The sequence below is a fragment of the Lontra canadensis genome, unplaced genomic scaffold, assembly GCF_010015895.1.
Source record: "Lontra canadensis isolate GAN:19392208 unplaced genomic scaffold, GSC_riverotter_1.0 scaffold29, whole genome shotgun sequence".
Lineage (NCBI taxonomy): Eukaryota > Metazoa > Chordata > Mammalia > Carnivora > Mustelidae > Lontra > Lontra canadensis.
Genome location: NW_022631023.1, coordinates 3,016,613 through 3,157,112, shown reverse-complemented (window position 1 = coordinate 3,157,112; position 140,500 = coordinate 3,016,613). Strand labels below are relative to the sequence as shown.

General features: G+C 56.7%; 1 protein-coding gene across 3 annotated transcripts; it reads left to right on the top strand.

Annotated features, from left to right (window-relative positions):
* Nucleotides 1–50,752: 50,752 nt before the first annotated feature.
* On the top strand, nucleotides 50,753–131,171 carry PDE9A (phosphodiesterase 9A). Of its 3 annotated transcripts, none has more exons than XM_032865275.1 (19): nucleotides 50,753–50,932; nucleotides 72,682–72,752; nucleotides 73,959–74,036; nucleotides 77,270–77,313; nucleotides 102,266–102,320; nucleotides 102,628–102,698; nucleotides 109,070–109,155; nucleotides 114,329–114,403; nucleotides 116,162–116,236; nucleotides 119,575–119,661; nucleotides 120,411–120,515; nucleotides 120,682–120,764; nucleotides 121,721–121,877; nucleotides 124,435–124,548; nucleotides 126,618–126,722; nucleotides 127,428–127,556; nucleotides 128,619–128,714; nucleotides 130,102–130,210; nucleotides 131,003–131,171. In XM_032865275.1, the coding sequence occupies exons 1-18, from the start codon at nucleotides 50,864–50,866 to the stop codon at nucleotides 130,192–130,194; spliced, it is 1,593 nt and encodes a 530-aa protein (XP_032721166.1). In that variant the 5' UTR covers nucleotides 50,753–50,863; the 3' UTR covers nucleotides 130,195–130,210; nucleotides 131,003–131,171. The 3 variants fall into 3 exon arrangements, with proteins under 3 accessions (XP_032721166.1, XP_032721165.1, XP_032721167.1); XM_032865274.1 differs by having other exon boundaries at nucleotides 131,000–131,171; XM_032865276.1 differs by lacking the exons at nucleotides 50,753–50,932; nucleotides 72,682–72,752; nucleotides 73,959–74,036; nucleotides 77,270–77,313 and adding an exon at nucleotides 93,339–93,462 and having other exon boundaries at nucleotides 131,000–131,171.
* Nucleotides 131,172–140,500: the final 9,329 nt, after the last annotated feature.

Here is a 140,500-nt window from a genome sequence, read left to right as displayed (position 1 = left end):
ACTGGCCACGCTGAGAGCACGGCAGAGGGCACAGCGTTATCCGAGAGCAGACGGCCTCCCGTGAGGGAGAGTTGAGCAGAGAATCCAGTGTCGTGATGAGCCGACCCAGGGCGGGCAGCTGGCAGGTACCTGGGATTGGGTTTCTCCAGACACGCCGGGCCAGGGGAGGGGGCCAGAGGCATGCAGGGGTGGGGAGGGGGGAGTGCGAGGCCCGAGACAGCCCACAGGCTTCAGAGGGGGTGCGGCGGGCCGCTGGGCGTGAAGCCCTGATGGAAGGCCTGTGCCGACGGGGAGGCGGCCAGCGGGCCCTGGGCCCAGACACCCTGGTGTGGGCGCAGACGTGGGCATGACCGGGGCGAGGCCGCTGATGGTGGCCCAGGGGCTGCCCCACGCCTGGGGACCCGGCAGGCATACTGGGCTACTCCTGCCACAAAGGCTGGGCCCCGGGTTATGTTTCCTTTTGTTCTAATACAGCCCAGAATCCTTGCTGCCACGAGAGGGCCCCCAGCGCTCTCACAGAAGGACCTGGGAAGGACAGCCCAGCGTCCCCAGGACCTCCCCCTGCAGGAAGTATCTGGGCCCCGTTGGGGGGCCCTGACATGCCCACTGCCCAGCAAACCCCTCCCATCGCATCCCTGGGGTGTGGGCTGTTGGCTTGCCTGTCTGCCTGTCCCTTCCAGGGCACAAGAAACCCAGAAAGCCTGCGGGCGGGCAGGAAGGGAGGAGGGGACCAGACGCGGCCAGGTACCTGTGCCGTCCACTCCTCACCCCTCCTCCTAACGAGGAATGAAGGAACTCGGCCCTGAGGAGGTTACCACGCCGAAGCCGGGGTTAGCCTCCGGGGCCCCGGCCTCCCCACGACTTTCTTTCACGGCCTTGCACACTTATCCGGGAAGGGCCGGGTCACGGAAACAGACAAGATCGCGTGATGAGCTGCCATGCCCGGCCTCACCCTTGAGCACGGGCTGAGCATCCCCGCGAGGGGAGGGGAGTGGAGGGGAGGCCCTCGGTCCCAGGTCCTCTGGCTGCACCGAGAATCAAGCTGACCTGAGGCAGATACAACAGGAAAAAGAAAACAAAACTTTTTCATACGCGCTCGGCCACCCCGTAATGAAATTAAGAGAAAGAAACCAGCAAGGCAAGCGGGCTCCGCCTTCCTGCACATGGAGACAATGTATCAGAGAGGGATTAGCAGGACCAAGGAACGTAACTGGGGGACCTTCCGTTAGTGAGGAAGTCTAAGCAGAATTGGGGCTGGGGTGGTGAATTAGCAAAAAAAAGTAACGAGTGTTGTTTGTACAGCCTCTGGGCCGTCCATGTCCCACCTCTTGTGACGAGGACATGTCCCTTCCTCCTGGGACAGGGAGGGCACCTTCCACAAGGGGAGATTGACCTCCTGCCTTCAGGGGACGGAGGGGGTCTGAAGGTCCCTCCTGCACAGGCTGGCTCTTAACTCGCTTCTATTGAAACTGGTCACTACGCCCAAGCGGCCCGTTTCGGAGTGGTGCGTCCGTGACCCCGACACCTGCTTCATTTCCACCTGACCTTTTCGTTTTCGGTTTATAATGCAATCTATTTTCAAGCAAATTCTAAATTCGTGTCATTGTGCCCCAAGCCCCTTTCCCGCCTAAGCCAGCCACTTACCTCAGTGCTTTGTCGAGTGGGAGCAAAGATCACACGTCCTGATCTCCCCCACTGCCCAGACGAGGCCATCGGAGAGGTTGAGCGACCTCACACGGCAGGTCCCCCAGGATTCGATCTGGGGCACACTTGGGCACACTGGTGCTGGGGGACACAGCCCCAGAGGGGAAGGTGTGGTCCTCCACCCCAGGCGCCCCCACCTCCCCAGCAACCCTGCCCGTGCCAGCTGGACATGACCGGAGGGGAGGGCACATGTGCTCAGGAGGAGCCCGGGGCTCTTGGTCCCCACCCATCTCCTCAGCGCAGGGTTTTATAAATCTAATCGCCTACTGTCGAAGGGAAGAGAAATGAGTAAGAAACTCCAGTTACCACTAACTTTATTTTTAGAAGCGGCAGGATGAAATGAAAAATGAGGTCTCTAGAATACCAAGTAGAGGAAATGATAAATCGATTCCTCCAAATTATATGAAATGCAAGAAAACCGTCCAAGCGGCAGTGACTCAGAGGAGCCCGGGGGCGGGCTCTGAGCAGGTCCGGGAGCTCCTGGAGGGCTTTCAAGTCAATGACAGATGGGAGGTGTTAATGACACCCTCCAGGACAGAGCTGGCTCCTCCAGAGCACCCTGGAGCATTTGCAAATGCAGCGTGGGGGGCACGAAGAGTTAGCGCCTCGAGGGCTCCCCAGTCCAGCTGGAACAGAAATCCAGGACCCATTCCCAGAACGGGGACCCTGCGTGGGCAGCAGAGGGAGCTCTCCGGGCTCTCAGGCGCGGACAGGTGTGCTCGGGGGCTCGGCGGGCCTGGAGGGCTCTGAGCACGGCTCCCAGGCCCCACTGTGCGCAGCGAGCAGGAGTCAGAGCAGCAGACAGACCACAGAGCACTCTCCCGACTGCCGTGTTACTAGGGCTCGTCCCCAACCCCGGCCACCGCATCACCATAGCTGCTCCCCTTGGTCCCTTCGGTCCTCTCCAGTGGCCTCCCATGCTTCTTGCCAAGCATTTCCAATGCGTGCCCCTCTAAGCCCGTGGATCGATGGTCTCGCCAGCGCCCTGCTCCTTCGGCCCGCGTCCTGGGAGAGTGGTGACCCACGTCCCTTTGGTGCTGGAGCATGTAATGACCCTGTGCACGCGTGTCCGTCCAGAGCTCCTGGACGGAGTGCTGGCGGCCCCTGAGTCTGGCTCGGGCGTGAAGCAGAACGGGCGGCCCCAGTGTGTAAGGAGGGCTGGGGGGAGGGCAGCGAGGGACAGCCACCAGGGGCAGGAAGAGGGTGATTTCTGGGGACACAGGGACAGCCCGCTCCATAGAAGTGCTGCCTGAGGGTCCCCAGGGGAGTGGGGGGACAGGTTTTGCCCCTAAGGGCACCGCGTCCCTAAGGGGAGGCAGCCAAACCTGGGTTGTAGGAGTGTGCGGTGTTGGTTGTTGGGTTCCGTGGGGAAGGTATTGTAAGAAAAAGATGAGCTCGGAGAGCACAGCTCTGGTGCGTAAGCAGGGATGGAAGGGAGCAGGGAGTTAAATTCAGAGACCCGCGGGTTAGACAGAAGCTACCACTCACGTACCAAAGCAAAACGGTGACATTGAGTCGCGCCAGCAGCGGCTGACTGCCAAAGTCAGCGGCTCCGAGTGCGAGGCCCAGCCCACCCCGGGGACTGCGGGCGGCCAGCACCAGGCGCCATTTCGGGAGGGACCCAGGGACCCCAAGGAAGGGTGCGGCTCCCAGCTGAACTTGTAAGGCTCGGGAGACCAGCCACGATCTTTCACCGGAACTGCAGTAAGAGGTCGCCTGCCTTTTTAAGGGGCAGGTGCCCCCCGAAGAAGCCCCCAGCCAGGGAAACGGTCATCTCCAGTTCCGCGCAGGAGCTCTGTTCTAGAAAGTCCGCGTGAGCACTGAAGCAGCACAGACTGAGCCCTCGCACCCCGGTGGTCCTCTCAAGCCTGTGCTCATGACGGTGTCATCAACCAACACACGGCCGGCTGGATGCGAGCTTCTGTTGAACGGCACAGACTTTGCGTGTCCCGTGCACGCACGAACCCTGACCTCCCCGCCGACAGCTCAGTCACCCACCCCCGACGGAGGCCCATCTCTGCCCGCGTTTTCCCCGTGAGGTGCGTCCTAGCACGCCAGACCTCACTTCCCATCCTGCCAGGGGACCAGTTTAAACAACAAAAAGCACAAAAATGTGAGAAATGCTCCACGACTCCGAAGAGGCCACGGAGGGGAGACCTGCTTCCAGTGAGGCCTGAAACAGGGCGGCGGCCGTCGTCTCCAACCTCTGCGGGGAACGCGGGTGTCCAGCCACTCACGGGTTTTTGGCCAGTCCCCTTCCTGCCTGAGAACAACCCGGAGCATTGAACAGGGACTACAAAAACGTCTTCCCAAGCAGGTGAATTCGAAAATACAGAATCCACAATTAATGGGGGTGGACTGTGTTGGGGACCCTTTGCAAGGACCTGAAAACCACCCCGGGGCCCCATTCCTGTAGGAGCCACAGGCAGCCTCACAGTGCTCAGCCCAGATCAGACGAGAGGGACCCCAGAGGGCAGGGCTGCGGGCCAGAGGCAGGGGCTGTGGCCTTCCCAGGGGGGAGAATCAGGGCCGAACCCAGGAGCTGGGATTCCAGGATGGGCCTCAAAACCCTGGCTCCTTCTCTTGTCATCCTGCCCTGCCCCAAGTAAGTGTTTGGTCACAGCCACCCCCACCCCCACCCCCGTTCCACCATTTTCCAGCAAATGCAGGCGGGGAGTAACCAGTCTTCGTCTCATCCACCCACAAATCAAGAAGCGGCACGTCTGGACCTGGTGGAGCCAATGGGTGTGCGTGGGGAGGGCTGGACGGGAATGTCGGGTGCCAATGGAGGGACTGTATTTCCTGGGTGACGAGCGTGACCCCCGACAAGAGGGACAGATGCCCGGGCCTCAGGGCAGCCCTCTGGGACCCAGGCTCTCTCGCTCTGGCAATGGGTGACGCAGGCAGGCTCCCCGCAGGCAGGCTCCGAGTTGGAGCTTATCGGGAGGTTCCCTTGGGGTCCAAGGCTGAGGGAAAGGGGGGCAAAGGGAGACGGGGAGCCGTAGTATAGACCGACCGCGGCCTCAGGACCCCCACATGGGGAGCTGACCAAAACCTCCCGCGGGTTGGCGGACACCCGCGGGAACGGACGAGCCTGCCCTCCCTCCTGGGTGGCTGGGTGCCTCTTCCTGGTGGGCGCTCGCTGGGCATAACCTGCTCCGCAGCCGTCTTCCCACTCCTGTCCCTGCTCCTCACAGCCCTCCCCATCCTCTGCCCCCGCTCAGGCGTCCACTCCCACCCTTGACGGGTTATTTCTGAGTCCCCCCACCTTACGACGGGGGGGGGGGTGATGGGATCTGGCTCACCCTGAGTGGGCCCCGAGGCATGGCCACGCGCCCGTGTCTTTTGGGCCCAGCAGCTCATCCGCAGCTGCTTCTCGAAAGGCACAGAATTCTCTCCCGCAGATGGCATGGCTTTGTTCCCAAACCCCGGGGGCCTGCACCGTGACTCTGACACAGGCTTGCCATGAACACCGCCCGGCGCTTTCCCCACCACCGACGCCCGTGATAACACAGGGTCCGCCTGGGGCTGTTTGCACACGCCGGGGCCCTCCTGCCGAGCCCTCCCTGCCCCGGGCTCCCCCAAAGCCGGTAGCTCTCTCCACCAACAGTAGATGGGCTGGGGCCGTCTCTAGAGCCACGGCCAATCCCAGGCGCCGTCTGTCTCTGGTTTTGGGAGACGCAAAATGTGGTGTCGGCCCTTCCCTCTGGTGGTCCCAATGTTCTCCTGGCTGGGCCCCCCAAGAATGTTACTAGTGGGGTACCCCTCTCAATTTTCTTAGGGCCTATCTTCCACCGGCAGGATCTCAGGCTTCTCAAGACTTCTGATGTGTTTGCCACTCCTTGCTTGTCGCCCTACCAGCGAGATGTCATCGGTGTCATAGACCGATGTGATGTTCTCCAAAATGCCCAGGTCGCCCGTCTCTCTTGGGGCCCCGCGAGGGCATAGAGGGTGTGAGTGAACACAGCCCCAGAGCAAAGCGAAAACGGACACGCAGTCCGCATGAATGTGGACTGTTTCTTCGTGGGGACAGAAGAGAGCTCAGCGGTGGCCTCGTTAAACAGGGATGTGACAGAGGCCACCACCCTGCCCCCTTCAGATCCTTAAGCGTAGAGCTAATTCCCACCACCACTTTTCACCAGGGCACACGCAGTATTGTCTCGTGTTTCCCATCTTGACCGGGGGCAGGGGCCTTTCCAGAGGCTTCCATTTGTCATCCCCCCAGGACAGTTGACCACCAAGGACCTAAGGAGAGTTTCACCCACTGCCCCGTTTGTCCGTCTTAACTGTAGCTTGGGGATGGGGGACATGGCCGCTCGGGCAGGGGCACGGACCGAGTGGACCCACTGGACGTCAGTGCTTGGGCAAGACCACATTATGGCCCAGTCCCCACACACCCCACTCTCATGGGGGTCATGATGCGGCTCCAGGTCTTTAGGCACCAGGGCGAACTCCAGCTCTAGCCAGCAGGCTTCCGGCTGTTTGGCTGTTCCTCCCCGCCCCCCGCCCCGTGCGCAGTTACCCGAGGAAATGACCACACGTGTCACTTTGCGGAAGGAACAGGACAGTTGTTACTAAGCTCTTCAGCTCCGCTGTTTTGTCCTCCTTTTCCCTGGGGATCCAACCTGCTCCTCAGCCAAGAGCTCCCAGGTCTGAACACGGCTCAGGTCTGGGAATAGGACAAAGGATCGTGACTTCTGCGGGGCACCTGTCACCCCCCACGTCATCCATCCTGCTTTCTTCGCGGGTCTGAGCGGAGGGCTACCCTTGCTGGATGCACACGTTCCGCCTCTAAGGATGCAGCTGCCCCCCAAGCTCCCTGCTCACGCAGTAATCACACCCGCTGCCTTCGGACAGTTGGCCTGACGCCCGCCCTCTGGTTTCCATCTCCTTTTCCATCACCCTCGGTGAGCCTGGGTCTGCGGGCCCCTCCTGCGGTGAGCCTGCTTTCAGTGGCCTCGTCTGCAGTGAGCCTGGTCTACGGAGGGGGACGCCACTGACCCCTGAGCGAGGCTGCTGCTGTCCCCAGCAATGCACTTCACGTGCACGCCCCCGTGGTCAGTGGGGTCGCCTCCAGGGCCTCCCGTAGAATCCAACCCTCTGGTAGACCTCAGGCTTTCCATCGTATACTCATCCCAGCAAGCCCACGTCCGGAGCTCTGGAGAAGGGGTTATTCTGTCCACCATCTGCCACGGCAACTGTGGGTTCCCATCGTACTCAGCAGGGGCCCGTGCTTTTCCAGGCTTCTAGGGACCCTCCTAGTAGAAAGTCGGGGACATCTCCTCCTAGGTCCTTGCCAGGGAATGAAATTCTGACGCTATAGAGAAGGCGAGGGAGACGGCTCACATTGTCTTCGAGCAAGCGGGGCTGGTAGCGTCTATACCAGGAGGGATGGCCCACTTCTGCAGACTTGGGTTCCGGGGAAGTTGGGAATTTAGGATTTTCAGGTGAGTCAACCTGGAAGTCCCTGTTCAGGGTGCCAGGATCCCCTTTCTTTCCAACCACGGCCTTGGCATAGCAGACCCACCTGGCTTGGGTCAGGGATCTAACCTTCTTTGGAACCTGGTTCTTGTGATGACTGCGTCCTGGGTGTGGCTCAACTTTCTCTGTCCTTCTGCCCCGGCCATGATCGGCCACGGAGTGTGGGCTGCCTGGGAGGCGTGCCCTTGGGTCTGAGACAGTCCCTGAGGTGCCAGCCTTCCCACATGTGAGCCCGCACGGGTGCATCTCTGCGTCTGTTTCTGTAGAGAACATTCCAGAACTCCCGTTGGAGTGGGACCTGTGACCAGTTACGGCCCAGTCACGAGCGGGCGTGCGACACCGTATTGCGTTGGAGCATTCAGTTGCGAGGGCGTGAAGCTCCTGAGGGCTCTGTCCCAGGGCCGTGCTCTCTGACTTACCGCAGCAGATCAGTTTCTCATTCACACGACATGCCCTTCGCGGGAGTATGGGGGCTCCTCTCCCAACTCCCAGCTCGGGGGGCCAAGATCAAGGAATAGCCAGCCCTTGGAAGGTTGAACCACACCCCAGGGGACAAGAGCTCTGATACACCGGGGTTCACGGCTCGTGGGCCACGGCCAGTCACGTGACCCCACCAACCACGAGGAGGCCTGGAACCCGCACCTGTCTGAGGGTCAAGGCCGACTTCCACAGGTCGGCATTCCCTGGGGTTCCGTGGAAGTGTCCAGGGAGCCCAGCTTCTCAGATGGAGCCAGCACAGGGCAGGACCTTCGGGCCAACACTACGCAGAAGTGACGAGAGCCAGCGTCACTGTCTTGTTCCCAGTCTCCAAGGGATACCTTTTAACGTGCCGCGTGTGGTTATGACGCTTGCTCGAGGTTTTCTGGCAGACATTTTATCAGATTTAGGAAGTTCTCTCAGAGCCTAGTTTGCACAAATGAATGTTGACATTTTGTCATCACATTTTCCATCTCTTGAGATGATGCAACCATTTCTTTAATGGTTGTAGGACTAGTCACATTTTGTATTTCTTATTGTGCTGGTTTTGGTAAGTTATTTTCCTGGAAATGTTTCTATGTCATCTAAATTTTCAAATTTGTGGGCACAAAGTGTTCATAAAGTCCTCTTATTATTTCTCTTCTCTTCAAAAAAATATCATTTATGTGAGGGCGCCTGGGAGGCTCAGTTGATTAAGCATCTGCCTTCGGCTCAGGTCATGAGCCTGGAGTCCCAGGATCGAGTTCCGCATCGGGCTCCCAGCTCAGTGGGGAGTCTGCTTTGCCCTCTGACCCTCTCCCGTCTCATGCTCTCTCTCTCATTCTCTCTCTCAAATCAATAAATAAAATGTTTTTTAAAATTATTTATTTGAGAGAGACAAAGCACGTGCACAGAGGGAGAGGAGGAAGCAGGCTCACCACTGAGCAGAGAGCCCGACAAGGGGCTCGATCCAACAACCCTGAGATCATGACCTGAGCTGAAGGCAAAGGCTTTCCTTTTCATGAGTCTCAGACTTTTGTTAATGTTACTAATCTTCCAGTTGTGTTTTCTGTCTTTGTTGATCTTTTCTATTTTACATTTTCTATTCAGCTACTTTTGTTCTTCCCTTCTTTATTTTCTTCTTTCTACTTTGTGTTTCTTTTCGTTCTAACTTCTTGAGAAAATTCTTAGTCATTAATTTCCCATCTTCCTTCTTTCCTAATGTATATAATCAAGCTATGAATTTGTTTTTAAGAACTATTTAACTGGCGTGCCTTGGGGTCTCAGTTAAGCATCTGCCTTCGGCTTGGGTCGTGATCCAGAGGTCCTGGGATCGAGCCCCGCGTCGGGCTCCTGCTCAGCGGGGAGCCTGCTCCTTCTCCCTCTGCCCTTTCTCCCTTCCTCTGCCTGCTTGTGCTCTCTCTCTCCGTGTCTCAGATAAATAAATAAAATCTTTTTTTTTTAAGAAAAAAAAAACTATTGAACTGTTTCCCAAAGGTTATCTTTTGATTCAAAATATTTTAAAAGTTTTCATTGGTATTTCTCCTCCAAACTTTAGCCTTTTAGAAGAATTTAATGCCAAGCATGGTGGGGGGTAGTTTTCTATTTTTCTTTTCCTGTTCCTTTCTGGCTCGGTTGCATTCTGGCCTAAGAACGTGCTCTGCACGATTTAGCTTGTGAGACTCGTTGAGACGGACTTGACGGTCTATTTTGGTACATAATTCACGTGTGCTTGAAAAAAATGGGTATCAGCAGATTTGGGGAGCGGAGTTCCACATATGCATCTATCATGTCATGTATGGATTTTATTAAGATATTCAGTATCGTTACTGATTTTCGTGCCTGTCACCTACAAGCCATGGAGGAGGTGTGGCGGCATCCTCCGCTATCGGTGCAATTGTGAATTTTCCTACTTATTTTCATTCTATCAAATGTTTTTCAGTATATTTCGGCATCATGTCATTAAGAGCATACCGATTTAGAATTGCTGTATCTTTCTGATGAATCAAAGTGTCCATCTTTGTCTCTAGAGTTTGTGTCTCTAATGATGTTATGCCTGCAGTCAGTTTTATCTGACACTAGACCATATACACTAGTTTTCCTTTTCTGAGTGTTTACATGGCATTTTCCCTATTATTTGGGGACGTTCCCCTAATATTTTGTTTTAAGCAATTTTTAGTCTTACATTTCAAATGTTGTAGGATGCAGGAAAATAATGTTTAGAGGAAAATGTTGAGACTTAAGTGAGTCTTAAGTGTTTTCCTTCGATTAAAAAAACTCTTAGGGGCGCCTGGGTGGCTCAGTGGGTTAAGCCTCTGCCTTCGGCTCAGGTCATGATCTCAGGGTTCTGGGATCGAGCCCCGCATCGGGCTCTCTGCTCAGCGGGGAGCCTGCTTCCTCCTCTCTCTCTCTCTCTCTGCCTGCCTCTCTGCCTACTTGTGATCTCTGTCTGTCAAATAAATTAACAAAATCTTTAAAAAAAAAAGTCTTAGCCAACATCCTTTGTAATGCTTCTCTCAATTCTTTTTTTTTTTTTCCTCTCCTTCTCAGACTCCATAAATACTTAGGAAACCTCTATGTCTTTCACCCCTATTTTGTATGCTCCGTCCTTATATCTCTTTCCATACTTTGTTCTGGATATTTTCTTTTAGCCCACTTTCAGATTCATTAATTTTCCTGTTAGCTGATACCATTTCAACCCATCCGTTGAGTTTTTAATTCCAATGATTATATATTGTAGTTCTCAAATCTGTATTCAGATATTTAATATATTTTGTGTCATTTTTTAAAACGATTTTATTTATTTATTTGACAGAGATCACAGGTAGGCAAAGAGGTAGGTGGGGGCTGGGGGGAAGCAGGCTCCCCGGTGAGCAGAGAGCCCGATGCGGGGCTCGATCCCACGACCCTGAGACCATGACCTGAGCCAAAGGCAGAGGCTTAACCCACTGAGCCACCCAGGCGCCCTGTCATTTTTTAATAGCTTTCAATTCTCACCTATTTGAATGGTTTGCTGGGTTGATTATGACACCTACAGAGAGCCCCTGAGGTTTTAATTTTGTTATGCTTTGTTTCTGCTGGTTCTTGTCAACACTCTCTTCTTTGTGTGTTTACTTATTCTAGGTTGTGTGCTAGACATTGCATTTGGGGAAAATTGTAGAAATAATTTGCTGATAGCATCTTCACTGGGGACTTCTGTGGCTGCCAGACATCTGGCTGTGTTAGCAATCTGGAATCCTCTTAATCTAATTTTATGGGCTGATATTTTCCTGGGACATCCAGATGTCTTAAAACTGGGCTGAAGTTTTTGTGAGGGCTTGTTTATTTCCAGGTCACCTTTTTCTTTAAGTGTGACACTTCAGGGTCCCCACCAAGAAGAAGGGCCGTTAAGATCCCCAGCCTTGGAGGAACTTGAACCCCAAATTTTGTCTTCTATCCCTACGGAAGGTTCAAGGTGTTGCTGCACCTCTCAGCTGCCTCTTCTTCCATAATTGGCAAAATGCTCCCAATAGAGCAAATGCCCCAGACGCTGGGCTCACCTTTTCCAATTTCTGCCTTCTCCCCAATGCTGCTGCCATGCTTTTCACAGCCTGACTTGCTCACAGTATTCAAGAGCACTGTTTCGGATATTTTGTTCAAATACGTCTGGTTGTCCTCGGAGGGAGGGTTACTGCAAATTGCTTAGTTCACCATTACTGGAAGCAGAAGCCTGTATGTGTTATTCTCAGCATAAATTCAATAATAACTCATTCTTCTGACACCAAGAGATCAGAGCTTCAAATGTGCTCACTTTGGCAGCCTGACTGTTGTTCTATACTCTGAATGCAAATGGGGGAAAACTCTGTCAGACTCTAAAAAGTAGAGATGCTTGGTACAGGCTGACCTGAAACTCTGAACAGGCTGCGTTCTGAAGTTCGTTTGGAAACAGGTTATCTAGAGTTCAGGATGTATGTTCCCATAGAGGACAGGCCAGCCCTCAACAGCCCCATGACAGGGCTGAATCACAAGCCCCCAGCCGTGGCTTGAATTCTATGCTGGTGCAGACAGGAGAAGCACCAGGGGAAGAGATGTGTCGTGTCCCCTCTTTACCCAGCAGGAAGAAGTCAGTAGGAGAAAGTCTTAAATAGCTTAAATAGGGTCTGCCATAGGCATTCACCACTTGTGTCCTAAGCACTCGGGCTCTAGACACCTGCTGCCTTCCCGGGATCCCCAGGACTCTCTGGAGAGTGTCATCCTGCCCGTCCCCCACTAAGTGCTCCAAGCTCCCAATTAATCTCATCGTTCTCCCTGATAGCAAAACTTCAAAGTCCTTTGCGGGCCTGTGAGTCCTGAGCTGAGGGCAGGAGAAAGCCTCGAGGCCGGTACACACTAACCCCCCTGCCCGTTGTATTTGAAGATTTTAAAGATGACCCCGTTGTAACAAGCAACCCAATCGTCTCAGGACGGGTACAGCGGGAAAACGTGCAGGAGACTTGGTGGAGTTACTTGGGGAAGAGAAAACGGGAGACAGCCACCGAGTCACATTAACTATTCGGTTCCCTCCTTCAGGGCGGCTTTTCCAGTTCCTTCCCTCCCTCTGGTGCTGATTCCTGGGAGCCTCTCCATGGTCCAGGTCTGGCCAGGGCGGAGTGCTGTTGGTGCTGTGTCAAAGGGGACCAGGGACAGGAGACAGGGGAGGGTAGAGGGCAGGGTTCCCCTCATGCATCTATAGGCTGGGATTCTCTGAACTCACGCTTTTTAGTTTCTTGCTTCCAATGAATCAAACGTGTCTGTGTGGTACCGTGTTGTTGTTTTCCTTCTTCCTTCTTTGCTATCAGTTTAAAGATTTTACATATTTATTTATTTGACAGAGATCACAAGTAGGCAGAGGGGCAGGCAGAGAGAGAGGGGGAAGCAGGCTCCCGCTGAGCAGAGAGCCCGATGCGGGGCTCGATCCCAGGACCCTGAGACCATGACCCGAGCCGAAGGCAGAGGCTTAACCCACTGAGCCACCCAGGTGATTTGTTTAAAAATAAATCGAAGCCAAGTTTTTGTTCCTGGAAGGAACTGGCTCGCCTATGCTTTACCCCCATGGACAATTCGTCCAAAAACAGAGCACTTCCCACGTTTGGCTGTGGCCCCAGCAGGAGCGCCTGTTACAAGAAGGTGGAGGACATCTGCCGCACCTTATAGCTGCTCATTCCTTACTTCTACAGCGTGACCCTCACCACCCCCTGAACCACCAGTGTGGCTTGTCCCACCTCACAAAGAAAATGAGGCTTGCAGAAGCCACAGGCCCTCCGGGTCAGCCCAGGGCGACTGATCCAAGTTCAGCCCTTCCCGTGGGCTCCGCGGCACAGTCTGCATCTCCCTCTCAAACTTAGCTCTCGCGTTTTACGGGGTTTGTCTTATCGAAGTGTCTGTAGTAGGAAACCGCATCCACCAAGGGGCTGTTTGGGGCAAACAAGCTTTGCCATATTTTTCCCAAAAGGGACTTCTCTGGGCTTTGCAGGGATGAGGGGATCTCTGGCATGTATAACCTGCTGTGGGTCTGGCCAGAGTTTACTCCTGGACCGTTCAGCTTCTGAACCCAGCAACAACTTGGCAAAGCTCAGGGAAGGGCAGCCGTGGAAGGAACAGAATGTTGGAGATGAAGCGAAACGCGGCCCTGCGTGAAGAGACACCCAGCTTGGAAGTGCCACGGCCGGAAACCTTCTCGAAGCCTTTGAAGCCACCTGTAAATTTAGTGTGTTTGAACGTGTCTCTAATCTTTGCCAATCTGAGACATAAACGCTGGTGTCATATTGTTCTTTTAATTTGCGTGCATGGGATTCGTGGTGCGGTGGGAACAGTTTTCACAGGTTCGTTGACGAATTCACTTGGTGGCAGGTTCCTTTTGCTCAGCATGGCCCCATCTCCGCGCTGTGTCCGCTGACTCGAGAAAGCTCGCTACATCGCACGCATGGCGAATACTGACATGATTTTGTTGGAGCTGTTGGTGGCTTCGTTTCTAGGTGTCCCAGAAGTGCACCCATAAGCCCCCCGCCAGTGGTGGGGACGCCCTCCGTAGGACGGGGCTGACGGTGGGTCAGTGCTGCTTCAGCCCGTGGCTCCCGAGCAACGACAGGAAAGGGGGTGACAAGGGGCACGTCCCACAGCTGCGGGGAGGGCTGCTGACCCGGGCGAGGGGCCACCTTCTCCAAAGAACTACAGCCAGTCGAAAGGGGGCCACCTCCCACCTGTGTCAGACCCTCCCCAGCCCCTGCAGCCACGGTCCTTGGCTGACGGAGAGTTCCAAAGCCGGCCCACCTCAAGGAGGGATGAGGGCTGTGGAGGGCTCCTCCGTGGTGTCAGGCTGGCACCGGTCCTCAGCCGAGACCCCCCGCTCTCCCGGCCCGTCCTGCTTCCCTCTCTCCTCTTCGGAGCACGTGCCCTCCACAGGTCACCCGCACATAATCCCCACCTTGGGCCCCGCTTCTTCCTGAGAACGTGGCCCGAGACGCCACCCGGAGGGCTCACAGAGCTATTTTTCCAGAAACTGGGGTGGACGTCTATGGATCTTGCCACAGTTTCCTGCCACCTCCCTGTTATGGCCTGAACGTTTGTGCGCCCCCGAAATCTATCGGCAAAGCTCTAACCTCCGATGTGGGCGACGTTTGCCAGCAGAGCCGCACAATGAGATCCGCATTTTTATAAGAAGAGGAGGTGGCACCAGAGCTCTCAGCTCCCCGCAAAGAGGTCACGTGTGCATAGGGAGAGGTGGCCACCGGCAGGCAGGGACAGGACCTCGCCGAGAACCAAAACCCCCCGTACCTCGATCAAAGACGTCCTGCCTGCAGAGCTCCGAGAAACGCACGTGCCTGTTTACATGCCCGCCCGGTGGCATTTTGTTTCCAAAGCTGGGACGAAGACGTGCCTCTGATGTGCAGAGATTTACAAAATGTGGTTAATGGAATCTCCATGTCCCGGTTTCCGTCTAGATGGTGAGCCCAACACAGGGAGGTCTTGCAAATCTGTGACCTGTAAGCTCCCGGAGAAGCAGCGGACACGGACATCAAACACGCGCGTGCGCGCACACACATACACACACACACACAAGCCGTGAGGACCCTCAGAATCACAGAGCCTGGGATCCCCCTGCCATCCAGCTCACGATGCCCAGAGGCCAGCATGCACCTGCCCACAGCTGCAAATGGCTTCCACCACGCCAACGTCACATTCTCACACACAGCATCCACGGCACAAAGGGCGAGGAAGCAAAGGCATCTTCACAAAGCTCTCTCTCTCTCTTTTTTTTTTAATCAGGGAGAGAACAATTTCCCAGGAACGTTCCAGCCGGATCCCTGTATATTTCATTGGCCGGAAGTCGGTCACATCCGAAGTTGTAGAGATAGTCACTGGGACACATGGACAGGACAGCTGCGGTCGGCTTGGACCAGAAAATACTTAATCCCAGGACCAGGGAAAACTGCACTCAAATAAGATCAAGGTTTGTTGGGGGCGCCTGGGGGGCTCGGTCAGGTAAGCGCCTGCCTTTGGCTCGGGTCACGATCCCAAGGTCCTGCGACAGAGCCCCACATCGGGCCCCCTGCTCAGCGGGAATGCCCCTGCACGTGTGCTCTCTCGCAAATAAATAAATAAATAAAATCTAAAAAACAGCTGAGGTTTGTTAGCCAGGGGAAAAGGAGATAGAAGCCTACAGCGTCCGCCCACGTTGAAGAATTAAACTATCCTGGAGTAGACCGTCAGCGGGTGGTGGGAGAGCCTTAGACAGCGCTGGTCTCATGGTGATATTTTCGAATCTAAACTAATTGTTCACTGCCCAGAATTAAAATTTATCTCTCAGTGCACATCTACTGAGTACCTGCCGTGGGACTTTTACATAGCAGTGTAACAAGAGCAGTGTTTGTCACCTCCCTGCCTCCCTGCCCCAGCGTCCGGGTTGCCCCATCCTTTACCACCACGAAGGGTCTGGCTGACGTGAGGATGGGATTAACTTAATCTCTGGGTTGCAGACCAGCTGGAAGACGATGGTCCATGTCTTTTATTCTTCAGGCCACTTACTAAAGAGAGTTTTGTCACAAAGGAGCTTTCTTACAGTTACTTTTCTCATCAGAAGGAGGGGCATGGCCATTGTCAAGGGGGAAGACGTGTCCCCAGCTGCCCCCCACACGGGCTGTCACCTGCATCATGGTGCCCCTGCTGGTCACTACCTTCAGAGTGTGTCTTGGTACAGAGGCTTGCATCTTTGCCCCTAGACATTACCTCTTGGAAAATGTTTCTGAAGGACACACAAATTACCGGGTTCCACCACCACGAGACCCTTTGTCAAGGGCTCTAGGGAATGCAGAATACCTCCCTTGGGGGCATGGTGTCCTCGGAATTCACAGACAGCAGCCCTCTCTTTGCCTTGACCACGTCGTGTCGCAGGGGATCTAGGCGAAACACACATTCTGAGTTACCTCGTGTGGGTATCTTCACAATGGCAGGGTCTCCTAGGTAGACAGGACCCCACGGCGAGTTAGGAGCGCACACAAGCAAAAATCTCAGATGGGCTCATTTGCTGACTCACGCTGCTAAAATGGGAGAAATGTGTGCATGGTCCTGTAGCCAGCAGGGGACAACGTCATTCTCTCGGGGACGGTCTTCAGATTTGACCTGTTGTCATAGTAGATGGCTAAGGCCACGAGATGGCCCACGGGAATGTGATTCATTCAAAGCAGATATCCAAAAAGTCCCATCTTTGTCCAAAGAAGTGTAAAGGCGAAAATGGATAGGCCATTGCCCTTTGGAGTAATTGCCCACTTGAGTTGACAGGAATTAACCCAAAGCCTCCCTGAAAACAGGGCCAGAGAACATAATGTGCCCTTGAATCAGAGCGCGTCTTCTTTCTAGTATTTTCGTGGCGTGTATAATGCCGGTAGAAAATCTGATCCGCTTCCCTGCTTCCAGAAGATTATGAGATGCTGGTCTGGCAGCAGAAATCTGGTAGAAATAACAGATCTCAGGAGTAAATGTAAGCATCTGTTCCTAGGCATGCCATCTCCCATATGGACGCGTTAGAGCACATCCAAAAATTTAAACTATCTTCCTTTGTATTAGTATCCCGGCAAAATGCAATTAAAAGCTACAAATCAAGAAATGCTGACCTTGAAAACACAAAGACATTTAACAAGGTGACAGCAACGTTCTCAGGGCAGGGCCCACGCAGGCTTGGACAAATCAGCCTTTGCTCTCCAGCAATGTATCGGGAACTCACTGTACACTAGGCATGGGTCAATAGTAAACACGACTAAATTGGTCACAAGCGACCTGCTCGCCGTCCTCAACCAGCTTCCACTCTTCTTGACTGCCGGGAACCAAGACTAGCCCAGGACTAGAGATTCAGCTGCATTTCCAAGTTGTTTAGTGGAAAGTAGATATTTTATTCTACTTCATCATAAACCAGGAGCCCGATACTCTCGTTTGGCTGTGGTATGGTGTCAGCTCTACTCAGACACTCTGAAGACGTACACCTCATCTCCCACCCCCGGGGCCTTCCTCCCACTGGTGTTCTAAAATTTAGCCACAATGTTACGTGGCCACAATTCTGGAGAGAAGAAAGGTCTTTCCCATCCTTGCCCTAATGCCTCCGATCGGTCATGTCCACCCTCTGTGGGCCACCCCCTTCGCGGGCACAGTCTGGGCTTCTCCTCAGAGTCCGCCTGCCCCTCACGTACCACCTCTATCCCTCAGATGCAGTTGGAAATGTTCAAGTCAGAGTGTGTGTCCACGTTCCACAGCGACCTTGAGGAGGGCAGGCTGTGTCTGCGGCTTGGTGCCCGGCCCATCCTGACGTTCCCAACAGCACTGCTGGAGGGATGAGTGCGGGAGCACACGGGGCCTCCACCTGCCTCCTCTCATCCTTCGCAAGGGCGCAGAGCTCTTAGACTCAGGGCTCAGCCTCTGTAGCACGCTCACTCCTGTCAGACCTGAAGACGTGGCTTCCCTCCACTCGCTTGTCCCCACTTTCCAGAGACCCATCTAACTGCAGGATGGATCGCCGCCATGTTGAAAACGCCAACCGGCATTTGCCCTCTCCCTGGTCACCCTGGGGTGGCAGGAGACGTTCACCATCCAGTGAGATGTGTCCCCCGTTAGCCCACAGAGGCTGGTTCCATCTCTTCCTCTCAGACATCACTGACCGAATTCCTCTTGGGAGTTTGACATCACGCTGGAGGCCGTGAAGATGACTGAGATGGGCAAGACGCACGTCAGCCCTGCAGGCGTGTGCAGCCCACCAAGGGGGTAGAATGTGGTTGGAGTCGGGGACCCCGGCAGAGCAAAGTCCAGCGGCCTCAACCCCCCTCCTTCGGTGCTGCTGCGTCACAAATCTACACCCCAGCGCGTTCCCATTCAAGGCTACCACGTCGGCTTCATTTCCAGCGCAAGCTGTGCCTGCAAGTGTGCGGTCTTAAAGATCCTGATTGTTCTATTTTAATTACGCTTCTGGCATCTGCATTTCCATTTTGGGACAAGCTGTCAGTCACCACTTCCCTGAAGTGCATGTGGGTACGCACAGGCTGATGGAGGGGCAGCTGGGCGATGACTCACCGCGGAGAGAAGCTAATGAGAGCTCGTCTGCTTTGGAGAGGCTGTGCGGAAGGGACTGGCCCAGTTAGTGTTTGTCAACTTTCTACGCTCCCCGCAGGGCAGTTGTCCAACCTTCCATGGGGCCGTTAGCCGCCTCGATAATGCTGATCAAGGGGCAAAGGGAACGGGGGCTCCCCGCTAAGCTCGGCCGCAGAGGGGACCCCACTCCTCACCAGCCACACCACGCTGTCCCCTGCACCATCTCAGCCCCAACCCCCGCACCCAGTTGACTCTGGTTTTGTAGCAATCAGAAAAGCTCTTTGTGGTGGCTCTCAGCACCCACCCGGGGTGCTCTCGGTAAAACACAGATGTCCAGCCCTACCCTCCTCCGAGATTCTGGTTCCTTTTGGTCTAGAGTGGGACCCAGGCATCAGCATTTTAAAATCCTCCCCAGCAGACACCCGGGGCGACCAGAGTTGAGAAGCCCCGCTGTGCTGAGAGCACTTTCCTGCACTGGGGACCCCGAGCGCGAACAAATCTCCTCCCGGACTCGGCGTGTCCCCAGGTCTGGAGCCCAGGCCTCGGGACCTCTTTGCTCGAGTTAGAATATTGGCCTCTTCTGAAATTCTCAAACTACTTTACCTTATTGCACATGCGAAGCTACTACTTTTCTAAAACAACATAGGAGAATGGCTGTTTTTCACATCTACAAACACATAAGGTGAAACTTTGTGTACAGCAGACACCCGTACCGGTCGTAAGATTAACCAAGTCATTCGGTGCCCAGTGGTATTTTCGAGCCCGCAGAGCAAGGAAACTGAAACCTCTCTCCCGCTCTCTCTCGCAGAGCTGGGACCCCCAACATGGTGAGGCAGGAGTTCGGCCCCACAGCGCCCAGGCCAGGGAGCTTGCTTCGTGCCCACTGTAGTCTACGCTCCTCAGACCCTACAAAAACCTGGTCCCAAGACTGGTTCCCCCAGTCTACACGGGTGAGACTCGGACCAGCACAGCCCCGGCCGCAAAGCAAAGAACCCACTATGCCTTTGATGGCCAAAGCCTTCTGAGCACACGTGATGGGGAATCTCGAAGTGGAAAATGCAGTCGGAACCTCTAGGTGTGGAGTCGGACTGTGGATCCCATTTGGAACGTCGCTGATGTTCCCAGCTCGACCATTTTTGGTGCTAAAACTTCAGTATGACTTTTTTTCCAGATGACAGCTTCTCTATACCCTAATCAATCGTTTCTATATTTTTCCTATTTCGGTAGATTATATTCATGAAAAACTGACCATCCTTTGTGGCGATGGTGGCCCTGGTCACAAGCTGACCCAGAGGCAGAGGATAACTGAACCATGCAGTCTCTTGGCAGAGTCCCCAGCACAGACACCTTGGTGGCCCCACAGACCCCATTTCTCAAGGTCACCCATACCTCCCTTGCCATGAGCCCTCCCCATACAATACTCGACCTCAAAGGAAGAGAACTGATGGGGACTTTTGATCCTGAAACAAATGTTTCCCCCCCAGACTGGCTGTCATCCTGACATCGGGCACCAGCTCCCATTCACTCCTGTCCCCTTTGGGCTCAGAGAGTGGTTGCAGGCTCCCAGGCCTGCGTGGTCCCAGATCCAAGGTCTGGACGCCAAGCCCCTGACACACGCCCTAAGAGCACTGATGTCCTGACCTTCTTTCTTCGCCATTGGTGCTTTGTCAACACTTAGCCACCACGTGGTGTGTGTGTGTGGGGGGGGGGGGTAATCCCCTATCCCCTCCTTCTTCAAGAAGCACCTATTAAACGTCTATTTATTTTTTATAAGATTTTATCTATTGATTTAAGAGAGAGAGTAAGAGGCAGAGGGAGAGGGAGAAGGAGTCCCAAGCAGACTCCACACTGAGCTTGGAGCCCGAAGCAGGGTCAGATCTCACGACCTCAATCATGAGCCGAACCAAAACCAAGACTCAGACAGTTAGACCAAGGCGCCACCCAGGTGTCCCAACTTATATTTAATGCTAGGTGCCACCCTCTTCCCACGCCCCCACTCTTCCACGGCAATACAACCAAGACTGCGGTATAGACCCAGCTAGGCTGTGCCTCACACAAAGGCGCCAGCCACACAGGTGAACGGGGCTGAAATCCAGTTCATCTCATAGCACCATCACCAAATCTTCAAATGGGCACACACTGATCTCCATGGAGAAGAGGTACCCGTTGGTCTCCTGTGTGAAGAGGTACTCGTTGGTCTCCATCAGGAAGGGCCACCTGCTGGTCTCCAGTGTGAAGGGGCACCTGCTGGTCTCCATCAGGAAGGGGAACCCGCTGGTCTCCAGTGTGAAGGGCCACCCGTTGGTCTCCATCAGGAAGGGGCACCCGCTGGTCTCCATCAGGAAGCACCACCCGTTGGTCTCCATTGCCAAGACTGGGAACCTGAGCCTGCGTGACGTTAAGTGACTCCCTGGTGGCAGTGTGCATAGCTGCACGCAGGGTTACGTCACGGCAACGCCCATGCAAATAAGTGAACACACTTGTAAACTGACAGGCGCATGTTTCAAGAAACAAGGGACCTACTACACCATCTTCACCCAACCCCATCGGTCAGCCGAGAGGCCGGCTGCCCCTTCCCTAACAGCCCCACTGCCTGAGTGCAGGACACCGGTCACCAGTGCCTAATTCCCGCAGGTCGGAGTGGATGGCTCCTGGACTCAGACCCAGTGAGCAGGAAGCGCCTCTCTTTGGTGGCTTCAAGGCCACGTCGGGGTAATGTGTGCAACTGCACCAGGCCAGGGGTGTTTGGAGGTATTAGGCTAAACATTATTCTTAGTGTGTCTGTGAGGGTGTTTCTGGGTAAGGTGAGCATTCAAATTGATGAACTGGGTAGAGAGAATGTCCCCTCCTCAGGGTGTAGTCGGGGTCCCGTCCAGTCTGGTAGAACAGAGCAAAGGGCGGGGAGAGAAGACTTGCCCTCTGCTTGGCTGTTAAGCAGGGACATCGGACTCCTGCCCTCAGACTGGGACTCACACTACCTGGGCTCTAGGCTTCAGGCCTTTGGACTCAGACTGGATGACACCACTGGCCTCCTGGGTCTCCAGCCACAGACACAAGTCTAGGGACTTCTCAGCCTCATGATCACATGAGCTGATTCCTTATCTTAAACACACATATCTGTTCCCCTGGAGAACCCTGACCAATGTGGCCACCCCGCCTAGATTCTGCTCAATCTGCCTTTGATCCCAAGGCTTCCCTGCACCCCCAGAAGTGGGCCCCACACAGGGTGGTGCTGGAGAAGCCCATCTGTTTTCTTGCTCCCCAAAAAATAGCAGAAGAGAGCTCACCTAGAAGCAGTTGTCAAACCCACTTCCACTCGTAAATGTAAGAGGATATCCGGGCCTGAGGATCTGCGGGAGTAGCTCCCTTCTCCTATCCAGCACGTGTGCAACTTTCACAAAACAAGCCAACCACAGATGGAAATGACCGGCAGGAGAACTTCCCATCTCTCGGACCATCAGGACAGAAACTCCAGGGCAAGTGAGTGCCCCAACAGCATGGGGTGGTACTCAGGACTCAATCCAAGGCAAGGAATCCCAAAACAACCCAGTCCTAAAAGGCAAAAAGAGCCTGAAGGTAAAACATGGCCTTTCCGAAGATGAAGAGCCCCCCCCACCCCACTGTGGAACCACTACCCCAGGGACAGGCACGGGTGTTCTGCTGCCTTCAAGAGTAGGGGGCAGGGAGTTCTAGCACCTTGTCTGCAGCAGAGAAACAAGGAAAGAGTCCAGCTGACAAATGAAACAGGGTAGGACTGTGTTGACTCACAAGACAGGAAATCCAGCCCAGACAGGCAGGTTGGAGAGGCCTGTATGTGGCCAGCATGGCCGGAACAGTCATCCCTAGGCTGAGGCCAGGGTGTGTGGGCTTACAGGAAGAGTATCCGGGGCCTTGCAGAGCTGCAGGGGCTGTCTACACTCTCCTTTGATTCCAGAATTTACATCTCTATCATGGTTGATGCCCTTAACCCCTCCTAACTGGGTTGGGGGAGACCAAGGCTGAAGGAGGTCATGGCAGCTGAAATAGGGTTGGGCAAGAGACATCTCTGGGCAATGAGGCCCTCACCATTCTGTCCAGGAGGAACAGGTGCCCTTTTGTTATGTGGGTCTTTAGACAATGAGTTATTTTGTGTTGTGACTGTGACTTCTGGGTGAAAGACTATGCAATACACCGTTTAAATGCTGAACTGGTTGTGGTTGGTTGTGGTTGGTTGGTTGGATGTGGTTGGCTGGTTTGTTGGTTGGTTATTGTTGGTTGTGGTTGGTTGGTTGGTTGGTTGTGGTTGGTTGTGGCTGACTGGTTGGTTGGTTGTGGTTGGTTGGTTGGATGTGGTTGGTTGGTGGGTGGGTTACAGTTAGTTAGTTGTGGTTGAATGTAGTTGGTTGGTTGGTTGGTTGTGACTGGTTTGTTGTGGTTCACTGGCTGGTTGGTCGTGGTTGGTTAGTTGGTTGTGGTTGGCTGGTTTGTTGGTTGGTTATTGTTGGTTGTGGTTGGCTGGCTGGTTGGTTGGTTGGGGTTGGTTGTGGCTGACTGGTTGGTTGGTTGTGGTTGGTTGTGGCTGACTGGTTGGTTGGTTGTGGTTGGTTGGTTTGAAAATATGCCTTTGTGTTGAGGAGGGTAGGAAACTCCTCCCAGCTCAGAGAGGGTTCTCTGCCAAGTGCCTCCACCTCCTTGGGGAACACTCTGTCTTAAACCCACCCTTGCTTTCCCAAGGAAGCTCAAGTGTGTACTCAGAACACGTTGATTTACAACAGCTTGAAAGGACGTGGCATTCTCCCTTAATCAAATTCAGGGTACAGGCCCAGACGCCATGCTGTGGCCCCTGTTTCTGTGGATTCCAGGCATCTGCACTCTCCTTTCTTGGAGACAGGAAACGTGCAGTTGCCTCTGTCAGGGCCCCCCCCCTCCACCACCAACCATGCCTCTTCTCCAGCACTCTGACAACACCCCCAACACATCCCCATTACTAAAGAAGTGCGGACAGCAGCACTTGTCACCCTCCTAGCCCCTTACAAAGACCTTTGCACCTGCTCAAGGAGACTCCTCTGGGAGCCACATTCAGACCATAAGATTCCTCCAGCAGCCAGATGTTTGGTACACAACAAGTGCTGAATGATTCAGCCCCAGGCTTCTCTCCGGTTCTCTCTGGGCGACACCTGGCCCTCTCACAGATCCTGCGCTGTACCTTTAAAATGGCCCACTCCCAACCTGAGACATCCAAAAAGTGTCTGTCCCTTGTGTCCCGTTCCCAAACATATGACTCTGTCCCCGGCCATTTACCCTTCCAGTCTCTGTTCCTCAACTGCATGACAGCACCAGGCTCTGCAGGATGACGCAGGGTTGAAGGCTCATTCCCCACTCTGGAGCTGTATGCCTCCAAGCAGTTCCTCCACTTCCTTGACCTCAGTTTCCCTTATCGTAAAAGAAGACTAGGAAGGGAGGATGATGTTCTAAAAGGCATACGATACCCCTCACACTGCCAGGTATACAATAGCTACTCAAATATTTTTCTTCTCCACGAGCTCCCTTCTCCGCTGCCCCCATAAAACCTCCTAAACTACCATCAGCTGTGGACTGACTTGTGTCACCACCAAAATTATAGGCTGAAGTTAACCCCACTGTGGGTGTCTTTGGAGTAAGGAAGTAATGAGGTTCAGTGGGGTCCTCACGGTGGGACCCTGACCCCATAGGACCAGAGTCCTTGTGAGAGTACAGCAGAGACTTTGCTCTGTCCCTCCCCAGCCCTGCTGAAGTGCACACAGTGGGAAAAAGCAAGCAGGTGGCCGTCTGCAGGGTGGAAGGTGAGCTCTCACCACGAACCAATTTGCCAGCACAGTAATGTTGGACATCCAGCCTCTGACACCATGAGGAAATGCACTTCTACTGCTTGGGCACCCAGTCTCTGGGATTTTGCTACAAGCACCCGAGCAGACTGAGACACCCTGACAGCATCACTCTTGTCCTGCCCAGCGTTTCTATTGCAAAGTGAAGTCAGCCAGGAGGCAGGCAATGAAGTCTTTTCCAGGTGTGGCTCCAACTGCCCTTCTGGTACCATGACCACCACCCCCACCAGCACCCAAGGGTCCAGCCACACCAGGCCAAGCTGATGGCTGATTGTAGGTGGACAGACAGACGTGAAGTCTGAAGGGTTCCCCAGAGGGAGCAAACTCAGTACCTTATCGCCACAGAGATGGCCAGAGGGACGAAATAACAGCCGGTCACTCTCAGGTCTTGGAGGTGCTGAGGCTCAGCCCACGGGCTTCTCCGTCCTCAGAGCCACAATCTGCTTTCCTCTGTAGATGAGCGATGCTGGCAGTCGCACGCACCACAGTCCCAGTGCGAGGGTGCTGGTGGTCCCTCTCAGCTCTCAGAGTCAAGATCTGCACTAGACCTCTCTACTTCACTCCTAGGGTCCCCAAATTAGGTACTAGCCTTTTCCCTTTTTTTTTTGTAAATGTATTCAGTTTTCAACCTAGGCTTATCAAGAGGCCACTGTCTAGGAGGCTGGGCTCCTGCAGCGATCCAGGCTGGGCCAAGCTGCCATCCTTCCAGAACCTAGAACCTGATGGTCAGTGGCGTGATGGGAGAAAGGCAGGACAACCCATGAAGAACAGTCTTCAGAAACAGAGCTTTCAGACCACAGACAGTTTATCAAAAGCAAGCCTGGAGTGATGATCTTATCTTTATACGGGCAGCGGTCCTGTATGATCTTGCAAGCCTGTCTCATCTTACGGACAGGATGGTTTCTGAAAGGCTGACCATCAACTTTCCTCCACATTTAAAAGGTCCCTGCAATGACATGAGCTTTAAAGTCACGGTATAGAGGCAGCCGCTCCTAGGAATCCACGAGACCCCAGCATCATTCAGAAAAGGCGCCGCAGGGAAATGTGTTGCAACGTGACCTCCATGAATGTGAGCAGGTTCGAGCAGGACGTCAGGTGGCCCCAGGTCAGCTAATTAGCCAGCAGCCTCCGGGCCTCGGTGTTCTGGAACTGATGGCTGACGTGACCCGGGATCCTTCCTCCCCGAAATTCACCCTCCCCCACCTCCCCTGCTGATCCTTCCGTCTGTGGCTGGCATCCCACGGCAGGTGTCGGCTGCGGAACAGCAGACAGGCAGACCCCATCCCACCCTGCTGAGGGCTTGGTCTCCAGCAGACACCTGAGTCCAAGTGTCCCATGGGCCCCAGGCAGTGGGCCGTGCACCTGCCCCCAGGCCGGTGAGCCGTCTGTGTGCTTTGGGGGCGTGAGACCAGGCTGGGGTCCCAGGACACGCGCCCCTTGTCCTCTTCCTGCAGAGGAGGGACCTGCCAGAAGCCGCAGGGCAGGGTGCGGTGAAGGAGGAAACAGAAGCGGGTCTAGACCCTCACCACGCCCACCGTGTGGGCAACCTGGTGAGGTCGTCGGAGGTCGTCGGAGGTCGTCGGAGGTCGTTGGCGCTCGGCCCTCCGCCTGAATGGCGGCTGACATGGGACTGTGACCCAGCGGGTTCCACTTGTCTGCCATCCCCTCTCCTTCCTCCTCCCCCTCAGGACGTCTACGGTATTTTCCATGATCGTTGTGTCTCCTTCTAGAAGTTGCAACCCAATGGGGGAAAAGAAGAACCAGGCCAGGAGGGACAGGCCGCGGGGCTGCCTACGGCACGTCGCTTCAGCCTCCCTAAGAAAGAAGGATGGGGACAGAAAATGCAGGGCTCCGTGAAGTTCAAGGGGAAGGAAATGGGAGAGAACACATTAGATATGTGCTTGGAAACTAAACATGGGGACAGAGGGCTCCCTGTTCTCCCTAACTGGGTGCGAATTTGGAAACTTGTCATTGTAGTCTCAGGAGCACCAAAGAAAGGGAGGTGCCCCGCCCCCTGGAAGGGAGCACGCGGCGGCCTCCGTGGGATGGGAACCCTCCGGGAACGAACAGGAAAACCTAGCCAGACGGATGTAAACCCTGGGATGCGAAAACCACATCAAACTCTTACAATAAGGCATGTTTTAAAATGAGACCTCCCCTTCTATAGGCTACGAGCAGAGGTCAGCGTGTCCCGACGCATTGTGGGAAATAACGTCGTCATGGAAACAAGACGTTGCTGTCCCCAGAGTGGCCTGGGAATATGTCCCTGCTTCCTTGGAGGCCTTCTAGGGATCCCGTCTCAGGAACTTTCAGCAGCTGAAATGTTTGGAATCCCGTACAGAAATTTTAAGAAAATCAAACTCCTAGTCCTTCTCTTGACGTTAGAGAATTCACAGATATCCAGACTTTGCCGTGCTTGTCATCGCCATCGAAGGGCTCCCTGGTTCCTTCTTTCAGTTAAGACAGAAGGAACTGCTCCAGACGGGGATGTTAAGTGGAAATTGTACCAAATTTATTTCCAGCATGGGAACGTTCGAAAGAGCTCGAGAATTTCTGTGTTTAAAAGGTTGATTTCCTAGACGGTTGGATCCAACAGGCACATTTGCTTTGTTGATCAAATAACCGAAGCTCCCCACAGAACTCCAGTCTGCGATCGGAGGAATTTAAGACCTTCACACCCCTTCCATGCATGGATCACACCCCCTTTTCTCCAGTCCCCACAATGGCCAAGTGCAGACTGAGAGGCTGAGCAGAATGAGGCCATCGTCCCCGTCCAGCCCGTGGTGGCCAAGGCGAGGCAGGGGCTGAGCTGGGGTCTTGCCCAGCCACGGAGTCTCTGCCCCTCGGGGTCTGCTGCAGCAGCTGGAGGAGCACCAGAGGGCCCCCCGCCCCGGCCAGCAGGGGACCAACTGCTGTCCACGTTGAGACCCGAGAGAGGGAGGCCAGGGTGAGCCGGAGCGAGGATCCGGAGGGGACAGTGTGGGACTTGGAGCTGCAAGTCATAGGGCTGGGAAGCGCCAGCTGGGGTGGGGGGCTACGTCCTCCAGGGGGCTGTGGCAGAGGCACCTAGGATGGGTGCCTTTCCAAGCAAGGGGTGAAAGGGGCAGCTGAGGGGCCGTGACAGCTGCACCGTCCCTGGGCCATGAACTGTCCCCAGCAGATCCCCTCCACCCTCCACCTCCACGTGCCCCTCCGCCACCAGGAAGCTGCCTACAGGCACTTCACCCCTGTGTCCTGGGACTTTGCTCCACCCCTCCCTGAATGTCCTTGTTCTCCTCACCCACCCACCAAGGTCCCATGGCGGCCCTCTGGGCAGCCCGGCTCTTCTCCCTGCGGCATCCCCTGGTCCCAAAGTTGGGGGCGCTCGTTCCCTCCCACAGCACCGCCAGCTTCGGTGGGCGAGGTGGGCTCCCACCAGCCTCCCACTACCCTCATGTGCAGGAGCCAACAGCCCCCCGTGCCCCCAGAGCCTGGCCCTGCTCTCCCTCGCCGTCCTCCTCCTTCCATGCCCGCTTGGTGACAGCGTTAGGGACCTGATAGAGAAAAGGTCTTCAGGCCGTAGCCACGCCCAGCTCCCCGCACCCCTCACCAATCCCCGCGTTCATCTCCTCTTTCATTTTATCTCAGCTCTTTACTGAAGTACGACCTGCATAAAGCGAAATGTACGAATCCTACGTATTTCCTTGGATGGATTTTGACACTGAGAATGTACCTGTTGAACCAGCACCAAATCAAGCGGGAGAGCCTCACCCCCCACGATCCCACCTGGCCCCTCCAGCCACCACGCACTCTCCCTGGAGAGCCACTGTCCCGACAGTCGGCACCTCGGACTGTCCGGCGTCCCCTTGAGTAGGTGAACCGCAGGGGGGTCTCCTGTCTGCTCGCCCCCGCGTCACGCCTGTGCTATTCCGCTAGGATGTCGCCTGCGCCCCGAGACCGTCCACTCTCACCACTGCGCGGGGGCGCACAGGGCTCGGGACCTTAATCCTGCTGGTCAGAGGCTCCGTGGCAGTTCCTGGCTCGTGGCTGAGACGAACCGTGGCCTGGTGCACAGCGTCCGTGTCCTCGGTTGCCACTGGAGGGCATTTTCTCTGCGTGTATAACAGGAGCGGATTGCTGGGTCCTGGGCTGCTCACGGGCTCAGCGCACGCTGTCCAACCGTGTTCCTGAGTCACATGGCAGCGTACGAGCCTCCTGGCCATGGGGAGGACTCGCTCCCTGTCTCCCTCCTCATAGATCTCCCGAGGGTGCATTCCAGACCTGAGCTGGGCTCCTTTGATGACTACTATGGTTGAGTGTCTACAGGGTCCAGTGTGCTCTCCTGTAACGGGGATCCCAGCTCCCGGCCCACGAGACGCCGTGGCGCTCGGTGGAGTGGTGGAGGCCCCCGTCACAGGACTTCCAGCTGTGGCCTTGGCGGCCAGAGGGAGCCCCAGCTCCCACCTCAGTGGCACAACAGGGGAGGAAGCAGGGGCCGTGGAACCGTGGAAGGAGGCTGCCGGCCAGCCACTGTCCACTGCAGGCTTTTCCTTCCAGGATCTTTTCATGCCAACCCCTGGGGCCCAGTTTAAAAAACAGAAGGGAGGCATTTGCTCAGCCTTTACAAACCCCGCAGAAAGGCAGCTCGAAGTTGAAAGCTGTTCAATTCTATTTTCTCAGTTCATATTGCTGTAAAATCACCTGTGTTCCTTCCCTCCACCCCCGAGGACCAGGAAGAGACACGTTATCTGTCCCAGGGTCCCTCATCTATGTGATCCTCAGAGGGCGAGATGTCCCTGGGGCTCCAGGAAGCCGTGCCCAGACGGCCGGCCAAACAGAGCTTCTGGGGGGAGCGTCTGCACCCTGGGGCCTGGCTCTCGCCTGTCTGGGGGCGTGGTCAGGGCCTCAGCTGTGGCGGTTTGATGGGGGACCCAGCAAGCCGGACGCAGAGTCAGACAGGCAGCTGTGCCTGTTCCCATGGCCCCCGAGGCTCTTGATCATGCCGGGATTCCTCTGTAAGCTGCTGAGCTGGGATGTCTTCAGGGCATGTGTCTGTTGCAGCAAAGACACCAAAATGGGAGGAGACCCTGGAGTGGGGACAGCACTGTCCTTGAAGTCTAATCCAAACGACACCTTGATCCCGGCCCAGCCCCCTTTGCCTTCATCCCTTGCAGTGGGCAAAGTGGACCCCTCACCAGGCTCCCATGACCCCCATGTCCAGGAGCCAGCAGCCCCCGCCCCTGGCCCCCAGAGCCTGCCCCCGCTCTCCCGGCGCTGTAGGCACACCTGTATGCCCTCGGCCCCGCAGCCCCCGCACCTGCCCCTGAAATCACGCCCACCACCCACCGAGAAGTGGGGCCCAGACTAGATTTGGAGAGAACGGGGACGGAGCAAACACCCATGCACTCCCCAGCCTGGCTTCTGGCTGCCTACACCTGCGCTTTCTCTCCTGAGAAGTTCTGTGCCAACCCAGTGGGTCCGAGACGTGGGGAAGCATGTGCGCCCCACGGACAAGCTTGCCATAGTTATACATGGTCGTTTTCCCCCCGAGCGTTAAAGCGGCTGGAAAATGACGAAAAACTAAGAAGTAGGTGTATTGAAAGCCAGAACAACACTGGTTTGTTTATATCAAAACAGAATGTATTATAATTTTACTTTGACTTAAGTTGATTAAAAATTATTTAAGATGACCCCTCAGTTAAGAGAAATCGTCAAACAGGGAAATTCTCTCCATTAAAAATCAGATCAGCCAACGAGTCAGTCTGGGGTACGTGATCGATGTTTCGCTTCATGAGACCCAGGGGTACACCCACCCGGATGGAGCTACCCGGAGCCTGTGACTATGACCTTATTTGGAAAAAGGGTCTTGGCGGATGTAATTAAATTCAGGGTCTGGGAATGAGACCGTCCTGGATCGGGAGGGGCCTTAATCCAAAACGATCGTCCTTACAAGAGAAGAGAAGGGGTGAGACGTGCAGAGAGGACAAAGACGTGAGGAAGGAGGCATAGGTAGAATTAATGAAGCCTCCCGCCAGGACCCTTAGAACCTCCAGCAGCCCTCCGGCGGTGGGACAGAGACCAGAGCAGGCTCTCCCTCCAGAGCCGGGAGAGTATACATGGGTCCCACTGGGTTGTATTTTAAACTTTGATATTTTGCTTATTGTGGATTGTTTGCATTAATTTTAATCTTTTTAAAAATGCGTCGCCTCTCTGGCACGGATCCAACGATCAACAACTAGCCTGGGGGAAGAAAGAGGTTCGTTGACTCCATGAGATGGGTCACCCATGACCCTGGGTCTTGGGCTGCCCCCCCATCCCCCAGTGGATACTGACGTCCGGTACAAATAATTCACACTCGGCCCCTTCCATGAGGTCCACAGATGTCTCCCCAGGCCCCACCTTGTCCCCAGGATTTTATCTGTGCTCTTTCCACAGCTCTGGAGGACTGGCCCATCCTTTTGCACCACCCCCCTCCCACCGCCATCACGCAACAGAGCTCTGAGCCTTCGGCAAACTCCGCACCTCCACGACGTGGGCACCTAGATGTGTTCCGTGGAGTCCTGCCCACCAGGAGGATTTCCCTTCATCATCGTCCTTTTGGGCAAGGTCTTGATTGCGCAGAATTGGCACTACTTCCACCACGTGCAGACCCTCCCCTGACCGGGCTCAGGCTGCTCCTTCTCCATGAGCCATGGGAGACGCCCCTGGTGGCCCCAGGTGCAGGCTGAGGGAGAGGTGACGAAGGAGCACACAGGTCCCTCGAGCCTGAGCTCACCCCTCATGCAGTTTACGTGTGCCTCGTGGTCTGCCCCTGCCCGGCGTCCCCACGAGAACTTGCAGTCCAGGACGGAATTCTGCTGGTGTATCCAATTTCACGGTTGGGGCACACGATCAGCCGGTGACCTCTTTCAGGGGTGGCAGCACCCACTCGCCATGAAATGTGTTGCTGTTGCAGGCGATGGGGTGCGAACAGCACAGCCACGGCTGGGACGATCGCGGGGTGGGCGGTTGGTGCTGGGGAGCCTGGGGGCAGCGCGAAGCGGACGAAGCTTTTATTCCTGCGGAAGCAGAAACTGCTCCTCTGCGATGAGCGGGGCTTGGTGTATGCAGCGGTCGGCCAGCGGGTCGTCAGCTCGTGCCCGTGGGGATCACGGTGGCCAGGCACTGGTCTGGGGTCAGCACTCAGCCGCGGCGGTAAGCAGGACAGCTTTGGGGAAAGGAGGGCCATGTGGCTGGACCTAGTGCACGCCGTAAGTGCAGACGGCGTGTGATTCTGCTTCGTGAGCGGAACTGAGAACAAGGCGTGTTCCAGGCAATACCTACAAATCTGTAGGTGCCGGGGGCTGCGCTGACTTTCCCCAGTAAAGATATATCTGAGCCACCGTCCCCATCACCTCTGAGTCTGTGAAAAGTCCGCTATTGTGCTCTAAGATCCATCTGACTTTTGTTCCAGCTAAATGGGTGTATTACGCGGGCTCGCCATGCAGATCTCCACCACGACCTCTCCCAAGTCGGCTGGTGCCCCAGATTTTCAGTTTCCCTGGGATGCAGTTGTAGGTTTGATTCATTATTTCTCAGGGGTATGGTGTAGAGGACGGAGTTTCATTGGCCCCCTCTACCTATTTGGCATTTTGGCCAGTTGCTGAATATCATGGACTAAATGTCTGCATTTCCCCTCCCTGCCCAATTCGTATATGGAAATCCTAACCCTGAGTGCAATGGTATCTGAAGGTAGGGCCTTTAAGAAATAATTAGGTTTGGGGATGCCTGGGTGGCTCAGTTGGTTAAGCGACTGCCTTCAGCTCAGGTCATGATCCTGGAGTTCTGGGATTGAGTCCCGCATCGGGCTACCTGCTCAGTGGGGAGTCTGCTTCTCCTTCCAACCCTCCCCTTCTCATTCTCTCTCTCCCTCTCTCTCATTCTCTCTCTTTCAAATAAATAAATAATCTTTAAAAAAAAAAAAGAAAAGAAATAATTAGGTTTGGATGAGGACATGAAGGTGGACCCCCATCGTGGGGGATTAGTGTCTATAAGAACAGGAAGAGACACCAGTGCTGGTTCTCTCTCTGCCGTGTGCAGAGACACAGCGAGAAGGTGGCCATCTCTACAAGCCAGAGAGAGAGACCTCACCAGACGCTGAATCTGTAGGCATCCAGATCTCGGACTTCCCAGCCTCCAGATCCAGAAATAAATGTCTCCTGTTTAAGCCACCTGGTCTATAGTATTGATTATGGTACCCTGAGCTGAGACATTAAGCACATTTATTTATCCCAACTGTATACTCCGAGTCTGGGGAAATAATCCAGAATGGATCTGTAGGTCCACTGGGTTCCACGTGAGATGAATTTGGGCCAAGACTCCATTATCACCTTGCCAAAAGCTTCCACTTGTTTTTAAGATTTATTTATTTATTTATTTATTTGAGAAAGAAAGAGAGAGTGCGAGTGGGGGAAGTGGCAGAGGGAGAAAATATCCAAGCTTACTCCCGCTGAGTTCAGAGCCCGATCTCACAAGTCGTGAAATCAGGAATCTGAGCTGAAAGCCAGAGTTGGGATGGTTAACCAAACGAGCCCCCAGGAGCCCCCAGAAACTTCTTCTACCTTTTTTAGTGGATCACCATATCTCTTGAGGATCAGTGCATGTTCTGAATCAATATCTAATAACGTCCAGAGGGTTGGTCATTGCATTGGTCCCAGGACATGGACATCTCTAGAGAAGGCCTGAGGAAAGTTCCACATTATACACCTGTGACTCATGGCAATACCCTCTTCAAAGGAAGACAGCCTCCCCATCAATGGAGAGATGCAGATCTTTGAATTGCCTTTAGGTCCAGATCTGGGTCATGAATCCCTACTAGGGTGATTTAAGTTGGATTTCTGCCTATCATTTTAGAATTTGAATTTTCCACAGATCAATCAATATAGATAGATCATAGATAATGATGTAGATGAGAGATGGATAGATAGATAGATAGATAGATAGATAGATAGAATATTCCTCCTTACATACATACGTTTTGAGAGGTTGTTCACCTGTTTCATTTCTAGTTTCTGTGATCGGTTAGCCATTGCTGCACATCCTGCTTGTCCAAACACTCTGAAGACAACGCTTCCCATTTGGATATGAAAGTGGAACCCACTTATCTCGGATGGATAAGCCCTGGGCCTCTGCCACTCCAGGACTTTTCTTAGAAATGCAGAGTCATGGGGTGTCTGGGTGGCTCGGTGGGTTAAAGCCTCTGCCTTCAGCTCAGGTCATGATCCCAGGGTCCTGGGATCGAGCCCCGCATCAGGCTCTCTGCGCGACAGGGAGCCTACTTCCTCCTCTCTGTCTCTGCCTGCCTCTCTGCCCACTTGGGATCTCTCTGTCAAATAAATTCATTTAAAAAAAAAGAAATGCAGAGTCACAGGCTCATCGAGCCCTTCTGTAGACCATCACTGAGTCTAGGCTCTGATGAGCAACCTAGCCGTCTGTTAATGAAGACAATACATTTAGCCACTCTGAACCAATGGTTCCCAGCCCTGGCTGCCCATTAGACTCTCCCGAGGAATGTCTAAAACTCTGAATGCCAAATCCCAGATAATTACATCAGAATCTCTGGAGAGGGCACTCAGGTTCTGCAGATGACACCCGTCCCACCTGGGCCAGTGGGTTGGTTGGGCCTTACTAAGCTTCATATCCCTACTTGGTCTTATAACATCAGAGTCCCTCACGCGTGCTCCCCTATTTCCTGCTGATAACTTGTCAAGGCCCTAAAACCTCTTGGTGGGTAGTGTGCCTCCTCCCTCCCCAGCAGGACTATGTTGAGCTTGCCTCTCTGTGGCTCAACCCATGGTCCACAGCCCAGTGGCAATGCCAGGAACTTGTTGGGAGTCAATGAGTTGAATCTGCCTTTTAATAGAACCCCCTAAGATTCCCAGACACACTGAAGCATGAGAAGGGAGAGCCGACCCCACTCTGATTTGCACCTCGTGGGAACGGAGGTGGTTTGGGTCGTGAGAGGTTGAGGGGAGGAACAAGGTGACTTAGCATCAGCTCAGGCGGCACCTGGCCAAGTCTAGTCCCTGAAATGCTTTTGGGCAAAGCAGGGCTGGTGTCCTCAGACAAAGGGGAGCACTGCTTCTAGAGGGAAAGGAGGCTCAGGGAACTTGGAAGTTCAAAACTCTTGGCTCTAGACATGTCTTTATCCCATGTCTTGTGTCCCTCTCTTTGCCCGCCAAGACCTTTACCTCATGAATGTCCTGTAATCTAAGTCTTTCCTCTCCCTGGGGAGATAGGATGAAGCCAAGAGACTAAAACTCTTGAGACTCATCCCTGTTGCCCCACCAGGGCTTCCATCCTAGTCCTTTGCCCTCCCCACTGCACTTTAGTCCACGCTGACACCAGTGATTATCAGAATCATCAAGATGTCGCTGTACCTGTGCTTACCTGTGTCATCAAGGAGATTACTCCTGAGCTCCTGGAATATATGACCAACCCATTCCAAGAACCTATTTGAGGATCTGTTTTCTGTGCCCCTCCTTGTACTAACTACCTTATCAGTCAAAGTCTCAACAGGAAACAACTCCAGAATCAGGATAATTTGGGGTTATTTGGCAAAGAACTAGTGATAAAGGTGTGGGCAGGGCATGGGGGACACCTGAGAGATGATGTGGTAATCTGGAGCTGTTACCACCAGAGGAGTTATAGGGAGGGGGAAGGCATTTACCAGGAGCCTGCAAGAAGACAGCCATGTATAGGAGGACACCTTGAGCAGAGCAGTGAACTTTCAGTCATGGGAGACAAAGCCTGAAGAGGGCAAAGTCTCAGAGACTGAGGCCCTGACCTTTTCACCCAACTCTGAGCTCCCGCAAGGACTCCGTGTTGGCTGAACCCAACCAGAAGCCAGAAGAGAAGGGGGCCTGTTGGTGTGTCCATATGGGCCAGCCCCAGGACAGGTGAAGAAAAGGGACAGAGGGCAGACCCAGAGGGCGTAACCCCATAGCACCATGCTACAGACTTGCAGGCCTCTGTGAAGCCCAACATCACCTCCAGACTGTTCTCACCATAGTTCTTCTCTCTGCTGGAAAGCTCTGACCTCTCCCTGCTGAAGGCCAGCTCCATCTTCACTCAGGCTCAGCCAGCTGTCATTTCCTCAGATGCTTCCTGACCCTCTACCAACCACCAGGGTCCTCACTCCCTAAAAGCTAAGCCTCATGCCGGCACTGTGCCTGTCACAAAGTGAGTACCCCGTGAATGTGTGTCCACCCACCTACTGGACTTCTGTGATTGCAGGTCTGACATTTGCCCAAACCAAACATCTTTATTTGCTAATTAATCCATCCAGACATCTGTGCACCCATGCACCCATCTATCCAAGCATCCATCATCCATCCATCCATCCAAGGATCTGTGATCCATGATTTAGCATCCATGCATCCATCCATAGATATAACCAAGAATCCACTCATCCACCCATCCACTCATGCAAGCACCCATCCACCTAACCAAGTGTCCATGATCTACCCATCATCCATCCATCCATCCATCCAAATATTCATCCACCTACCTATCCAAGTGTCCATGATCTATCCATCCATCCAAGTATCTGAGATCCATGATTCATCTACCAGAGCATTTACCTATCCATTCATCCAAGCATCTGTCCATCCATCCATCCATCCACCCACCCACCTACTCATCTATCCATCCATCCATCTAAGCATCCATACAAACACCCACCCACCCAACCATCTATCCAAGCATTCATCCATCCACCTATCCAAGCATACATGATCTATCCATCCATCCAAGTATCTGTGATCCATGATTCATCTACCCTAGCATTTATCCATCCATCCACCCATCCATTCATCCATCCATCCATCCACCCATCCAGCTACCCATCCACCCATTTAAGATATATTCTCATCCCTTTCATCACCAGCCTCACTCCTTGTGGCTTATGACATTAACTTTGTCTTTGACTCATCCTCTGACTTAGAGGTTGCAGGGACACTGGGATGCAGGCACCCTGGACCAAGAAAGCTTTGTATCTTAGATCATCATAGCCCATCTCCACATAAAGGCAAAGTGGCTTTCTCACTGACCAAGGACCCAAGATGACCATTTTTCATGCCCACCCCAGGGTGGGCAAGCAGGGGAGCCCTAACGGGTGTGGCAGTTTTTCTGACCTCCATCCCCTGTCAAAGCAAAGAATAGAAGGAAGAGAGCTTGAGAGAGTCTCTGTTTTTCATTTGTTCAGTTAAAGATCATTTTCTCCTTCCTCTGTGAGGCAGCTAAATAGATTTAACAATGATTTATTAAAGTTCTGTCTACAGAACATCTAGTCAGTCAGTGAAGAGGTTTACATTGTCAAATTACTAGATATTTATTCCAGAGTGACTAACTTTCCATGGAAGCAAATGGATTTCTGATTCTGTAATACTCATACCATAACAATGCCCTATTGGCTAACATTTTAATAACATTCTGCAAACACCGAAATTCAGTTAAAGAGCATTTCTAAAGAAGCCTTGCAGAAGTCCCCAAAGATGTTTGCCTTTTCTCATTAGATGGCATCCCATGCGCCATTTTGTTTTCAAAGCTGGAAAATGAGCAGAAGGTCAGTGCATAAGCCAACCTTGTCAAACGGGACCAACAATGGCATTTGCTGGGAACGTGGGATGGACATTATTTTTACCATGCATGTTATTACATCGAACCCAGTGCTTGATAACGGCATCTCTCAAAAGAAACAATCAGGGTTGCAAGATTATAAAAATGAGTATTTCTAGAACACTGTGTGTTTTCTCAAGCCACCGTGACGAGGCTTCTATGGAGTAGGTCACAGAGGGTGCATGTATTTTGTAGGTGTGGAGAGTTTCATCAGCATTAGCCAGAAGACAGATTCGTGTCCAGTCCCCATGGGTGCTAAATGGGCTCGAGAGTACGCTCTTTGAGCATACACACGCACACACGCACACACACACACACGTGTGCACACGCACACTCAAGGAAAGCTGCCTCTTACAGTCCAGGCCTCCTTCCCAGAACTAGCAGGCTCTGAACTCTGTGAGCTCACTTGCAAATTCTGGTAAGAAATGACGTCTCATCCTCATGATAGGAAAAGAAGCATGAGGCAGAGCAAGGCTAGGCAGGGTTTCAGCTTCGTAACAGAGATGTGTCGGGAGACACAGAAGACGGTTTTCAACACTCTGGGCACTCCGCAAGTGACAGCGCATGTAAACAGAAAACCAACAGCAGGCGTCCATTTCTAGAAGGGCTTTCCGTATTCCCTGATGGTTAGAGTTGGGTTATTTTTGAGCAAAATACGGAAGGCAGTTCTGCTGATGCACACAGCACACAGGGCCTCCCGGCCCCAGAGGCAGGCCACAGTGGGCCAGCCAGCCAGCAGGGGAACCTGCTCCACGCTCAAGGCCCAGCAGGTGACGACAAAGTGACAGGAAGGCATCAGCGCCCCCCGCAGAAGCATGGTTCCAGGAACAGACCCCACCCCCAATACTGTTATAAAACCATCGGTTTCACCAGGTGGGCTCCCAGGGGCCCTGCCTAAGTCACCTGGTTCTGGAGACTTTGAAGAGGTAAGTGCCTTTGGATGAAGGGCAAGACGAGGGCCACCTTTCAACAGCTTATTTCAAAGTTGCTGTTTCCACCTGGGGCCTCCCATCAGGAGGGTCAGGGCTTCAGTCAAGATCAGCACGTGCGGAGTCTTTGTTCCTTCCATACCTGGGGGCCCCGCCTGGGTCTAGGACCTTCCCCGGCTGGTCTGACAGGTCCCCTCCCCGTGCCTTCATTCATTCTCTCGCAAGCCCCCCCACGGTTTCTGGAGTCGAGGCAGCCCCTTGCCACCCACACAAGTTCTCCCGGGAACATCCATCCTACTGTCTCCGGCTTTCTGCAGGCTCTGCTTTCTGCCCCGCCTGGGGGAGGGGCGTCTGGTCTGTCCAGGCCCTTCACAGAACGCTGTACAGAGCGGCGTCTCCGCGGCCCGTGAACGCCACAGCAGAAGGCTAACTCCTGACACTGCGGGCAGGGAGCCTGGAATGTTCCGCAGCCACGGTCCTAGAGCCGGGAGCAGAACAGCTGCTGCTGGGTACCCCTCCTCCTCACCGCTGCATCTGGGTGGCTGGGCCCTGAGATCCCAGCACCCCTGGCAGGCTCACCAAACGTCAGGACACGTGGATACGGGGCTTCCACGATTAAGCAGTGGATAGTGGGTGACGGGAGCCAGCTTCCCGCCGTGGGAGCTGGGGCAGGCGCATAGGCAAGAGGAGGGGCCGGGAAAGTTATTTTGTGCGGTAACTAGCGGCTTAGAGTTGAAGATGTCAGTGTGATCACATCTGGCGCGCTACAGATACGGAGGTTGTAGGTCTGTGTCTACACTCGGGTCAGGATGTACACATGTATTTTCTTGTTCTGTCAGCGGAAACAGCCCAGAAACCAGGAGCACAGCCAGCCCGGGACATGGGTCTGAGATACCATCCTGCAGGCCAAGGCACCAGGGCTCCTGGGGAAAAGGCTGATGCACAAATTGGGCAGGAATTATGCAAGGTGAGCTGAGCCTCTTGTGGTGCTGAAAGTGAGGAGAACAACAAAGAGAGAAGGATGGAGGGAGGAAGATGGAGGGAAGGAAGGAAGGGAGGGAGGGAGGAAAATGGAAAAGCTCGTGTACAGGATGTCCAAGGGGCCCAGGAGCCCATTGCAAGAGCTCCCAGTGACCAAAACTGGAACAATTTGAACAAGAAAATAAAGCAGCATTGGATTATAACCCAAAAATAAAGTACATTATCCATGAGTCCATACAGTTGAGCATAAGCGGTTGAATAACAACCATTCCACGTAGCGGAGAAGAGACAAACTTCCCATGTAGAATTCAGAGGGACTTATGTCGACGCACGGGGGGCACAGCCCACTCTCCTTCCTCGGGGACGGGGCACAGGGACCTCCTCCCAAGGAGGATGCCGAGGGAGGGAAAGTGGGGTGTCTGACCGCCACACCGCAGCCAGGGGACCGACTCTGCCGATGGTGACAGGGCATGCGGACCTAACGTGATCCGAATCGCCAGTCGCCTCTGGCTGCCCTCCCCCATCCCACACCCAGTCCACCCACGAGAAAAACATCAGACGGATCTCAGTTATGGGGCAAAACAGCTGACCAGTCCTCCTCTGACCGCTCAAGGTCACCGGAATCTGGGAAAGTCTGAGACACCGTCCGGGCCAAGAGGTGCCTCTGGAGGAAGGTGACGGGATCTCCGGTGCTTTCCGGCGATCCTGGAGCAGATCAAGGATATCAGGAAAACACAATAAAACAAAGTGAAACCAAACAAGACAATCCAGCCAGGCTCGGAGCTGTGTCAAGAACGCGGATCGATACTGGTTCTCTGACCGTGACCAGGGCATCGCGCTGCAGTGGGGACACTGGTCGCGGGGAGGCTGGCGCGGGCTGTGCGAGAACTCTGCGGACTGCCTTTGCCGATTCTCTGGAAGCCTCAAAGAGTTCTGCCAGAAAGACTAATTTCTAAACTGTAATGAGCATATTAAGCTTGTGAGTCACGGATTGTCCTGCGCGGCCGCAGCCGGTGACCCAGATCCCTCGGTCGGGGCACCCGGGTCCTGCTGCGGTGACTCATGCTGGGTCGCGAGTGGCCCCTGGAGCCCGTGTCTCACCCTGTTCGGGGGGCTACCCTCCATGCGGGTCATGGGGCCGGCAGGACGTGAGCGGTGGGCCGCCAGCCAGCTGTGGCTCTGGCCGCGGGGCGGGTGGGGGCGTGGGGAGAGCCCGTAGGCACAACGGGGACGACAGACAGACAGACGCACATAGACTGCGACCCTGGATCTATTTGCATCCCCCCGGATGCTTAGTTATGATTCCTTGTCTTCGCACACGTTCCCCTGAGCTGAGATCCTGTCCCTCGCAAATGCCAGGGTCCTGGTCTGCCACGGACGTAAGCCCCATGCTGGGCCCCTGACGCGACGTCTCAGCCTCTGCGAAGTCCTGAGCTTCAGAACGGGAAGAAATTCAGGGAGCCACGTCTTGCATCATCAAACAATTGAATTGTTTTTCTAAAGATTTTATTTATTTATGTGACACAGAGAGAGAGAGCACAAGCAGGGGGAGCGGCAGGCAGATGGAGAGGGAGAAGCAGGCTCCCCACGGAGCAGGGAGCACGAGGTGGGGTCGATCCCAGGACCCCAGGATCTTGACCTGAGTTGAAGGCTGATGCTTCAACTACGGAGGCACCCCGGGCCCCAGACAATTGAAATTTCGGTGGAGCCCCTCCTAGACATGAAGCTCAGACGTATTTTCTTCCAAAGCACCAGGCTTCCCTGCACAGAGCGACGGAAGACCCTTGCTCCCACCCTGCTTGTCGCGCGTCCGAGGGCCCCCGGGAGACAGTGTGAGGTTCTGTGGGCTGCGGGATCTATTCAAACGAGGGAGGGGGCGGTGAGTTTCTGTGTGAACAAAAGTGACACCCTAGGTGTGCTCTAGCCCCACAGCGACAGAGCTACTCCCACACGAATGCCACACAGGGTGGCCTGCTGGTCGCCAGGGAGACAGCCTCTGGAAAGGGCAGCCTTGCACGCACCCAGGCGTCCCTGCAGGCCTGTGTCCCTGCGACAGAGGACCGGCTTCTGTCACGAAAGGTGGAAGGCATGGTGGAGATGGGAAGCCCACGCCAGGCCCCAGGGTGTTCCCACTGAAGACGGCAGCCAGGGACCGGGGGCGCCCCTCCCCTCCCAGCAGCCGGGCACGACTTGGGGGCCGTCTCCGGGACAACGCCAACCGCCCTAAAGGGGGAGCAGAAATTTTCCGTCGTGTTCAACGTGCTGTAAGGAGGTGTCTTGAGCTGTTCTTGGACCTTAGCTCTGGGGAGGGGTGGGGGAACCACAACTGCCATGACAACAGCGACCTGGGCTTGTCGGACAGAGACAGAAGGCGAGCCTCCCAGAGCTTGTGCCCCGCAGGCTCGATTCTCCTCGTGCCTTAGAAAGCATGAAGCAGTAGGACAGGGGAAGAGAAAGGCATGGGCGGGGTCGTGCTGCACGTGACGGAGTGCTTTCTACACCTGTGCCCTCGAATCCTGGCAAAGGCCCTGTGAGCCCATTTTATAGACCAGTAAACTGAGGCTTAGGAAGCATAAGCAACTTGTCCAGTGTTGCCCGGTGAGGAAGAACTGGGTTCTGGCCCCAGCTGGCCAGTCCCCGGGACCCACTGGCCCGACCGCTACACTGGTCAGCCCGGCCCCTGTGCACACAGGTCTGCTTGCGTCCCCATCACTCTGAGCACTCCTCAGCTTTTGCTCCTTCAGAGGCTTTCCTCGCACCAATAATAAAATCCCCAGTTCCGCACCCTCAGCCTGCTCTGATCCCTCCCTGCCTGTTCCTCTGCCCCCCACCACCTCCCCGCCCCAGCACGGGCTGCCTCTGCCTTTCCCAGCCGCTGCTCCCCTCCTTTCTGACAAGTCTCCTCCTTCACTTGATTCATGTCCCTGCTCAAATGTCACCTCCTCCGTGATGACTTCCCAACCACAGCATCTACAATAGTAGCCAAGGAATCCTCTACCTTCTTTCTCCTAACTTTACAGGTCGTATCTCTGCCCTGGCATTGTACGTTGATTTATACAACAGGTATAATGGTACTTTTTTCTCTTGTCTATCTCCCTACCAGAATATAAGTCCCACTTGGGTGTTTGGGGTATGTTTCCCCACCAGAATAGAAGTCTCAGGTTGGTAGAAATCTGCAAGTCTCATTAGAGCTTTTTGCAAGCCTCTTTGCAACCTCCCTGGAGAGAGTTTATAGTGTGCATATGTGCAGGATGAGGGTCAGGGAGAAGGAGTATCTGCTCTGGCTTACATATCTGCCTCTTCTGTCTTCCCATGAGCTCACCAGAGCACAGGGCTGGCCCCACAGATCTCTGCCCCAACCCTGCTCCAGACCCCCAGCTCCTGGCTCCTGGCCCCGAGTGTCACCCTGACGCATGCTCAGTGAGCTTAGTTTACTATCAGACCCAGAGGCTGGAGGGCCTGGTAGGTCCTGCCTGTCCACCCACTTCATGGTTGGCCTTCATGAAGTTCTGCTCAGAGACAGGCCATCTAAAGCTCATTTTTCCAAATGCTGGTAAACCCTTCTAATTCCCTCCATCTCCACCTCACCTAATTTCTTAGAAGAAGCATCTTTGAAAATCTCCAGGCTCTTCTGGTCTACACTAATCAAGAAAAGTGCTCCCCTTCATTTATGAGTGTGAGGGCAGAGGTAAAAATGGGCCAGACCCAGCAATAGACTCAAGGTCCTAGACAGAATGCCAGAGCCTCTCCCCAGCAGGCAGTGACCTTGGGCTCCTGGATGGAATGTCAAAGCCTCTCCCCAGTGGCCAGGGAAAGGAAAACAGCCGTCTAACGGGGAACTCCACGGGTCCGACAGAGTTTGGGGGAGCCAATCGAAAGGAAGTGGGAGACCAAAGAGGGAGGAGGAGTTCTGGGGTGTGATCAGCTGTCCTCTGTCAGGGGTGACGCCAGCCCAGTCGCAGTTTGGGGAGTCACAGACCAGAGGACCTTCCTGAGGGAAGCGGCCAATGGCGCCGGGGTCCACAGCTGTCCTTGGGGTCTCCAAGCAGAGGCCCTAGAGCTTCACCCAAATCATTCAAATAAGCAAATACCAGCAAAGGCTCAGCTGCTAAGAAAGAAGAAAGGGGCAGGATTTTCCCAAGACTCTCCGTGAGCCTCCGTTGGAGGGCGGACTCCTGGGGTTGACCCGCTCGCCTTCTGGAGAAGGTGTAGCAGAACTGGGCTGGAAGGAACCGTGTCCTCTCCCTTCTGGAGGGTCCAGAGGCCCCTCCCTTTAAGCCTTGTAAACCCCTGATTTGGGTCACATGGGAAGGAGAGGACGGCTCTCAGGGGAACCTCCCGCTCGCAGCCAGTGGGCACTTAGGAGACTAATTCCAGATGTACAAGAGGCACAGTCACGGTCGAATTCGGAGTTCACAGAAGGCTTTCTTCCACCAAAGTACGTACCAGCCCCGACCCCTCAAACTATTAGCACTGGGTGTATTTTTGACATATTCCAAGGTGTCATGGAAGCCACCCAAAATGAAGAGGACACGACTGTCCTCCCTAAGAACCATTAGGAGGAGTGCTGTTCCGTAGGACTGCCAGGAGCTGCAGATCTAGGCCAGCGGGGAACAAGCAAGCACAGGTTTGCATCACAATGAGGCCTTCATGCCCTGTTTCTCGAAATGACATCATCAGTCCACCGCGGGCTCCACTTACCACGACACACTCAATACTGAGCCAGCGTGGCCCGGACGTCACTTGGCTGCTCAATCAGCCTGGACCCTGACTTCAAATCCCGCAGCCGCCCCGCACGGTCCCCGTGGGAGCTGCTGGAGGCAAGGGCTGCTGAGGACAGACTCAGATGCCCACCACACTCTCCCAGAACCCATCCGGGGCCCAGACACAAAGAGGCCCGCCTGCTGGGTTGGCATCCGTGGGCGGCCACCTCCCCGCCCTACCCAAGGACCTCAGGGGATGGGGGAATGAGATGATGACAGAAAGGAGGGCTGGCTGCTCAGCGGAGACCTCCAGCAGGGACTGGGCCCCAAACACCAAGCCATCACTCACCCCACGTCCACCCATCGAGAACCTCCTCCTGTTCTCGACTTTTTTGACGATGCTGGTCTCTGCCGTTCTCACGCAGTTAACGTCACTCTGTACACCGGAATGAGCTCACCACTCTGCCCGAGACCCGATCGTGGAAACACAGTCCCGAGAGGGTCGGAGTCATTCCCCTCCTAATGGGCCTGGAGGCCCCAACCATGGGCGCAGGGCGGTCACGCTCATATCAGAGCTCGGAGCCCCTTGCGGTGGACCCGCCCGAGGGACCGGCCGAGATCACTCAAAAGCATTACCAGGTGAAGGCCAACAGGGGTTCGAAGGGTGGAGAGCGGCCACGGTCAGCACTGGCCCATGCGGCAGACCGGGAAGGTGAGGGGACACATCAAGCCTCCACGGACAGCTGGAAAGTCTGCCCAGCAACCCTGCACAGGGACAGGTGAGGGCACCCGAAGAGCCCCTATGTTTGCCCTCCAGCTGAGCTGGGCCCCATGCCGCTGGGCTGTGCACCTCTTGACCGTGGTGTATCCAGGGCTCCGGCCCGGCTGGACGGATGGAAACCAAGTTCACCCTGCGACTGGAGGGGAAAGGCCTTCCGGGGTCAGCATGAGGCAGCCCTTTACTCCCAAGAAATGCCGCTGTCGCCCAAGGGGGCATGGAGGGCACGGCTGGCTCTCACTACTCTTTTAATGCCAGCTAAGGTGTGTTCAAAATTCAGCACAGGCCACACGCAGCAGGAAGGTTGGCTGCTACGTCCGGAGGCTTTCCTTCATGGAACCTTGTTTGACAGTGCCCCTGGCTCCAGGTGGAGGGCCGGCCCTGTCGGAAAGACCCCCGAGACTCAGTCTTTCCTTCCCAGGGTCATGAATCAGTGGAGAAGACAGTGGTAGCTCCAGGCACAACATGAGCAGCGGCAACACTGGTCTCCCTAACAGGACAGCAGTGTGACCCGCGCCCCTACTGTGCGCCAGGCCCGGGCAGACGGATTCTCTCAGCTTAGCCTGTGCTCCCCGGGGCTCTCCAGGACGCGCTGAGTCGGTGTCGTCGCCCCCATTCGGTCAGGGAGGACGCGGAGGCTCAGGGCAGCACACAATTGTTCAGGGCCCCACAGGGGATCCCAGACGTGTGCTGGGACCCAGAGCCCCCAGGGAGGCGCTCCCCACCCTGCTGCAGAGGTCAGGGGGTTCAGGGAAGCCGGCCCTGTGTAGGTGATCTTAATGGATCTTAAAGAGGTGATCTGGGGAGGAGAGAGGAAGGGACACCCTTCTCAATGAAAGGAGGTGCAAAGTCATGGAGTGACAGCGAGAGCTGGTGTCTCCTTGGGGGTGTAGATAGGGAGGGGCAGGGCAGATGGAAGATGCCGGGTGTGGCATCTGGGAGGACAGAAAAGGTCCCCACAGAGGCCAGCAGGGGAAGTGACAGCAGCGGAGTGGCCCACAGGGAAGCTACAGGGGCCATGAGCAGGGGAAAGATGAGAGGGGCCAGGACCCTGGTACGAGGCTGCTACATGGGCCACGAGAAAGGAAGCCCGAGGGCCAGGCTCCAGCCAGCTTCCCCTGGAGACCATCGCGGTGCGGGCGGCGGGGAAGAGGGAGGCCCGCTGAGGGCCCGGAGAAGCAGCACAACTCCACTCCACACCGTAAAACCACGGCTCCCAGCACCGTGTTTGTAAACCAGACACAACCTCTCCTACAACCCCTTCTGAGAAAGCAGGAGAACACTGATTGCCTGCACTCACCGTGCGTCACCTGAATGCTTGCTTCTCGTTTCCCCAGTTTCATGGCAAAAGTAATAGTGTAGAATCAAAAAAAAAAAAAATACTGTTCGGGACGCCTGGGTGGCTCAGTTGGTTAAGCAGTTGCCTTCGGCTCAGGTCATGATCCCAGCGTCCTGGGATCAAGTCCCATATCGGGCTTCTTGCTTGGCAGGGGGCCTGCTTCTCCCTCTGCCTCTGCCTGCCACTCTGTCTGCCTGTGCTCGCTCTCGCTTCTCTCTCTATGACAAATAAATAAATAAATAAATCTAAAAAAAAAAATACTGTTCTGAGAAAGAAAATGCCTAGAATTCTCCCCCCCAACCCCTGTTTTGTATCCCCTGTCCAAACCGGTGCAGCCCTGTGGCGGTTTTCACAGCGCAAGCCTGGTGGGCCAGCTCTGAGCAGGAGAGGCTGGTTCCGACCATGCTGGTGTCTAGCTCCGGCCACACAGAGGGGCCACGGGCAGGAACCAGCGTTCCGCGTGTGAATGTGCCTGTGTACTCCGTCGTGATCATCATTGCCGTGTCGGAATTTCCCCACCACGAAGGCGCCACATTAATTAGCCGGCACAGATCCTTGCAAATGTAGGTCATTTCTTTCTTTATTTAAAAAAAATTGCTTTATTATAAACAATACTTCTTCTCTAAGCTGAGAGGAGACCCAGAGTGCCTACGGGAAGACTGGGAGAGGACCGACTGCATCAACGCGTCAACGGAAGCCACGTTATAAAGACACTGCGAGTAAAGTTGATGAACCACTGACCTGGCGGAAATGCTTGTAAGGTACATAGGGGACGGTAAGCTGCCCTCCTTTGCACGGAAGGAGCTGGAAAACATCAGCAATAAAAAACATTTGGGGACGCCTGGGTGGCTCGGTCAGTGAAGCGTCTGCCTTCAGGACAAGTTGGGATCGAGCCCCGCGCTGGGCTCCCCACTCAGTGGGTCGTGGGCTGGAGATGCCCTCTCTCCTCCCTCGGCCCTTCCTGCTTGTGCCTTCCCTCTCTGTCTCTCTTTCTCTCTCTCTCGAATAAATAAATAACCTTAAAAAAAAAAAAACCACAAGATGTTGCTTCTCTTTTTAGATTGGAAAATATAAACAGAATTAGGGATTTCTTGTTTTGTTTGCTCGCTGACAGTGGGGGCACAAACCTTGGCATAACCATCCAGAGGGCAGCTCGGCAAACTAAGAAATGTGAGTGTGCGTGCACTTCCACCCAGAAATCTTACTTCCGAGAACCAGGGCTACAGAATAACAGCACGAGTACCCACGAGGACAGCCGGCACACTGCTCACAACCGCACGATGCTGGGAGACCGCGACGCACCCCCCACCCCGTGCAGGGAGCCGGTAACAGGGAAGACCGTGGGCGCACGGGGGCCACAGGGCGAGGGTTCAGAACGGGGTGCATCGCCGTGTTCCGATCTGGGTGGGACTCTGCTTTTCCCACCGCAGCGTTGGAAATATTTACAACTGGTCTTTTTGTAATTTTGTAATTACCAAAGCCATAAAAATTTTGTAATTACCAAATTTTGTAATTACCAAAGCCATAAAAAGAAGCAAGTCCGCGTGGGTGTAAAGCAGATCGCGACGGCTCTGGCCGCGCACGGCTCTTCTCCCTCCGTGCCACAGCTGGGGGCAGACCTTTCCTCGAACTCTTGGTGCCTGTGGCAAACAGCTTCCGCAGGGGGTCAGAGCACCTTGTGGGGTGTCCCATCATTATTCGGGTATGAAACGGGCTGATCCCTGAGAGGCAGTAGCAGAGCCGGCAGAGTGTGGGGCGTCCTGCCTGCAGCACTAATTTTACCTCCACCCCTGGGGCTCCAACCTCCCTTTATAAGACCCGTTCGGGGCCGTGTATACAGTTGGCTCTAACACCCTGTACTTGTTGCACACGTTCATGTTGTGCCCTCCGCCCCACCCCTGATTGGGAAGAAGAATTGTCATAGGAAGCAACTGGGTCCTTCTCAGAGCTGTCACTGACAGCACCGGGTAGACGGAAGAGCAAGCAGGCGGTAGGATGCTCTGGGGACAGGACGGGTCAGCGGCAGGTGCAGGGAGCCCACGCCGAGTGCCCGGCCCAGCCACTCTGGACACGCGTCTGCTTCTGCCGCTGGGTACGTCCTGGGCTTCTCCGCAGTGCCCTGACCTTCCTTCCGAAGCCCCGCCTCTGGCTGGAGGCCACCCACCCTGCAGAGCCCATGAGGGCCCTGTCCTCCTCCTCCAGTGGCTTTGCCCCTCCAGGAGCTCCTTCCCCTCGTCCCCCTTCCCTGTGAGGTTCAGGCAGGATCTCACGCGCGCGGAGGTCCCAGGCTCCCCGTGACCTCCTGGGGACTGCGTGAGCTCTGAATTCCCACAACCCTCTGGGGCCTCCTGCTCTGCCCAGGCTCCTCATCCTGCCCCCAGCCCCCAGCCCAGAGGCAGAGGCAGACGTGTCTTTCGTTTTCGTCCTGATTCTGGGAACTTTCGTGGGCCGCATTCCCGGCGGCCACGCCGGCGTCAGGAGTACAGGTCAAGGACACCACGGAGCTCCTGGGCTGATGTGGTGCAGGGAGGGGGAGAGCCGGCTCCTCAGATGGCGCCCGGGGGCTGTCCAGGATGAAGGAGCCCGAGTTCAGACAGGACCACATGACCTGGGCGGGAAGAAGAGCAAACGGCGGAAATAACGTGAACCTGAGCCACGGGCAGAGGAAAAATCTGAGAATCGGCCACGCAGAGCGCAGAATCCAGCCCCTTCACGCTGCTGTGGTCCAGCCCCCGGCTCTCTTGGCAAACGCTACTGCAGCAGTGTCCTCGTGGCTCTCCCTCCTACAGCCCTGCCACCCAGCAGCGGGACGATGCTGTCAAAACACCAGCACCGGAGGAGGCCGCGTCCCTCCTCCGCTCCGCTGCCGGTGGGGCTAGCATCCAGGACAGTGACACTGGGTCACTCACATGGTCCACGCAGGGGCCTGCCCCCCCACCTCACTCCCACGGCAGGCCCCCTCCCTCCCCTCCCCTCCCCCTCCAGCTTCACCAGCCCCCGTGCGAGGGGCCTTGGCCTGCACTTTCTTCACCATTTGCTAGAAGGTTCTTTCCTTCTGGGCTCCCGTGTGCTCTGCCTGGTGGGCTCTTTCGTACATCAGCTCCCCGCACGCCACACTTGGGATCTCCTTCCCCGGTGACTTTTCTGCTTGGCACCTGTTATGAGCCAACACCCTACACGCTACATTCACGCGTCCCATCTTGTCTGTCCCCCCCCCTGAAACGCCAGCTCCCCCAGCCCCAGACTTGGGTGTGTTCCCTCCTAAGGCCCGGACACACAGTAAGGACCATGCGGCCGTGGGCCAGAATGCCAGGCCCGCTTGGGAATGAGGCAAAGGCAGGTGCCCCTCTCTGGCGCGGCCACCAAAGTCTCACCAACGGGATCCGCCGCCGCCCCCGCCCATCACGCACTCACGGGAGTGATGACTCTTCCAAGTAGGGAGGCCGGACCCCGGTGATCCCAGCCCCATGCCCTCCCGACTGGGCTGCGCAGCTTTGCAGAGCAGCACGTGGCATGAGGACGCCCGTCCTGCCAGGGCGCCAGAAGGAGACGACTGGAGCGGGCCCGGTCAGATGCCGATGAGACACGGGGAATAGGTAAGTCCCGGGCTAACGAGCCATCTGCTGGGTGGTGAGACTTCCACAGCAGCCCTACCCATCCGTCACTGGCTTAGGCCCAAACATCAGAACATTCGACAACATTAAACCCTAATCACTGCACTTGCTCCAGTTTTCTGGGGACACGTTATCACAGCTGTGAGTCAAGTGGCCAACTACAACCACCCCAACGGAGGCTACCCCCATCTCGAAGGTCCCCGTGTCACTTCTAAAGCAAGTCTCTTGGTGCCCAGGCTCTGACATGGTCCCTTCCCTGGGCTGGAGGGGAGGGCAAAGCCATCGTCGTTCTTTGAGAGCTGACTCCCGCTCCCAGACCAGGCCGTAGACATGAGATGACACGCACTGTCCAAAGGCCGAGGAAGAACTCGCCCCGGAAAGATGAGGAGGCCCGTCTTCCCCAGGGCTCCAGGCTGGCCAGTGCTCCGGGTGGCCTGGAGGACTCTGGAGAGCCTGGGCACCAGGGGGAGGCCGGACGGCCAGGGAAGGGAACAGGAATGACGGTTGGCGGTTGGCGGTGGTCAGCCTGGCGGTGGTCAGCCTGGCTCGGGAGAGCCTGGAGGGAGGGAGGAGCCTGTGCGCACCAGGCACTCTCTCAATACGCAAAACCCAGACATTCAACAGATGGCAGGCAGTGGCTTGGAATTCACAGAGAATGGAACAATCAGCGCATTCTCTGGCTGCATGGACACTCGCTTCCAAAAGCAACAGGCACTTGGAGCCACCCAGCACTTACCAGCCCTCCCTCCATCTGGTTCCCACTGGGAGATCCCAGAATCGGGAGCAGCCTGCACAGTGATCTACAGGTCACCGACGACGGCCTGAAATCCCTTCTTTTCCCTCCTGCTTTTCCCATACTCCCTGCAGCAATTAAGGAGGTTGGGGGAGGGTGGGCAGAGCAGCACTGAACCCAGCGAGAGCTGATGGCTGGGTAATCCTCTCTCCCGCTCCATTAAGGACAGAAATAAAATTGCCATTTCAGCTCTGGGTGCAGCTGGAAAGAGGCTGTCATTCCCAGAATGTACAGAAAACTTAAGGGAAGGATGCACAGAAATGAGAAGCAACTTTTCCCATTTCCTAGTCAGATTAAAGGAGGATGGCAATCACGGCAGGGAGAGGCTGAGCCTCAGGGAGTTGCCTAATGCCCAGCGGTCCTGGATTTGGTTAATGACCCGCCTTAGCTCAGGCGCCCCAAACGCCCCCCCCCCCATGCTTGATTAGCCCCCTGGGGCAAAGGAGTCACGCTGAGCAGCTGTCCTTGTGGGAAGGTGACCAGCTCTGCAGCCAGACGGGGTCGCTCTGGGGATTTCTGGGCGGTTGGTGGGGAAGGGCGCTGACCAACTCCGTAGCCGGAGGGGTCCGTCGCTGCGGGCACCTGCCCAGAGGTCACTTGCGGATAGGCTTGACGCTTGGCCCAGTCCCCCAGCGCCGGAGCCAAACGGAAGAAGAGGGGGTGTGCCCTAGTGTGGGAAGGGAGGAAGGGGGAAGAGGGAAGGAAAGGACAAGGGAGGGAAGAGGAGGGACGGGGAGGAAGAGGGAGGCGGGGGAGGGAGGGAGGGAGGGGGCGGGAGGGAAACCGGGGAGGAGGCGGAGGCGGAGGGAGGCGGGCGGGGGCCGCGCCGGGGGCGGAGCCGGCGGCCGCGCGCGCCAGAGGCGGCGGCCGGGCGCACCGGAGCGGCTTCGGGGCGCTGGTTGGCTGGTCTCCGCCGTCCCCGCGCCGCCGCCGCCTCCCGCCTCCCACGGCCCGCCCTCCGCGCGGCGGCTGGCGTCGGGAAAGTACAGTGAAAGTCCGAGCGCAGCCGCGGGGAGATGGGGTCCGGCTCCTCCAGCTACCGGCCCAAGGCCATCTACTTGGACATCGATGGGCGCATCCAGAAGGTAGCTCCTCCCCAGCCTCCGCACCGCGGCCGCCGGGCACCCCGCGTCCCCCGCGCCCGGCGCCCACGCCCGCCCCCCGGCCCCGGCCCCGCCGCGCTGGACCCCCGCCGTGCGATCCCGCTGGGCGGCCCCTCCCGGCGACGGCGGTGCAGGGCGGCGGGACCTGGCGGCGGCGGGCGGCCGGGGTGGGGGCCGTCGTCTCCGCGTCCGCGCGTCCTGGGTCGGGGCTGCAGCCTCTGACAACTTCGGCTGGGGGCGGGGGGCTCTGCGGAGCTGCTGTCCACGCGCCCCTCCCCCTCGTGGAAAGGGGCGACCCGCAAGGGGGTATTTTTTCCACTTCATGGGCAGAGCTCTCTCTGTAACAAATCTCATCAGGCCGAGTTTGTGTGTCCAGAGGCTGGTGCATGAAGCCTTTCATTTCCTTCTGGCCGACCCCACAGCGGGGCCCCGGGCTGCCCTGCGGGTCGGGGTCCCCCCGCGGACACGGTGACCGAGGCACGGAGGGGGCCCGAGTCCGCTGTGCCGCCCCCACCCCTAGGCAGTGGCAGTACTTCCTGGCCAGCGGGGAGCAGGTGCGGGGGGGCGGGGCTTGGGGAGCAGGGGCTGTGCCCCGCAGCAGCCCCACCTCCACCGCCCGTGTACCCCCCGGGCAGATGGTCAGCTCTGACGGCGAAGGGGGGCCCTCAAGGCTGCTCTGCCTCCTGGGTCCCCAGACAGACTGAGGGACAGGCTGGCCCAGCCCTGGGCCCCTCTGCCCCTCTCTGGAGGCATGAAGCCCTCCAGATGTCCACTGTCCCTAACCAACTTGACTCTCATAGCAGGGGCCTCCCACGCAGACCCCCTTTGTTCCCGGCCCCTCCCTTTCTGAGCCCCTGGCCTGAGTCCAGAGCGTCCTGGACCCAGGCTTCTGATTGGCAGAGAGGAACAATAAGAGAGCGGCTTGGAGGGGGCATTTAGCTCCTCCTGTACCCCCCCTCCCAGGAGAAAAGCCATAGTGAGGCATCTCTCCCGGCTCCCAGACTTCAGCTGGGCATTTCAGGGAAGCTCCCACCTCTCCCCTTGCTCTTCTTAAGGACCCCCCACCCTTTGCCCGGAAGCCAGGGAGGGATCCCCCAGCCAGTCACGGAGGAGGCTTGGGGTCAGGGTGCGGGGGGAGGCTCCAGAGATCTCTGGGGTGCCTCTGCCGGCTGATAGCCTTGCCAGAAGCCACCCTCACTCCCCATCCCCAGCTGCATCCCAGGAAGTGAGAATCCCTTCCCCCACCATACCCGGGTTAATAGAATCAGAGAGTGGGGAGCTGGAAACCTCTGGGAGGCCAGTCTGTCAAGCCTCTCCCTTCATCAGGGCTGGGCAGTTGGTCAGTGGCAGATGGAGGACCGGACCCTGGTCCCCGGACTTCCAGGACTCGGCACCTGTGACCGAACCAGAATTTAACATCCCCTCAAAGGCAGGAATGACCCTCGGTGCCATCTGTCCCGCGCAGTGTACACACGCGCGTACAAACGTGCCCACATGTGTGCACATGCGTGTTCACACACAATACGTGCCTGAAATCGTGTGTGCACACGTACACGCACAGATACACACACGTGCACGAGCCGCCCACACACAGGCACAGACCCGCCCCATGCCAGCACACACACGCGTGCCAAGGTGCACACACCCTCCTACCACACCAGAAGAGAATCTCCAAGATTGGCCTTTGTCCACCTTTTGAAAGAGGTGAGATGAGATGCCGCCACTGGGTCAGAAGTGACAGCTGCTTCCCGAGAACTTCCCCAAGGTGCTCCCCCCGCCCCCTAGAAGCTGGATTGGAAGTGGGTAAGGAGCGGAAGAGAGGCACCACTGGTACGGGAGGAGAGCGCCGAGTCTGGAGAGCTCTGCCCTGACAGGCAGGCTGGGTTGTAGAAGGCGACACCCCGAGGTTGGTGTGACCTCTAGAAGAACAGCCCCAGATGCACACCTGCATTCAGGGGGGAGGCCGTGGCCTCGGGAGGGGCCGCATCTGCCGCCCAGTGCTGGCGTCCCCGCTCTCTGTGCTCTCGAGCAAGTCCCCGGGCGGCTCTGGGCTGGCCCTGTCACCTGTAAAGGGGGACGGCGGTCGCTGCTTTATAGACTGTCCTGAGAAGGACAGGAGACCCTATGACCAGAGTGTGTGGGGCACTGTGGGGACGGGGTGGGCATCATGCACAAGTCCCTCTCTCTGTCTGCGAGTGGCCTTTGCTGATAGAGACGGCAGGGTTGGGGGTGCAGGTAGGCTGTGGTCTTGAAGCCTCGCCCATGGCCGCAACACCTGTTAGTGGTTCTTGACCTTGCTCTGTGCCCTCCTTCTTTGCTGTTGACACTGGTGGAGCCTCAGAGCTGGATTTTTCACCCTGACTGGGAGCCAAGGCATCTGGGGTTTCCAGGCACGAGCTGGGAAAGGACAACGGTACATGGTGGGGACCACAGATGTCTCCACTGAGAACATTCGCAGCATCATTTTCTGTCGCCTGTCGCCACGCTTTCTTTCCTTAAGGTCCTGGGCACTGGATTTGGTCCTGCTCTGTCTCCCTTTTATCCTTCCGAGTGCTTCTCCCAGGAAGGTCATAGACACAGACCCCTGTGGCTTCCGAGGGACGGGCAGGCGCGCTGGGGGCGGGGGAGGGGCTGAGCCCCTGCTTTGTCTCCCCTGCGCTCTGCCCCTCCAGTGACCCTGCTCTTGGGTACCCCACGCTCCCCCCACGAGGGCACAGGTGTGGGGGACAGTGACTACTGCGGGTGTCATGTGCTCTAGCCAAGCTTGGGGGAACAGCCCCGCGTCATCCAAAGGGAGGCCGCCAGCCCGGTCTGAGGACGTGCTTGGGGTGACGACATGGGAGGCATTCGGGGCCTTGGAGAAGCCACTGCAGCCGCCGGATAGTGAGTTCGGTGCTTTCAGACGTGAAGAAGACTCGAGACAACTCGCCAGCCAGCCCAGGCTGACACAGTGCAGGACGGGCAGTGGGGTTTTGGGGATCGATCTCCCGCCTGCGGGCTTCCCTTCAGCGGCTTACAGAGGGGGTCAGAGGGCAGAGGAGGCTTACCGTCCAAGTCTGCGCCCCCGGGTCCCCACAAAGCAGCAGAGAGCTGTGCGGCTGCCCCCGTGGCCTGGGCGAGGTCCCCAGTCTCTGTGTAAGGTGGGGATGCCCTCAGTGCTTCCTGTCATAGAATCGGCTGGACAAGACCGTCACTGAGCCCGCTCTCCAGACGAGCTGTCGAACAGCCACCGTGTGCGGGGGGCTGGGTCCCGTGTGAACGCGATACCCACGACTCTGTTCCACAGAGCGACTGGCTCACGGATAGTAAACCACAGCCGTGGCAGGGCGTCCGGTGACGGACGGAAGGACACGGCAGGCCCCGCTGGTGGGGCAGGGCTGTGATGCCAGAAGTGGGGGGCTTGAGGAATAGGCTCCCTTCCTTGGTGAAGACTGACTTTGGGGGGGCCAGCGTGTGGGGAGGGCAGCCTCGGGGTGACCCAGGTTGGGAGCTGCTCCGTGGCCAAGGGGACAGCCTCACTCACCCCCATACACCTGTCCCCTTCATGCCTCCTCCCCTGCTCCTGTTGGAGGAGGAGGGAATGGAGCCAGGGGCCCCACAGCTGGATAGCTGGGGACCCCCGCTCCAGAAGGCTCTTCTCTAGAAGCTGCTGCTTCTCCTCTTTGCCCAGAAGGTTTGCTTTTTTCTGTCCTCCGATGGCCCTGGCCTCAGTACCTGTCCTTTCTCCTGCTCACCCACGGTACCTCCAGAAAGAGGATGCACTCAGCTGGGATGTCCTGGGGAGGCCAGGGCCATGCCCTTGGCCTTGGAGAGGTAGAGGGGCCCTGCCTGCTAGCACGTCCAGGTGTGAGTTTGAAGCCTTACCAGTGAAGAAGAGGGAGGGGTTTCATGTGACCTTGGGCCTGGCTTTGGGCTGGGGCCGTGGAGAAGCCGCATCTGGGTGAGGACGGTCTCCCAGGGAGCCGGCGTCCACGCCGCCTGGGCCCGCTGGGCCGGTATTCCGGGTGGTAGGCCCCAGTTCCTCCCCAGGCTCCTACAGGGCTCAGACCACGGTTTTCCTCTGTGGCCGGGCTCTCCCCTGCTTCCACCCTTGGAGTTCAGGCCTCTGCAGCCCAGCCAGCCGCCTCCCTCCCTCCCACCTGCCTCCCTCGGTCCCCAGCCCTGAGCCCTCCCAGGGACTTCAGGCTCCTCTGCTTTCATTGCTTGCCTTGGCGCAGACAGGAGCTGCCCACTCTTCTTCGGGTCAGTCCTGTTTTCTGTTTTTGAAAGAAGGGGTACAGCTGCCCCTGTCTTGTTCCTTGGTGGTCGGCACGGCAGGACCTTGAGTCCCCCCCAAATTATGGGCACCTTTCCCCTTCCTGGAAGATATGTCTGTCCTGCCACCTGGCAAAGCCCAGTGACAATTTCCTTTCACTCTAAGATGTGTGCACCTGCTCGTCCCCGCTCCGAGCCAGCAGAGCCTGCCAGCCGGGGGGGGCGGGGGCGGTCTGCCAGCCGGGGGCGGGGGCGGTCTCCCCGGGCTTGCACGGGGCTGATCTGCTGTCCAGGCAGACTCATGGTGAGCGCTCTGGGCTCAGGGGCTTCTGTTAACCCCGAGTCCCTGCCGGGTAACTGGGACTCCCCTTGGCCGTCCCCAGCTGTTCCAGCACCTTCTGTGTATCTTCCTTTAAATGTTGATAGCCTGAGATAGTCACGCGGGGACTGAAACGGTGACAGAGGCTAATGGCAAGGCGGGGAAGTTTGGAGGGGGTGTCATCCGGTCTTGGTTTCCAGCGTAAAAGCAGAGGCGGTCTGTCGGGAGACCCGGAAGGCACTCTGCCTCCAGGCCTGCCCCCTGCCCCTGAGCTCACGATGGCTCGCGATGACCCACCCGTCTGTCTCTGCTGGGTCAGAGCTGGGAGGCGAGGCTCAACAGCAGCTCTGTGCTCAGCCTCTTACTCAACAAGCAGATCAGCCCCACGGCCTGCGGTGCCCACAGGTGTTGTACAGACAGAAACCCTTGGAAACGCAGCCTCTCCAAACCCTACCCAGCCCCGGGCGCCGAGAAGTCAGGGCGTGCTGGCCTCCCTCCTCCTTCCCATGTGCCGTGGCCCGGAAGCTCGTACCCAACATCTGGAGGCCCCAGCAGGGGCGTGGCTGAACCCCACTGATGTCATCAGGATTGACAGATGACGACACGGAGGTCTCGCAGACTGCATGCAGCTCCTCTGTCTTGGAGGGGTGGCCACCCGGACTGGGGAGGGACAGACAGCTCCTCAGGTCCAGCTCTGTCCCTTGACAGCTTGGAGGCCCAAGGGAAGTCATCTTGTCCTCGGTAAAGTGGGGATGGCAGTGACGCCCCCATCGGGTGACCACAGACGGCGCTGAGTAATGTGTAAAGTGCCCAGGGTGAGCCGTCCTGTCCGTGGTTCCCATCCTGCGAGCCCACTGCTAGCAGGAACTAAGGCCCCAGGCCCCCAGGTCCCAGTGTCCGGGACCCTTCGTCTCCAACTTGGCAGAGGCTGCTGGAAACAGAACCCCGGGAGTCCTGAACTGGGAGGACCAGGGCTGCTGGGGGTACGGGCTGCCTGGCCTCAGACACGGGCAGAGTGCAGCTGTGGTCGTCAGGGAAGAGAAGCAAGAGAAGGCGAAGGGCGCAGTGTCCCCATCACACCGCTCATGGGAGCCGACAGCGGATGAAAGAGGAAATGCCCTTGGCAGAGCGTGACGGCAGAGCCAGCCACATCCCGGGAGCCCAGGACACGACCCCGCGGTCAGACAGCAGGACTGGGCGCACAGGGTGCCTTGGCCCCAGAGGCTGGCCCCGTATCCCTGTCCTGGCTCTGCTGCCCCCGAGGCCCCTCCCATAGCAGAAGCCACAAGGCTGAGCCATCCACACCCAGTCCCCTGCTTCCAGGTCACGGATGGCCCAGCAGGGGTGCTCCTGGGAACTGGAGGGGGTCTTGCGCTCGAAGGGATAAGAGGGCACCCGGAGGACACAAAGGGACCCCCAGGCAGGCACCTGGGCAAGACACCAGCAGCTCATCAGCAGGTCCCGCCCCAGGGAGGGACGCCCCCCTGCATCTTGGCTTCCTGCTCAGCTGCGCAGGGGATGAGATGGGAGCTGGCCACCGAGTTGTCACGACCTGGCCCAGCGCCGCCCCCATCCCTGGAAGCACGTGCCCCAGCCTGGGGAGACGGCCTGACGCTCGCCGCCCGGCTTCAGACAGCTCGGGGGGCTGTCTCCTCCCCGTTTGGATGCTGAGTGTCTGCATTTCCAGGTTCTGACTCAGGAAAACATCCCCTAGGATACGGTGCACAAAGACCCAACCGCAGGAGCGTGCAAAGCCCATGCATGTCTCCCTGGCGTGTGTGGTGCACGGGCCGGTCGGGGGCCCGGTATGAGCTGCACTCAGCTCTCGGCTTGTTCACTACAGCAGTCTCCACTGTCGCCTCGACCGCCTCCAGCCCAGTCCACGCGTCCCCCACCTCCACCACGGCTCACGTCTGCTCCCCGGATCCCTGAGCCGAACCCCGCTGGGAGCCCCGGCCCGACAGGCACTCACAGCCCCACTGCAGAGCGGCCCGAGATTACGACAGCGCCCGAACGTCTGTGCCCGTTGGATTTAGACGATGCCCGTGTGACTGTTTTTTTAATCATAACAAAATACACATAAACGTTGTCGCCTTAACCGTTTCCGGGATCCGTGGCGCTGAGTGACCTCCTCGTATAGCCACCCACCGTGCGTCCTGAGTCCGTCTTCTCAGAGTGAAACTGTCCCCAGTCACCGCAAGCTCCCCTGTCCCCTCCCCAGCGGCGGGCGCCCACCAGCTCTTCTCTGTCCCTGTGGGTCCCTCCCGTGAGTGGGTCCCACGGCGTTTGTCCTGCAGCTGGCTTATTTCACTGGGCGGGGTGTCCTCAAGCTTTGTCCACGTCGTGGCACGGGTGGCCTCCTTTTTGAGCCTGAATCCTGCTCCGTCGTGTGTCTTCTCCACGGTCTGTTTATCCGTCCACCCTCCGCGAACCCCTCATCGTCCAGAAATCTCAGTCGTTCCCCATCGTGTTTCCTCGGCTGGCAAAGCCTGGGTCTAGGCATCGGGTACATTCCTGTGTTTTCTGAGCAGCCCTCCTCTCCCTCAAGCCCTCCGCGGTTTCCTGGTCGCGGCTGCGTGAATCCGAGGACTCGGGTGTGGTGTGGTCTGGGAAGTGGGACACGGCCGGGCAGGACAGCAAACTGCTCAGGGAAGGCGGCTGCCCCCGCCGGCTGCAGGGACCTCGCGGGCGCGAACCCGCAGCGGGACGTCACGGTCAAGAGCGCGGATTCTGGGGCAAGCGCATCTGCTTTTGAAGCTGGTCTCGTGCAGGCAAGTTCCTTACGCGCCTCAGTGACTCTGTCTGTGACGTGGGGTGATGGGAGCGCCTCCCCGATGCGGTCATCTCGCGACATGCGTAAATGTGCCAGCGCGGAAACAGGGCCGGTTCGTGGTGAGAGCTGCATAAAGTCCTTGGTATTTTTATCTTTTTGTTCATAATTATTTATTCGCGTCATGGCTACAAGGCAGTCAGAGCTCTGCGTCTTGTTGGGAGAGCCTGACAGAGACCCCCGGCTTGGCGCTCCGGGTGGGCAAGTGGTCCCGGGGCAGCCAGCCGTCGGTCCGGCACCGGCCCCGTGTCGAGGCACGCTCTGTGACACGCAGGGCCAGCCCAGCCCCCAGTGCTGCCCGCTCTGTGATACCACACTCCCCCCGGGGTAGCCCCAGGTCCGCCCTCCTTCCCACGGATGCCTTTCGTTTCTCCTCCGTTCCAGAGCTGGAGCCCTGGGGACCGCAGGGAGGAGGGCCGGCGGTGGGGCGTGGGTGAACCGGGACCACCAGCCCCGCCTGTACACCCACACTCGGTGCACGAGGGCCCGGCTGCAGACTCATTTGTTTTGCTAGAGAGGGTGGTTGTGATGCCCAAAGCTCCTAGCGGTGATTTTGCTCTTGGAGGGAGATGTACAGTGGAGTGTGTGGCGAGCCGCTGTCCGTGGCGGCCCTGGGGGGCTCATTGCCACACTTGCCACTGGACTTCTGACCGCACCCCCCGCAAAGGCCCTTGGCCCCCGGGGTGCAGCCTGGGGGAGCTGCTCAGCCCTGGGGGAGACGGAGGGCGAGTGCTTTGGGGAAACAAAGTCAGAGGCCTCCCGTGGAATGGCGGGAGTTGGCACAGACTCTCTCCATTGAGCCCAAGGGAGGCCGCCCTGCACCAGCAAAGGGAGGGGCCGGGCTGCGTCGTGAGGGCGGGTTGCACACGGGCTGATGTGTTTTGCAAGCGGTTCCTGGAGCCCGGTGATCCAGCCTCTTTATCCTTATAGCTTCTGCCTTAGGGAATGCTTTTAAAAAACTTGTATAGCCTTGCAAATAACAGAGAAAGAGGCCCCACGGCTGACATGATCATCTAGGGAACTTCAGTGATGTTGGATTTGCGTTTGCATGGGGAAGGGCTGACCATGGACCCGCCGCGAGGTGTGGCCGCCGGCCAGGCTGGAGCAGCCGTTTCTGGGGCGCGTGGGGAGCAGCCCGCGGACCGATTTCGCTCAGAGCTGTGCCCTGTAAACGTCATGCAGGAAAAGTGGAGACGTGAGCCGTGGTTGAAGGGGCACGCGTCCTCTGAGACCGCTCGCTGGGGCCTCCGAAGGCTGCCCCGTCTGGCCGGCACAATCACAGAGCATCCGGAGCTCAGGGCAGACACCAGAGGGGCTGGGAAGCGCGACCCCAGCCCTGGCCAATGAGGCCTGGCCTGTTGGGCCCCCCTAAGACTCCAGACTCCCTCGGGGCCGCCCAGATGCGCGGCCGTGTATCCGATCCCATTTTGTGGGTGTCGTTTGGAAGGCTGTATCCCAGATAGCGGAGGTGGGGACGGCATCTGGGCCCCAGTGGCAAAGCCGGCCTGGAGGGGCCCAAGGAGCCGGGGTCCAGAGGGGCTCCCAGAGCACTCCACTCCCCCTGCCCCCACCCCGGCCCCTGCCTCCCACCCTCCCGGGGCTGGATCTCTGATTCGGCCTCAGCCTCTGCAGTGAGCTCTCAGCTCGTCCTCCCAAGGGACAGAGCAGGCGGCCGGAGAGGCCACTCTACAGCGGAGGAGGGTCCGGGCCCCAGAGGGGCCCCTCAAGGTGCCTCCTGCCCCCACCTACCCCTCCTAAGGGGTCCAGGCTCGGCTTCTGGAGGAAAGAGCCAGGGCCTGGCGGCTTTCTGCCCACCGCTGTGAGCCCCAGGCATCGAACTAAATAAAGAGCGAGCCCGCACATAGGTCTGGGCGCGGCGTGGCTGGGGAGACACGACCCCAAGCTGAGGTTACATGCCAGTGACACGCCACCCCCGAAGTCCAACGGCCTCGAGCAGAGCCCTGACCTTTGGAGGGACTGCGGCAGCCCCGCAGGAGGCCCGAGAGGCTTCAGCCTGGCAGGTGGAGGCCAGCCCCTGAGGGACACGGTGCAGCGTGGGGAGGCCACAGGGAGGCCACAGCAGCCGCTGACTTGGCCTCCAGGCTCCCTCGCCCACACTCAGACACTTCTTTTCTGGCAGGAAACTCTGTTCCATTTTTCTAACGAAACTTCAGGTCAGTAGAAAGGAAAGGAATGAGAGGAGGCCCGGGAGGCAGGAAGGACGGACTTCTCTGCTCCCTGCGGCACTGAACTGCCCACTTTCTCCCACGTCTCTAGGATTTCCGTGTCCTCGGCCGCGGCTCGCCAGGTGGCTCTGTGAGGACCGCAGCCCCGCTGCCCACGCTGTCCCACGCTCTGCCACTGCCGTGTCCGTCCCCAGCCTGTGACTGCTGCAGGATGAGGTGTCCCCGTCCCAACCCCAAAACTTCTGGGGCTATCGCAGTCCTTTCAAAGGGCATCTGAGGTTACTGTACTGGGATGTGTCATGAGAGAGAACTTTGGATAAAAGCATGCTCCTCCCTCCGCTTGCCTTGCTCATGCACTTGGCACAAAGTGGCCGTGGAAAGTGAGCAGTGCGGGGGGAGTGTGAGTGGCCACGGGTAACAGGAGGGAGTGGGGTTCGCTTCCCAGGCCTGCCGCGGGGAGGCGGGCGGAAGGACATGGGAGTGTCACAGCTCGTCCCGGGCGCGCTCGGCTCACGGTGTGGATCCGGGTTTCATGCACGTGCAGACCCAGCGTGGGCTTCGAGACGGTTGGGTGGTGAACTATTTCCAAGATTACTTGAAGATGCTTGGATGAGGGGATAGTGCCGACGCGTGGTTGCCTCAGGAGAGAAGTCGCAGTCCCCCGTGTAATCCCTGGAAAGGAGGCTCGAGCGGGAAGATGCTCCAGCCTCCCCACAAAGCCTGGACGGCTTCTCCTGGAAGGACCTCAAGGCCTCAGTTGCCTGGAATCCTCAGAGTCCGGCCCTTAACCCAACCTCAGGGCCAGCACCTGCCCTTCAGCCAAGGCCTCTGCGGCCACCTGTTGGCCTGCCCCGAGGACCCACGGGAAGGACCAACTCCCACCCCAGCCCCACCTCGGCTGCACACTAGGACTCCCCTGTGTCCTTCCTGCCGGGAAAGAGGATGGGAGCCGTGGTGCTCACTTTCCAAGGTGCTGGAGCTCGGGGTCTCCGCTGGGGAGGGTTTCCCTGCCTCCCAGGCTAGGTCTCCCCCAGGTTTGTCACCTGCTGTCATGCCCTCGGCCTTGCCCATCACAGCTGAGGGTTACATACTGGGGTCTCCTGTGGGCGGTCCTCCCCAGCACCCCTCCTCTCCACCGCCCCCCCCGGGCATGAAGAAGCCTGGACCCCGGGACAGGCCTCACTGGCCCACACTCAGCCCCTGATAAAGGAGAGACCTTGGGGGGAGGGGCACAGGTTGGGGGGGAGAGCCACATGGGGGCCCAGCGCAGGGGGAAATGCAAGGGTCATACATGGAGAGCCGCCTCTGATTTGAGCGAGAACTCAAGAAGTAGACCCAGCCGAAACCAGAGAGACCCCTCCGGAAATGTTCTCGCTGGAAGCAGTCTTCGGAAGGGAGCGCCACGTCTGCACACATCTTACCCTTTCTGGGGTCCCCTCCTTGCATTTTCAGTCCCCTGCGATCCATCCTCTGTAACCAAGGAGAGTGACCTCAGACGGCAGAAGCAGAAAAACAACAGAGTGATGCAGAAGAGCGACAGGATTGGCCATGACAAGCGGGTTCCCTGCGGGGGAGGCCTCAGACCCTTGCAGACGCAGGCGCAGGCACACGGGCCCCAAGACGCTGCTGAGCCGGGGCAGCCCGGGGCCTGAGCTGGAGGGCTGTTTGCACAGTCTCAGTAGCTGTGTCCCGGGTCGTGCTAATGAGTGTGGCCAGCCGGGACAGGAACTCCCCTGCGAGGCCACACTGTTCTTCCCCAGCCTCCCTGCCCCCTGCTCCAGCCCAAGGCCACATCCGCTCTCACTGGGGGACAAGGGGATGGACCTCCCGTCCATGATCCATCCCCCAGCCTCTCCCGTTGTGTGCTCCCGGTCGTAAATGCGCTCCGTGCCTCACGCAAGTTCAAGGATTCCCATCCCTGCAAAGAGCCCAGCCTGAGCGCAGAGGCCAGGGCTGCGTCCGTCCCGTCCCGGGGCTGCCGTGGCGCATTTCCGCTCTCCGCACGACTGCAAACGGCACCGACTTACGCTCTCGAAGCTCTGGAGGCCAGAGTCCAGGATCCACTTGGCTTCACTGACATCAAGTGATTGGCAGAGCCTCGCTGCCCTGGGGGCTCCTGGGGGAGCCGTTCCTCGCTCTCCTGCTCCTGGGGTCCGTCTGCACACTTTGGCTCGTGGCCACTCCGCTCAGGTGCCTTCGGAACGCTCTCTTCCGTCTTTACCTCTCTCTCTGCCGCCATACAATTCTGTGACTTCATTAAGGCACGCCCCGCTGTGACCGGGGCTCATCTCATCCCAGGATCCTTCATCTCATCATGTCTGCAGAGACATGGCCCCGTAAGGCGGAGAATGGTGTCATCCTGCGGGCTCCTGGCCTCAGACCGCGCTGCACGTCCTGTCCCCAAGCCTCCTCCCGTACTGGCCAGCAGGATCGTGGGTCTGGAGTGGGGGCGAGGCACAGCGAGGGGGCGGCCGCTTCCGTTCACCGGCAGCCCAGTGCACCTTGCTCTGCGGCCTTCCATCCCTGCAGGACGGGTCACTTCCGCCTTCGTTCGTGTGCACGCTGCCGCCACCGCGTCCCCTGCCTGCCGGCCGGCCACACACCACAAACAGGGTCTCACCTGTCTCTCTACTCCCACGCCAGACCTCGCTGTTCGTCTGGATGGAGTGAGCTCCCGCCGTGCTGAGCGTCTATGCCTCCCAGACACTTTGGCCTCGTAGACGTTTGCTGAGGCCCTCCCGTGTGCGGGAGCAGAGGGACGAACCCGTAGCTCGCTCGCCCCCCACACCCTGCCCCGCCATCACCTCGTTGTCCTGGGATGGGCAGCCGGGTTCGCGTCTGGCCCCGCTCCACGCCAGTCGTATGACCCGACGCTCAGATTCCAGATCTGTGACACGGGGTTAGCGCCAGCCCAGCAGACCTCTGGACGGTGCCCACAATGTCCCAGATGCCGCTCTCAGGATTTTACGGGGGCGACCAGTGCCTGCCGCATGTTGCAGGCACGGAGAGTGTGCAGTAAAGATTTTGCCCGAAGTCCCGGGGTGCGTGCGAGGCTGAGCTGCCGGTGGACCCAGGAAGGCTGGCTTCGGGCTCTGTCCCCACAGGGCAGACTTCAGGGAAAGGTGTACCCACATGATGGACGGTCTCTGCAGCCTCCCGGGCTCAGTGCAGAGACGGCCCCACGGGGGCTCACAGCGCCTCAAAGCAGGTGGGGCTGGCATCACCCCCACTCTGAGGAGGGAAGGGCTCTGCCAGGGTGGAGAGAATGATATTTGGGCCCCCCCTTGTGTTTGCCCCAAACTGAGTCTCCCACAGTTTCCGGAGGCTTTGTACATTCCTTCGGGAGCCTGCGTATCGTCCCGCCCAGGGGCCTCCACCATCCCATGCGGGTTGGTCACCCCGAGCCGTCAGTTCCTCTGTGTTCCCTTGCCGACTGTCCCCCCGATGCCAGACGCTCACACAAGCCCTTCCTCTCCGTCACCGTCACCGCCATTCACTCGCTGTGTGGCTTTGGAAACGTTCCTGAAACTCTCTGAGCCTTAGTAGCTACCGAATGGGAAGAATGACACCCACGTCCGAGGCAGGCTTTAAGGATCGAAGGTTTTATGCCCAATAATAGCAAAGAAAAGAAAGGGGACCGTCCCCCCCCCCCGCCTCCTCTCTCTCTCTCTCTCTCACACACACACACACACACACACACACACACTTGTTTTCAAGTCAGGATCCACGCCGGGCCGGGCGCTGCCTCTGTCTGCTGTCTCCATAAGTCTCTTTCTGTCCACGTGTTTGGTCCATCCCTGCCCTTGATCTGGTGAAGAATTCATCCTTCAGGCGCGCCCTGAGACGCAGATACAGACGTGAACCATATAGAGATACAGAGATGTGGGTGGAGATGGAGGTGGGACACCTGAGGACGGAGAAGGGAGATGGTTGTTGACTTCCTCTCCGTGTGACAATCACACTGTGATTCTTGAACCACGAGATGTTGGGATGTTAGGGATCCATTCGGAGATGCGCACAGATGACGCAGAATGTTGTCTCCACTGAGCTCACGACCGCCTCAGCAGGGAGGGAAGCCGGGTTGCGGACCCACGGGCTGGGTTGGTGCGGACGGCCGGGCTGGCAGGTGGGGGGCAGGGCTGCTGCGGGCACTCAAGCGTCTCCAGCGCACAACAGGTCTTGTCTTCTTAAAGATTTTATTTATTGATTTGAGAGAGAGAGCACGCGCGCGGGCATGCGAGGAGGGGCAGAGGGAGAGAAAGAATCCTCAAACAGCGTCCATGCCCATCACGGAGCCTGACACGGGGCTCGATCTCATGACCTTGAGATTGTGACCTGAGCTGGAATCATGAGTCTGGGGCTTCACCGATGGAGCCCGCCGGGTGCCCCCGGGGCTTCTCTTTAAAAGAATGTGTGCAGTGAGTCTGTCCATAGTAAGAAATGGTGGCTTCTGCTATTATTTCATGTTCTTTTCAAACACCCTGACCAGAAAGATACCTCCTGACTTGGAAAGGGAAATGATGCCTAATGCAGAGTTTATTTGAGCGATCGCCTGCCTGGTGGTTAACTGTAGTCATTCTGACTGTGGGGTTATCCTTACCTGCTCTAGACAAGGAGCAGCACAGCATGAATGATACGCTCAGGCGTACGTGTCTGTGAAATTCAGAACTAGAGGAGAACTGCGGACACACTGCCGACGCGCATAGGAGAGCGACGAGGCCAGCCTACGATCTTGGCCTTACTTAAGTCACATGTTTATTTCCAGAGTGTTTAAAAACATAAAAGTTGGGATTTTGGTCTTGGTCTCTGCTTAGCCTGTCTTCTGTATTAAACTTGTAATTCTTGGGCACTGATAAGCCAAAGGGAATTTGCCTTTAAGTCCCCCAAAGACAGAAAAGTGGCGAATCTGTGGATGGGTTTACATTGGCTATTCTCTGGGCCAGGTTGAGTTCTAACTCCTGGAGCTGGAACGTGGGATCCAGGAGCCAGAGTGAAAATTCTCTAGTTTGCTTCCAGGGCAAAGTCTTACACGAGCTTATAGAAGTGTAGGTAAGACCTTAGGAGATTACAGAAGCTACAGAAGACAATCACGGCTTGGTCAACAAAAGATAAGGGATTTGAACTGATTTATTTTTCCTCTGGGAGAGGAGCCCAAGTCAATATCTGCTCCAAGTACACCATCAGAAATATCGGCAATCGGAAAACAAGGCAAACAGAGAATGCATACGTCATCATGGGCAAGGGACCTACCTCCCACGCGGACCTCCTACAGCTCTCCTGGCGGCACAGCCTCTGTCTCTGGGCTTTGAGCCGGTTGGCGGGGGGGGGGGGGGGGGGGGTGTGTCTGAGTTTGCATGTGGGTCTACAACGGCCAGGCCAGGCAGCTTCTTCACTCTCTGCAACAGGGGTGATGGTGACACCAAGCTTATGAGGTTCTTATGAGGACCCAGGGTCACGGGGCTCGTAGGGCATTTGGTTCAGGTTCTGGCCCAAGTATAGGCTCGGTCCTGTTAGGCAGCGGTGCTGGGGGATGTGGTGGTGGTGTGGTGATACTAGTGATGGCGGAGATGGTGCTGGTGGTGGAGGAGGTCATGGTGGAGCTCATGACAGGGATAGTGCTGGTGGTGGTGGAGGTCATGGTGGAGGTCATGGTGGAGGTCCTGATGGAGGTCATGGCAGGGATGGTGCTAGTGGTGGTGGAGGTCCTGGTGAAGGTCATGGCAGGGATGGTGCTGGTGGTAGAGGAGATCATGGTGGAGGTCATGGCAGGGATGGTGCTGGTGGCGGAGGAGGTCCAGGTGGAGGTGGTGATGGCAGCGCTGGCATCATTAGCCTGACCTAAACGAGCAGATGCAGACTTCAGCCTCAGCTCATTGGCACGGGAGGATGTTTGGGCGCCATTGCTCCCCCAATGGACAGATCCCGGGCTCCATGGGATGCAAAGGAACTGCCCACAGTTCTGCCCACGGGGCCTCATCTTCCAAAGACTTCCTTCCACCTTTAACAGTAGAGAAAAATAACGCAGGGAAATCCCAGGGATCACTGAGTCTATCAAAGTATTTTTTTTAACTCCTACCTGCTGATTCTGGTAACTGATTAATACATATTTGAATTGCTCTGACCCCATTTTTGTTGCAGTTTGGATATAGTTGAATGTGGTTGATAATCAACACGGGGGTATCGGTTAGAGCAGTGGAGCCTGCGTTGTCACAGCATTCCCAAGATGACACACCCTTCGGCCATCCTCTACTGAAACAGGAATGCCGACGTGTTGGAGTCAGGGCTGGGTGCCCTCGATGCCTCTTGCTGGGGTAAATGGCCTTAAAGGGTCAAGGAGGAGCCTCCCCATCCCCTTCCCCAGGGAAGGGTTTCAAGGGACCCGTCCCGTAATCACAGGGGCCGCACAACTTCGCACTTCGTGTGTACCAGGCCCTCTGTGTCATAACGAACCCTCTGAACATTCCACAGGCAAGGGACCATTTTCCTCCTTTTGTAGGAGAATCAGAGCCTTGGAGCGGTTCATAAATCTGCCCTGGGTTGAGCTGGTAAAAGGATAGGCTGGAGGTGAACTCACATCTCTGACTCTTCCCTGCTCACCCCTCTGCCCTGCCCGTGCCTGGAGCAGTGCACGACACCAGAGGCCAGCCAGGGGTGACCCAGGGGTTGTGAGACAGCTGGAATGGCACAGGCTCCAGACAAAGCAGGACCTGCCGATTCAGAAGGAGCCCGAGGAGAGCAGCCACTAACCCAGCTGTCTGTCCCCGTTGACAGCCCTCCTCTGCCCTGATGGCCTGAAGAATTAGTGCTCTGATTTGCACCACCTGGGCAGCTGAATTCATTCCCACCACAAAATCTCACGAGCAATCCTAATATGAGAAGGTTATATAAAGAGTTAGTGACGTGTTTGTTCTAGAAATTCAGATCGATAGCGCCCACTGAAGAATTAATGGAAAGGGGGAGGGTCCTTGTGTGAGCACCATAGCTGGAAGTAGGAGCTCAGAGCGGCCGCTGCCGGCTCATGGGCTCAGCCACAGTTGGCTTCACTTCGGTTTTTGGCCCCCAGAATGTTGCCTGGGGGCCACCAGGACTTAGGATGGCTGTCATGGGCAACCTCGCAGGTAACAGCCGAGCAGGCCTGACCCCGAAGGTAATGTGTCCCCCGCCTCCAATCACTGATATTCAGGTCATTAGACCTAAGGGTTTGCTTTGTAATGATGTCCAAAGGCATTTCAGCCAGGCTGCTTAAAGGAGATCCGAGTTCCGGGGGACCAGGACCCTGTCCCGACCCCCCGTGCCCCAGCACAGGCCCCTTCACAAGTCCGTCCTGGCTTCCCCACCTGAGCCGCTCTCAGCCCACCTGCTGGCCCGGAGCCCTCAGGGCCCCTGCCCAGGCTCAGCGCAGCCTCCTGAGAGAGGGGCCCAGGCCCCCACACCCGGCCTGGTCACCAGAACCTTCTATTCAGCAGGGTCTTGAAGATGGGTGGACTGAGGGGCATTCTCATCAGGTCTGGAGCTCGGAAATTCTTTGCCTGGAAATCCTGGGCCCATGGGGAGTGAGGCCTGGCGGCATGCGTCAGACCCTCAGAGCATCTGTTGCTGAGGGACCCCCCTTCCTGCCCTCTCCCTATTTGCCACCTCCAGTTCCCCCCCCCCCAGGGTCACGGGGCCACATAGGGCCTCCCCAGTCCCCCAGGTTAGGACTGGTGCACCCGTGGCCAGCCCAGAGGCCTGGACCCCCTCCCCGCCCCACTCCATCCCAGGAGGCACCGGGCCTCGTCTCTGCTCTGGATTCCTCCTCTGCCACCCCCACACTGTCTCTGCGACCCCCCACTTCCCTGATGTTCTCCTGGTGCCTCCCCCTTCCTCCCCAGCACCCCCCGCCCCTTGCTGAGTGCTATTTAAATTCTGGGTTTTGTCCTCTGGTTAATTTCCTCATCTGCTTGGCTTAACGCCAAAGAATATTCTTTCCAAATAAAAAATGGTAAATGTTTTCTCTCTCCTAAGAATTTTATGTAAACGCCGCACCGCATGCTATCAGGAGGGAACAAACGTTCATCAGCTAGTTCTGTTATCAGTGACCCACCTCAGCCTCCAGATCCAGATAACTTTTCTCGTGCTTATGAAGGTCCTGCATATTCATTGTTGAATATTTTGAAAAACGCAGAGCACATAAAAAAAAAAAAAGAATCCAGGCATCTCGGGACCTCTCCTGCGTTCTGGTGTGCGTGCGAGTGTGCGTGTGCGTGCGTGTGCGTGCGTGTGTGTGCATGTGTGTGCGAGCAGCTCTCTTCTACATGATTTTTTATCCTGATCATTTCACTCCGTGTCGCGTCGGCAAGTACTTTCCAACATAACATTCGGGAGTCTTCAAAGACACGATTTCAATACCAGAATAATGTTCCATCGTGGAGACATCCTAAAATGTAATCATTCCGTCGTTGGGAGGATGTTTAGCCTAATTCCATTTCTGCGCGATCAGTCCTATGAGAGGACCCTCTGGGCCGCGCGTCTTCGCTTACCGAGCGGCGGCCGGGGTCAGGAAGGTGCCCAAGCGGAGCCTGCAACCTCGTAAATGCGCTCATTCTCATGTTCGGCGTTATTATTTCCTCACAGGCAATCCCCGGAAATGGCATTCTGGGTCAGAGGGCACACCTTGCCCAACTGCCTTCCCCGGGGCCCCGTGGACACACAGTCCGGGCAGGGCACCCCCTCGCCACCCCCGGCCGGAGCTGTTCCACATAAACACTGGGGGAATCATTGTAGAGAGTCACGTGCCGTTCTAAGAAATAACGCAGAGACGTCTAGGTACCCTTTACTCCGTGTCCCCCCGGGGTTGCTTCTTGTTAAATTACGGTTCGGTATCACAACCGGGGTTCTGACCGCGAGACAAGCCACCACCATGCGTGGATTTCCCCCGTTTTACTGTGGTTGTCTGAGTGTGTGTACCGAGTCTATACAATCCCATCCCATGGGCAGGTTCCTGCAGCCACAACCGTGGGGACAGGATGGACAGTTCCGCCCCATTAAGACCCGCCCACCTGCTTCCTCCACCCACCCCGTCCCTAACTCCCGGCTCATGCTAATCTCTCCATCTCTACAATTATGTCATTTCGGGAGCGTCACCTAAATGGAATCATATAGTACAGGAACTTTGGAGATTGGCTTTTAGTCACTTGGCACAAACCCCTGGAGACCCATCCAGTTGTGTGGATTGATAACTCCTTTTTATGGCTGAGCAGTGTTCCGCGTCGCAGACACACCCCGCAGTGTGATGTCTTCCCCTGCAGAAGGGCATCCAGGGACGTCCAGACTTGGGCTGTCTACCCCTTTTCCATGATTCGTCACTTTGCTTATTTCCTGCCGATTCCTGAGAGGCCAGGATGACCGTTTTCAGAAGTCAGCACCCTTGTTTTGGTTGGGTAGAGATTTCTGAAGTCCCTGTGACGTTGATAACTAAGAGGCGTCGTCAGGAAGGGCAAGAGCATATACAAGGAGGATGAAACGTTCCCACCAAGTTTAAGAACGTCCAGGGGGCTGAGACGAGTCTCTCGTGCAAGGGTCAGGGAACATCCCAGAAGCATCAGCTCCGATCAAGCAGAGGAAGGACGCGAAGCGGGGACCCCGCACAGAGGACCTGAGCTCAGTTGTTGCTCCACCGGAAGGCGACTCAACAGAAGAAGACAGCACCGTCATCCCTACCTCCCCTCCTCCCCGCGGTCCGCAGCAGTGTGTTGTCTACACGCCTAGCTCTCCGTCTTCAGCCGGAGCCCTGTAAAATCACTCGGGGGACAGCACTGGAGAGGAATCGTAGTGAGGGACATGTTGCTGGAGATCTGTTACTGCAGGTTCCACACAGTCTGTGAAAATTGTTGCTAAGGCAATTGAGTAAAAAATTCACAGGCGGCGTACACAGTAACAGCAAACAATGAACGTAAGCGCCTGTTTTCAAACAGCCAGCCCCAAAAGCACGACATGTTTTTTTAATGATTTGGAGATGTCCCACAGACGTTTTCTGTGATTGTGACAGCTGCTGAGGGCCCTCGTGGCTTGCCAGCATCTGAGGTTGTCCCCCTGGTGATAAAGATGGCAGCCAGCCTTGCAGAGGAGCTCCCCGGGGACGCTCACCCCCTCGAGGGGGCACCTGCCCCGACCCCACCCCGCCTAGTCCCCAGTCCCCTCCTGGGTGTATCCACACACCGATGTCGTCTTCTGCGATAGTGCTGGCTTTTGTCGTTCCCGGTCTGCAAAACCCAGCCCAAACCTAACTGCCAGGTGGTTCTCTCCTTGGTCAGGACGGGGACCAGCTGGTGACGTAGCACCCAGCATCTGAGCAGGAAGCCCAGTGGCTAGCGGCGGTTGACTTCGTGCCCATGCCCATGAGAATGTGATAAACCCATCAGTGCCATTCCAGGCGGCAGCCAGGAGGCGCCTCCCACCCACCCCCTGGGCCGGGGTCTGCGCTCCCATGTAGGTGCCCAGAGTAAGGTCTTGGCGGGCACTCGAAGGCCTGGCACACTCGGCCCACTCTGTTCTGTGAGGCTCTCCTACTCCTGCCTAAGTGCCCGAGGCCCCGAAGACGGAGTCACTTTCTTGGCAGACGGGTCCAGCCTCGGCTGGGCTGTAAACGGGGAGGGAGCCACGAGTCATCTGTGTTTGCGACGCCCGGATAACAGACGGCTGTGCGTCCTGCCCAACTGTCAACCAATCAACCCCGCAGCTGCCCATCATCCTCCCTTAAGGAGGGCAAGGGGAGAAACCACAGGAGGACAGAGAGTGGGTATAAAGACCGACTTTCCTTAAATGTTGCTTTGTCTGAGAATTCGCACATGGACTCCAGGCCAGAAATGCACATCGGTAAATGCGCGCTCCAGAAATCAGGGCTAGTATCAGGCAGACACGGAGAACGGCAATCCCCCCACCCCAACCCCCGCCACCACCCAGGGCAGCCAGGGTCCCCTGAGCAGCCGCCACTTGCAGGGCCCACCTGGGCTCCAGGATCCATGGAGCAAGACGCGACCTCCATGTGGGAAACACGCTCTGGCAGCCACGGCCACCCATGGTCAGAGCCGGGGTGGCGTGGAAGCCGTGGCTGGGCCTGCCCTGACCCCATCCAGTGCCAAGCAGGGATAGGAGTGCGGGGGCGGGGGGCACACACCAGCCCCTCTGTCCCCCGGCTGGAGTGGGAGCTGCATGAAGCCTGTGTGTGTCGCAGCCCAGGCTTGGTCACCGGAGGTATGTGACCGGGCCAGTCCCTCCTTACTGTCCAGCTTAATACCACACCTTTCAGATTCGCAGAGTGGGGGTGTGCTGAGCCAGGAGTGGTCCCGGGTAGGAGGTCACAGCCTGAAGCTGGCGGGGGACACCAGGGAGCCCTGGCCACTTGCCCCCCAGCCGAGCGTGAGGAAGCCAGGATGCCCAGGCCATCTCCGTGGGTGGAAGAACCTTCTGGAAAAGGTGGAGCTCGGGGAGGGGTGCGCCCCAGTCGGCGGGTGAACGCCGTCCCGCTGCCGGCCTGGGGCCCCCACCGCACCCCCACGTTCCTGCCGGCCTGGCACACACCAGGGTCCTGTCTCTGCTCCAAATCGTGCCGGCGGCTCGGCCCTCACTCGGGTCCCCTCTCTGCTGGCGACGACGCCCTTCCACACCCTCCCTGAGCACGGCCGGCTGGCCAGGCAGCTCCGTTTCTCCGAGGAAAGTCCCGCTGGAAAGCTCTTCCCCGGAACTCGGGAGGCCTCTGCCCTGGGCCTGGCTTTGCAGGGAGCTCTGGTCGAGCCTGGGTCCGGCCGATGAGCCCCCAGGACTCCCTGGGACTCCCGGCGGTGGGCTGTCGTGAGGCCGAGGGAGTCAGTCTGTGCATCAGGAGGTGGTGGCCGTGGCCAGCCCCGACCCGGGTGGCTGTCTCGTGGGCGGGAGCTCTGCCTTCACGACCGTTTCGGGCACAACGGATGAAAGGTGTCACGGTCTGTATGGATGGACTCGGTGAAGAGACATCCGGGCGGCATTCCGGGGCCGCGGCTGCAGACCTGCGGGTGGGCCGGAGAGAACGTGCGATGACGTCGCCATGGAAACCGGCCACCCCCCCCCCCCCCCCCCCCCCCCCCCCCCCGCCCGCCCCTCATGCCCTGCGGCTCGTGTCTTGCAGGTGGTTTTCAGCAAGTACTGTAACTCCAGTGACATCATGGACCTGTTCTGCATCGCCACCGGCCTGCCCCGGTGAGTGGCCCAGCTCGCCCCGCCCCCAGAACGCCCCGCCCCTAGATCGCCCCGCCCCCAGAATGCCCCGCCCCCACCAGCAGGGCACTGGCTCCCGGAGAGGACCCTGTCTGGGAGGGAGGGTGGGCGCCAGGTCCGAGGGCTGACGGGTGGGCCAGGGCTCACCTCGCACTTGGGGGCCCTTTCCAGTCAGTGAGTGAGACCCCGCAGGAGTGTGCGGCGGCCTGTGCCCCGCCTGTCCCCCGGCGATGCCTGCAGGAAACCGCTGGGCGGAATTAGACAGAAATCACCATCTTAAGAGGTTCCTTTCCCCTTTTTATGTGTTTATTTGAAGAAGGACCCAGGAGTGGGGTTGTGTTTTGGCTTAAGGCTCCCAGCCCCAAACGATCCCGCAGGCGCAATTTTCTCTCTGGGGCAGGAGGCTGGGAGGGGGTGCCGCAGAGCACTGTTTGGGAAAGACAGATTTTCAGAAAGTAGTTGAAGAGGTGGTAATCCCCTTGTAGAACCGTCAGAATTCCCGGGTTATTCCCGCGGTGAACGGTCCATTCGAGTGCAGTTTCTGTCCTAACGTTCTGATTGTGAAGGGTGGTCGGGTCACCTTCTGTGTGGCCCCTGAGCCCGGAGCGGTGACCTGGGTGGAGGAAGGGATCCCAGGCAGGGGAGGACAGGCCGAGGCGTTGCCTGGACCTTACAGCAAACTGCAGATTACAGCGGCAGAAACAGCCCATGGCCTGGGCATCTTGGAGCATCACGCTGGGAAACAGACTGGTTCAGTTCTCACAAACGACCGGAGATTTGAGTGTCCCCCCCCCACCCCCAACCTTGCAGGCCACCGGAGACCAGAGAGGGGTAAATCACGTGTCCAAGGCCACACACACACACACACACACACACACCTGCTCAGCAGAGGGGACGAGGGGGGGGTGGTGTGGAGACCGGTTTCCCCGCTAGAAACTGCTTCCTAGGAGAGGTCCCTGCCCCCGTGGCTCCCAGGGGCAGCGAAGCTGAGGGCAGAGGTCTCCCTGCTGACCCGCAGCCACGCTCGGGTCTCATCCCCGCTCCGTAACTTAGACTGCCTCCCCTTCCCACTTTAAAGTCCTCAAAAACGGACGGAGCCCTTGGAATTACGCACAGGCTCTGTCCTGCCTTGGGGCCGGGCCATTTGTCCCTTAGGACTCGGGGACAATGACGCGGTGTGTCTTCCAGGAACACGACCATCTCCCTGCTGACCGCGGACGACGCCATGGTGTCCATCGACCCCACCATGCCGGCCAATTCCGAACGGTAAGCAGTGGCCTCCGGCGCTCAGCGCCCTCGTGGCCCCCCTGAGACATCTCTGCACACGGGGGACCGGCCCCACGGTTGTCCTCTTAATTCACTGCTGTAGGAAAAGCCAAACTGAAACCAAAGACGGGGCAGGGGTGGGAGGGTTCTTTGCAGACCGGTCCCTTTCCAAGATAATCATGGGCGCAGGTGGGCTCAGGGCCCTTGAGAGGGCTCACCCTTAACAAGGGTCCTCAGAGGAGGCACGGACAGGAAACTGAGAGCCCGAAGGCCAGTGAGGAGCAGAGGAGTCAGGCCCCGGACTGTACGCTGACGGCCCCATCCTGCTCTGGAAGGTTCCCGGACAGTGCCCCTGGGGGTGTTGTGTTTGCCATGGGGCCGGGTCCTGGTGCGGACCTGGAGCTGCCCGCTGGACGCCTCCACCCGGGACAGTGGGGACCCGGGGGCCCGAGGAGCTAGACCCGGAGAGGCCTGGCAGGGGAAAGGGGGTTAGTGAAGGTATGAGAAGGCAGCAGCGCCCGCCGTGCGGCCAGAGGAAGGACAAGGCGTCCAAGCAGAGGCCCTCCCCTCCCTGGGCGGCCCCTTGGACAGGCCTGCCGAGTCTCGGGGGTTCCCACTTCACGTCTGCAGCTGCGCAAGGCCAGGGAGCAGGGCCCGTGGGGGGGGCACCCCCTTCAAGATCCCCTGTCTGTCGCTCCCGCTCGTCACTCAGTATCTGCTCTGAGGGATGTTTGTTAATCCGGCCGTTGGGGCGTTCCAGGCGGCCCAGCCCTGCGGGCCGTTCAGAGCTGGAAGGAGAAAGCATGTCCCGGGCAGACCCCTCTCGTGCCCCAGCGGCTGGAGGGCCCGTGTAGGATGTGGGATCCCTGCGATGGGCTGGTCCAAGACCCTCACTGTAGGTCCCCTGAAGGTCTCCCCCACCCAAGGTCTGTGCACCTGCTCTCCGTCCTGCTGGCCTGTCAGCCAACCCCCAGCCGGGCTGGGTGCAGGACCCGCCCAGGCCTTGACAGGGGCAAGGGACGGCCCCAGTGCAGACACTCACTGCCTGAAACGCCGGGGGGGGCCGAGGTCAAGATGCACTCTCGAGTTCTCTTCACAGAGTTACTGGTTATCCGCTCAGAGGTCACCAACCCCGACCCAGCTCTGCGGGAGGCCGCCCTCCTCCCTCCCTCTCTCTACCCCCAGGTTCTGACACTTTCTATCTCCCTGGGCCTGGGCCCCAGATCTGGCTTTTCTCTGGGCGCCCAGGTGGTCGTGGTGATGCTGGGCGGGACCCCTCTGCCCTGGGCTGATGGGACCTCCTCTCCCTCCACTGGCTTCCCCGCCACCTCTGTCTGCTTCCCGCCCTCCACCCTGGGGAGGCAGGTGCACTCAGGGGCCTCCTGCTCGACCCCCCGCAAGGCCCCATCTGCTCTGGTTCTCTCTGGTCCCTCTGCCTGGGAGTCTCACCATTCCAGTGTGACCAGTCCCACCAACCCAGTGACTTTTAGCCCTGCCGAGGATTGAAACACCAGAGAGCTCCACAAAGCCCCAGTGCCCAGACCCCTGCTAGGACCCGTCCAATGCAGAGTTTTGAGGGATTGCTTAGAGCTCACCGGGCGATTCCACGTGCAGCCCCGGGCGAGCGCCGCTGGTGGAGAGTGTGGAAAACGTAAGAAAGTGCTCGAACCCACACACATTGGAAACGAGGTGTGACCTGAGCTGCCAGAACCCAGACACATTACGACACCGTCCCTAGGGCGAACCCCTTGTTCCGCGTAAGCGACTTCCAGAAGACCTCCTGAAGCAGGGCCCTGTCCTGAGCGAGAGCGGGGCAGGCCCAGGGCGAGCGGGAACTCACTTCTCGACACTACACCGGGAGGACCCCCACGGCGCTGTCTGCCCTTCACCCAGGATAGCTGGGCCCACCGGCTTTTATATTCGTGCTTTCAGCCGTCAGAGTTTTCCACGTGGCCCGGGACTGCTGAGCCACAGGAGGCCCCGTCCGTCGTGGTGGGCCGTTGGGTGCGCCAGAGTCCCTCCGGGCTTCCTGTGCTTGTTCCCTGCTGGTCCTAGCAGGCCCGGCCCCCTCCCAGACCCTCCCAGACCCTCCCAGACCCTCCCAGACCCTCGGGTCAACGCTTGCACATGCGTCTCCCTCTTCAGGCACTGACGGACCCTCCACGGCCCAGCGAACAGATCCTCCGTGTTCTGCTGACCAGGCCCCGAGGATTTCGAGAGCTCAGCCATTTGGACAGTGTGGTGACACCCGTCCCCTCAGTGTGACCTTGAACGTGGACTGTCGGGTCCCTGAGGACGGGCGCGTTTCGTCCTGTCCACTGTTCTGTCACCCGTTCTGACCCAGATGTCACTGCTCGTGACAAACTGAGCGACCGACCAAACGGCTGACGTGGACAAGTGACCTGTGACGGTGTCCCAACGGGCCCGTTTCATCCGATACCCTTGTTCCTAAATTCGTGGGCTGAGTCAGAGGACTGCGTATTTTCCTGTTAACAGTCCCGGCAGGACACCTACCCCAGGACCGTGGCCGTGCGTGCTCCCGCCCGCGACGCCGTGGCACCTGTCTCCCTGGGCCCCTCCGGCCTGCCTGTTAGCAGGCTTGAAATTTCGCTTAACCACTGGGTAAAAAACAGCATCTCTCTTGAGGAAGCTTTCTTAAAAACTATTATCAGCGATTGCGTTTCTCTGAACCTCTTTCCCGTGGTTTCCCTCCCCTCAGCCATAGGTCCTTGTGTGTCAAGGGCAAACATTCTCCCATCCCTTCTGGGCCTCGGGACGACCGGGGTGACATCACCAAGGTCACGGTCAGCAGAGGGACCGACCCGTCTTCCCTTATGCACCTGGGAGATGGGGTTGCCATGGGCTCGAGCTGGGCGAGGACGGAGAGCCTCCCCACATCCGTCGGGCGTTGGGGGGGACTCGGGCAGCCCTGGGGTCTCTGCCATTCGCAGTGGCCTTCCGCACCCGAGTAGCGACGGGACCAATCACCGACTGTGTTCAGCTCACCAAACATGAACGTCACAGAGGGAGTTCATCATTTAAATGCTGTATTTAAAGTATTTGGAATTCTTCCGAACGAGGAAGCTCAGAACAGCCAAAGAAACTAATTTCAGGAAAAAAAAAACCCTAATCTGCTGCATTCTAATTTGTCCCGAGCAGCTTATCTCCCACGGCAGACGCGCCGAGAACACCTTGAACGGCATCTCACGACCGAACTGTCCCCTCTCTTGCAGCACCCCCTACAAAGTGAGACCCGTGGCCGTCAAGCAGCTGTCTGGTAAGGCCCTGCTATCATTTTTAAAATTAAAAGAAAAAAAGAAGGCTCCAGACTGCCCCTGTGGTTGAATGTGTATTAGGTAAGCATCTGAATCCAAAACCCCGTGCGACTGCAGGACCCAAATCCCTATCTTAGACACCGCCCCCCCCGGCAGTCCCTCAGGAGCCTCCCTCCCCTGCTGTCCCTACAAACTCAGCAGACGCTGGGTGACGCGCCCTCCCACGTCCTCCTGGACGCAGGGCCTGTCCTGCTCACTCAGACTGTGACAGGCAAAGGTGAGCCCTTTGCAGCCCCCCAGCCCCCGGGATGCTTTGTGTAGCCAGCGGTGCTGTTTTGCTAAAACCCAATTCCTTTCGGATCTTTTATTTCCTTTATTTATGTATGATTCATGCGTCATAAACTGTTCCCACTTACGTGTAGGCTCTGATCAGCTCTGAAAAATGCATCCCGCTCGTCACCGTGAACCAGAATCAAGACACAGGGCATTTCTATTACCTGACAGGGCTCTCCTGTGCCCCTTCCCGCAGAACCCCCTACCCCGCTCCCTGTCAGCGGCTGACGCGCTCTCTGACCCCGTAGAACCGTCTCTCCCAGAGCGTTGTATAAAGCATATCACACAGGGCGTGCACTCCTTTCTGACTCAGCCTGTCGTCTTTGACGCCGGACTGCGATGGGTGTCCCAGCGGCTCATTCCTTCTTATTGCTGGGAAGGCTTCGTGGTGTGGCCGGACCCAGCGTGACGACCCAGCCTCCTGTTAGAGGACACCCGGGTCACCTCCAGACTGGGGACTTTATGAGCAAGGCGGTTATAAGCATTCAAGGCCGTGCCTCTCTGGGGACACATACTCTGATTTCTCTCGGAATGAACGGGATTGTGCTTGTTTCACTTAAAAAAAAAAAAAAAAAAATCCAGTCCATTTTTCCCAAAGTGGCGGCAACGTTTTGCCTTCCCACTCACGGCGTGTGCGCACTCCTCGTCTGCTCTTGGAACTGTCTGCCCTTTTTATGTGACCCATTCCGATGGGTGTGTGGTGACACTGCACTGGATTTGCATCTGTGTTTCCCGGGTGACTCACGGTGGAGAAAGCATTTACTAACCGGTCATAAATCTTCCTACGTGATCTGTCACAGTCGTCCAGACTCCATTCCCGTAGGTCGACTAGTGAGCATCGCGGTCATTCCGACACACCCCATTACTCAGACGTGTCCAGGGACTCGTTTCTCCCGCCTGACTCACTTGCGTTTTCCTGTTAGAGCCTTTCAGGGAGGAGAAATATCAGCTTCTGCTCAGGCCTGGCTGATCCGTTTTGTTCTTTTATGGTTTTGCTTTGGGTGCCCGGTCTCCGAAATCGCAGTTCATCCCCTGCCCGTGGGGTCGTCGGCCGTGCATTCTCCTAAAAGTTTTATTTATTTATTTTTTTTTAGCTTTTACATTTTGGTCTGTGATCCGTTTCAAAATTGACCTTGGTGTATGGCCTAAGCCAAACGCTGAGGCTTTCCTTTCTAAACTGTAAGGTTAATTTAATTTTGATTTTTATAAGATTGATTTTTTTGTAAGATTCTTTTTTGAAGATGTTGTTTATTTATTTGACAGAGAGAGCAAGGGAGCACAAGCAGGGGGAGCAGCAGAGGGAGAGGGGGAAGCGGGCTCCCCGCTGAGCAGGGAGCCTGATGCGGGGCTCAAACCCATGACCTGAGCCGAAGGCAAACACTTAACTGACTGAGCCACCCAAGCGCCCCAGATTTTTCAGAAGATTCTGGAGAACAGAATTCTGAAGCCACCGGTCAGGTGCTGGGCAGGGTGTGACAAGACACTGAGTCGTCTGGGCCTTTTCTCGTCTTGAATGTGACAGTGTTGACACGTGGGCACTGGTCACTGTGATTGTCCTTCAGTGCCCGAGCAGCTGTTTCGATAGCAGGTGTTAGAATAAAGTAGGAGTTCTGACTTTTTCTAGGATGAAAATTCCTCTTTAACATAAAAGGCATTCGAGCCCTTGATGTGGTAAAAAAACATGATTTTTATTTTTACATCGTTATTAAGTAGACCCCGTACTTTATTCGGATCTCCCCAGTTTCTCTCCTGAGGTCCCTTTCCCACTCGGGCATCCCAGCCGCAGTGCAGCCCACCGCGCACTCATCGCTGGGTCTTCCGGGTCAGCCCTGGTCTCGCAGGGGCTCCCACTCCCCTTCTTTGGTCCCAGAGCGTCTGTAGACTGTCCCCCAGGCCAGGTTTGTCGGATGTGTTCCTCATGCTTGGCCCAGGGGTGTGGATTTGACGAAAGAATGAGGGGGCCCAGGACATCCCCTTGGCTCCCTGGCCTCTCCACGGGAGGTCACTGCTCTTCCCCTCCCTCCCTCTGTTCTTTGGAGGGCGGTGCTCCGTCTAGCCCACCTTCCGGTGGGGGAGAAAAGGACGGACGGTCATTCTCTCCGTGATGACATCCACTTGCTCCAGAACATTTGTCGGAAAGACAGTCCTGTCCCCCCGCGAATTGTCGTGACATCCTCGTCCAAACTCAGTTGTCCCCGTACGGGTGAGTCTTCTCTGGACTCGCCATGCTGTCCCGTCAGCCGAGTTCATGTCTGGGCTTCGGCCGCTGACACGCCGTCTTATCACTGTGCATTCACAGTAAGTCCTGACACCAGCAAATGCATGTTGTCCGCTTGCTTTCTTCTTTTTCGAAAATGTTTTACTTATTCCAAGTTCCTTTTATTTTTTTCAAGTTCCTTTTATTTTCAAATAAATTTTAGACTCCGTCTGTCCGTTGCCACCAAAAAAAAAAGTCTGCTGGGACTTTGAAGTTGTAATGAATACATAGAACACTTTGAAAAGAATTATGAGAGGGGCGCCTGGGTGGCTCAGTGGGTTAAGCCTCTGCCTTCTGCTCAGGTCACGATCTCAGGGTCTTGGGATCGAGCCCTGCATCGGGCTCTCTGCTCGGCAGGGAGCCTGCTCCCCCGCCCCTGCAACCCCCCCGCCCGCCGCCTGCCTGTCTGCCTGCTTGTGATCTCTCTGTCAAATAAATAAATAAAATCTTTAAAAAAAAAAAAAAAGAAAAGAATTACGGTGATGATCTATAATGTTGAGTCTTCAGAATGTGGCTTCTCTCGATTTATCTAGGTTTCTCTTAATATCTTGAAATATATCATAGTCGTCAGGGCAAAGTTCTTGAAGAGATGTTGATAAATTTATCACTAAGGATTTAATCTTTGTAATGCTGTTGTCAATGGATTTTTAGGTCAAGTCCCAGCAGCTTTTAGCTTCTAAAAATATAATGTGCTGTGGTGAGCGCTGTGGAGTGTGTAAGCCTGGTGATTCACAGACCTGTACCCCTGGGGCAAATAGTACACGATGTGTTAATAATCATCATTTTTAAAAGTCAAAAGCGTATATATAACAGGCTTTGTGTATTGGCTTCACTAAATTCGCTTAGCAGGTCAAGTGCCCTTTTGCAGATTTCCTGTGACTTTCTACGTCTGCAAACAGAGAATTGCTTCTTCCTTTTAGATCTGGATGTCTTTCGGTTCTTTTCTTTTTCTTGATTTGTTGCCCTGGCTAGGGTGTCTAGCTACAAGAGAAGTGTAAGGTGTGAGAATGCAGGTTCTTAACCCCGTCCTCATCTTAGAGAGAATGTGAGTTTTTCACTGTCAGTTACGATGTTGGCTGTCGGTTTTTTAATAGATTCCCTTTACCAGGTTGAGGGCTTTGTTTTTCTTAATTCCTCATTGGTTGAGAGTTCTAATCATAAATTCGTGTTGGATTTTGTCAGATACTTTTTCTGCCTCTCTGGAGATGATCATGCTTTTTATTCCTCTGTTCTGTTAGTGGTGGGTCTGTTAATTGATTTTAAAACATTAACCTTGAATTCCTAGTATAAACTCCATCTGGCCATGGCATAGTATCTTTTTTGTTTTGAATTCAGTTCGCCAATGTTTTGCCGAAGGTTTTTGTATCTGTATCAACAAGAGATCCAGTCTTATAGTCTCACAGTATGTTTTTCTGGTTTGGGCTTTACAGTGATGTCGGCCTCAGGGGGTGAGTGGGGACATGCTCTGCCCTCCTGCCTTCTGGAAGAGCTCATGTAGGCGTGGAACGTGTTTCATAGAATTCATTAGTGAGTCCGCCACGCTTGGACTTTCTTTGTGGGAAGGTTTTAAACTATGAACTCAGTGTCCTTAAGAGGGAAGTATGTCTGGGTTTTCTGTGTACTTGGGATTGACTTTGGGAAGCGGTGCCCGTTCTGGTGGAGCTTGGGAAGTCCTTGCCATCCCTTCTATGTCTGTGGGATTGGAGTGAGACCCGCTCTTTCTTTCGGGATCCTGGACATTTATACCTTCTCTCTTTTTAACCAGTGAATCAGTCTGATGTATACATTTTATTGACTTCTTTTTCTAAGAGCCCACTCCGAGCTTCATTGGTTTTCTCTATTGTGGGTCTGATTCCTATTTCAGTGATTTCTCCTCTTACCCTTTTACTTACTTCCTTCTACCCACCCCACACCTAGTTTGCTCCTCTTTTTCTGGCTTCCAAAGGTGGAAGCTTCAGTCCTTAATTTTAGAAATTTCTCTTTTTTACATAGTAATTTGAAGCTAAAGATACCCCTCTCAGTTCAGTTTAGCTGCATCTCGTGGGCTTTGATGTGCTGTGTTTTCATTCTCACACAGCTCAAAGTGTTTTCTGATTTACCTTGTGCTTCCGGTTTGGATCCCCTTATCATTTAGAAGAGTGTCATTTAGTTTTCAAACGGTTGTGTATTTTCCGGTTTTCGTTCTGTTACTGATTTCTAAGTTAACTCCATTGTGTCGAAAGTGGAGCCTGTATGACTCCGATCTTTCCTAATTTATTGAGAGGCATGAGGTATCCTGGTGACGGCTCCGGAGACACCTGGAAAGGGTGTGTATCCTGCTGTTATTAGGTGAACTATTCCATCAGGATCCCTTAGGTCAAGGTGGCTGATAAGTAGCACAAGTTTCCCGTATCTCTGTTTTTCTGTCTACTTGTTCTGTCAATTACTGAAAGACGGGTACAGAAATATCCAAGTCTCTTGCAATGTGGTCATTGCTTTTCTCAGTCTGTCAAGCTGTGCTTTATGCATTTCCAATTCCTGTTATTGGGTGCGTACTTATTTAAAACTGTTGTGTCATCCTGATGCGCCAATCCCTTTATCCTTAGGAAAATGTGGCCTTGGTTCTATTCTTTGTTTGAATATCTTCCTTATCTCCTGTTAATACAGCTACTGGGGCTCTCTTAGGCTTAGTACTCATGGTATCCTCTTTCCATCCTTTTACTTTGAATATCTCTGTATCTCTGTATTTGAAGCAGGTTTCTGATTGACACCATGTATCAATTTTGGCAATTTCAGCCTTTCAGGTGGAATTGTTAAGTCATTTACAGTAATCATAATCACAGATACAGTTGGGTTAAATCTACTACTCATTTTGTTCATTTCATTTCATTCATTTATTTTTTTTACTTTTTTCTCTCTTTTCCTATATCTTTTAGATCCTGAGCATTTTTTTCTCCACTCTGTCTCTGAGCTGTCCTTCACTTTATTTCTTCTTAGCTGCTCTGGGTTTCACAGACTGTATCATTAACATATCACAAATTCTACTATGCTGCCTTGATGACACGGGGTCCTGGACCAGAGTCCTGGCATTTCTCCCTACCAGTGCTCTGTGTCATACATTTTACTTCTATGCTGCATATGTTTTAAGCCCCATAATCCACTGTTAATCATTTTTTGCTTTCCACAGTCAATTATATTTCTTCTGCATTTCTTTGTACAGACCCATATGTTCACTTTTTGCATGTTGTTGATCATCTGGATTTCGTTTTCTCCCATTAAAGAATGTAGCTCTGTCCTGGAAGGCACTTGAGTTATTTACAAATCAGTGTGATGTCTTTGAGACCCGTTTTTAGGCTTTACTAGGACAGTTGTAGAGGACCCTTACTCCAGGGACGGTTCAGTCCTATTGCTAACGTGCGATGCCTCTGGGAGCTCCCTTGAATTCCTGGAGATGACTTTAGGGGACATCAGGAGCCCATCATGTGGGACCTTGAAGGCCCATTGAGAGCTACTGCCCTAATTCTATAGGCAGAGGGGAGTGAGGGGGCCGTGGGGGTGGTAAGGACTGCTCAGATTTTGGCGTGTTCTGGGGAAGACCCCAGCTTATTTCCTGACTGAGCAGACATGGGATGTGAAAGAAAGAGCAGTCAGAGAAGCCTCCAGGGTCACCAAAAAGGAACAGCACCTCCCACAAGGGAACCAGCTGAGGGTGTCATGGCTGCCGGAGAAGGGAGCCCACTTTGGAACGTACTGGAGCAGGGTGCCTGTCGGCGCCAGTGTTGAGCTGATGTGTCTGGAGGAGGCTGATCTCCCTCTCCATGGTGGGTGTGTCATGGGACTGGTGACGGTGATGATGATGGCAGTGTTTGCCACCAGGGCTTGGTAAACCCCTCCCCACCCCTCGAGAGGAAGAGAGCTGGCAGGAGGGACCCAGGACGGAGCCCTGAGACCTAGTACTCAGGCACAGGATTCCATGGGAAGCCAGACACTGGCTTCTTGTCACCATCCAGAATAGAGCAGCCAGAAGAATGAAGCCTTTGAGAAACAAGCCGAAGCTGAGCATGGGGCAGACCAGACGGGAATGAGCTTCGGAGAGGAAGACTGGGGGACGGGGCAACCGTGCACGGACATTTACATGATGGTCACTGGAGGAAGAATAAAGAGGGATTTCTGCGTAACTTTGGGGTCCAACGTGGACCAGCGAGCGGAGGTGGGTTTGTGCTCCTTAAGGGAAAGAACCGAGCAAAAGCTGGAGCCGGTGTGAGTGCCCCTGGCTGCCTGGGGAACACGGGAGCCAGGTTCTCTGCAGCTGTAAGAAGTGGATTTCCTCGAAAGGTGTGCCTTCGCCAGCACCGCAAACACTGCCGCCCGGGGCAGGTCCACCCTCGCTCTGTGCGCAGACGGTCAGGCTAACCCCTGCCCTTGCCCCGGATCGGGTGCATGAGGACCCCTTCTCTTCCAAGGCACTGGCATTCCAGGTTTTTCCTTTGGGAAGAGACCCCCCCTCCCGGCCTGAGTCTTCCTGAGACAAGCAAGGAAACGGAGCTCTGTCTTTCCTTCTGGAACTTTTTCTATGAATGTTAACTCCCGCTCTCTGCAGGGAAACACCCCTCCATCGCCCGTGCATCAGCACCCAGCCCAGCTGCTTCCAGAGCCCGGAGTGTGGCGCAAAGTAGCCGCTGTGTCAGTGATTCCACAGGCCACACTCACAATGGCAAGAAAAAGCAGCTCGGGAGAGGACGTGGGAGCCTGGGGTCCAGACTTCCATGCAGCTGCTGAGGCCCCCAGCCCTGGGGTCCCTGTCCTTCTTGCTGACCCCACGTTTCAGTCAGTGCCCGTACCTCGTCCTTGCAGAGCCGTTCAATGCAGAAATGCCCAGTCTTGCTGGCCTGTGACTTCGGTGTTTGGAAACAGGGAAGCGAGGAGTATTGTGGAAAACATGACTTTCCGTAGAAAAGAAGGGTCGAGGTCCTGGCCCGGGCCTCACCCCCGTGGCAAGTGCAGGGATGTGCTGGAGATCAAGGACGCCCGCGGCGGAGAAGGCTTGTGGAACAGGAAGCGTGACGTCCCCCGTACACGAGGAGCTTCTGTATCTACCAAACACCTTGTCAGAAAGACACGCTCTTTGCCTCGGCATGGGAGACAACCACGTGGACAGACTGGTTCCCTCTTACGGGTTAAATAAATAGGAACCGCTAAGACCATGGGATGGAGCTTAACACATCTTCTCGGCAGAGGGGATCTGAGTCTTTTGAACAGCTTTGAGCTGCCCGTTGCTTTTGCTGGATCTGAGCGGCTCAAGCTGAAACGGGCATTTTCCAAATTATCAGATGCGTTATTTCAGTGTCCAGCCAGTTCCCGCGTGTATGCCCGCGGGGCATCCTCTGCCTACAGGAGCCGATGGAGGAGATCCTGGGAGGAACGGCCTCACCCCCGATCCACCACCGTGATCAGAGCTGAAGGGGAAGCAGAGGCCTTGGAGCCCAGGCTGGGCCTCACCTGGGCTGAGCCTCCCCAAGCGGAGGGCAGGGGGGTGGTGCAAGGATCCGTCTGGGGCAGGTCTGCATCAGGGATCATTTCTCTATTGACACAAGTGACCCAAGGCCGCCTCACTTGGTGCTTTCACCGGGAGCCCCTGTGGAGGCTGCGCCTGAGCTTGGCTCTTGTTTCTGTCGCCCTGGGCAGAGGTCATGGGTTACTCAAGGCCTTTTCCTGCTTCACAGCTTCATCGTCCTTGTTCCCAAGGACAGAAGAGGAAAGTGCGCTGGAAACACAGAGCAGGAGCCATCACGGGGAGAGATGACAGGTGGCTGATCAGGAGTGACAGGGTGCCCGGCTGCACCTTGGACGTTGCCCAGAATTCCAGCGGGCCACAGGCATCGCCGTCCGTGGGGCACTGCCTGCCCTGTTCCCACAGGAAGGCTCAGAGCTCCAGGGCTGGGCCCCCCATCTCGAGGCTCAGGGAGGCCAGGCCAGAAGGGCCCGTCTGGATCCGGCCACGGTGCCTGTCTGCTCGGGTCTCAGAGAAAGCAAGCCACCCAGACCGGCTCCCCACCGCTTACAGAACAGGAGTCACAGTGAGTGCCCGGGACTCACCCTGGCTGACCGGCGGCTCAGTACAATGCCTACACCACGGGACACCGAAGGCCAAGGGGCTTCCGGGCAGTGAGCTGTTCCGGCAGGAGGGGACCGCGGTGGAGAAGGCCCCCACCGTCCAAACCCTGGTGCTCTAACTGTAAAACACACACGGGACAGTGAAGACCCCGCCACTGGGAAAGGATGCAAAACACCTGCTGATCAGTTTCAGGTTGGTTTTGTGTCTTCTCAGTGAGCTACGGTTCACAAACACAAAATGCTCCGTTTTAAGGGGACGGTTCCAGGTTTTTAGTAACAGTCACGTCCTTGTGCAACCACCACCACCGTCTAACTCCAGAGCATTCTCTCGCCCGTACCTATCGGCATTCAGTCCCCTTGCCTGCACGCCCTGGTCCCTGGCAACCACTGTCGCCATGGAGATGCCCGTCTGGAGGTCCTCTTGTGCGTCTGGCCTGCTGCCCCGGGAGCACAGCGGGAGCTGCTCGGTATTGTGGCCTGTGTCAGCAGTCATTCCTGCTGTTGGGCAGGAATGAGCCACCTTCTGCATGAGCACGCACCCGCTGATGGCGTTTGGGTGGCTTCCCCTCTGGGCTGCCGTGAGTGACGCCGCAGGGACGTGGGTGTGCACAGTTTCGTGTGATACGTATTGAAGTATTTTGAGATCTACTGGGTCACATAAAACATTAAAACGTTTTCAGAGTCTGGCATGTGCTCAGTAGCACAGATCAGAGACTGCTGGTGCCACGGGCGGGCCAGCCTCCTCCAACCTGAGAACCCCCTCTCCCCACTGCCTGCAGACCTCCCCTCCCGGGTGCAAGGCCACGGGACGTGTTGAGGGCTCACCACCCGGGGAACAGCCCCTCCGAGAGAGAGAGAGAGAGAGAGAGAACCCAGGGACAAACGCACTGTGTCCTTGCAGGTGTCAGACAGGTCTCTGAGGTCACCGACACATCGTTGCTCTGGGCCCCCCCAACCCAATGAACTGCAGGTGGCCCCTGCCCCCCACGATAGCCCCACACTGACCCACCCTCGGCCGGCTCTCTTCCCTTGCTCGCCTCTGTCCTGCACACTCCGGAGTTCCCCGGGGTCCGTGCTGCACGCAGCTCCCCGTCTTTGGGAGAGCTGCCCCCAGTCACTTGTCAGTTGGGTGACACGGCCTCGGGACACCTTCCCACCATACAGTCCGTCCATTTCCCTGCAGAGCCGGAAGTGGAAAGCACACCCCACGGGGTTCTTGCAAAGACAAATGAGGCAGTTTGTGCCAAATGCTTGGCCCAGAGCCTGCCCCTTGGTACGCGCTCAGTAAACTGTAGCTGTCGCTGGGAATGACCCAGAGCGCGGCTTTGAGCAGCTGCGGTCTCGCCGCCCTGGCCCTGCTGACCGCCAGCAGGACAGGAACGCCCCAAAGGTCGATGGCCACACAGGGTGCTGGCTCTCGTCCCTCGCCAGCCAAGTGCGTGCTTGGAATGTGAGCACCAATGCGTTGCTTACGCAAGATAATAAAGCTCCTTAATAATGTTTTCTATTCTTAGTGCCGCCTCATTGCCAGGAATGGTATAATCAGCCTCCATCATCCTGACTTGCACGATTTTTGAAACAGCGATGCAGTGGGCCGTGAAAATGAGCCCTTCTCCTGGGTGGCCTCCGAGGGGCTCAGCGCATTCCTGCCGTCTTGTCTTTATGGGATAGCGCGTCCTGCCCCCTTTGGGCTGGTCCCGCCAGCAAAGGCCACAGCACCTAGCTGCCACCGGCAGACAGTCTTCTGAGGCCTGGGGAGTCTGTGTCCTGACCACAGAATTTGGTGACACGGGAATGGTGACTCCAGAACATTTATTCGAGGATGTCAGTGGAGGGCGGCCACTCAAGCCGCTGTCTGCCTCTGGGCCCCCAGGAGGGCCCTGCGAAGCCACACACGCCCATGACCCACGACCCATGCAGCTGCAGGGCCCACATAGACCCAAAGCCCCCGGTGTGAACACTCACACGCGTGTCCCCACCTTCCCATCATGATGAAGAGCAGCTTTGTCACCGGGAAAAGTCCCCTGGCCCTCCTTCCAAGCCTGTCCCCACACGCCCCAAGAAGCCACAGCTCTGCTTGCGTAAGCAGAGCCCTCTTTGTCCTGTCCCGGATCTCCCCACCAGGGCAGGCCTCCCGTAGGGACGGTCTCAGCCTGGGTCCCGTGAGCAGCGTGTCTTCAGGATGCGTGCCCGTAGCTTACTCACGTCCAGGCTGCTGAGCAGAATTCCAGCGCACGGGCAGGCACTGCTGGCTCACCGTGCGTCCTGCGAGGCGACCTTGGGGAGTCTCCTGTGCCAGCCCCGGTAAATGTCGTACGGATCTTCCCGTGGCCATACCTGTGGTTATCTCGGGTCATAACCCAGGAGTGATGTCGCTGGTTCATAGGGTAAATGGATGCTTCCCTCTAGAAGAGGCCGCCCGCTGTGTTCCTGAGCCTCTGTGCAGTTCACCCTCCTCCCGGACGGGCGGGGGAGACCTGGGGCTCAACACACAGCCCAACCCGACCGTCGCAGGCTTTCAAATTTTAGACAGCAAGTAGGTAGGTCTTTCCTTATGGTCTTATTTTATCTATATTTGCTTATGGTCTTAATTTATATTTCTCAGATGATGTAACGATGGTTGAGCATGTTTTAGACGCTTACTGGCTCTCTGAGTATCTCATTTTGTGAAGTGTCTGTTCTCTGTGTTTTGCTCATTTTGTAAATGGGCTTGTTGTTCTGTTTTTTTTTTTTTTTTTTTTTTTATTTTGTAAATGGGCTTGTTGTTTTTTTTTTTTTTTTTTTTTTTTTTTAATCACTGGTTTGTAGGAAATTCATATACTCTGGGTATAATTCATCTGCTAGACATATGTATGGCAAACATCTTTTCCCGTTTCGTGGCCCACCTCTTTCATTTCCTTAATGAGGACATTTGATGAGAAGTTTTTTGGGTGATCAAGTCTAAATTAACAAGTTATTCTTTTACGTATTGTATTTTCTGTGTCTTCTCCAAGAACCATGTGTCTACCCCCAGGTGGAAAGATAAGATACATTTTTAGAAGACCGGAAGTCATAGCTGTTATATTCTCATCCACAATCCAGTTTAAATTAATTTTGTGTGTGGTGTGAGGTAGGGGTTGACCATCATTTCTTCTATACAAGTATTTGATTGTTACAACCCCATTTGTTAAAAAGACTTCCCTTGCCTTGTCCCACTGAATCATGTAGACACCTTTCTTGAGAATTATTTGTCTATGTGTGGGCCTCCTTGTAGCATTTCTGTTCTGTCTCATTGATCTGTGCGCCCATCGTGACATCTGTCACACACTAGCTCAATCGCTAGGGCTTAAAATCAGGAAGTTTTCCATATTTGTGCTTCTTTTGCCATTATTTTGGCTACAGGAGTCTTTTTCTTTTCACTGTGAATTTCAGAATTAAGAGTCGACACATCAGTTTCTCTTTAAAAAGCCTTCTGTGACTTCGATTGATTGCGTCCAATTAAGAGATTAATGTGGGAACACGAACATCTTACCTCCATGGAGTCTCCCAGCCCACGAACGTGATACAGCCCTTCCCGTACTCAGGTCTTCCTCAAAGTCCCTCAGGAAAGTTTCATAGCATCCAAGATAAAGGTCCTGCGTATCTTTTGTTACATTTGTTCATCAGCATCTTCTGTTTTCTGGTGTTACTGTCAAGGGGGTCTGAATTGCCCAATTGTCTGCTGCTAGTTCGTAAAAATACAGCAGATTTGTGCTTATTGACATAGTCTCTTCTGACATTGCTTAATTCATTGGTTAGTTTGGGTATTTTCTGGATTCCTAGAATTTCCCATTGGGACAATCATTGTCTTCTGATCATAAAGACACTTCTACTTCTAGCATTCCAGTCTCTTTGGTTTTTATGTCCTTCGCTTGTCGTGTGGTCCTGGTTGAAACCCCAGTACTGCTAAGTGAAAGTGAGAGCAGGCACCCGACCTTACCCCAGGAGACGCGTTCTCTCTCACACCGAGTGTGACGTGAGCCACAGCTGTGTTGTACGTGCCCCTTCTCAGGCTGAGGACGTTTTCTTCCCCTAGCTTACCCAGTGGTTTTTTTGTTTGTTTGGTTTGGTTTGTTTGTTTGTTGGTCAATTGTTCTTTGACAAAATTCTTTGTTGGATTGTATCAGGTGTTTTTCTGTATCTGTTGAGATGGGTTGAGGTGATCTGCTTTTATTCCTGGGTTTCTAGTGGTTTTTATCACAAACAGCTGTTGGGCTTGGTCACATGCTCTTCCTGCATCTACGGGGATGATCAGACGATTTTTCTCCTTTATTCTGTTCAGTTGGGGAGTTGCAATGACTGGTTTCCAGTGTTAAAACAGCTTTGCTTTTCTGGGATAACTCCACTTGGATTCCTAGAAAAATACTTAGGGATGAGTTTTTAAAAGGGTACACAGGACCTCTACCCTGATGTAAGATGTATTCTCTTTTATATATTGCTAAGTTTGGTTTCCTAATAATTATTAGGAATTTTTAAGAATCTTTGTGTCAGTGTTCAAGTGGGATACTGGTTTGTAACCTTTTTCTTGTAATATCTTTGTTAGGCTTGTATGCTGAGGTTATGGAATTCGTGTCCTCACAAAAGGGACCCCAAAAAGCACCCTCCCCCCTCTACCATCTGAGGAGCCAGCGAGGAGACAGCTGTTCCATAAACCGGAAAACCGGCCCTCCCCAAACACCAAGTCTGCTAGCGCCTTGGTCTTGGACTTCAGCTGCCACAGCTATGAGAAATAAATCAACACCAGTTTGTGGTGTCCTGTTAGAGTAGACCCAACAGACCAAGCCCATCTACATACATTATAAACCCCATGATACAATATTATCAGTTTTGCTTTAAACAGCCAGTTGTCTTTTCAAGAAATTATGAAAAAAAAATTTAAAGATGGTTTTTTTAAGTTTTTCTTTATTTGAGCAATCCCTACACTCAACGAGGGCTCACACTCACGACCCTGAGATTGAGAGTCATATATTCCTGTCACTGAGCCAGCCAGTCGCCCCGAAGTAGAAATGTTTATAGTTCCCGACCTGTATGTCATTTCTGGTGCTTTTATGTCCTCCTGTGGATTCCCACTTCTCACTGCTGCTACGTCCCTTCAGCCTGAAGAATTTCTTTTTCCTTTTAACATGTCTTACAGTGCCAGACTGCTCGTGACTAATTCTCTCAGCGTTTGCTTATCCAGACATGTTTTTATTTTGCCTTCGTGTTGAAAGACGGTTTCTCAGGGTATAGAATTCTGCATTTGTGGTTTGGTTTTGGTTTTGTATTTTGAAAGAAGTTTAAAGATGTCGAATCATTTTTTTCCTGCCTTCATCATTTCTGATGAGAAATCAGCTTTTACTTTATCCTTATTCCCCTGCAGAGATTTCTCCCTTTTTTCCCCCTTCTGGCCGCTTTCAAGGTCCTTTTCCTTTGTCTGTGGGTTGCAGCAACGTGCTTGTGCTGTACCTGGCTCTGGTATTCTTTTTGTTTGTCCTACTTGGTATTTATGGAGTTTCCGTGGGCTATAAACTCCTGTTTTCGCCAAATTTGTGAAACTTTCAGCTTTATTTCCTTAAATGTATTTTATGCAACATTCTATCTCACCTTCCTTTCTGAAATTCTTTTCTTTTTCAATCTTAGTATAAGCTTTTATTTTTTCATTTAAATTCAGTTAATTAACAGATAGTGTCTTATTAGTTTCAGAGGTAGAGTTGAGTGATTCATCTGGGGTTTTTTAAAGATTTTATCTATTTGCCAGAGAGCATGCACAGAAGCAGGGGGAGCGGCAGGCAGAGGAAGGGAGAAAGAAACAGGCTCCCCACTGAGCAAGGAACCCTATGCGGGACTTGATCCCAGGACCCTAGGGTCATGACCTGAGTGGAAGGGAGATGCCTATCCGACTGGGATAGGAGAGTTTTCATAGAACTTCCTCCTTTGGGCATTCCGCTTTTCATTTCCATCCTCCCCGACCACCCCAGGCCCCGCCCTCTGAACCTGCAACCCAGTGAGCCTGCAGTGGTCTGCTCCAGTTCCAGCCACCTCACGCACTGTAAGCTCTCTCCACAACAGAGCATGGAAATCTCCTTCCTTCCTTCTCTAGCAGCACAGCTTCATGGATGAACCATCGTTTATCCAACTAGTGCCCCATGGGTGTATCTTTACGCTGTCGCCCATCTTTGGTCATTACAGTCAGCCATTTTTTTATTCCTCTTGCTACTTGCAAAATTCCACAGATGGAGAGAAGCCTTTAGTTTGCAAAAAAGCCTCAGCCTTCAATAGATTTTTGTAAAAGTCCTGTCCTTGGTACCATAATTGATGAGTGTATTGGATGAGACTTTATCCTGACAGAATTCTTCCAGAAACTGCTCTCATGTCGTCATCTTGACATACGCATATGGCGGATAGAGTCCCCCCCAACATGTATAATCCACTGCTGGTTTCCAGATACAACTACGCCTGGGGCATCCTTGCTAGAATATCGTACCCACATCCTTCTCCCTCAAAAGTACACCACACCTCAACAGCCGTGGGGGAGGGTGTTTCTGAGGGATGAGTAGTGTGTGCGGAGTGTCCTTGCCCCATGGGAAAGTGCCACACTGTCTGGCCTTTGCAGCCCTGAGTGGGAATATGACTGGGAGAGAGGGCAGAAGAGACTGGCCGTGTCGTGACTCAACTTTCTCTCTACATCACACAGCTACATCAAGTCACTAGGAGGGCTCAATGACCCATCTGTACAAGCCTCTTAGAGTGGTGCCTGGACCGTAGTTAAGAGCTCAATAAAGATTGTTATGGTTGTTTGTTACGGTTGTTGCAATCTATAAAACAATAAAGGAAAATTGCACTCCTAGCTGTCCCCGAGGCAACTCCCCTTACCGGCGTTTATCTTGAAAAACTTGAAAAACAAGCCTTGGAAGAAGGGCAGAGGGAGAAATTATATGCAGACATCTGGGATCAAATCAAACTACGCAGAATAGGAAATCCCCCTCTTCAAATCCGAAAGGGGAAAAGCTGCGCCCTACTCCTGCCTCCGAGGTGCCATGAGTCTGTGATGACCCTGCCCATCCCCCAGCTAGACGGCTGCAAGACACGCTCCAGAATTTCAGGTGTGGTCATCAGGGCGCTTCGGTCCACCTTGCTTTCTCTGCTACCTCTGAAGGCTAACAGGAGGCGAAAGCATGAGTCAAGGTCACCACCAGCCACAGGGAAGCATCCTGTTGGCTGCTGATAAATGTGAGTGATTTCTCGGTAAGATGCCTCCTGGAAAGGGCACCTGTGCCTTTAAGAAGCAAGGTGAGGTCACGGGTGACCATGTAACTTTATTGTGCTCCCGGGTTATAAGAGAAACATCCTCGCTCTGCTCATTCGTTTTATGTTTATGACGTCCATAAACACCGAATTGCCCGTGACTGTGCCCTGGGCCCGAATGTCCTCTCCCAGCTAGAGGGGCCAGGAGAGCAAAAGTGGGGCAGAGGTGAGTTCACCCCTCCTGCTTCCCTAGAGAAGGGTGGTGACACCCCAAGAAGGAGGGAGGGGGCGGGGGGCAGACAGGGGTCCCCCTCCGCATCCCCCTCGGCAGAGCCCCAGACAAGAGCGGCCATAAATAAACCTTTGGGGCCTCGGGGTATCCATCTGGCAGCTGGTAATGGGGATCACTTTCCCCACTGCAAAGTAAGACGCCCCTCTCTGAAGCCATAGCGGACTCTTCGGTAAATGTTTCTGGAAGGACGCTCAGTATCTCACTGCATTGCTTCCGGGTGAGTCAGGGGAAACCCCGCTCACCCAGGGTCACGTCCACAGCTGGGGCTTGGCCGTGATGTTGCACAGCATGCGCCCACGCGTCAGAGAGGCAGACCCGCAGGGAGCTCCCAGGCCACGCACGCGTGCCCCAGGGGGTCAGGTGTCTGGGCTGAGGTCCCCCTGCCACCTGCCCTCCCCGTGCAGGTTTGGGGCCCCCTGTGACTAGGGCCTGTTTGCGTTCATTTGCTTAGGGGGAGAAGGAAGGGCACGCACCCCGGCCAGCGCAGGTGTGCAGGGGACAACAGCACGGCCGTCACCGAGGTCACTCCGCTCAGCACCGGGTAAAGAGAAGTGCCTGGCAGCGGGCCGGCCTCATGTAAACTACTCTTTAGGGCAGAATTTATAGGTTAGGCTGTCTTATTGATCGGGTGAACCAGATTTCCGTGCCCTTGCTGTGGGGGAGACTGGGGATCTGTCTGGAACAAGTGAACAATTCCTAGAAGCGCTGGGAGAGGTGGAGGCAAGTTCCTTGAACCCTCCGGGCCTCGGGGCAGCGGCACGTGCGAGACTCCCGGGTCCCTTGTGACAGCAGCTGGGTGAACGCTCTGGGGAGGGTTCCCGTCCTGCCCCTGCGCCCCAGGAGTCCCCTTGGCTCTGTCCCCCGGACCGGGTCCTGGGGCCACTGAGGGTGCATCCGTGGCCCGAAGCTGGACTGATGTGGCGGTGTCCCAGCAGCTGGACCTGAGCCACAGGAACCTCTGCTGTGAAAGCGACTCCGCTGGCGGGAGCATTTACCCTCCAGTGCCCGCCGCATGAGCAGCCAGGGACAAGTGCCCCAACACCCTGACAGTGGCCAGTCCGGGGGTAAGAGGCAGATGGTGAGCCTGCCGAAGCCCCCGTCCTTAGGACTGGTCGCTTGGGCGGCCGACCTGCTGCCCGTCTTGGAGCCCTGGGTGCTGAGGACTGAGTCCCAGTGAGCTCGGAGCGGCGCGCTTGAGGTCCCCCACCATGTCCGGGGTGGGGACCCTTCCGGATGGTCTGGCGGCTGCTCGGCTGCAACAGGTTTCTCCAGAGAGCACGCAGGTTGCCCGTGGCCGTCAGCTGGCTCTCCCCCACCCCCATCGGTGTGTCATCCTGATTTCCTGTGCCCTTGGACCCTGCATCCCACCCTCCCCATTTCCCAGCCCCGGAGAGCCTCCCTCGTCCCAGTGGGTTGTTCTTAAAGCAATGAAGAAATTCTCAAAGCAAGATGCCTGAATATGCACTAGTTTTCAAGATGTGGTACATGCCGTCCAGCATTTAGGGGAAAGGCACGGGTTTCCTGCATTATGTCAGATTTTTCTGGTAAGGTGTGCCAGGAAGACTAACATCTGTGATGGGAAACTGCTTGCTGCCCCCATAGCCAGGGCTTTAGGGCTGTCCGAGGGTCCCAGATTTCAGCTCGGTGTGGGCAGGACGTGGCCCCCGGAGCCTGGCCTGTTCCCCGGGGGCTGGGACTCCCCGGGACAGGCACGGAAGGAGGATAGGGTGTCCCAGAGGACCTGTGGCCATCCAGGCCGGCAGCAGCAATGGCGAACACAGGCCGCGTTCACACGCATGAAATCGCAGTTCATTTTCAGTTCTGAAATCCACTGGGAGGAAACAGTAACCCGCGGCAGGAATTCCAGAGAGCCAGGCTGGGGAGGGGGAGGCACCCATTTCCTGATCAGGGCTCTGTTTATGGATGTGCGGGTGTGGTTGACCTTTGTGCACACAGGCATTTTTGCCCCGTCTCCTGGCGAAAAAAAATGCAGATTGTGCCATTCCTAAAGCACTCCGGAGCCTGGGTGCTGTCCCGGGTGCTGTCCTGGGTGCTGTCCCGGGTGCTGTTCCGGGCAGGGTGTCCAGTGTGTGCACTGCAACCCGGGTGACAGCGCCCAGCGGCTGCTCTCACGGGGAGTTCAGCCTCCTGCTGAGCCTCTCCTGGGAACCACAGACATGTCTCTGGAGTCAGGCTGCGGCGTAGCCGTCACATGGACCAGAGCACAAATGTCCACCCCTTAGAGCCAGAGGCAGAGAAGCCACAGGAGGAAGGGTTGGAAAGCATTACTACTATGTGGGCTGGAAATAAAACGTTGGTGTGAAAATCTTGGGATGCCCAAAGGATCTCGCCTCTAGAGTCCAAAGGAAAAAGGAGAATCCATCCTATCTATACAATTTTTATAAGCTTTTTATTTTAAAATAATTATAGAATAATAGAGTTGTGAGGAAACACATAGTGAGAGCCCACGTCCCCTTTGCCCCTTCCCCCCGTGGTGACATCTTTCCGAAGGTGGTAAGAAGCCATGCCGGGCTGCACACACCGATGCGGTCCGGACGCAGTCATAGCATTCCGTCCCCACGACGTTCTTCCCGCCAGAATCCCTGGCGATCGCTGGGTCCTGCATGTCTGTCATTTTGCCATTCCAGAAGCATTCTACAAATGTGGCTGGACAGTGGGCACATTTGGGGACGGGATTCTTTTACTCGGCGCGAGTCCCTGGAAGTCCCTCCACGGTGTCGTGTTGCTCCCGCACTAGCTCAGCTCTTTCTGTAACTGAGTAGTGTTTCCCGCTGTGGACAGACCACTGTTTGTCACCCATCCAAGAGCTCCCGAGTTGTTTCCAGGTCGAGGCGATCACCAAGAAAGTTGCCCTGAGCATCCTGGGCTGGTTTTCCTCTCCCTGCCCTGGGGTGCAGTTGCTAAGCCGGCGTTCCCACCAGCGCGGGGTAGGTCGTCCAGTTTCTCCACATCGTGGCCAGCTTTGGGGTTTGTCATCGTTTTTGTTTTTTCTGTTTTAGCCTTTCTGAGACGTGTGCCCTGATAGTTCAGTGTGGTTTTAGCTGGCGTTTCCTAACGGCCTGCGATGCACAGCATCTTTTCATGCACTTGTCTGCTGGTGTCTCTTGCCCCTTTTCAAATGGGCTGTTTTGTTTTTTACTGCTGAGAGGTTCTGGGGAAGCTTATTTCACAGAGTTTTACTGTCGAGTGTGGACAGCTCTCTCCGTGCCCTGTATTGGAGCCTCTGTTGGATGCAGTTTGCAAGCATCTCCTCCCGGACTGTGGCTTGTCCTTTCGTCCTCCGGCCCGTCCTCCGCAGAGCGACAGCTTCGCTTCTGAGGAAATTCAGTCCATCGTTTTCCCTGTCACGGGTCGTGTGTGTGATGTCAAGTCTAAGAGCCCTGCCTAGCCCAAAACCTGGAGATGTTCTCCTTTTGTTTCCCCCTAAAAGCCTTCTATCTTTGTATTTTATATCCGTGGTCCACTTTGGGTTCATTTTCAGACCCACTGTGAGGTCCAGTTTTCTTTTTCTACCTGTGACCGTTCATTTGCTTCCGCTCCATTTACTGAAAAGACGGCCTTTCCTGCATTGTATCACCGTCAGACACTGGTCAAAGATCAGTTGGGCTTATCTGTATGGGTGTGATTGTGGTTCTCTGTTCCGTTGACATATGTGTCTACCCCTCCACTAACATCCCGCAGTCCTGATTATTATAGCTGTATACGGGTTCACCTTGTTTTATGGTGCTTTGAAGATAATTGCATTTTTTACAAATTGGAGGTTTCTGATAAACCTGCAGCCAAGCAGGTCTGTCGGCATGGTGCTTCCAGAAGCCTTGCCTAGCTGTCTCCGTGTCACATTTCAGTACTTCTTGGACTAGTTCAAACTTTTTCATTACCATTATATTTGAATTGCTGCAATTTCATGATAAAATTTGAACAGATGAGCAGTTGCTTTTCGTGGATGAGCAAAGACAGTGGTTCCTTTTTTTTTTTTTAAGATTTTATCTATTTATTTATTTGAGAGAGTGAGCAAGCATGAGCCAGGGGAGGGGCAGAGAGAGAGGGAGAAGCAGGTGCCCTAAGGAGCAGGGAGCCCAACGACGCGGGGCTTGATCCCAGGACCCTGAGATCCCGACCTGAGCCAAAGGCAGACACTTAACGGACTGATCCACCCAGGCGCCCCAAGAAAGTGGTTTCTTGAGATGATATCTGTTCTCGGTAAAGTTGCTGTGCAGATTGTTGCAACGACAACAAAGGATTTAGAATACACATAAACTTAGTTAATAAAGCAGGGGCAGGGTTTCAGAGGATTGACTCCAGTTTTGAAAGGAGTTCTGCTGTGGGGATGGTGGTTCCAAACTGCTTCGTATGCTGCAGAGAAATCTTTCCTGAAAGGACGAGTCTGGGTGCGGTGACGTTCACTGTGGTCTTATTTTTTTTATTTTTTTAAAGATTATTTATTTTTTTTATTTGACAGAGAGAGAGAGAGAGAGGGAATACAAGCAGGGGAAGTGGGAAGAGGGAATACAAGCAGGAATACAACAAGGGAGAAGTAGGCTTCCCTCTGAGCAGGGAGCCTGACGTGGGGCTTGATCCCAGGACCCTGGGATCACGACCAGAGCCAAAGGCAGACGCTTCACGATGGAGCCACCTAGGTGCCCCCACTGTGGTCTTATTTTAAGAAATTGCCACAACCACCCCAGCCTTCAGCAACCGCAGCCTCATCAGTCAGCAGCCCTCCCTACAGAGGCAGGACCCTCCACCAATAAAAGGATTGAGACTCACTGAAAGCTCAGATGATGGTTAACATTTTTTAGCAGTAAAGTATTTTTTTAATTGGAGTATTAAATTGCACACTTAATACACTGCCATGTAGTGTAAACAGAAATTTCATACACACTGGGAAGCCAAACAATTCGTTTTGACTCGGTTTTTTGTGATATTTGAATTCATTGAGGTGGTCTGAACCCAAACTCAAGATATCACCAATGTGTGCCTGTAAATAGGTCTTAAAACCAGATAGACTGATTCAGCCCACATTTATCTTCCTTTTTCAAGTTGTTTTAGCTATTCTAGTTCCTCTGCATTTCCATATAAAAGTTAGAATAATTGCATCCATTTCTACAAAAGTCTTGCTGGAATTTTGATAGGAACTATGTTAAACCCACAGATCACTTTGGGGAGAACTGACATCTTTATATGTCATTTTCGTATGTCAATTTACTTTACTATGTAAAGTCTTCCAAACCATGAACATGGTATGTCTCTTCATGTATTCAAAAAAATTTTTTTTTATCTCCTTCATCAGGGTTTTGTAGTTTTCAGCTTACAACTTATGTGTCTGTCCTGTTATATTTACACCCAAGTTTTGGGTTTGTTTTTTTTAGTGTTTGTACAGTGGTATTGTGATTTTCATTTCAGTATCCACAGGGCCACTTTGCTAATATATGTAAATACAATCAATTTTGTATATTTATCTTGTATCCTGTGACCTTGCTGAACTCATTTTTTAGTTCTAGGAAAGTTTTTGTAAAGGCCTTGGAATTTTTTGTGTAGACAGTCGTGGCATCAGTGAACCAAGTTTTATTTCTTCCTTTCTCATCTGCTTTCCTTTTCTTGCCTTGTTGCACTGGCTAGGACTTCTAGCACAATGTTTAGTGAGGACAGTGAGAGCAGACATCTCTGCCTTGTCACTGGTTAAGCAAGAAGGATTCAGTCTTTCACCAAGCTGTAGGTTTTTGGTAGACGTTCTTTGTCCACTTGAAGAAGTTCTCCTCTGTTCCTGCTTTTCTGAGAGTTTATGAAATGAACAGGTGTTAAGTTCTTTCAAATGTTTTTGAATTGATATGGTCATCTGTTTTTTTTCTTTAGCTGTTAATATAGTAGATCACACTCGTTGATTTTCAAAGATTGAACCAGCCTTGCATCCCTGGAATTAACCCCACTTGACCTTGACGTATAATCATTTTCATATTTTGCAGAATTCGAAGCACTAATATTGTGTTAAGGATTTTTGCATCTGTATTCAAGAGGAATAATGATCTGTCTTTTTCCCTTTGTTATATTTGTCTGGATTTGGTATCAAGTTAATACTGGCTTCATAAAATGAATTGGAAAGTGTTCCCTCCTCTTCTGTTTTCTGGAAGAAATTGATTAGAAATGTGTTAATTCTTCTTTAAATGTTTAGTAGAATTCTCCAGTGAAACCATTTGCACCTGGAAATTTCTTCTGGGGGAGATTTAAAATCAGAAATTCAATTTTCCTAATAGTTTAAGGCTGTTCAAATTACCTATTTCATCTTGGTTGAGTTTGGTAGTTCACACTTTTCTAGGAATTGCTCTTTTTCCTCTAGGATTTCATATTTCTGTGTGTGGAGTTCTATGTAGTGTTCCTTTATTATCTTCCAGGGTTTGTAGTCATATCCCCCCTTCATTCCTAATACTGCAACTTTGTGTCTTCTCTCTATGGTATTTTTGCCAATCTTTCTAGAGATTTGCCAATTTACTAATATTTTTAAATAACTAGCTCTTGGCTTCATTGATTTGCTGCATTGTTTTACTATTTTCTTTTCCCTTGATTTCTGTTCTTTATTACTTCCTTGCTTTTGCTCATGTGGGTTTATTTTGCTCTTCATTTTCTAGGCTCTTGGATTATTGAGATGAGCTTCTCCTCTCTTCTACTGTAAGCCTTTAGTGCTATAACTCTTCCTCTCAGTACTGCATTAGCCATGTCTACGGCTAAGTTTGGGTGTATTCTGTTTTCATTTTCACTCAGTTCAGGGTCCATTTTTATTTCTTTTGAAATTTCCACTTTCACCCATGAATTACGTAAGGGGGTATTATTTAACTTCCAAGATTCTCCTATGATCTTTCTGTTACTGATTTCCTGTTGGATTCTCTTATGGTCGGAGACCATACTCTACATGGTTTCATTTCTTTTAAATTTGTTGAGGTCTTCTTTGTGGCCCAGAATATGGTGTCTTGGTCTGTGCTCCCTACACATCTGAAAGGAATACGTGTTCTGCTGTTCCTAAGTGAAGTGGTCTCTTGCTTGTTTGATGGGCTTCTCAATTTATGTCAAGGCTTCAAGATCATTAACTCTCAAAAGTCATGGTGATACATTACTTCCCCCAAGAATTTCAGAATAAGTGATCTAAAATCCGGCTGAGTTCCCCCAAGGAAGCCTGTGAAACTTTCTCACTGTTGGCTCTTATTAGAGTCACCATTTCTCTCTCCTGGTATAGGTGGAAGCCTCCCTGAGGGATAGGGCCTTGGGTCAGCCAGCAGCTCCACACAGGGCTCTATGAAAATTTTACTCTTACGGTTTCAGGACCTACAAGACATCATTTTTCTTCTTCTCATCCAGTCTTAGAATTCTAAAGCTAGAGGGAACCTTGGGTCATCACCCATTCATGTGGCAAGTGAAGGGATGAGAGGTTCCAAGAGGCTAATTTAGATTGATCGTTTTTTAAACACTTCTCATGAAATTAACATATATTCATCATAGAAGTGTATTAGATATAGAAAAACAAAAATAAGGGAGAAGTGTATATACAATCTTACAACCAAAAAATAACTACTATCATGATTTCAGAGTGTATCTTCCCAATGTCTTCAAAAATGAGATCACAGTGTATTACTGTCTTACGATCTCTTTTTTCTTTTAACTCTAACAATAGACATGAACATTTTCCAAAATATTATTTCTGATAGCAGAATATATTTCTACAGGCCAGATGCACCCTCATTTATTCAATGTCCATCTCATAGACACTGGGGCTATTACAGTTTTCACTGGGTTAAATAACCCCGAGATGAACATCTGTGTGCATACCTGGGTTCCTTCCTAGGAATGGAGGCATTAGAGCAGAACGCGGGAAGGTTTTTTTGCTCTTAAGCCCCATCACCATACTGGATAATTGAGATTTTTTGTTTGTTCGGGCAGATTTCGTTTGGTTTTCATTTGTTTTGGTTTTAGTAGAGGGCTAGGCATACAGCCAGCAGAGACTACATGACTCAGGAGCGGGTCTCGTGCAGGTTCTCCGTGTTTTAGGGCGTGAATGAACGGCCACCTGGAGCCAGGGCTTGCTCTGTCCCTTCCCAGGAGCAGGGAGTGCTGGAAAGAACCGTGCTGTGAGCGTCTGTGCCTTCCTCTGAAGCCTCTGGCATGGGGCCCAGCCAGGAAACAGGAAAACTGGCAGGTTATAGTCAGCCTGGGACCCGAACCGTGTAAAGCCACCACCCAGCCCAGGGTTACGTGCCAGGCAACAAAGGGACAAACTCGCTCAGCCCGGCCTGCTTCCTCTCTCCAGGACCTGCCATGAGAACCCTGTGTTTTACATTTGAAATATGCCTTGAACTCACCTTGCCCTGGTAATTAACCCACCATGAAGTGGAGCAGGGCACTAAGTGAAAACTTCCCTATTTAGAGACCCAGTCCTGCCTGCTTTTTATGGCCGGTGCGGACGAGGGGAGGACCAGAGTCCGGCCACGCTGCCGAGAGACCACCGAGACGGACTGGTGGGGGCAGGCCAGGTGGGAAAGGGCCTCTGGCGGTGGGCGGGGAAGCTCCACGCCCTGGAGTGGCTCTGGCTGCTGGCGGTGGGCGTGAGGGTCTCCCCGAGGTCTCCCCGCCATAGCGTTGGCGCCGTCTGCCTAGGACATTCCAGTTTGGGCCCTGGTGATCCCCGCAGAGTTTTCCCCCTCTCCATCTGTCTTTCTTTTCTGGTCCGTAGAGAAAGAAGAATTGATCCAGAGCGCGCTGACCCAGGTGGCAGAGCAATTCTCCAGGTACAGAACCTCCGGGATGCATAGGCCCTGGACAGCAGGTGCTCAGCGCCCCGGCGTGGGGAGGTAAACACACCCGCCAGCCTCCCGTCATGGAACACGGGCGCTGGAGATCGTGTGAGGGTGTGTCTCTTTCCTCCCTGCCCCTCGGAGGCCCGGGGCACCTTAAAAGCAATCCCCAGCGTCCTGTGCCCCCTACGGGGGTGGCGCCCACCGGAGGCCTCGCCCAGAGCAGGGGTCAGCAGAGGTTTGCCACGCCCCTTTCAACGTCGACGATTTTAAGAGGGATGATTTCTTTTTCCATTCCCAGAGCATTTAAAATCAACGAACTGAAAGCTGAAGTCGCGAATCACTTGGCCGAGCTAGAGAAGCGAGTGGACTGTGAGTGACGCTTCTACCTCCTTTCTCCTTGTCTTTTAACCTCTGTTTACATCAGCTGCGTCCTTCTCCCACCTCCCCCCAACCCCCGGTGGTGAGTGGAGCCTGGAGGTAAGCGGGAATGTCTTCTCTTTGTGAAATGTTCAAAAACTACCTTTTTTTTTTTAAGATTTTATTTATTTATTTGACAGAGATCACAAGCAGGCAGAGAGGCCGGCAGAGGCAGGGGGTGGGTGGGAAGCAGGCTCCCTGCTGAGCAGAGAGCCCGATGCGGGGCTCGATCCCAGGACCCTGAGATCATGACCTGAGCTGAAGGCAGAGGCTTAACCCACTGAGCCACCCAGGCGCCCCCCAAAATTACCTTTGATGCTAACGGAAGCAAGAACTGTGAGGGTCTGTTGATAAGTGAAAGTCGCTTGGTGACCCATGACGTCACCGCACAGGGCAGTCGGGGGAGCTGGGGAGTGGAGGGGGCGGGGGTACACTTGGCGGCAAGTGGAGGAGGTAAGCTCCTTCGGTGCAGAAGACGATGGAATAAAAACGTGAAAACCCCTGGAGCAGCCCCCTTGGGAGAGGACCTTCTGCTGAACATCTTCGTGTCTCTTTTTACATCGAGGCAAGCCAGCACGCTCCTCGCCTGCACGACTGTTTCTGGGATATGCCTGTCAAAGCTCTAGCTCTTGGCTCCCCGTCAGCACCGGGGCCAGCAGAGGAACTTCCTGCCCGCACAGGGGCGTCGGTTCGGGTCTGGACTCGGGAACCCAACAGCTGAACCCGGGAGGGGACAGCTTCCACGTCTCTCCCCCGGTGTCCCCGTCCATAAAATAAGGAGCTTGAATTCTCACCCTTCATGATTCCCCATCCACGTCTTTGTCAATGTCAAGGCAAAGGACAGCCCATTTATTAAGCTCGGGGATGACGAGCAGAAATCCCAGCCTGAGGCCGGCCGGGCTGTGACTTCCCCAGATGGTGTCTGGCTGATTCACATTCGCAGGACTCCGTGAAGGTCACTTTTCATATTTCGTACGAATTGCTTGGACTTTTTTCGAGAAGAATATTCAGGATCATGCAAAAACCTATTCCCCGTAATAACTCGAAGCGCGACTTACCTGGTCCCACTTCCCAGAGTACGTCGACATTTAGGAGATCTGTTTGGTGTTCTGTCTTCAGAACCGATTTATGTTCCCCGTGGATGATGGAGAAGCCACAGAGAGATTAAGTGACCCGCTGAGGCTCGGCCAGCAGAATGGACAGTAAATAAGCCCAGGACGGCTCCCACCACGCAGGACCCGGGGCACCTGGGCGGGCAGGTCGGGAAGCCGCCGTGCAGGCCGGTTGGGGCTCCTTCAGCGGAAAAGGGGCTTCGTGCTGGGGAGACCAAAACACCCCACGCAGAGCTGACGCTGTGAAGATGCCGCACCTGAGCCCCAGACGCACGCTGTCTCCCCGGCGCCCGGAGCCCCAGGTCCGGGCCCCCCGCGGCCCCGCGGCCCCTGCTGCAGACTCAGGCTGCTTGCCCGTACCCTGGCCGCAGATCCGACGTCTGGACGGAGCTGGACCGGGGGCCCACGCCGTGTCTGCGGGGGAGCGCGGTGGCTTCCGCAGCTCTCGGTGGAGAACCACCAGCGGGGAGGCTTCAAGCAACAGAAACGGGTCAGCTCACAGCTGTGGAGGCAGAAGCCCCAGACCATGAGGTCCAGGGGGAGCAGTGGGCCCAGGTCCTTCTGGGGGCTCTGAGGGAACGTCTGCTCCGGCCCCTTCCAGCCGCGGGCGGCTCCGGCAAGCCTTGGCTTGTGGTCCCACCACCCCAGACCCCCTCGTCTTCACGAGGCCCCTCCCGCCGTGTCTGCGTCTCAGGCCCCGGGAGGACACCGCCTCAGCCAGGACGATCCCGTGTGGAGAGCCTTTGTCGATGGCATCTGCAGGAACCTTTCTCTAAGGTCCTACTCGTGAGGTCTGGGGGTCGGGATCTGAGCACATCCCTCTCGGGGGACACAGTTCAAGCCGCTAGACGGCGCGTTTGCGGTGGGAGGCGAGCTCCACTTCCCGCTGAGCCCCGTCAGGTAGGGAATTCTCCAGATGCTGTGGGAGGGGTTCAGCCAAGGGACACGAGAAACATTTGCTGCTGATTCGATGTCTACAGAAGCGCAGAGTCGCCCAGATGCACCCGGGGGGCCGGGGTGCGGGGGCAGGTGCCGCCCTCTTGGCCTCCCCTGGTCCCGCGCCGGCTTCTCCCCGCCCCCGCTCCTCTCCCAGAAGCCAGCTCCAGCTCCCGCCGGTACTTGCAAACAGGAAAGCCAAGGAGGCCATTAATGAATTTCCAAAACTCCTACAGACCATTGTGTTGACTTCAGCGGGTGAGGCTCCCGATCTCTGGCCATGGAGACCTTGATCGGGCCGAGAAGTGTTTTGATTTTGCCTCTAAGCGGTGTGTGAACCAAGGACAACAGGCCATGGCACCTCTGACCTTCTGCCCTGCCTGGCCTGGCCCCGAACCCCCCAGAACTCGCTCTCCCTGGAGGCCCTCGTGTAAATCGTGCAAATGCACACAGGTTGCCTGGAGCGCACAATACCCCTGCACAGGCTGGGCTCAGGCAGGCAGCCTGCGTGGCCGTCAGCATGCTGTCACCAGCCCTGCTGATGCCCAGTGCCAGAGACCCGGCACAGCAGCAGCGGGCACAGGGAGCCAGGAAGGAAGGAGAGAGGCGTCTAAGGGCGGTGGGCCGAGCTAGCGACTTGGCAGTGGTCGGGCACGGGCAGGAGCAGGCAGTCCTCCCACAGCCCCAGCATCCCCACCTCCTGGCTCCCCTCTCCCAGCAGGAACACCCCCCAGGACATGCCCACGACTCCCGACAAGCTCTCGTCCTCCTTGAACTCTGTCAGGCTTCAGGCGTGTCCTGTCCTGACCTTCTGGCTGGCCCCTTCCCAGCCTCCAAGCACCCCCTGCCCCCTAGCACAGAGGGCGGGGTGCCTCACCTGGGCTGAGTCCCAGGGGCCGTGAGCTCCAAAAAGCCACCGAACACAGCAGTGCATGAACATGCAGACAGGCACGGCTGCTTACACACATGCACGTGGGCTTACACTGTGTGAACACACGCACGGACGTGCAGAGACACATGCACACACGCTTCCACTCCTGTGGCCAGGACCCGTCGTGTGTAAGCCGTATGACGCCGGTTTGACTTGCTTCAGTGGAATTCCCTGCCCTTTTTTTTTTTACCTTCTCAAACCTCATTCCTCTGAGTCAAATACAAACATCTGAATTTCTCTTAATTCACTTTAGAAGCTTCTCTTCCTTTTCATCTAAGTTGTTTTCCTTCTTCGAGTCCCGGACACGGGATACCCGGATCCTCAGAAACCCCATGGGGGCTCCTCTTCCTTCCTTGTTTGCGGACGTGGCCGTGGCCCTGGACCCAGGCCTGGACCAGACCCCAAACACCGGCAGAGCTGGCCCGCGGGACCGCGGGAAATGCCAGGTCACACAAACCCACGCTTCGCTCTGAGCCCCTCGGGACACGAGGCTTAGGCACATTCTCTGCCAAAGCCTCTGGAGGAGGTGTTGCAAACACTGCCGTAGCCATCCGTGTCTTTAACCAGCTTCCGTGGCTCTGTGGCTGCAGGAGGGGTTGTGGCTGCGGTGGCCTCCCGGGGGAGCCCAGCGAGGCGGTGCACAAGAGGAGGGCGCAGAGCCCCTCCGTGGCCTAAGCTGTTGCCTCTGCCCCCTGAGCCCCTTCCCCGAAGCCGCACCCATCTTCCAGAATCCTTCCCAGAGGTTCTCCGTCAGGGTGACCTGGGACTTGCAGAACACCCCCTAGAGGGGACCCCGGCTCGCCGGGGGCGTGCTCCTCATCGGGGGGCTCCAGAAGCCCCCGGGGCTCTGGTTCCCGGTTCCGCTCTGGTCCCCAGTTTGCAGGGGGATGGGTGGGCCTGCCTTGTAGGGACCTGACAGCCAGCCTCACTCGAGAGCTGTCGCCGGGGTCTGTGCAGGACTTCTCAGCGGCGGGCTCCCCTCCTAGCCTGGGCCCTCTCCCTCCTGTGGGACGGGGGCTGGGACGGGCCAAATGTGGAATCTTCCAGAGGCGGCCTGGAAGGGACGGGAGCCACAGTGGTGGGCGAGTGGTGCTCCAGCTGCCCCCCCCACCAGGCTCCCCAGCCCCTCCCCGCTGTGTTCCGCCTTTAATCCTCTGACGTGTTTTTTCTCTCCATTGATTAATACCCGGCTTTGCCATCTCGTTACTCACTATCCATTCCCTTGGCAACCAGGCCCTTCATAAGCGGAATCGCCATAAATTCTGAATCTCTGGGATTCGGATTAGTGACACTGTGCCGTGTCGCCCAAAAGGCTTAATCTGAGCATCAGCCCCAGTAGATGGCCCAGAAATCTGATCTACAGGAACCGATATCAAATAATCAAACATGACGCACCCACCCAAGGCCACGAGCCAGAGGCGGCTGCGAACACGGGCGGGTCCTTCATTTACGGATGACGGTAAGAAGCTGTGAGAAAACACGCGGCACGATCCCAGTTTTGTCTTTTTAAAACTCCGGCTGGACAGAGAGTTATTTCAAGCGCACGGGGGTGGGAGAGAAACGCCTGGAAAGATCCACACCACTACCATAATAAATGCTTGTTCTCTGGGCTAATAGGACCGTACATAAACCGTAGGACATTCTTCTTGGAGATGCTCTGAGTTTCCTGCGTGTGTTTAAAACATAGCGATTGCAACCGTGGACTTCAGCAGGGCACAGCCGCCCGGTGTGGACTCTACAAGCATGTCTATTTGCTCTGAGGATCAAAGTCTATACCACATACCACAACTCTTCTCCCGATCGGCTTGCTTTCTGGAAACGTCTGCCCTTCACGTGTCAGCAAGACCGAGCTTCTTCCCGTGGACGTCGCTTCCGCCGTGTGCTGAGGTCAGCGTCCGAGCGGAAGACGCAGCTGGAGCTGGGGTTCCCCCGCGGGCCAGCCTCCTGCAGTGTGGCCCGGGGCCTGGACACCGCCCTCTGGGGGGGGCCAAAGCAGCAGGAGAGCAGCTGGTGTGCTTTCCTCCAAGGAGGACCTGTGGTCTCCAGCACCTCGTCATGGGGTCCGTGATGCAAGGAAGGGCTAAGAGCACCCTGTTCCAGAAGCACCACCTGGCTTGTTCCAACCCCTTGCACTGACGGCCCTGGGCTTTGGTCCCGTGTCCTGGTGGGGGACTTTCAGCACAACATCCCTGGCGTGGCACGGAAGCAAGTCACCAGGACCATGTCCCAGTATCAGATCCTCTAGATTCCCACCACTCTGGGCAGAAAGAAGCAATATTTTCAGTAGCCCCGCCCGCCCCCTCGGGCCCTGACCCTGGAAATGCTTAGAAAGCTGCCCTGGGGAGCTTGGGGTTCAGGCAGGCTGCTGGGCGCTTCTGCTCTGCCGTCCAGTGGCAGGACACTTTCCGGGAGATCATCCACATCGTATTGTCAGGGATCAGACCACGCTTGAGGGAAAGGGGCTAGAGGAGCATCGCGGGAAAGTCTCTTTTTGCCTAAAAATTGAGGTGCGATTGCGGAGTAGCACAGCGAACCTCTCCTGTTTCTTAAAACCTGACTTGATCCTGAAGGCCTCTCGGAAACCAGTGTTTTGCTCCGTAGCAGTATTTTGGGGTGATGACTGCACCCACAGAGTGAGGGTCTCGAAGCTGAGTGCTCGCTGGGAGGCATGGGCTCCCTGCCTTCCCGGGGGAACAGTGTGTCCGGACTCCGCCAGCCCTCCTCTGGAGTGGGGCTTCAAGAATGCGAGTGAGCCGGGCTCCCCCTTGACCAAGCCTGTTCGAGTCCCCCGCACATGAGGTCCCCCCACACCTTCTCCCGGTTAACTGCTCCAGCGGGCCCTTAACCTGTGAAAGTTTTATCACAATATGAGCTCATCCTTTCCGGGAAGGCTGGGGCTCCCCCCAGCCCCGCCCCGGGCTTCTCCCCCCCCCCCCCCCCCCCCCCCCCGCCGGGGCTTCTCGTCTTATTTTCATGCGAGGTTGCCTTGTTCCCCCCTTTCCTTCCTGGGAGAAGAGATTTCTTTGTCCCGTGTCTTCAGCTGCTGCTTAGAGGCCTGGAGAGAGAAAGTAGGGTGTGGGTGCCCGACTCTGGATTCGGGGGAGGGGAGCAGGGGCTCTGCCCTGCGGAAACCACAGGGAGGGGTGCGGCGGCGGTTCCACCTGGCCCGGGGCCAAGACAGGCCCGCCAGGCCAGAGTCCCTGTCCCTGGGCTGCCAGCACCTTCAGCAGCGGGGACCCGGGTGGGAGCCCAGAGCCAGCTTTCCTCCCAGGCTGGACTCAGTTAGCAGCTTCACAAGGGCCTCCGTGTGTCTCCATGGTAACCCACTTGCTTCTTTGTCCCAGTGGAAGGCCTGAAAGTGCTGGAGATCGAGAAATGCAAGAGTGACATCAAAAAGATGCGGGACGAGCTGGCGGCCAGAAGCAGCAGGTAAGGTCAGGCCTGGGAGGAACGGCCCCATGCATGTGCCTGGAGGGGGCTCTGGGCTCTTCTTCCCAGCCAGAGGCACAGCCAGAACCGGCCCGGGGGAGCGCAGGGCACAGGCGGCCGGGCTCCGGCTGGGATCTGCTTGTCAACCACGCACCTTCTTTTGGCTAAAGAGAGTTTAGGGCCTGTGGAGGCGAGGAGCCCGGCTTCACTTGAAGGGGGAATGACCGTCCAGAAATCAAAGCTTTAGGACTCACTTATCCAGCTCGAGAGACGTTGGCATTGATTTCTAAAAAAGGCCCAATAAGAGGAAAAGGCATTTGGCGCATGGGGGAGGGTGTCCCGCTGCCCGGAGGCTGTGCTCCTGTGTGGACGTGCCCAGAGCTCAGAGCAGCCGGTCCCAGGAGAGATCCCACGGGGCCTCCAACTGCTCTCCGCACAGAGGTCACATGTCGGGCAGAACCTGGGGCTCTCCCCTGGGGACCCAAAATTCATGGGAAAAATTCCCCGCTTGAAAGTGGGTATTGGCACAGCGGGAACCTCTGCTGAAACTGTGGTCCCAGCAAGCGCTCGGGGTGACCGTGGAGATGACGAGGGAGGGGGCGCGCACGGAGCGCATGCACCGTGGGGAGTGCGCACCTGCCGCTCGGCGGGATCCCCCAAACCCCCCCGCCCCGTTCACGGCTGTGCACCCAGGAAGGACACATGGGTCCAATGGGCCCTACCCGGCAGCCCTGAGGGCAGAGCGCGGGCTCGGGGGGGATTTAGTGGGGACGAGGAACCCAAGAACAGCCCTGCGCTCGCCCACCAGGCCGTCTTCGAAAGCTCAGCTGCTGGTTTGAAGATCATTCCCGGATCTTAAAAGTCTGAGGGTGACCAGCTTAGGGAGGGAGCGAGGCCGCAGAAAAGGATCTTGGAAGGCGGGAGGTGTAGGGGAAGCTGACGGCCCCGTGTGGGCACCGAGGGCCCGGCTGGCCTCCGGTGGGCTCGAAGCCACAGGAGTGCGGTTTCACGGGGACCACGCCACGTTTGCATCACGCCCACATGGCCCCTGATGCAGATTTGGGGAGGTCTCCTCCCATGGAACTTGGGGAAGGTGGGCAGAAGGGTTTGTGAAAATTCGCAGAAAATTGCAAGTGAGTAACTTGTCCCGGACATCCCCCTAGTGTGAGGCTCTTTGGGGGCCGGAGACCGAGCCCCTTGTGGGACGGGATACAAGTGCTGGAGTCGGCTGGGGCGGGCAGCTGGGCCCAGCTCAGGCCCTCAGCGGCTGTGGTCATGGGGCCGCCCTCTGGCTCACATGTATGCCACCCAAAAGGGGGTCTCCCAGGCTGGGGTGGGGTCCCTGAGGTCCCTCCCTCCCTTTGTGAGCATCTCCTCACTCACAGACGTGCCGACCCACGGAGCCCACAGAGGCCCCATGCGAGGGTTTTTAGAAGGCAGCCTCTCGTCCCTTCTCAAATGACTAAGGCCTGCCACCTGCCCAAAGCCACCGGGCGTGAGTCACGAGCCCCGAACCCTCGCTGGCCTTGTCCCCTGCTGCGTCCCAGGCCGGGCACCCTCCTACATCCCGGGAAAGGGGGCGTATGCCATCCCGGGGCGGCTGCCGGCCCTGCTCCTGCTGCTGGGGCTGCAGAGGGAAGAGCTCCCTCGGCCTGGGTAGTCCCAGCAGCCCGAGGCAGCCAAAGTGGCACCAAGGCCTGGGGCCGGAAGCCGGAGATCCAGGTGTCCCTATGGCCATGCCCCGTCGGGAGCTCCAGGGAGGATCTACTCCAGCCCACACCCCCAGGCTTCGACGGTTGTCAGCAGCCCCGGGGGCTCCTGGCGGGTCTGTGCTTCCTCCATCTCGGTCTTCACGTGGCCTTTCCCCCATGCGCCTCTGTGTCCAGATGTCCCTTTCTAAAAGGACACCAGTCCCCTCCGTGCCCCAGTGTGGCCACATGGGACGTCATCTTCCAAAGGATGTCGCGTGCCAGGTCCTGGGGCTTTTCTCATGTTGGGGGGACGTAACTCACTCCACAGCACAGCACGGGGGAAGGACACTCCTGATTTTAGAGCACAGGAAAGCAGCCCTGCGGGAGCCGAGAGGCAAACTGTGACCCGCAGGTGCCCGTCTGGCCCAGTGCGCAGAGCCGAGGCGTGGCGGGTGCTGGACCCAGCCACGGGCTGAAGCTCTCCTCCTCGCCGCCCTGAAAGTCCATTTTTAGAGCTCTGGGTGCCGTGATCCAAAGAGAAGCCTTCCCCGGGCCCTGACTGCTTCTAGAGGCGATAGATATTCTTGGCAGACGGTTTTCACTGCCTCCCACGGAGGTGAGAGACGGGTAGATGGGACTCTTCAGGCACAAACAGAATGGGGTAAAACGCTCCAACGTGGCTGACACATTTGGGAAAAAGAAACCCGGTGGCCTGGGCCCGGGTCTAACCCACAGCCCAGCCCCCCACCCCAGGCCGTGCTCCGGGAGCCCGGCAGCCCCTCTGGGCCCCCGACAAATGGCCCTTCCCTTGCTCTGTGGAGAAGTGAACCCCGATGGCAAACGGGGCTGCCGCGTGCCCCCTTCTGTGTGTTGTCTGTAAGGTTCCGTTTCCATCATGCAGGGACGCCGTGTAACATGTTCGCGCCCCTGGGACCAGGCCCCTCGATGCAGGGCTCTGCCCGGACGTGGGGGGAGAGACGGGCACCCCGCACAGCCCTTCCTGGCGAGAGCAACCGGCTGGGCGGCCGTCGGCCTGTCTGGGAGGACCGACGGGGGCCTGTGCCCACACAGATGGCGAACGGGCCTGAAGGGCAGCCCCACATTCGCCCGCACACGAGCCCCAGCCAGCGGGGTCTCCGCGCCAGGCGCCTTCCCGCTCTGGGGACAGCGGCGGATGGGGGTCTCGCGGTTCCTCCTGGTCCAGTGTCCTGCTCACATTCAGGGCAGGGCCAGGCCTAGCTGCGCACGGGGCGGAGCTGGCCGCTTGACCTGGGCGGGGAGGGCTCCTGAGGGCTCCGCTTTCATCCCAAACAAGTGGCCTTGTCCACTGGACGCGCCACGGGGGTGGGGGGCTGGGAGCCCAGGAAGTGAAAGTCAAAATCAGCCCCAAATAGAATGAAAAGAAAAGGCACCGTGCCAGCTGCTCCCTCGCTGGAGGAGGCCGGTTCCCGTGGCAACGGGGCACAGAGGGAGCAGGCGGGGGTGCCTGGCCGAGTGGGGGGTTGGGGGGGCCTGGCGGGAGTCCCCGGGCACCCAGCAGACACTCCCGACGCCGGGATTTTCAAGGAAGCAGCTGGCTTCCAGCAGGCAAACCATCTTGCTTTGTGCAAGCTTCCCACCCTGCCGGGAATGTCACACGTGCACGGAGGAGGCTAAGCGCAGGGAGGACGGGGCGAGGGTGCGCACAGACCAGGCTCGTCACTGCTCAGAAAGCTGCGGGCTGTGACTTCTCGTTCATAGGCCGCGATGGAAGGCACCTGGTTCGTGCCCTTTAGCGGTTCCTTGATTCCTCTTTTGCTGAAGTTGTGCTGAAACCCCTCCGCACACAAAGCGTGATGTTTTGCAAGCATCGCACTGAGGGAAAGAACAGTGGAAGCCCCAGAAAACTGGACTGGAGGCCCCTTTATCAGAAAGGAAGCAGAGCTGTTACTCTGAGTTTGCAGGTGGTGTGGCCCCCGGAGTTAAACCTCCAGACGATACAGCTGGAGGGGGGTGATCCCCACCGAAATCCAGCTGCCGAGCTGAAACAAACATGCGTCATGTATGGAGATTTTGAAAAGAAATACCGCTTCGTGATCTTTTTTTCGCTTACGATACTGTGAGCTATAAAGGGATCGACGTGGAACCAACATCCAGTCCCTCCGTCTTTCCCGGAGGGCACAGTGCACGTGCATCTCAACCCACCTCGTACCTTGCTAGATTTTTTTTTTTTTTGCATTACCTTTCAGTCTATCCTGTGTGCAACATTTCTTCTTCCCCTTTCCCCAAAATCCTTCGTACATCACATAATTCTCATCATTATCTTAACACACAACCGTCCTTCTTGTTGGATGGGCCCTAAGGGTGTAAATAGCTTCTCGCTCGGCAACAGTGAGGTTGTTTCCGGTTTGTTGTTGCGTTTTTACAACAACGGGGGATGTTGCCGGGAATGCCTTCATGCACGGAAGGGTTTGCTTGCATCTGGTTCTTTTCTTAAAATGCATTTCCGGTGTAGACACAGCGCACAGGCTTGCAGGAAGGGATGTGTTGTGGCTCTGACTCTGAGGTCTTACAGTTCTCTCAGGGAATAGGACGTGATCTACAAAGTGTGTAATGTCCAAGGATGGGGAGTACGTTCCCTTCCAGGAAAGTAGGGTCCCCGGGTAGGGAGGGGGCCACATCCAGCCCCCAGATACCACCAAGGTCAGCACACTCTCCCCCTGACACCGGACGGTGGCTTCCCTCCGGAGCACGCCTGGCTCGATGTGGTCTGACCTTACTGGGGGGCAGCTGCCTTGATACTAAGAAGTGAAGGAAAACAATCAGGAGCCCGATAGCAAATTCATCTCTCAAAGGTAGTTTCCAGGGGAAACTGGAAACATCCCAAAAGTCCGTGGTGGGGACCAGATTGGCAGCAAGGCACCCCCAACCCGGGGAGCACCCCAGAAGGACGTGCCTTCATGTGCAGCTGAGCTCTGGGGGCAACAAGCAGAGAGTTTGCCGCGAGCGAGGTGAAAAAAACAAGTAGCAAAAGAGTGAGTTTGGGACACTTCCATTTTTGTTAAAAATCCAAGGCACTGTCCCTGTGTGTCTGTGCCCGAGGAAAATTCTGGAAGGATACCCCGAACTTAACAGAAGGTATCCCCAGAGATTGAGAGGAAAGAAGTAGGTAATGTGGGGGCTTTTTATTTTTTTTAATTTGCTGACTTCCTCTTGTTTGAGTTTTTTAGAATAAAAGTGTTTTACTTCCCTCGTTAAAAGATTTTTTAGGAATTTGCCTGAAGTGGAGCTGACGTGTTTTCTGAGAGAGCAGTGTCCCCGGGTCCAGGCAGGGTCCCTGGCAGGTTCGCCATGACAGATCATGGGCTTGCCGACTTATGCTCCTGTAATAAACGAGGACACGGGGCCTATGGGGTCTGGACTTGGCTGGGGCTTCTTTGGTGTCGCTCTGAGGAGCGGCCCCCACCGGACACCCCGTCCGCAGCTAATTCTGACTGTCCTAATTCCAGCTGTCCCTGTAGGTACAGTTTTGTGGACAAGAAGCTGAGCCCTCCGCGTGATGTCCCCACGTACCCCAAGGTGAGAGGAAGTTCTAGCTCTGGAGAAGCGGTCTGTGCCCCTGGCCAGGCCCCCGACCCTCAGCCACCCTGACTTCCTGGCCAGGCCCCGTCTGTCCGCATGTTTGCAAACGCAGCTCCCGCCGTGGCCCCGGGCTGTGGGACCCCCACCCCCCGCCGTTCTCAGGCCCAGTGCTTTTTCTCTCTGCCGTGACCCCAGGCCAGCAGGTCACAGCCCCTCCCCGCTGTCCACCCCTCGCCCACTGGGTGAAGGTGTTTACGCTCAGACGGTACTGTAAGGAGCTTCCTTTTTTTTTTTTTTATGGTTTTTATTTATTTATCTGACAGAGATCACAAGCAGGCAGAGAGGCAGGCAGAGAGAGAGGAGGAAGCAGGCTCCCTGCTGAGCAGACAGCCCAGTTCGGGGCACGATCCCAGGACCCTGGGATCATGACCTGAGCCAAAGGCAGAGGCTTAACCCACTGAGCCACCCAGGAGCTTCCATTTCTAAAATCACCTAACCTCCGCCTCCATGAGAAGTTTCGCTTTTCCGCCTCTAGAATTTTCTCCCTTGCGAGAGCCCAGGCCCTGGCGGAGGGCCCAGTGACCAGGGAGTTGGGGGGCTGGGGGCTTCCAACCACCACAGAGCAGGGTCTTTTGATGTCGGTCACCCTCTCGGCCGTGCCTTCAGCCGAGTGCACGAGACCCTGGCCTGGCAGACTGTCCCCTCGGGCTTGCGCTTAGAGTCAGGGTCGGCGTGCTGGCACGGGGATAGGCGTCCCAGGCCCAGCATGGGGCAAACCGCCCCCCACCGCCCACGGTCCTTGCGGGGACAGAGAGCCTCCCGGAGCCGCCCTGTGAGGGGTTCCCCCAACCCAGTTCCAAACGCGTGCGGCGTATCGCCTGAGGAATTCAGATGGGCACCGGGGCCTCTGTCTCACGGGAACACATGACCGGCCTCTCCCGATCCTGCCCCGGGGCCCACGAGGCCGCCGACGGCCAGAATGAAAGGTGTCCATCCTCCGTCCTCCGTAGCAGCTCCTTACAAGAAACCAAACGGGCGCCCGGGGGGCTGGGTCGGTTAGGCAGCCAGCTCTTGGCTTCAGCTCAGGGTCCTGGAACCGAGCCCCACGTCGGGCTCCGAGCTCAGCAGGGAGCCTCCTTGGGATTCTCGCTCCTCTGCCCCTCCCCGTGCTTGCTCTCTCTCTGCGTAATAATAATAGTAATAAATGAAGGAAAAACCAAGCAAACCAAAGACCTCGGGGAAGACCCCATCTCATCCCCGAGCACCATGACGGTCTTACATCTGAGGTCACAGCCTGTTCCCCGTGACGGTTTGACCCGAACTCTGGCGCTCCCTGATCCGCAGCCCCCAGGCCGGCCAGCTGTGGCAGCCAAAGGCAGAAACTCCAAATCGCTTCCTGCCCAGGATTTGAATCTAGGCCAAGTTCATCCTTCTTCCTTGGCTTCACTCTAGTGTTTTTCCCGTCGGGTTTACGGAGAGGCCGTTCACCCGGAGTCACCCGGAGTTTGTCTCCGCGACTTTGGAGAGACTTAGGCAGGCGTTGAGTGGGGGACATCTGTCACCCCACGGCCCCGCGTCTGGCCGCGGACGGAAAGTCTGAGCCCGGCCCTCGCAGAATCCTTGTAGAGTGTGGCCTTGGAGTCCGTGCGCAGGTGACCGGGGGCAGGAGGATGTGGAGCAAACATCCCCCCGCCCCCGCAAGGTCACTGGTCTTCGTCCCAGCCCAGAGCCTAACCAGCCCCCTGTCCTCCCCAGTACCTGCTCTCTCCGGAGACCATCGAAGCTCTCAGGAAACCCACCTTCGACGTCTGGCTCTGGGAGCCCAACGAGGTGAGTGAGCGCCCCAGTGCCAGCGTCACGGGGACCCACTGGGGCCCCCCGCAGCTCCGCCTGCTGAAGGCCTCAAGTCCCCAGGCGCTCCCTCAGTCTGACTCTGGGTGGGCTCAGGAGGGCGAGGACACGGGACTCAGGCAGGGGGTGTCAGAGCAGAGGCGCGGGCAGGATGGTGCATCCCCGGCCCACACACCCTCCGGGCTGCCGCATCCCCCAGGGGGAGACCCGGGACTCCCGCAGCAAGCCCGTTCTCCTGGTGTCCCCTTTTGCTGAGAAAACACTAACATGGAGATTTCCGTCTGTTCGGTGTAATGTAATAACATCAGTCGTACTCGTCCATTCCTGATCCCCGAGAACACGAGTCCCTCGTGTTGGACACGACGTCCAGCAAATCTGCGACTCCTCCGGCTTTCTGGTAACACAGACACGCAGAATGGCCGCCCCCCAGCCAGCTCGCCGCAGGGGACAGGCAAGGAGGGCTCTGTGCCCTGCGCAGGCACATCTCGCCGGCCAGGACTTGGGGTCACTAAAGTCCCGGTCTCGTGCTTTCGTTCCTGCACCGAGAGTGGCCTCCACCCCACTGCGGTCCCGCGTCCCAGGGATCGTCCCACCGCACACGCCCGGCCAAACTCGTGTGCCCCAAATCATCCAGCCACCCGGGAGCCTGCAGGACTGGAAAGGGTGGGAGGAGGCGTGACCAGGAGAAACGGGAGGTGGATCCTTGAAGACCAGTCCTAGGACCAAGGTCCAAGCAGGGAACCCGGGCAGGGAAGGCCTGCGCGTGGGCGAGAGGACACCCAGGATGGCTTAGCGCCCACAGATTCCTGCTTCCGGCGGGTGCACAAACACGGCTGCTGGAAATCGCTCTGGCTTCCGCGTGCGGGGAGTGAGGGCAGAGCCCAGTCCCCAAGGGCAGAACGCATGCCTGGAACTAGGCCCTCGCTGCCCACTCCATCTGCATCTCCCATGGAGTCCCGCCGTGGCCGGAGAGGCTGAAGGAGTCACGCAGCCACGAGGGGAAGGCTGCCTGCCCACGGCGTCAGGGCCGGGGTGAAGTCCGCAGGTGGGGCCGGCCTCTGGGTGGGCCCCTCAGTGCCCGGGGCAGGCTGCTCAGCGGTCTTGGGGTTTCCAGAAATGTTCTGCCGGCAGACGGCCGGCACACAGCCAGGAGCCAGAAGCCCCCAAAGACAGGAGCCCCGGTCTCTGCCAATCTGGGGATGCCGTGGATTTGGGACTGTGGACGGTGAAGGCCCCCACAGCTGCTTCTGGCCTCCCACAAAGCAGCTCACGTCCGGGAACATGTATTCCTTCGTGTGGGGCTATCACTGTGCCCAGCAGCCCCGGCCCCGGCCAGGGTCCTCGGGATCACGAAACAGAGGAAATGCCTTCCAGTGTTCTTGTCCCCCACTAGCTGACATGCCAGAGCTCTTCCTAGCACGGCCACTAGCCCAGAGCATGGGGCTCGCAGGCCACAGGGCCACAGTCTCTGACGAGTGCCCGTAGCCAGCTCCACGCGGCCACCCGGCCGGGACTGCCCAGTGTCCACGGGAACAGGTGCCCAAGAACTGTTGTACGTGTCCCAGGGTGGGACCAGATGGTCTCGTCTGCCAGTCACCTCCAGCTGTGGACTCCCGACCTCACCACCACCGCCATGGCTCACGGGGCCTGCAGGAGTTGTGCGTGCACGTGGGGTGGGGAGCAGAGGGCGCTGCGGGGCCATGGCCCGAGCACCAGCGTCCACGACAGTGGGCACCACTCCAACCACACACCAGGGCCCCGGACTCCTCCCCAGAGCCTGGCAGCCTGCCCATGACGCAGTCTGCATCCATCCTATCCCCTTGAGGACAATCCGTCTGTGACACCGTGGGCTCCCGCACGTGGCGTATGGGGGTACTTCCCATCCCCCCACTGAACTCTTGGCAATGCCACAGGTCTCTGCTCCGTGGCGTTCCCTCCACAGCCATCTTGTGGATGCTCCAGGCACGGGGCTGGACCCGCAGAACCCGTGCTCCCTGTGCTCCCAGCTGTCCCAGTGCCGTGTGACGAGGACGGGTCTCTGGTGACGCACCCGTGTGACGAGGATGGGTCACTGGTGACGCGCCCATGTGATGAGGATGGGTCTTTGGTGGCCCTGTAGTCCTGAGCTCAGGCAGCCGCAACATGCACAACGGGCCAAGAGCGCATTTTCTCCCTCCTGGAAGCCCGAGGTCAGGCATCCCCCGGGCCTGTCCCCCGTGAAGACGCCGCCTTCCATGTCCTCACATGGTCGTCCCTGCGTGCATGTCTGTTCCGGTCTCCTCTCCTCATGGGGACACCGGTCCTAATGGGCCAGGGCCACCCCGATGACCTCATTGAAACTTAACGGGTGTTTAAAGGCCCTCCGTCCACACAGTCGCATCGGGGGTTAGACCTTAAACATGCTGATTTGGGTGCCGCGGTTCTGTCCATAACATACCTATTTGGGAAGAGAAGGTCACACGGTGACCAGGGGCAGCCCAGGAGTGTGGCCGCGCAGGCCTCAGGGAGCTGGCGGATGGGACGGGGGCAGGGCCACACGCCTGAGCCGGGGAGCGTGGGCTGGTGTCCTGCCCCGTGCCACCAGGCAGTGTCTAGCAGTCCCCGCCTCACGGGTCTCCGGTCTTCTGGGGCCTGCGTCCGAAACCGGCTTCCCAGGAAGCAGAGCCCACGCTCTCAGACGCTCACGTTTTAATCATTTGGTCCTTCTGCCCTGGCTTAATTAGCTCCGTGGTCCCGAGCGGCGTTTAAATAGATCACAGCGACGACAATCACTCCTCTTTGGGACTGAAGACGAATCTATTTTAACCTGAGCAAGAATTCTGTAGACGGCGGCTCCGTGACGGGAACATGGCTTACCTCGCAGACCACACGAGCGGCGCCTTACAGTGTGTGTCTGGTCCCACAGGCCCCTCGGGGCGCACCAAGCGTGCTGGGGACGGAGGCCACTGAGTCTCACCAATACTGGGCATCAAGACACCTGCTCACGGGCGCGCGTCCCATGGAGCCGTGTCCCAGCACCTCGGCCTGGCTTCCCATGAGGCCAAGTTCAGAGTCACTTCTGACGCGGTCCCTCCCCACCGCTGTCCCTCCTCGCCTGCAACCCCCTTGACTTCTCAGCCCAGCTGCTCTTTCAGGCCCCACGTCCCTGCTAGGGGTCCCAAGACCCCTTCTCCCAGTCAACATGGCTTCACCCTCGGGACCGCTGAGACGGGAGGCTCACCCTCTAGGGACCGCCGGGCCCTGCAGGCATCAGCTGGGTTGGGCGGCTGCGTGGGCCCGCCCCTGCCACCCACCCACTTCTGCCGCTGTGTCCGCAGATGCTGAGCTGCTTGGAGCACATGTACCACGACCTGGGCCTGGTCAGAGACTTCTCCATCAACCCCATCACGCTCCGGAGGTGGCTGGTAAGTGCGGCCCCCCCCCGCCCCTCGAGGACAGTGTCATCTGGTTGCTCAGCAGCGGAGCACCCACGCACCTTCCAGGTGGCGCTGGGCCTCCCGCACGCGGAGGGACATGCCCACGAGCGGTCCGTGAGGACGTGCAGCCTGTGTCTGTCCGTCTCCTACCAGAGCATGCAGGGCCCCTCGGCTGCTGCTCTGGGGCACGAGAAAATAGGGGGAACTGGGAGGGGAACTGGGAGGGACCGGCGAAGCCAGCGTGTGTGTGAGGGGTCGTGGGACGTGCGCGTGTGCGTGGATGTCAGCGTGTGTGCAGTGAGTGCGGGACCGTGTGCCTGCGGGTGCGGGCGTGTGGGAGTGTGTGTTTAGCCACAAATTACTTTAAATAAAATGCTGCTTGGAACCAAGCATGGACAGATTAGATGTTAAATACTAAAATAGGAACAGGTGTGAGGAGGGCCGGGACCCAGAGCCGCTCCGACAGCCCCCCAGCCGTGCCCACAGTATCCCGTCCCCTCGTGGCTCTTCGTGTCCATGAGCCCGGGGGAAAGCTCGTCGCCCCTGCCCTTGGCTGCAGGGTGGCTCCCCCGGGCCTCCTCCCCCCTACCTCCAGCAAGCCCGGGAGTGCTGCTGGGCTCTGGGAGAACGCCCCCGAGCCACCAGCCACCAGCCGGCCCACGGAGGGGAGGGATCCGCCCAGGGCAGCTGGGGCTGCAGGCCGTGGCCATGGGCATCAGGGCCTCCGTCTCCCGCAGCTCTGCGTGCAGGACAACTACAGGAACAACCCCTTCCACAACTTCCGGCACTGCTTCTGCGTGGCCCAGATGATGTACAGCATGGTCTGGCTCTGCGGGCTCCAGGTGGGTCCCTTTCGGGGGGCGGGCACCTCGCTCGGGACGCGGCCCCCACCTGCGCCCGCCCTGGTCGGCGCCCTCGTGGGGCCGCTGCTCTGCCAGAGGGGCAGGTCCCCCCCACCCCGCCCCCGGGCCTTCCTCCTCCTCAAACGCTCCCACTCTCTCTCTGCAGGAGAAGTTTTCCCAAATGGACATCTTGATTCTAATGACGGCCGCCATCTGCCACGATTTGGACCACCCGGGGTACAACAACACGTATGTACCCGATCTTTCTTTTTTCCCCTTCAAAGGGCTCTCCGGTTATCAGAGTGGCCTCTCCAGCTTACAACACAGGCCGGAGGCAGGCTGGAGCTGTGGGCCGAAGCCTCAATAGCCCCCAGCTACCCCCCCCCCATAGGACACAGCTCCCACTCTGCGGCTGGCTGGGTCCAGAGTCTCGGCCTCCCGGGACAGACACTCCAGCTTCCCAAGCCCCCAGGCGCTGCCATGCTGCTCTGTGGGCCCACAGCGGCCTGCGATCTGCTCAGGCAGACCAGAGCCCTGCGGTGCCAGACCTCCCCTCCACCCGAAGCAGGCATGGTGCCTGCCCCTGACACCCCGTTCTCCGGATCCCCCTCCCCAGCCTGTCTGCAGCAGGACGGAGGCAGAGAGGGAGTACAGAGGGGAAGCGGGTGGGAGGGGTCCCAGGCAGACAGGCCAGGCTCCACAGAACAGCGATCCAGCCCCATTCTGGGGGACACCCCGCAGACTGCCAGGCTGTGTGGCCCGGTGACGCCGCTGTTCGAGCAGGTGCGTGGCCGAGAGCTCACCGTCCCGTCTGACGCAGGCCCCCACGGTGCGGGCACCCGTGCCCCTCCGACGAGGGGCTCCGTGCACGTCCGCTCCCCCCTTCACACGGGAGACCATGTGCGAAGCCCAGTGCGGCCCAGGGTCGTAGCCGCAGCGCGAAGGGGAAGACACGCCCTGGTGCCCCTCCCCCGCCAAACACCTGCCCTTTGCGCAGAGTGACGATGTGGCGAGGGCCCAGAAGGAAGGGCTGAGCGCCTTCGGGGCACCGTCCCTGGAGCCAGGGAGCACTGCTGGGGGTCCAGCTGGCAGGGCTGTTAGACCTTGAGGGCATCAGGGAAAAGGGCGGCAGGAGTCAGGAGAGCCCGGGAGAGCGCGTCCCCACGGGTGCCCAAGGCTCCGTGTGTTCTCTCCTCCGATGGCAGGTACCAGATCAACGCCCGCACGGAGCTGGCCGTCCGCTACAACGACATCTCGCCCCTGGAGAACCACCACTGCGCCGTGGCCTTTCAGATCCTCGCCCGGCCCGAGTGCAACATCTTTGCCAACGTGCAGCCCGACGGGTTCAAGCAGATCCGACAGGTGTGTGGGGCCAAGGGCCCCCTGATGGCACGGGGTCGGGGGGGAGACGATGAGCACAGCCCCAGGGCAGGACCCCTCACTCCAGCGGCAGAGGGCTGCTCTCCCGGCCCCATCCCTCCCCAACAAGGCCAGCGGCACCCCCGGGAGAGGCAAGCCCTCCGCACGTATACACGGGACCCCGAGGACCTGCATCTCACCGAATCCCGTGAGATCCGTCCTTTCTCCAGCCCGCAGCCTGGGAGAGTGAGGGTTCCAGAGGCTGGTCAGTCACCGGAGGGCCGCCATGAGTTCGTGCAGCCCTGGACAGACCCGCCTGCTGCACCCAACCTACCAGAAACTGGCTGCTTCCCGAACCCCCCCCTCAACCCAGTCAGCCCCACCGCAGGTTCAGACAAGTGCTAGGGGAGGGGACGCCACCCTCCGGTCCTGAGACACATTCCCACTCCCTGGGAAGTGATGCCCCCTTCCCCGCCGAACACAGTTCTGGGTGCTGCTGCCTCTGATGTTTCCGGGGGAGGGAAGAGACCAGAAGGACCCCTTAGAGGAGTGCGTGGGTTGAACCGTGGCCCCCTTCCACCAAAGACATTGCCCCGGACCCCGTGAATGTGACTGGGCTTGGGAAGAGTCCTTGCTGGTAGCTGAGTTAGATCTCTAGAGGGGATTAGCTTGGGTTATCCAGGTCGTCCCTAAATCCAATGACAAGTGTCCTCAGAAGAGACAGAATGGCGGATGTGCATGGAGAGGAATGCCGCGTAACCCAGTGGCAGAGACGTGGACCTGAATCAGGGAGCGCCTGGGGCCTCTGGGAGCAGGAAAAATCAGGAAGGACACTTCCCGGAGCTTTGAGACTTCTGGCCTCCGGACTGTGAGAGGGGGCCTTCCTGTGGGTCCCCGTCATCCTGCGAGTGGCGCACATGTGGCAGCCTCAGGACACGCGTGCCGGGGGCCATCTCCACGTGGAGGAGCCAGGCTCTGCGGTCCCACGGATGAGACCCTCACCCGCTCGATGCCTCAGGGTCTGGCTTCAAGGTGCACCTGATAAAGACAGGGAGTCCGGGCTCTCCCTCCTGGAGATCCGATGGCTTCCCTCCATCGAGAACCGCAGCCTCGTAAACCAGGGTCACCCATCGGCCCTGCTTCCGGGAGCTCAGTGCACAGGGCGGTGCCGAAGGTCGGTCATCCTTGAGTCACCAGTTCCCAGCACAGCTGTGTCCCCTTCATCTGGGGCCTTTCCCGCTTCTCTCCCCCACTCTGGGGTCTCCCGCCCGGGTGCCACAAGAGTCAGGATGAGCCGAGGTGCGTCCTTCTCCAAAGTGCGAGAAGGGGCAGGTCATGGCCCTGACGCGGCAGCCCAGGGAGGAGCTCCTGCAGGGACCGGCCTGGAGACACCCAGCAGCCGGGTCCCCCTCATGTGCGACCCGCCCCCAGGGGACCGTCAGAGCAGGACCCGACTCCTCGCACCGCCTGCCAGAGGGACACAGGAGGCTTGACCTGCCTCCAACACGGGACTAACAGGAAAATGAGATTTTCTGAGCATAAAATCAGTTGTCCCAACTTCGTATAAAGATTTTATCTATTTATTTAGAGATAGAAACCCCGAGCCCGGGGACGAGCAGAGGGAGAGGGATGGGCAGACGCTGTGCCAAGCGTGGGGCCCCAATATCGTGACCCTGAGATCATGACTTGACCCAAAGGTAGATGCTTCGCCGGCAGAGCCCCCCGAGCACCCCTGATTTCAGTTCCACACCGGACGCTGCAGCTGTTTTCTGGGGAAAGTACAGCCCCCGTACAGCACAGAGGTGTGTCCTCACACGTTTTCAGGGTGCACAGTCACGGCTTCAAATCCTGTTACTTCTGCTAACAAGGTAATAAAATATATCTTAAAGAACCACCACATCCTTGAGGCGTCTGAGTGGCTCAGTCGGTTGAGGTCCTATCTCAGCTCAGGTCTTGATCTCGGGGTCGTGAGTTCAAGCCCGCTTTGGGCACCACACTGAGCCTGGAGACTACTTGAAAAAAAAAATTAAGGAATCATGGCGTCGCCGTTCACAACTGTGTTAGTGGAACAGTGCTGACCAGTAGACCGGACTCTGATGGCTCCCAAGCAGCGAAGGCACGGACTGGATAACGGGAAAAAGTCCCCCGGAAAATCATTCTTGACCTCGACGACGCGGTGGGAAAGGAACAGCCATATTCCTGGATTCCGGGATTGAAGGGAGGCCTTCGTCCTTGCCGGAAAGCCACCGTCACAAGGAAGCACGGTACTGGGCCTCCCGCCTCCGAGCGAGCAGGCCCGGCCGGGCTGCCTCCTCCCGGACCCGGCACTCGGGGCTCGCTCACGGCGCCTGGGTTTCAAACCCCACCTCCCCTCGACAGCCGTGGCCTGGGAGGCTCCCAGCCTCCTCCAGGCTCCGCTTCCTCGTCCTGAAAATGAGGACGCTGATTCTCGGAGACACACGTCGAGTGGGCACGGCGCAGGGGGCTCAGCCCACAGCCAGCACTCGCGGACGGACGCTGGGCCGGTCCCCGGGATTAACATTCTGCTTTCGCGTTTCAGGGGATGATCACATTAATTTTAGCCACTGACATGGCAAGACACGCAGAAATTATGGATTCTTTCAAAGAAACGATGGAGAATTTTGACTACAGCAACGAGGAGCACATGACCCTTGTAAGTAGCTTGTTTGAGCTCATTCGGGGCTGGTGCGGGAGTCCCACTCTCTGGCCCAGGCTGGGAACCGGCGAACCCTCGCTTGGCCCTGGAGCGAGGCGTGACTGACGTGGGCGCCCGGTCCCAGGCTTGCCTGGAAAGCCCCCAGCGAGCCCGTGTCCCGGTGAGAGGTGGCGTGTCTGATGCTGCATCTCATTCTGACTTGAAGGCAGTGAGTGGTAAAGGCAACCCTTCTTGCTCTGGTTTGCTGAGAACAAAGCACCCCCCACCCCCACGAAGGCACAGCCCCAGAAAGCCCTCTGCACACCAGCTTCTGGGCGGGCAGGTCAGGGATCCCCAGGGCCCCTTCCCAGCTCACCCCTCCCCGAGCGGAGACCAGGCGTCCAGAGAAGGGGAGCTCTCCCGTGAGGACAGCCCACCTGTGTCTGCGCCGCGCCTGCCCTTTTAAGAGAAAAACACACGGAAACGCCCTTCCCAGCCTTCAGGGAAGGGGTGACGCTGAGCCTGGTCTGGGTGTGAGGCCTGCTTTCCGGCATCACTGGTGGTCCCCTTCCATCCCTAGAAGCTGACGAACAGGACAGCCCTCTGAGATTGGGCTGCCCTGACCATCCCGTCCCCAAACCAGAATTCTAGCAACACAGAGAATGTGCGGGGCAAAGACCTCACATCTTCCATAAGTAACAGCAGGAGAAAGTGGCCCCGAGAGCCAGGGCCTCCCCAGGCTTCCCTTCGTGGAGCTGGACGTGGGGAGACACAGTCATGTTGGAGGGACAGCCTTGCTTCTGAAAAGCCAGCGGCGTGTGGGAGGTGCTGAACCCCCACGGCAGGGCGAGGAGGAAAGACGAGTAGGCCGTGTCCCTTCGGGGCTTCCGTGTTACCCTGTGACACATGAGGAAAGGCCCTCGCGGGCGGGAGGCCAGAGGTCGAGCCTTCCGGACGATGAGCCACACGGAGCGACCATCACTCCTTTACTGCCTCCCAGCTGTTCACGCAAGGGGGAGCAGAGTGCCCTCTGCCCCCTCACAGAGTGAGGGCCCGTGGGCAGACCAGGGAGCCCCCCAAGCACCCACTACTTGGTGGACTGGGGGGCTGGCAGCGGAAGAGGGGAAGGCCCCAGAGTGGAAAGGGTCAGAATGGATTTAGGGCCTCCACCGACACCTCCAGCAGCAAGCCTGGGTGCTGTGCCCCATGTGGCCGGGGCCCGAGGTCCCGGCACGGCTCCGTCCAGGATGCAGCGCCCGGGCAGTGCCCCCGGCCCCAGGTGAGCTCCCCTGAGGCCTGCCGAGCAGGGCCCTGTCACGGCCTGAGCTCTGGAGCCACCTCACAGAGCCTGGGATCGACTCCCGGGCTCGATAAGGAAGGGGGGTGATCAGGGACAGGGAAAGGGCCACTGGTCACCCTGGGGTTCACCTAGGGGTCGGGCCAGATTCTGAGCTGAGCGGAGAGGTGCGCTGCAGGGTCAGGCTTCCCGGTGGCCTCCCAGAAGACCGGGTGCAAAGAGCTCAGGCCCACGCAGGGCCCACAAGCCCTCGCTGGTGTGTCCGGGGGGACCTCCTGCTGGGTCACCTTCAGACCCCGATCGGGGCCAACGCTCTGTCCCGGGACGTCGGTGACCCCTGGGGACCGTCGCATGCTAGAGTAAGGCCAGGCCACACTGCACCTTCGGGCTTAGTGGACACGCTCTGGACGCGACCGGTCATTCTAAAGGGTCCACGTCAGGCCCGAACCTCAGCAGGCCCAGAGGGCCAGTCTCCTGGGATGAAAGTCACCCCCCGGGGAGGAAGTAGCAGCAGGCGGCCGAGCTGGGGGACAGCATTTGGCGCCGGGCGGCAGCCAGGAAGGCTGGAAGGAGCAGGACCGGGAAGGGGAGCGGCTGCGGGGAGGGAAGGCCTCTCCAGAGTGGTGGCTCGAGCAGAAAGGGCAGGGGCGCCGGGCAGAGAGTGCGGGTCCCCAGGGGAGACACGGGCCCGGGAGCAGAGGGCGGAAGCCCACACCGCCTTCTCCTGGGGGAGACAGCAGCAGCGAGACCCGCTCCGTGACGCACCCCTGACCCCAGATCTCTCCTCCAGCTGAAGATGATTTTGATCAAATGCTGCGACATCTCCAACGAGGTCCGTCCGATGGAAGTCGCGGAGCCCTGGGTGGACTGCTTGCTCGAGGAGTACTTCATGCAGGTAAGAGCGACCCCCACCCTCCAGACACCCCGCCGCTCGGCTTGGCCCTTTCCAGGCTCCGCGTTCGAAGAGCGACGGGGGGTACCCAGGGGGACGAGCGGAGCAGGTCCCGGACGGTTTCCCCAGCCTCCAGGAAGCCCTCACGGCAGGTGCACACGCGAGATGACCGGGTACACCCTGACACGGGAAAGACGGGGGCAGCCTGGGAAAGCGAGCTCTGGAACCTGCCACCCGTACCAGTAACTGAGCGGCTCGTGGGGTGGACAAGTCTGGCGAGTGGCCCGAAAGAGAAGCGGCAGAGGCAGGAGGGGCCCCCGGGGGTGGGTGACACCAAGCAGGTCGGTGGTCACTGCCAGCCCTAGGGAGGCCCTCAGAGAACCCAGCCAGCCCACATGGGCCGTGCCAGCCAGCCAGCGAGGCAGACCCCAGAAGGAGGCCGGGGGAGCTGCAGGCCGCCTCTGCCACGCAGCAGCTGGGTATCACGCTGCACGGGCCCGTCCCTGTGCCCCGTCCCCACGACCGCCCCACACGCCCTCTGAACGGTCCAGTGGCCGCAGCAGATCCCGCCTCCCTCCCTGTCGCTAGTTTGGCCCCTTAGCAGAGCAATCTGGTCGGGTGAGGCCTGGGAACGCACCCTAAGCCCTAGGTCCCCAGAGTCCATGGTGTTTCTCTCTAACGCTGCGGCTGATCCCCTGCACCCCACAGAGTGACCGCGAGAAGTCCGAGGGCCTTCCCGTGGCCCCTTTCATGGACCGGGACAAAGTGACCAAAGCCACGGCCCAAATTGGGTTCATCAAGTTTGTCCTGATCCCCATGTTCGAAATGGTGACCAAGGTGAGTGACTATCACCACGTGCTGAGGACGCCGCATTGAGAGATACACACGTGTGCACACACATTCCCACGCACGCCCGTGTGCGATCTAAGGTGGGACCCGAGGCCCCTCCGCCAGCATCCCCGGAGCCCGCACCCTCTGGCCTCGCCAGCTCGTGCCCCCCGGAGCCACCGCCAGGCCCTCCACTCCCAGGGCCCCTTTGCCTTCAGACGACCCTCCTATCCGGCCCCACTCTGCCTGGTACACGGCTGTCCCCAGGCAGATTTCAGCAAGGAGACCGTCTCTGCCTCTCCCCTGAACCTCCCCGGGGCTCCCCATGCCCCCGACACAGGGAGAGCTGCCCGCTCCTCGCACACAGTCCCCGCCGTCCCCGCATGCCTCTTGCAGGACGGTCGTCCCCTTTCTTCACACCTCCACCTTGGACGGAGAGCGCCCGTTCAGCAGCCTCGGCCCCGTGGCCCCTGCCAGCCTTCCAGAACACCTCAGTGCGTCCTCCCGTAAACCCCATTCACTGCTACTTCTCTGGGGACCTGCCTCCCCGCACATTCCTTCCCTGGACTTCCGGGCCTTTATCACGGCCAGCGGGTGCAGGGGCGCAGGACTGCCACATGGGCACTGCCCACCCCCCTGCAGCAGGACCGGGATGTGACCAGGGACGCACGGAAGCCATTCCACGGCTGAGAGCTGTGTGCGCAGGGTTCTACGCGGCAGGGACGGCAGGGCAGTTGAGGCCATGCCACAGGAAGGGTCTGGTTCCTCCAGCCACGGGCTGTCAGGAGACTGGCGGCAAGGCTGGCATCTGGACAACGGGCGTTCAGGGACAGGCGGGCCGTGGGCAGGTCCGTGGAAGTGAGGGGACAGAAACAGAGCGGGACTCAGAGGTGGGTGGGCAAGGGGGAGGCCTGCGGGTCTCCAGGAGCCACGGACCAGACAGACTCAGAACCACGGTCACCGGAGACCCCGCGGCAGCTGGCAGCCACTGTGTGGTCCCAACCCCCGGTGTCCCAGACGCTTTCTGCCGCCCTAAGAGCGACGGACTGTGACCCCGTGTGTCTCCCCCAGCTCTTCCCTGTGGCGGAGGAACTCATGCTCCAGCCCCTGTGGGAATCCAGAGATCACTACGAGGAGCTGAAGCAGCTGGACGACGCGGCCAAGGAGGTAACACGTGCCACGTGAGAAGGGTGGCGTTCCTCGTGGCGGGAGGAGACCTCCTCTCCACGCCCTGGGCGCCGCGGTGGGGGGCCCCCTGGACCGGAGCTCATTTCCATTCCCCCAAAACCCGGACCCTGGAAAACCAGGAAATCTATACCCTCCATGAGACCAAACTCCCCTGACGCCCTGCGGCCCTTGGAGGGGTCACGCCGCCCCGGTCATCGTGCTGTAACTGGAGGGGCCAGGATCTCTCCGCGTCTCGGGCCCCCTCAGAGCAGTGCCCCGGCCCCGTGTGTGTCCCTGTCCTCCCCCTGCCCCAGGCTGACCTTGCTCAGGGACAGGACAGCGGGGCGAGTCTCTCCCCCCAGGACAGAAGCCACCATCCACATCCCGGAGCTCACACACGGTGGCTCGGCCGCTCAGGGTCCGGGTGCTGTGAGGTCCGGTGCTGTGTCCGGGAAGGTCAGCTCACATGCTCAGAGCCGGTGCACAGGCGGCTGCACAGCCTGGGCCTCGGTGTGTGCCCGTCTCTCCTCGAGGACCCCTGCTTCCTGAGACCCACGCGGACCCCCCCACGGGATGTCCAACCACCCGCGGTTGGTCCGCCGCTGCCCCTCTCCCCGGGGGCCCTTATGCAGCCTGAGCAGTGTCCCTGCTGCCCCACACTTGTCCTGGTCCGGCCTCGGCCGCGCCACACACCCACCCCATTCGGTCTCTGCCGCTCCCTTCTGTCAGGGCTCCCAGTTATGGTGCCCCCGGCCTTGCTGCTGGGAGCCCTGTGCCCCGCTGAGCACCGGGTGGCCTCCCAGGCACCCTGAGTCGCTCTCGTCCCCCAAACTGCGGTGTGTACAACGCGTCATCAGGAACTGCCTGCCGGTCGATGGGCAGTCCAGACCCACAGCCCGTTTCTCTAGTCAGGTCCCGCTACCAGAAGGTCACAGAGAGGTCCTGAGACTCCAAAGCAAACAGTACAGACAGCAGTGTCTGAGCAGGTGTTCTTGGCAAGGCCCCCGGCAGGATTGCTAAGGCACCTTGGCATTCCTCTCCCTGCCCCAGAGCCCTCACTATAAAGGCCCCCTCGGACCCCAGGATGCCTTCCTATCCCCAGAAAGGACAAGCCCACAAAGGAGAAAGGGCTGCGGCCTCCATCATCGCCCCTGCCTGCCAGTCTACGGGGTTCTGCAGTCGGGCGAGCTAGCAGTCCAAGCTCCAGACTGTGGCCAAGTCGGCGAGGCCTCCGCGGCGGGGGCGGCGCGTGGGTGGGCAGACGGCTGCCAACATCCGTCTCGGTGACACTTGTCAGCATTTCAGTCAGCGGGAAGCTCTTCAGCAGATAAGGGGGCACTCGTGGGCTCCCGGAACCTGATTGCCACCTGCTCTGTCCTGCTTACAGAAGACGGAGGGCCTGACGTCCGGGGACACCGACGCACCCAGGGAGGGAAGCCGCGACGTGAGGAAAAGCGCAGAGAGGGCCATCCTGAATTGATATCTTGGTGCTTCCGGTAACTCAGACGGACACGGGCGGCAGTGACGGTCTGTGGGGCGGTGTGGAGGACAGAGGAGGGGAGGGCAGAAAACGCGAGTGCTGACGGCATTGAAGTGAGCAAGACTTTCACTCCTCGCCTGTAGCTCATAGACCTCAGCTCTGAAGGAAGGGGACGCGCTTTGGCTCTCAGCACAGCATCGGTCAGAACATTAGGGCCACCTACAAGGGAAAGCACGTGAAAGCTTCCCAGAAACGCGGTGTCGCTTACACGGCTGTGAGCGTACGCCGTGCACCTGACGTTGGCCACTCACTTGGCCCGTGTCAGAGCAAACCAGCCCCTTCGGTCTGACAGGTCACTGGAGAGAGTCTCGGCGACACAGCGTGCCAGGCACAAGGCATGGGAGGCAGGGTCCGACTTTGTATGGAGGGGCAGGGACAGGCACGGGCCCCCGACAGACCCCGCTGAGCTGAGGACAAGCAGACCGACCTGCACAATTGTCTCCACCTCTCTGAACCCCAGGGCCTGACTCTCCCCTCCAGCGGGAATAATCTCGTTACTGTGGTCTTGTCCAGTGAACGAGCAGAACGCAGGGTCGCCTCCCGTGCTCGTAAACACTGGTATTTCGTCTCCCGGGCACATCGTATTTTCCAGGGGTTCAGAAGAGGGATCAGAATTGTTTTATTTGGCCTAAATGTGCTCGACGGCGTGTGCGGTGTGCAGGCACTGTCTACAGTGCCTGTGACGTCTGAGAGCTCCCACCCATTTTCAGTCCCAACAGAAGCTTTTCGCTCTTCCTTTTCCAAGCAGGTGGAGCCTGAAGAAGGCATTTCGGTCACGGGTGGCGGTTCTGGACCAGGCCGCCCGAGCCTCGTGGGAGCCGACAGAGCAGGGGCAGCGGACTCTGAGGGCCTGACCCCACAAGACCATGTTTTCTAAGAACTGTTTTGTTCACTGATACAAAAAAAAAAAAAAAAAAGGAAATTCATGATGCTGTACAGAATTTTTATTTTTAAACTGTCTTTTAAATAATATATTCTTATACGGAAACGGGTATTGTACTTTTTTTTTGGTAGCGCTCTGCATCCTGGGGCTCCTTCCGGCAGTCCCCGGAGCCCCCTGAGCCCCCCAAGCCCCACGCGGAGACGAGGAACTGTGCTTCCCCCACACGTGTATCCCAGACCAGCACTCCCGTGTCACGTGTCGCCCCATCCCGTGTAAATTCATGATTAAACCTCAGGCGGTGCCCAGAGCGTGTCCTGTTTGTGAGCAGCGAGGGGCGCTGGCGGCCGTGTGCGGGGAGGCGTGGGGCCGAGGCGGCTGTGGGACACGGGTGTGAACACCCCACCAGGCTGATGCCCGCGCACGGGGAGGTGGACACTGACCACCTCAAACCGCAGACTGTGCTCAGCCTGTTCGAGGGTCTCAGGGGAGGAGAGCCGTCCCTTCTTCCTGCCTTTGTTTTGGGGACAAGCACTGGAGACATTCGGGGTGGCCTTGTGAGCATAAAGGGAGACTCGACCCCTGCTGAATGGCAGTCGGGCTCTGAGGGGCAGCGCACCCCCGAGCCCTCCCCGGCGCCCCGCGTGCACTCAGAGCCTCAGTGCGTCCCGGGCCTCGCACGTCCCCTCTGCCCCCTCCCCGGACGGAGGAGGCTCCGCTCGGAGAAGTCTGGAAAGGCCCTGCATATTCTGGGCTCTGTCGGCATTTCCTCTGGCGTAACTAGCGTCCTCCACACATTCGTTCCCTCTCGGCAAACTCCGCACACTGCTCCCCGTCCCCGAGTTTCATTTCTGCTGTGACATTTTGTGACATTTTGTGTCACTTCTTGAACTCAGGGCAGTACGAGCGGGGCCTTGGGCTCTCTCCTCTCATGGTCTTGTGTCTCATTTCCATCCCGCTAAAGCCAGTGCGGGGGCAGCTCCGGTGACAGGACACGACCCCAGCAGGCAGCCCACTGGCCAGGCACTCCCGCCACACGCCGCCCCCTGAGAGGTTTGTGACCTGCTCCCCCAGCGAAACCCTCTCCGACCAGCGCCCCCCACCCGCTGGGTTGTGCCCAGGGCCCACCTCGCCACGCTCCGCCCCTCGTGGAACATCACCCAGTGCTGGCAGAAGTCCGTGCTTCCGCCTGCACACACACACAACCACGTGCACATGCGTGTGTGCACACGTGCACACGTCTGTGTACCTACACACACAGTCACACACACACACACTCCAACGCACTTTGTCTGCATGGCAGGGCTGAGGTTCTACAAGTCCTGGAACGGGGAGCTCGGCGTCTCGGAGGCGTGGGTAAGGACAGCACCTCTGTGACAGTCCCCACCCCCGCTGGCGGCCAGTTTCCATCCACAGAGACCTCACGTCAGCTCCCTGCAAAGTGCTTCCTCCAACCTTCCTGCCTCCAGAACGTCTCTGCAGGAGGCCGCTCCTTCCCTCCTGTGCTGCCATCCAGGGGCCGCCTGGTCCACAAAGAGTCTGGCAAGTCTGGCCTCTGATGCTTCTGGGTTTCTCTAGCGGCCCCTGCGAGCACGCCCGCCTTCCGCATGAGTGTCCCACGGCGGCCACCAGCATAAGCGATGGGCATTCCTTCACGGCTCAGGAGGAAGAAGGCCCCAAACCGCGGTGTGGGCCGGGCTGCGCTCTGGGTCTTTCCTCCCCCCTTCCTGACTCTGGAGGCCACCAGCGGCCCTTGGCCATCCTGGGCTTGTGGCCGCATTGCCCCCATCGCCACCTCTGGGGTCACGTGGTCTCCTCCCCCGCAGGTCTCTGTGCCCAAACGTCCTCCTTCTGTGGGGACCCCAGTCCCTGGGTCCTGGCCCAGCCCACCTCCGGGCGACCTCGTCCTTGTGTTATTATACTGCAAAGACCCTATTTCCAAACAAGTTCACATTCACAGGTCCAGGTGGTCGTGATCCCTGTGGGGGGGACACAGCTCAGCCACACACACTGTCCCAGTCAGCCTTCCCGTCTCTCTCTGCCTCTCCCGTCATTCGGTTCCCGCTAACCCCCCCCAGGAGCCTGCCTCTCTCCCCGCAGCCACTGCTGTCGCATGCCCTCCCCCATCCAGGGCAGGGTCGCGGCTCAGCTCTCTGGGGAGGTTTTCTCTCAGCAGTCTTCCTCAAACAAGCCAGGATCCGAGGGAGGCACAGGACAGATGCCGTGAGGTGGGAGGGCGGCCGACTTGGGCCGGCAGGGTCTCTCTGGGAGGGCCGGAGCGACTCCCGGGACAGCCGGCAGAAAGGGAAGGTTGGCAGGAAGACACAGCGTGGCCATCTGCTCTGGCAAACGCCGACCTGCAGTGTTGGCTGCCTTTCAGCACCTGGCTGGGAACGGGGAGCGTCTCAGCTCCTGCCGCATAACAAAACCACCCCGAAACTTAGCGACCTGAAGCAACGTCGCATATTACTTCTCATGCATTTGCAGGTGGACTGGGCAGGATGCTCAGTCTGGCCCTGCTCGGCTGGAGCTGGTTGGTCTACACGGCGTTGGCCACATGTCTGGAGTTGCCTGATGTCCGCCGTGTGCGTGTCTGTCACCGTGGCAGGCTAACGTGGCTCCTGCTCATGGTGGCGATGTGGTCCCAGAGGCACGAGAGCAGGAGCCCCAGTGCTCGGACACTTGTCACGCCCGGGCATCCACGCAGCTACCACACTATGTGCCACGGGCCACAGAGAATCACTTGGTCAAGCCCAGGTCCAAGGGGGGCAGGGACGGACCCCACTTCACGACAGAGGGACGCGCACGTGGCCATCTGTTGGAGTGAGGAGGCCCACGGTCTAAACACAGCACAGGCAGCCTTGTCGCAGGGTCCTCTGGCTGCCTGTTTTAACCCCTCCTCCTCTCCCGCGCGACCTCAGGACTGAAGGCACGCGTAACCCCCACGGGCAGCAGCCGAACCGTTTCTCTGACGCCCCGTTGCTGTGATGCCCCCACTCCCACGGAAGGGGCTCAGCTCTGACGCTCTCGAAAGCTTCCGTGTGGTCCTCAAGGGCTGCCCAGACGTGCCTCGTGGGCTGTGACCAGCTTTCCCGCCAACTCTGGGCGACGTCTGTCCCACCACGGGAGGTCGGGGACAGCATCCTACAGAGTCACGCCGAGCAGGCAGAAAGCACTTCCCTCACCTCCGGTGCTGTCGCCAAGTCTACGCGTGGTTACGCACAGTACCGAGGCCGCAGACGCACCTAACGTGGCCTAATCTTTAGCCACTGCCCCTGCAGCGACGGAACAACCACGGGATTCTCCACGTGAGGCCACGGCTGCATTCTGAGCCTCGGAGAGCTCACGGAAAGTGTCGTGTTTGGTCTTTCCAGCAGTGGGACAGCAGGGCCCCTCCGCCTTCCGAGACGTTCAGGGGGGGTTGGAGCTTTCGGGCAGCTCTGAGGAAGGCGGGGACCACCACGGCCAAAGCAATCGATGTGTGTTTCAAGGGCATTTCGTGTCACTGAAAAGTGTTCATTACGTAACACCAGATGGGGCGTCTGGGTGGCACCGTCACTTAAGTGTCCAACCTTGGTTTCGGCTTAGGTCTCGGTCTCAAGGTCGGGTTCTGTGCTCAGCGGGGAGCCTGCTTCTGCCTCTCCCTCTGTCCCTCCCACGCAAGTTCCCTCTGTCTCTCTCGAATAAATCGATCTTAAAACAAAGAGAAAAGGTAATGCTACATTGCGTGAAGTAGACGCAGAACGGCTTGGAGTCTGTTTAGGCAGAAGATGTAACCGAGAGCAATATTCTGTTTTCCCGGGGAGCCTCGCCAAAGGCGTGAGGGTCAGAGGTCAGACCAGGTCCCAGACGAAAGGTTGCAAATCCCGCGCTCAGCCCCTGCGCACAGCGGCGCAGGCACCGGGCGAGGATGTCAAGACTCCACGTCTCCGGTCGGGCGGTAAAGAGATTTTTCTTTATGCTTATTGTCCGAGAGACCCCCGCCCCCAGAAGGGTAAGGGCAGCCCTACTCTGAGGCCAATCGCGGGCCCAGCTGGGCCCTGGGCCCTCTGAAATCCTGATGCTTCTCTCTGGGACTGGAGACGCCTGCAAATCAGAAGTGAGCGGAGGCTGCGGCTCCCGCACATTAGACCATCTGGCTCTGGGAGAAGTCCACAAGGCCCCTTGCGGAAAAGTGTGCCGTATGACTGTTTTTAAGATATTTATTTGAGAGAGAGAGAGAGAGCACGCGCGCGCGCACAAGCGGGGGAGGGGCAGGGAGCGAGGGAGAAACCGGTTCCCTGCTCAGACCGCCCCCCCGCCCCGCGACATCATGACCTGAGCCAAAAGCAGACGCTTAACCCACTGAGCCACCCACATGCCCCCCCTGCTGTATTATCTTGATCCGCTGTGACGGGCCACTGTCCGCCATTTCCGCTAAGTAGATGCTCAACTTGTCTTCGGGAAAATACATCGGCTCTCGTCCGGAAATGAAGGCACGTAAAGAAGGAGGTGAGGGGAGGATGTCAGCGCTACTGCAGAAGGTGGGGGGGTCTTTTCTCCTGGTCATAAAGGGTCATTTCCAGGGCAAAAGAAGGCAGTACCGTCAGCAGTGGAGAAGCCACAGTGGAGACAAGGGAACAGGACAAAGGCTCGCAGCCACAAACCTGGCTCCACTAGGTCCACGCCACGTGTGGCCTCCTGCCTCCCCCCACAATAGCCTGACGCGCCGGGGGGCTTGTGGGGTCACACAGCCCCTTGGGGGAGGTGGGCAGTGAGCCAACCCATGAGGTCTCTGCACCGTCGCAGATCAGCGGTGTCAGCCTCGACGACCGAAGCCCTGTCAGTGAGTCACCACTACCACCGGCTGTGTCCCCAAGGAGGCTAACGAAGGACCTCGGTGCCACTCACCACTTCTAACCGGCGCTCTGTGCTGGGGAGCCAGAGCCCCCCACTCCAGGTGACACGTCGGGTCTGTCCTCCCTGGATTGTTTCTCACTGCGACTCTGGGCACGAGCCTGGAGCCCCTTGGAGCATCCATGGTGGAGGGCCAAGCCCCCAGGATCCCCTCCAGCGGGATCGTCTGTGGTTCTCATAAATTCCCCAAAGGACAGTTCATGCTGACTTGCACACAAGAGACCCTCCTTGGCAAGGCTGGGGGCTCAGGGACCAACACGTCCACAGACTGCGTCCCACAGACGCTGTCCCCACCGTCCCCGAATCCTGGGAAACACCATGAAAGCCAACAAGTGAACTATATTCTCTGCAGTGTCCCCGCTTCACTCCTGTTCCCGGGGTCCAGCCCGACTCCTGCTTGAACTGCTGAGGGCAGGACCGGATCAGCAGGTGCCTGGCACGGGAGAGGGATTCAGCGGTGGTTATAGAGTCCGCACGGCACGGGGATGCTTGGGAAACACGCAGGAGTCTACTACGTTAACTTCTCCTCAACACGTCTCGTTATAGCCAAGAAAATGATCTCTTTTACATTAAACTTTCCATTTTGAGATAACTGTAGGTCCCCATGCAGCTGGAAGAAAGACAGCAGAGTGGTCCCACGTGCCCTCTGCTCAGACCCCCAACGGTGACACCTTGCAGAACTCTAGCGTGGGGTCATGTCCAGGATGGTGATGGTGACCCCACGCAGGTACAGAGCACCCCACTCCCACGGGGTCCCTCCCGCCATCTGCCTCCTTAAGGTCTCACCCCTGTCCTTCCACCCGTGCCAGCAACCACTAATCTCTTCTCTGTCTCTGTAGTTTTGTGATTTCCTGAATGTTACATAAATGGGGTCATGGAGTGTGTGAACTTTGGGGGGTGGCTCTTCCCACGGAGCCGTTGTCTGGAAATTGATCCAGGCTGCTGCGTGTATCAGGAACGTGTTCCCTTTTGTCACTGAGGTCGTGATGTATTTAACCGTTCACCGGCTGAAGGACACGGGGGCTGCCTCTGGCTGGGTTCTACAGAGCTGCTGTGCACACCCATCAACAGCTTGTGTGTGCGCGGGATTTCCCCCTCTCCGGGATGGACGCGGGGATGATCACCAGGTCACGGGGCAACTGCATGTTTACTCTTTCAAGACACTGTCAAATCTGGGGGCCCTGGGGGGGCTCAGTCAGTTGAGCGTCTGCCTTCGGCTTGGGTCGTGATCTTGGGGTCCTGGGATCGAGCCCCTCGTCGGGCTCCCAGCTCAGTGGAGAGCCTGCTTCTCCCTCTCCTTCTGCTGCTCCCCCCTGCTTGTATGCTCCCTCCCTCTCTCTGATAAATAAAATCTTTAAAAAAAGAAACTGTCAAATCATTTTCCAGAATGGTCCACTTTCCTGTCCCCAAAGCTATGCCGTTTCTCCGTGTTTCCGTTAGTTCCTGGGGCTGTCGCTTTGATTTTAGCCATTCTGACAGGCGTGAAACACAAGCCCAGGAGAGCTTTGATCTGCGTCTCCGTGAGGGCTGAGATGTTGAACCTGCAGAGAAGTAAATCCTCGTGGGGAAAACATGTGCTGTTCTCTTTCGCCCACTCTCAAATCTGGGGGCTGTTGGGTTTTTTCACTGTTTTCACTGTCGACTTTTGAGAGAGCTTTGTGTACCCCAAATACGACTCTTCTGTCCCACGTGCGGTCTGCAAAGGTTTTCCCCGGTCTCTAACCTATCTTTTTAGCCTCCTCCCAGCGTTTTCCAAAGAGCAGATATTTCTTTGGTTCAGGCGGATTTTTCGGTGTTCCCTCTTGCCAACCTGCTTTGGTGTCAGGCCTAAGAACTGTGTGCCTGACTCTGGGTCCCACAGCTCTCCTGTGGGATTTTTCTAGAAGTCTTACAGTTTTGCTTTTTAAACCACAATCCAGCTTCTTTATAAGTGTGAGGCCACGGTTGAGGTTGGTGTCTTTGCCTCTGGATGCCCGGGCCTCTAGCGCTCCTTGGGGACAAGGCTGTCCCCACCTCCTGGGAACTGGTTCTGCACCATTCCCGACGGTTGGCTGGCCACGCTTGTGTGGGCCTCCGCCTGGGTCTTCTGGGGCCCCACTGACCGCTGTCTGTCCCTCCGGCAATGTCACGCATCCTTCACTGTGGTCACTGTAACAATGACTCTTAAAACCGGACAGGCTGAATCTTCTCCCGTTATCTGCATTTTCTAAAGTGTTTATCTCTTCCAGTTTCTTTCATTTCCATATAAATGCGACAGTAATCTTGTTGGGACCCACAACATCTTGCTGGGACTCTGACAGGGGCAGCATTAAATGTGTATTTCGAGGACGTTGGGGGAAACTGGAGGGGGAGCTGAACCATGAGAGACTACGGACTCTGAGAAACAATCTGAGGGTTTTGGAGGGGAGGGGGGTCGGGGTATGGGTGAGCCTGGTGGTGGGTATTAAGGTGGGCACGTACTGCATGGAGCACTGGGTGTGGTGCATAAACAAGGAATTCTGGAACACTGAAAAGAAATTTTAAAAATTTTTTAAAAATATGTATTTCGATTTGGGAAGAACTAGAGGCGTCTCCCCATCCATGAACATGGTGCATCCCTCCCCTGGGTCTCCAAATGTCCTCCAGCGGGGCTCCGTCCTTCTGAGGACATAAGTTCTGTTTGGTAAGATGGCACCAAAGTACTTCTTTTTGGTTTTGCATGGTTGTAAATGGTACTATATTTTTAATTCCAGCGTTCATGTGTTGCTGTTAGTCTACAAAAATACAATCGCTTTTTACGTATTAATCTTGTACCCTATGACCTTGACTAACTCCCATACTAGTTCTAAGCCATTTTTATCGACTTCTTAGGATTTTCCCTATAGACAATCAAGTCATCAGCAAACAGAGACCGTTTAATTTTTTCTTCCTTTCTGAACTATATGCCTTTTGTTTGTTTGGGGGGGTTGAAGATTTTTATTTATTTACAAAAGAGAGAGTGTGTGATTGAGAGACAGAGAGCAAGAGAAGGGGGTGGGTGAGAGGGAGAAGCAGGCTCCCTGCCGATCAGGGAGCCCGATATGGAACTTGATTCCAGGACCCCAGGATCATGACCTAAGCCAAAGGCAGACGCTTCACTGACTGAGCCACCCAGGCGCCCTGTTTTTCGTGTTTAAAAACAACCTTTATTGGACATGGCGCTGAGTCTTTTTTTGCAGAAAAAGATATTAAATGCACATAAGCAACTACGAAGTAAAGCAACTCCTGTTTTCTTGGATCGGTAAAATTGTACAGTGCCCCCAAGTTGGGATTTTGATCTTTGTCAAAACCAGCGAGTTCAGTGGGAGGCTGAGCAGGAGGGCAGCCTGCCAAGTTCTGTGCTTCTGTCTCAGGCGGGACAAGTGTGCAGACACAGCTCCTCAAGGTGCCCCTGCCTCTCTATGCATCGCTCCAGAAATACCCTGCGGGCTGGGGTTCAAGTTGTACTGTCAAGTTCTTTGTGTCCCAGCTTCACGGAGTAGAAAATAGCTACATTTGTACAAAAGAGTTCTATGTACACGTATTTGTGATTTGAGAGCTTTTCTTTTCCTTGTTAGTTGGCTTTTGTCTGTCAGTTTTATATCAATAATTCAGGCAAACAGCCACGTTGGGAGGGGGTGCATTTTGGAGGCTCAGGGCTGGGGGCAGGAGGGGCAGCGCTAGGGGCGGCAAGGAGCTCATCAGGGGTGGGGCAAGGACTGGGGGCTTTGGCGTGGCCAGAGCCCTCTGAGGAAAGGTAGCAGTGGAGGTGACAGTAGGGCCCCTGGGTGTAGGAGGCCCAAGGGCTTGCTGGCAGGGCCCAGGGTGAGGTTCTGGATGGAGGCCCCTCAGGGTGAGATCACGGGACAGAGCTCACGCCCACCTGCCTTGGCCTGCTGGGGCTTGGCTGGGAGGCAGCGAGGTGGCAGGTGCTGGGCTCTGCGGGTGTGCTCATGGGTGTCAAGCTCGAGCACTCTCGTAGGTGCCCATGGTCATCGGGTCAGAGTTGAACACTCAGTGTAGACTTGGTACGCTGCACCTTGGGTCACTCCCAGTCGGGGCCAGTTCTGCAGAAGGAACCCTGCTGTCTGTCCTTTGTTGTGTCCCAGGAGACACTGGCACAGTAGCTGCCACTGGGGGCCACTTGGAAGCGAGGGTCCCTCTTTCGTGTTCTTGCCTTATTACACTATCACGAATGTCCAAAACTACGTTGAGTAACAGTGGTGAGAAAAGACATCCTTGCCTTTTTTCAGATCTTAGGGAAAAGCATACAGTCTTTCAGCATTAAGGGTAATTTCTGTAGACATTCTTAATTAGCTTGAGAAAGTTCCTCTCTATTCCTCTTCCTTGGAGAGCTGTGATCAAGAATGGCTGTTAGATTCTGTCAAATACTTCTGCCACATCAGCTGATATGATCATGATTCTTTTCTTCTGCAGTCTATTAAAGTGGTAGATTATATTGATTAGTTTTGG

What these genes read in the sequence shown, in the direction of transcription:
- PDE9A (XM_032865275.1), top strand. Translation starts at nt 50,864, where the DNA reads ATGGGGTCCGGCTCCTCCAGCTACCGGCCCAAGGCCATCTACTTGGAC. An exon ending in TCGATGGGCGCATCCAGAAG is followed by an intron (nt 50,933 to 72,681) that starts GTAGCTCCTCCC and finishes CGTGTCTTGCAG; the next exon opens with GTGGTTTTCAGCAAGTACTG. An exon ending in TGGCGGCCAGAAGCAGCAGG is followed by an intron (nt 109,156 to 114,328) that starts TAAGGTCAGGCC and finishes GACTGTCCTAAT; the next exon opens with TCCAGCTGTCCCTGTAGGTA.